The sequence below is a fragment of the Cervus elaphus genome, chromosome 13 (genome assembly GCF_910594005.1).
Source record: "Cervus elaphus chromosome 13, mCerEla1.1, whole genome shotgun sequence".
Classification (NCBI taxonomy): domain Eukaryota; kingdom Metazoa; phylum Chordata; class Mammalia; order Artiodactyla; family Cervidae; genus Cervus; species Cervus elaphus.
In genome coordinates this window covers 28,826,718-28,956,940 of record NC_057827.1, presented here as the reverse complement: position 1 = coordinate 28,956,940, position 130,223 = coordinate 28,826,718, and the positions used below count along the sequence as shown (strand labels likewise).

The 130,223-nt window shown below is 43.8% G+C and overlaps 2 protein-coding genes and 1 long non-coding RNA gene across 3 annotated transcripts; 1 reads left to right on the top strand and 2 right to left on the bottom strand.

The window, feature by feature from the left end:
- Positions 1-47,879: 47,879 nt before the first annotated feature.
- Positions 47,880-58,738, bottom strand: TMED3 (transmembrane p24 trafficking protein 3). The gene is made up of 3 exons (XM_043922264.1): positions 58,420-58,738; positions 56,003-56,251; positions 47,880-48,720 (listed from the first exon to the last, which is right to left on the bottom strand). Exons 1-3 carry the CDS (start codon positions 58,588-58,590, stop codon positions 48,484-48,486), a joined length of 657 nt encoding a protein of 218 aa, XP_043778199.1. The 5' UTR covers positions 58,591-58,738; the 3' UTR covers positions 47,880-48,483.
- On the top strand, positions 52,306-67,082 carry LOC122706796. The gene is made up of 4 exons (XR_006344467.1): positions 52,306-52,317; positions 52,488-52,494; positions 64,246-64,249; positions 66,948-67,082. It is a non-coding gene; the product is annotated as an uncharacterized LOC122706796 (long non-coding RNA).
- Positions 67,083-76,707: 9,625 nt separating this feature from the next.
- On the bottom strand, positions 76,708-87,038 carry ANKRD34C (ankyrin repeat domain 34C). Its single transcript, XM_043922314.1, has 2 exons — positions 86,959-87,038; positions 76,708-78,359 (listed from the first exon to the last, which is right to left on the bottom strand). The coding sequence occupies exon 2, from the start codon at positions 78,313-78,315 to the stop codon at positions 76,708-76,710; it is 1,608 nt and encodes a 535-aa protein (XP_043778249.1). The 5' UTR covers positions 78,316-78,359; positions 86,959-87,038.
- Between the last annotated feature and the right edge of the window lie 43,185 nt (positions 87,039-130,223).

Below are 130,223 nucleotides of genomic sequence, written 5' to 3'. Positions count from 1 at the left end.
ACCTAGATAGCATATTAAAAAGCAGAGACATTACTTTGCCAACAAAGGTCCGTCTAGTCAAGGCTATGGTTTTTCCAGTGGTCATGTATGGATGTGAGAGTTGGACTGTGAAGAAAACTGAGCACTGAAAAATTAATGCTTTTGAACTGTGGTATTGGAGAAGACTCTTGAGAGTTCCTTGGACTGCAAGGAGATCCAACCAGTCCACCCTAGAGGAGATCAGTCCTGGGTGTTCATTGGAAGGACTGATGCTGAAGCTGAAGCTCCAATACTTTGGCCACCTCATGTGAAGAGTTGATTCATTGGAAAAGACCCTGATGCTGGGAGGGATTGGGGGCAGGAGGAGAAGGGGACGACAGAGGATGAAATGGCTGGACGGCATCACCAACTTGATGAACTTGAGTTTGAGTAAACTCCAGGAGTTGGTGATGGACAGGGAGGCCTGGCATGCTGCAATTCATGGGGTCGCAAAGAGTCAGACACGACTGAGCAACTGAACTGAACTGAACTGAACTGAATGTATATATTTCCATGCTACTCTCCCAATTTGTCCCACCCTCTCCTTCCCCCACTGTGTCCACAATTCTGTTCTCCACATGTCTGTATCTCCACTGCTGCCCTGAAAATAGGTTCATCAGTACCATCATTCTAGATTCCATATGTATGCATTACTATATGATATTTGTCTTTCTCTTTCTGATTTACTTCACTCTGTATAACAGACTCCAGGTTCATCCACCTCATTAGAACAGTGTCAAATGCATTTCTTTTTATGATTACTCAGTTGAAAAGGCCCTGATGTTGGGAAAGATTGAGGGCAGGAGAAGAAGGGGACAGCAGAGGATGAGATGTTTGCATGGCATCACAGACTCAATGGGACCTGAGTTGGAGCAAACTCCAGGAGATTGTGAAGGACAGGGAAGCCTGGCATGCTGCAGTCCATGGGCTCGAAGAGTCAGACATGACTGAGTAACTGAACAACAGCAACAAATATTCCATTGTGTATATGAACAACAACTTCTTTATCCATTCATCTGTGGATGGACATTTAGGTTGCTTCCATGTCCTACCTATTGTAAATAGTTCTGCAATGAACATTGAGGTGCATATGTCTTTTTCAATTATGATTTTCTCCGAGTATATGCCCAGCAGTGGGATTGCTGGGTGATATAGTAATTTTACTTCTAGTTCTTTAAGGAATCTCCATACTGTTCTCCATAGTGGTTGTATCCATTTACATTCCCACCAACTGTGCAAGAGCGTTTCCATTCCTCCACACCCTCTTCAGCACTTATTGTTCGTAGACTTTTTGATAATGGCCATTCTGACCAGTGTGAGGTATCTCATTGCAGATTTAGTTTGCATTTCTCTAATAATGAGCAATATACAACTTAAATGGCTATATAAGTACCTCCAGGCTATCCTTCAGAGAAGGCAAGGGCAATCCACTCCAGTATTCTTGCCTGGAAAATCCCATGGATGGAGGAGCCTGGTAGGCTGCAGTCCTTGGGGTCTCAAAGAGTCGGACACGACTGAGTGACTTCACTTTCACTTTTCACTTTCATGCATTGGAGAAGGAAATGATAACCCACTCCAGTGTTCTTGCCTGGAGAATCCCAGGGACGGTGGATCCTGGTGGGCTGCAGTCCATGGGGTCACACAGAGTCGGACACGACTGAAGCGACTTGGCAGCAGCAGCAGCAAGCTATCCTTAATTTTGTTTCCTGGTCCAAAAGCCTAAAATGTTTACCACTTAACCTCTTACAGGAAAAAGTCCGAGGACCCAGCCTTACAATATACCAGTACCCTCAAGGGCATGGTCTCTGCTGAGGGCCCCAGCCCAGCTGGAGTCTGTATGTGAGTTCCCGGCAGAGAACCAGGAGCCCAGAGAGGATGTTCCACCTGTTAACAGAGGTAGACACACTGCCCACGGGTCAGAAGTTTGTGTAATAGCTGTGTACCCTGTGTCGTGCAGTGAAGGAGACTCACCTTTGAGAGTCTTGGAGTCTAAGTGTGTCCTGCAGTGCCAATGGGGATGAATGTCCACACCAGGATGGGTGTAGAAATTCACATCAGACTGAATGGATAATGAGTGGAAGGATGTTCCGTGAGCAGCCTTCCAGGAGTCTCAAGTCTCAGATTCGGTTTCTCCAGTGATTGTTCCCTGTGTTGTCCTAGGGGGTGACCTGGCTGCCTGTGTTAACCCTTTTTTGTTATTATAAACATACATAGTGGCCTGTCTCAGGGAGATAATCTGAGCTGCCCACCTGTGAAGGACTGTAAGGAAGTGAGACTAACACATCCCCCTGCCTGAGGCTTCCCATTCTAGGGGACATTTACAAGGATTGAATAGTGTTTTTACTTGGTTTCCTTGTCTCCCCCCACCCCATCTCTAATGCATAAAAGAACCTGGCAACCAGACCCTGACAAGATAGTTGTTTTGAGGTCCTAGCCTGCTGTCTTCTTGGACAGCAGCCTCCCAAATAAAGTCCCTTCTGTTAGAGCCTACATGTGGGCTGATTGTTAAAATGGCTCGTTATGTTGACCTTGCAAACAAACAGTAAAATCACAGTGACCCTTGAGACTGACCAAATGACATTCTCTTTTCTCACTGGTGCCTACCTTCTCAAGGCTACAAGACCACCAGATTCCAGACCTCCAGCTACATGACCTATGTGACCGCAGGACTCAGCTACAGGCTAAAATTTAAACATCCCTTTGTTGCAGGAAGGGGGACCCCTTCGAGGGCCCATAACCGGGCTCTTGTCTAACACTCGGAAATGAATTGTCCGAGGAGACACATGTGCTGACAAAGCAAGAGATTTTATTGGGAAAGGGCACCCGGGCGGAGAGCAACAGAGTAAGGAAACCCAGGAGAACAGCTCTGTTACATGGCTTGCAGTCTCGGGATTTATGGTGATGGGATTAGTTTCCAGGTTGTCTTTAGCCAATCATTCTGACTCAAGAGTCCTTCCTGGTGGTGCACGCCTTGTTCAGCCAATATGAATGACAGAGGATTCTGGGAGGTGGTCAGACATGTTATGTCTCATTTTGACCTTTCCTGAACTCTTTCAGTTGGTGGAGGCTTATTAGTTCCATGTCCTTTACCAGGACCTCCTGTCATAAAACAACTCATGTAAATGGTTACTATGGTGTCTGGCCAGGGTAGACGGTTTCAATCAGTGTGCTTTCCCTAACATCTTCAGCGAATTTTTCATTCAGTTCAGTTCAGTTCAGTCACTCAGTTGTGTCCAACTCTTTGCGACCCCATGAACCGCAGCACACCAGGCCTCCCTGTCTATCACCAACTGCCAGAGTCTACCCAAACCCATGTCCATTGAGTTGGTGATACCATTCAACCATCTTATCCTCTGTCATCCCCTTCTCCTCCTGCCCCCAATCTTTCCCAGCATTAGGGTCTTTTCAAATGAGTCAGCTCTTCGGATCAGGTAGCCAAAGTATTGGAGTTTCAACTTCAGCATCAGTCCTTCCAATGAACACCTAAGACTGATCTCCTTTAGGATGGACTGGTTGGATCTCCTTGCAGTCCAAGGGACTCTCAAGAGTCTTCTCCAATACCACAGTTCAAAAGCATTAATTCTTCTGTGCTCAGCTTTCTTTATAGTCCAACTCTCACATCCACACATGACTACTGGAAAAACCATAGCCTTGACTAGACGGACCTTTGTTGACAAAGTAATGTTTCTGCTTTTTAACATGCTGTCTAGATTGGTCATAACTTTCCTTCCAAAGAGTAAGCGTCTTTTAATTTCATGGCTGCAATCACCATCTGCAGTGATTCTGGAGCCCCCCAAAATAAAGTCTCTCACTGTTTCCATTGTTTCCACATCTATTTACCATGAAGTGATGGGACCGGATGCCATGATCTTAGTTTTCTGAATGTTGAGCTTTAAGCCAACTTTTTCACTCTCCTCTTTCACTTTCATCAAGATGCTCTTTAGTTCTTCCTCACTTTCTGCCATAAGGGTGGTGTCATCTGCATATCTGAGATTATTGATATTTCTCCCAACAGGATATAAGAAAGACCCCATCAGAAAGGGCGAATACTGGTTCTTCTTAAGGGCCAGTCACCCTCTCGTATCCCTCTAATAAATTTCCTTTTCTTGCCTGACTGCCTGGCTTGCTCTCTTTTTCTCCGCACTCACCTTACACCTTCCTGATCCCAACACCTCATCTCAGATTCATTGAATTATCTTAGATTTGAAAGGTTGTTGCTGAACCACAGAAGAAGCTGGCATTCTTGGCCTCTGGAGAAGAATTCAATCTGGGGCCAGAGACGAGGCTTGATCTCTCAGAGCTTTTGTGTAATAGAGTTTTATTAAAGTATAAAAGGGATAGAGAAAGCTTCTGACATGGACATCAGAAGGGGGCAGAAAGAGTACCCCCCTTGCTAGTGTTAGCAATGGAGTTCTATACTTTCCAATTAGTTATTACAACAAATCAAAAGACTGTCTCAAGTTTGTGAAAATTTTACCAGACCCACTCCCACAATTTACATTTTAGGATAACAAGATTAGAATTTAACAATAGAAAGATCCTACCAGACCCACTCCCATAATATACATTCTCAGATATCAGGATTAGTCAGAAGGTTTTCAGGAAGGAGCAACTGTCCTCAAGCAGGATACACTGTTGTTATATAATCCCTAGTACAGAGTTTAAACTGAGTTGTGTAATTGACGAAGACTAAGGAGTATATACACAAAAAAGCTTGTCCTTTCCTCCTCCTTGAGAATTCCAGACCCCTGTCTCCACTTCGAGAGTCCCAGACCCCTTTCTCCTCCTTGGGGACCCTGGACTTCTTATCAGTCTGCCTAGGAATTGACTCTCTCAGATTCATTGACTTATCTTGTGGAAAGCAGAGCTAATTTGGACTCAGTAACAGGAAAGAGGGTGGGGAGGTCATCTGGTCTGCAGTCTGAGTCTTCCCCCATTTCAATCTTTTCAGCCCTCCTCATCCTCTCTTATGTCTCTGAGTGTCAGACTTTCCAGGTTTTGTTGGGTAAACTGGCTCTCATCTCAGCACCCATCATAACAGAGCAGTTTTGGTACTTCCCTGGTGGTCCAATGGCTAAGACTCTGGGCTCTCAATGCAGGGGGAACTAGATCCCACATGCCACAATGAAAGATCCCACATGCTGCAACAAAGATCAAAGATCTAAAAGGTCACAAATGCTACAACCAAGACCTGGTGCAGCCAAATTAAACAAATGAAAATAAATATTTAAAATGGCAACGAACTCCAGTATTCTTGCCTGGAAAATCTCATGGACAGAGAAGCCTGGTAGGCTACAGTCCATGGGGTTGCAAAGAATAGGACACAACTGAGCGACTTCACTCACTAGTGTCTTCTCTGGGTTAGATCACTTACCACTCCATTTCGGTTTTTCCAATAATAAAAGTGGTTTTTTAGCTGATTTCCCCTCTCATACTCACCCTGTTCTTTGGAGTTGTGTCTTTTTTAATTCCCTTACCATCATTTTTGGGGATTTCATAAGAAATTGGTGATAGCTTCCTATGGTCAATGTACCATCTTTGTCTGAGTTCTTTGGGAACTAAAAGTCTTAAAATTGGTTTAGATATTTTCTGAAATGACTGTGTTGTGAATATATATTGCCTAGACTTTATACATTGAATATATGGTTGTTTCCTTTTCCATGATAACGTACTTTAGCATTTTCAGTTTAATTAAAACTCTATTTTTAAGTTATCTTTTAAAAATTATTTTGAATTGCACAAGTAAGGCATGAATGTCATCTCCATTCATAACTGATTCTTTTCTACTAGTCTTTTCTTTATTCCTGCTGGAATAGATCCTATAGCTATTCTTTCAGGAGCATCTATGGGTTGTAAGTTTATCTGAGCCCTTAGAAAAATGCCTATATTTTATTCTCCCTGTAGAATGATAATCTACTGGTTAGACCATTCTAGAATGAAAAGGCTTTCTTCCTCTCCTTTGGCACCTTAAAGATTTTCCTTCATTTTCTTTCATCCAGTGTTGTTGAGGTAAATTTGATTCTCATTCTTGCATAACTATTCTATCTTGATTTCCTGGAGATTTCTAGAATTTTCCTTACTTATCCATGAAGTTTTGAAATTTCACTATTATTTGTCCAGGTGCTATCTGTGTTTTTATAAATTCATCCTACTCAATAAACAGTAGACCCTGTCAATCTGAAGATGAATGTCTTTCTACAGTAGTAGAAAATTCTTAGCTTTTTTTTTTCTTTTTCAAATCTTGTATTCCCCCTGCCTATATTCTATCTATTCTCTCCTTCTAAAACTATTAGAAGGATTTTTGAATCTCTGGATTTATCCTTCATGTCTTTGAATATTTCCTTTATCTTATCCCTTTCTCCTTTATCTATTGCAGTTTCTGCCATATAGCAAAATGAATCAGCCATACATACACATATCTGCTCAGTCACTCGGTTATGTGTCAGTCACTCTTTTGTGACCCCATGGACTGTAGCCCGCCAGGCTCTTCAGTCCATGGGATTTCCCAGACAAAAATACTGAAGTGGGTTGCCATTTCCTACTCCAGCATATACATGTATCCCTCTCTTTTGGACTTCCTTCCCATTCAGGTAACCACAGAGCATTGAGTAGAGATTCCTGTGCTGAAGAGTATGTTCTCATCAGTTATCTATTTTATGTATACTATCAATAGTGTATGCATACCAGTCACTTTACATCCAGAGTCACAGCATGGCAGCATTTGTCACTTTGGGATTAAATTCTACCTTTTTTTTTTTTTAATGTTTTATATCTTTTGCTGGAATTGCAGGGCTCTCCCCAGACATTTGCTGACTCTCATCTTATTCGCTGAGACTCCCAGTGAGTTGATCTGCTGCTGGCCCAGGAGGGGGTGGGGGGCGGGGAAGCCTTCCTGCAGTCTGCACTGTGCTCGGTGGAGTTGGGCATGCTGGGCAGTTTGACCATCTAGGTGTGCGTGTCCCCAATTCTCCCAGGGCTCTGCTGTCCTTTCCAGTCCACCTGCCTGTGATCATTCTTCCCACTGGAGGAAAACACGATTTTTGCTGCTTGGGGAAAGGAGAGAGTGTTTGTACCGGGTCAACCCTCCGGCTGCTCTCCCTGAATCAACCCAGCCAATCAGGGCTGTGAGCTACCCCCTCCCCGCCCCCATCTTCTCTCACCTCTAGACAAAAAGCAGCCTCAGCACTCTCCCCTTCTTTCTGGGTTGGCACTCTCTCACCCCTGGTGTCCTGAGCCATCTCTTCTGCTATCACGGGCTTGCCTTGCTGGCTTCCTGACCGGCTTTGCTTTTGCCTTTGTTTTTTAATTTATATTGGAGTATAGTTGCTTTACAATGTTATTTCAGTTTCTGCTATACAGTCAAGAGAATCAGCTTAGGTACACATGCATTCTCTCTTCTTTTGGATTTCCTTCCCATTTAGGTCATCACAGAATACTGAGTAGTTCCCTGAGCTATACAAAGGGTTTTCTATTTTATACAAAGTAGTGTGTATATGTCCAGACCATATTTGATTGTTCATGGGCCCTTCAAAGATTTGAGGCTGAGAGTATCCAGTATTGTTTACAAGAGTGACTACTTTCATTTTTTAATCTTTTCTATAATTTCTATGGAGTCTGGATGGGCAGGATGGAAACAGGGTTGGGGCAAAGGAATGCCGTGTTGAAGGTGCTAAAATCAGTCTTCACAGAGGTGTTTTTGAAAGCCAGTTTAAACCTAAATGTCTTATTTAAATAACATCTGTTAAGGCCCCTTAATAGCTTTTCTGTGTGACTTAGGATAAATCATTTTACCTAGTTAATTGTATTTTTTCACCTGTAAAATGAAAGGTGTGGACAAAATGACCTTAAGCTTCTCTCTATCAGAATTTCTGTATTTATATTTTAAAGGCAGCTGCGTGTGACCAATGCAACTCAGGCTTCCCACCTCCAGATTCCTATAAGCAATTCATAGCTTTCCCATTCTTTATCTCCAAGGAGAATCACGTGATTCATTCTACCCTCCCCAGTCCCTGTTTTTGCACTTGGCATATTACAGTGAAACTCATTAACTTGGATGACGCTAATTTAGAATCTACAATAATTCTATGACTGGACCAAACTGCATCTCTGTTTAAGAAAACGTGACTTCATGGCAAGTGCAGATAAATGGTAGCACTGCCAAACCGGTGTTCAAAATCCTTAAGAAACAGCTATTTTTCAAGCCCCTGCAAGCATTTTCAACATATGCATTTCTATTTATCCAGCACCAGTTTATAAGCCAGAGCATCAAACCAAATCGCCTGATGGTCAGGACTCTTGTCTTCTCTAAGCCTGGCTTCTTTCCCATTGACTCTATGCTGTGCTCATAGTTTTGAAAATGGAAAAAATCTCGTGGCTAATAAAAGAGGGAGTCACCCATATCACAGTGGAAATGAGATAGTCAAACAGAGACTCTTTGGTTCTGCAGAAACAGATAGAGAATTTAATTTCTAACCGCAGCTGCTGCAGTCTAATGGAATGTGTATGTACAGTAGACAAAGAAGGAATCTCTGATTAATGAGGGAGAAGCGCGTCTGGGTGGCATTCACCATCACCATCAGACATTGGCCAGTCACTGCCACAGAAGTTTTGATGGGGAGTCTTGTCTTCAGGATCTGTACAATTTACAAAGCACTATAGGTGATGTCTAAGCCCACCTCTAGTTGAGAAATATGACCCTGATAAGAAGGTATTATTAACTGCTGGTTAATAAGACTTGCCCTGCTGTGGTGCCTGGAACTTATCTGGAATTTAATACACAGAGGCTTAAGTTAATAGTTCCCTAAACTGTGTCATTTACATTCTGACTATTGTTAATGAGATATAGCTGAGCTGTATGGACTCAAACAGTATTTGCAACCCAGATCCTTATGTCTGGGGTGGACAGGGAAGATCAAAGCAGCCTCCTGCCAAGAACTGAACTTGGATGGAGACTCCATCTTTTTTTGGAGCATGCCAGCCCTCTCGGCAGGAGGACAAGGCCAGGTGAGCTGATTCCAGTGCCCGGCAAGCCGTTCACCTAAAAGGAAACTTTGCACAATTTCCTGGGAAGATGGAGATTTTCTACATTCCTTTTGAGGAAGAACTCATGGTGAGTTAGCATCACAAGTCATCCTGGATCGGGGGATGGGGGATAGTGGTGATAAGGATGCCAAGTTGAGGGAGATCACATTGGACATTTGGCATCTCTTGCTGTATGAGTTTGGGGGGAGGACATCCTTAGATTTTCTTGGGCTCCAAAATCATTATGGACAGTAACTGCAGCTGTGAAATTTAAAAAACTCTTGCTCCTTGGAAGAAAAGCCATGACAAACCTAGACAGTATATTAAAAAGCAAAGACATCACTTTGCCAACAAAGTCCAAAGTATAGTCAAAGCTATGGTTTTTCCAGTAGTCATGTACAGATGTGAGAGTTGGACCATAAAGAAGACTGAGCATCAAAGAACTGATTCTTTTGAATTGTGGTGCTAGAGAAGACTCTTGAGAGTCCCTTGGACAGCAAGGAAATCAAACCACTCAATCCTAAAGGAAATTAACCCTGAATACTCATTGGAAGGACTAATGCTAAAGTTGAAGCTCCAATACTTTGGCCACCTGATGTGAAGAGCCGACTCATTGAAAAAGATCCTGATGCTGGGAAAGACTGAAGGCAAAAGGAGAGGTGGGCAGCAGAGGATGAGATGGTTGGATGGCATCACCCACTCAATGGACAGGAATTTGAGCAACCTCCAGGAGACGGTGAAGGATGCGGAAGCTTGGCATGCTGCAGTCTGTGGCACAAAGAGATGGACACGACTGAGCAGCTGAATAACAGTGACAACATTCTTAGAGACTGAGCAGACTTGTGAACTGAGAAGGTAGACCCGCAGTATCCGAATTAGCCAGCCACCATGTCCCCAGTCAGTCCCACTGTTAAAACAGCCAGGAGTATATTGTTAGATTTATCCTCACTTTTCCCATTTTTTATTGTAACTTCCTTCAGTGCCTCAAGTTATTTCCATGGTGGTTCTCCCTTCCCCATCCTCTAACCTCCCCACCCCCACCGCCCCACCTTCTCCTTCAGACTTGCCTTAAAGATCAAATTTTGACAGCTGCTTGGCGATCCCTTTACTGTCCCATAAATCTGAAGGAGACAACCTCATCAGAGAACACCGCTATCATCAGGGAAGTGAGTTTTTGCTGGTGACGTGAGTTTAAAGTCCCTGGAAAGAGATCATAGAGCTAAGAAGCTGGGAATTTCTGATCATGGGTAGCTGATCCTGACTGGCCAGGATTTGGGGCCAATAAGTCTGTCCTATCACAAATCAGACCCTCCTTCCCAGATGTTCTAGGCCAGAAACTTGCCAGATGCTTGAAATTTCAGTACCAGCTGCCCAATGATGGGCCAAACTGAAATTTTTGGTCTGATTTATAAAAAGGCAGAGCAGGGAGCCAAGAGTGACAAAGCTGTCCACCATGATGTCAGTGGCCGCTTTATCTGCGGTACAAAAACATTTCCAGTGTTAAGAGAAGGGTTCTGAAAAGTGTGGTACACTGTCTTAGATGGCATGTTCTTAAGTCACTAGGTTTCCCTAGTGCCTCAGACAGTAAAGAATCTGCTTGCAATACAGGAGACGTGTGTTTGATCCCTGGGTTGGGAAGATGCCCTGGAAAAGGAAATGGCAACCCACTCCAGTATTCCAGCCTAGAGAATTCCAGGGACAGAGGAGCCTGGTGGGCTACAGTCCATGGGGTCGAAAAGAGTCGGACACAACTAAGTAGCACTTTCACTTTTAATCACTAAAATCAAAGTAATGTGGTATCTGAAAAAGAAACAAGTTTATGATATGCTAAGGGAGACTTCCCTGGTGATCCAGTGGTTAAGTCTCTATGCTTCCAATCAAGGGGGCACAGGTTTGATCCCTGGTCAGGGAACTAAGATCCCATATGTCATGTGGCACAGCCAAAAGATAAAAAAATTTAAAACTACAATGGGAATTATACATATTGCTGTCACAACAAAGAAAATACTTCTGCACGAGGACAAGGTTTGAGAGGTATGGAGTAAGAAGGAAAATAAGAGTTGCTATAGTATTTTTCTATAAAATTTTCGTTAGAAGTGTTACCTTACCACAAAAAAAAAAAAAAAAAAAAAAAGAAGTTTTCCCATCACACCATGATGCCTTTGTTTATTAAATTTCCTGAGTTGTTTCCTGGTCTCTATGTTCTCAGCATAAGGCCTGTAATTAAAATTTGTTTTGTGTTTCCTGACCTTGCTGGGAGCACTACTTTTTATATAGCTTTGAGATTCTCAGACATCAGACCCTAGAATAACACAGAGGAAAGATCGGCCTATCCCAAGTGACCTGGTCTGACCATGCCTGCATTGGGTTTCCACAACAGCCATTGATTTCAATTTGTGACTTCAGAAAAAAGAATTCAGCCACTATGGGTAGGAAAACAGTCAGCAATAAATCCACCCCCAAATCATGATGACACATGTGATCAGGAAATTGCTAATAATGAGGTGAAGTGACGTAAAAGTCTTTAAGTCGGGTCTGACTCTTTGCAACCCCTAGAGTAGGTAGTCTTTACCTTCTCCAGGGGATCTTCCCAACCCAGGGATCAAACTCAGGTCTCCCGCATTGCAGGTGGATTCTTTACCAGCTAAGCCACAAGGAAAGCCCAAGAACACTGGAGTGGGTAGCCTATCCCTTCTCCAGCAGATCTTCCCAACCCAGGAATCGAACCAGGGTCTCCTGCACTGAGGCAGATTCTTTACCAACTGAGCTATCCAGGAAGAACAAGTGCATGAGTGCTAAGTCACTTCAGTGAGTCCTCATGGACTAACTGTAGCCCACTAGGCTCCTCTGTCCATGGGATTCTTCAGGCAAGAATACTAGGGTGGGTTGCCATGCCCTCTGCAGGGGATCTTCCCAATCCAGGAATCGAACCTGTATCTGTTACATCTCCTGAAATGGCAGTCAAGTTCTTCACAACTAGCGCCACTTGGGAAGCCCAGTCTCACGTTCACCCTTCTCCAACCTGGATCTACCCATCAAAACTCAGCTAAAATGCTTTCTCTTTAGCACTCCCTGGTCTACCTCTCACCCCTCACAGCCTTCTCTCCTCTTCACTCCGCTCTCGTAGTTTAGGTCCTGACTGCATCCCGTATCTTGACATGCCTTCACTTCTCTACACTTATTGTTTATTCAACAAAAATTACAGAGCATCTATCATGTGCCAGATGAGTAGAGGTACAAAGATCAAAGGCATGTGTATAAGTAGAAGCTATTTGTTAGGCACAGATTTAACGCAATGGAATCAATATATTTATGAGGGTTCTTTACATGCAGTTAGGGGATCTGAATCTGGTTAGCTTAAATGAAAAGAGAATTTGGGGAGAAGTCTGTGAGTTTGCCTAAAGGAGAGAAAGACAGACTGGACAATCACCAAGGACCATACAAGTGTCCAGCATCACCAAGGAAGGGACTCCCACTTTTTCAGTTCTTTGTTTCTCCCCTTATAATTCACCTTCAAGGAGGGAGTGTATAAATAGCTTTGCAAGAATTCTCTCTCAATAAGAGAAGGGCAAGTGCTAAGCAAATAAACCCCTAGGACAGTATCCAGTGGCACAGAAGTAAAAAGCTGGCTGGAGTTTTCAACAGAAGGTGGCATGGGTATGGAGCAGTTTGGCCACTTAGAACAGTCATGCTGAGGCTAATGTCGGGAATTCCCTGGTGATCCAGTGGTTAAGACTCTGTGCCTTCACTACAGAGGGTATCAGTTCAACGCCCTGGTCAGGGAGCTAAGATCCTACATGCTTTGTGCTGTGCTTAGTCGCTCAGTCATGTCCAACTCTTTGTGACCTTATAGGCGGTAGCCCACCAGACTCCTCTGTCCATGGAGATTCTCCACATAAGAATACTGGAGTGGGTTGCCACGCCCTCATCCAAAGGATCTTCCTAACCCAGGGATCAAACCCAAGTCTCCAGCATTGCAGGTGGACTCTTTACCGACTGAACCACCAGGGAAGCCCTATGGTGAGACAAAAAAACACACCAAACAGGCAAAAAATACAGACTTTTCAAGAAAGCATTAGTCTTAATCATCTCCCATAGATCCGTGGTTCTGAGTCACTTTCTGTCTCTCCCCCAGCCCTGGGGAATCATCAGAGAGGATAGAAGGAGAGGGATGCAAAGAAAACAAACTCTTACTCTGGAATACAACCCTGCTAATACAATCATGCTAATTTTTGTGGGGTTGCTTAAAGGAATAAGCTTCCAAACTAAAAAAAGAAAGGAAAATGTTAAATGTCAAGGCATCCTTACCCCTGCATGGGGCTGGGGCAGGCACTGCCCAAAGCTGGCATCTCCCTCTTTCTCCCAACTAGATAGTGCAGTTCCTGCTAGAACAGGAACTGCATAAAGTTCATTCCCGAGTCCTTCCAGCATCCCGCACACAATCTGAGCTCAACTAACATGCCTTTGGCACAACTGAACTGGGACAAAATGAATGTTGCTTACCAGGATGGCAGTTTCCCATCTTCCAACCTCATCCTCTGTCTATTTTGAGAAGACTACTCCCAACAAGAAGTTCACTGAAAGAAAGAATCAAAACTTCCTGGTTGTTTCCGTGAAGGAGCGATTCCCTCCGCTGGGTTCCGCAAAGCAGCTGGCGTATGTCATGCTCCTTGATGGGTCAACAGTGGGGTGAATCATGGCGCTCTAAGTGCAGCTGCAAAGTGATTGAGATACTAGTGCATTGGGGAAGCTGAGTCTACAACACCAGCCCTTCTCTGAATCTGAGGATTGTTAGAAAGGATAAAAGGATTCAGATGACCAAATTCAGAGCCATGAATGGCCCAGGATAAAACCCTCTACTTGCATACTGTGGCTTCCCAGGTGGTGCAGTGGTAAAGAATCCACCTGCCAAGATGCAGCTTCGATCCCTGGGTCGGGAAGATCCCCTGGAAGAAGAAATGGCAACCCTCTTCAGTATTCTTGCCTTGAGTCGCATGGACAGAGGAGCCTGTCGGGCTACAATCCATGGGGTCACAAAATCGGACAAGACTGAGCACGCACATCATTGTAGGTTATATTTCTCTTGGTTACCCAGTCTCTTTGGGGAATAATTTACTTTATTGGTGGCTCACGTTATCTTCCCCAACCCAGGAAGGTCATACCCTCCTAGTTGCTCTTGGGAACCATCAAGTGTATTTGAACAGGTTCCAGGTTGCTTTGTCCTTTTTGGCTGTGTGACCTTTAGGTGAGCTACCCAACCTCTCTGAGACTTTCTTTCTGCATACATTAGGTAATTAAACAGTTTTCTGGCCTGGAGTCTTGCAAATTCCTTTGCTATTACTAAGTGTGAACAACCAACATGTTTCCAGCACTCAAGTTTCAAATCCAAAAGACAAATACATAGAGGATTCTTCAGGGTCACAGGTCAACAAGACCTACATGAAATAGGTCATGGTAAAGACATGATCTTCCTGTCAACACATTCTGCATTCGAAAGGCAAGACATGTTTCTGGAAATTTATTGTGATCGAATTGGGAAATTATAATTTAGATTGAATCTCTTGCAAATCATTGCTTCCGAGATGTTGCTGACAACTTTCATAATTGTATTTCTCCTTTATTCCAGGTTCACTCATTCATACATATACGTTTGTAAGTGTGTGTATATATATATATGTATATATATATATATGTGTGTGTGTGTGTCACACATCTATCTTATATTTTTCCCCCTAATTTGCAGCTTCAACACCTGAGGGATCAGGCATTATTTTATGGACCCCAAACAGCAGGCATTTCCTGTTAAATTAAGTGGTGATGAAATTTATTATGTTAACTAAACCAATTTTCTTGCAATCACAGTGAAAATTCTGTCTTGGCGGTGGCGGCAGGACTTGTCTGACCACATCACAGTCACCACTGCAAAGGCTCCTGCCAATTAAGAAGAAGCAATTCAGGACTTCCCTGGTGGTCCAGTGGTAAAGATTCAGCAGTTCCATTGCAGGGGGCTCGGGCTTGATCCCTGGTGGGGAAACTAAGATCCTGCATGCCATGAGGAACAGCCAAAACAATAATAAAAGAAGATGCAATGTAATGACAGCTTTGTCCTCATCTCTGCTATTAGCAAAAGAGAACAGAGATTTTATTCTCACAGACAGAACTAGGCTTTTTCACACTTATTAATAACCTGAATTAGAATAGGATGCGTTCTCTGTCACTTGACTTGGTTTGCTGTAGAGCTATCATGTTTAATGTCTTGCTTATAAAATCATGAGGTGATAAATGAAGAGAACATTATATACCATTCTCAGCAGACAGCATCAAGGACAAGAAATACAATAGGATGTTCTGTTTCCAGGAGGAAATACAACAACTTCCTAGGTCTGTGGACCTTTTTATTTTAAAACTTCTTATTTTATATTAGGGTAGAGCTGATTAACAACGTTGCAAAAGTTTTAGGCGAACAGCAAGGGACTCAGCCATACATACATGTGTATCCACTCTCCTCCCAACTCCCCTCCTATACAGGCTGCCACATGACATTGAGCAAGAGTTCCTGTGCTATATAGTAGGTACTTGTTGGTTGTGGATTTATTTCATTTTAAACATGTTTTTGTTTAATGAATAGGTGGTATAAATGAGAGTCTAAAATTCATAGGGATCAAAGGTATACAGGGTATGGTAAAAAGTTCCTATCCAACTGCCTATGGCTCTTCTCCAAATTCAGCCCACAGTTTCCTAAAACTAACCCCCAGCTCATCAGTTAACTTCTCTAGGGGCAACTAAGGTTCCCAATTTCCCGTGTATTCTATGGCTTATTTCACAGTGGAGGAAAGCGAGGCTCAAAACAGCGAAAATGCTTTATCTAAAGTCACACAGGGTGTTACTTGCTGCAACCTGAACTGATCTTTCTCCTCTAGAGCACATGTGACAGCATATGTAGCTGTCAGCAAGCCTGAGGCAAACCAAAGACATTCCTTTCTTTTTAAAAAATTTTATTTATTTACTTATGTAGTTTTGGTTCTGCTGGATCTCTGTTTCTACATGAGGGCTTTTCTCTTAGTTGCAGTGAGTGGAGACTGGGGGCTGCTCTCTAGCTGTGGAGAGCAGGTTTCTCATCTCAGGGGCTTCTCTTGTTGCGGAGCATGGGCTCTAAGGCTTCAGCTTCAGTAGTTGTGATATACAGGTTTAGTTGTTCCTTGGTTGTGGGATCTTCCCGGATCAGGGGTTGAACCTGTGTTCCTTGAATGGGAAAGTGAAGTTGCTCAGTCGTGTCCAACTCTTTGCAACCCCATGAACTGTAGCCTACCACGCTCCTCCATCCATGGGATTTTCCAGGCAAGAGTACTGGAGTGGGTTGCCATTTCCTTCTCCAGAGGAACTTCCCAACCCAGGAATCGAACCTGGGCCTCCCACATTGTAGGCAGATGCTTTACCATCTGAGCCACCAGGTGGATCCTTAATCACTGGCACACCAGGGAAGTGCCCATTCTTTTCTTAACAGGCAAACCAGAACCTTCTAATGTCATTCAAAGTGCTTTTATTTGGCTGAATGTTCAATGAAGGCTCAAGATATTCATTCTGAAAGAGAAGTGTAGGAAATCTATTCTTTTTTTTTTTAAATTGGGGTATAGTTGCTTTACGGGGCTTCCCTGATGGTTCAGACAGTAAAGAATCTGCCTGCAATGCAGGAGACTTGGGTTCGATCCCTGGGTTGGGAAGATGCCCTGGAGAAGGGAATGGCTACCCACTCCAGTATTCTTACATGGACAATCCCATGGACAAAGCAACCTGGCAGGCTGCAGTTCATGGGGTCACAAAGAGTCAGACACGACTGAGTGACCAACACTTTGACTTTTCATAGTCGCTTTACAATGATGTGCTAGGTTCTGCTGTACAACAGTGTCAGCCATGTGGAGATACATATATATATATCTCCCTCCCTCTTGGACTTCCCTCCCACCCCTCATCCCGCCCCTCTAGGTCATCACGGAGCTCCAAGCTGAGCTCCCTGCGCTACACAGCAGCTTCTCACTAGCTGTCTGTTTTACACGTGTGGTGTATATATGTCAATTCCATCCCCCAGTTCATCCCTCCTGCCCCTTCCCCACTCCTGCCCCATTTTCTCACGTGTGTTCTCTACACCTATGTCTTTATTCTAGTGGCTTCAGTCGCCAGAGGAAGAAACTGAGGCTCAGAAAAGGAAATGATTGTCCATCAAATAAATGTTGAGTGGGCCTATTTTCTTTTCTTTTCTTTTTTTTTTTGTGGGCCTATTTTCATGAACTCTGAGTGGTGCTCTAGATTTTGCAAATGCAGCCTGAGTTCCCTTCATTCCAGCCCCAAATCATTAGATCTGGGTTCCCCTGGCTGTTTCTGGCCATTATGTCTGAGTTCTATTAGAAAATGCAGGAGCACATTGATTTCCTATAACGCTTTTATCTATAGAAACTTGTGAGGACATCTTTTGGCCAGAAGACTTGGCATTGAATAGCTGAAAACCTTGAACTGTTCCAAAGTCCTGCCTCCCAGTTGTCAACAAATAAACCTTTGCTCCTTCAGAAAAGCCTTTTCTGCACCCGCAGACTGGAACTCCTTGACCCAGTCTTATTATAAGATGCACCATGTGGTCACAAATGGATTGCTAAGCATTCATGACAGCTTGTTGCCTTCTTGGTAACGTAAGTTAGAGGCTTCAGAGGAAAAATAAAAAAAAACAATCACAGAATCAAGCTTGGGAGAGAGACGTTTTCTCTTATCTTTTTAATTTAGATTGTATTAAGACAGTGTAATTACAGAGATCTGAAGGGAGATTGAGAGCAAGATGAAAACATAAATACAGTGAAGACAGACCCTCCTCCCCTGCCCTGGGGAAGACACTAAGTGTTTAAAAACGTTCCTAGGTGCCTTTTTTCAAAAAAAAAAAAAAAAAAAAGGTCCTCTACTATCCTTTCTCCTTTGAATCTCACAATAAAACTGAGAGGCAGGAATTCGCACAACTTCCGTTTTAAAGCTGAGAAAATCCGAAGCCCAGAGAGATCAAGTGACTTACCCAAAGTAACACAGCAAAGAAATGACAATCCCAGGATGAACATGGGGTGTCTGGCTTTCAGGTGCCATTCTTTCTGAATACCACCTCCACCTCCAATTTCCCTTTTCACTCCTACCTTCAAATCCCCTTTTCACTACTTCTCTAGCTCCTTGGTTCAATCTTTCCCTCCTTACGCTCACTGAAATTTAAGCATCCTTGACATTTTTCTCCTAGGCACGCTTCTCTTTCCTCATATGCTTTTGTTTACAATTTCCAATTTTCCTCTTACAATTTCTAACAGCACCACTTTGCAAAGGCCCTATCACTACCACCACCCCAAGTCAGTATCTGAAGCTCAAATCCCTCCTCTGCACCCCTATCATAGATTCTGTGGGTCTCTGTGAAGATTCTGGGGTTCACATTCAGGTGGGAGCCTGCAGAAGGTGAGACTCGGTATGGCAGAAGACCTAGGGCTCCAGACCTGCGGTTAGGGCCTCTGACCTTCACTTTCACTTTCCAAACCTGCACAAGGTGGCAGGGGGGCGGGAAGGGGGGTGGTGGTCCTGAGATTGACACTTTGACACAGGCTGCAGCCAGTACCCTTTGCTGCAATACTTGCACCTGGACACACCTCTCCTCAGGCAACAAAGCCCAGGGATCAAACCTGCATCTTCTGCATTGGCAGGCAGATTCTTTACCACCTGAACCACCAGGGAAGCCCCAAAAGGTGCTGAAAGCAACAAAAATCCACTGATGGCAGATGCATCTTTGAGATGATCAGCAGTCACTGTGATCTGTTGGCCTGGATTGATGGTATAAATTTCTGCCATAGGGACTTCCCTGGTGGTCCATTGGTTAAGACTTTCTACTTCTAATGCAGAGGGTGAGGGTTCAATCCCTGGTCAGGGAACTAAGATCCCACATGCCACTGGCGTGGCCAAAAAATTAAAAAAAAAAAAAAAATTCTGCCTTAGAACTAGACAACAAAGGTGATGGGCATCATTGCTGCTGTTTAGTCACCCAATCGTGTCCAGCTCTTTGCAACCCCCTGGACTATAGCCCACCAGGCAACTCTGTCCATGGAGTTCTCCAGGCAAGAATACTGGAGTGGGTTACCACGCCCTCCTTCAGGGGATCCTCCCAATCCAGGGATCAAACCTGTGTCTCCTGCATTAGCAAGTGGATTCTTTACCACTGAGCTGCCTGGGAAGCCCGGTGATGGTCATAGTAAATGGAGGTGACAGAACTGCAACATAGCAAGGACCGTGTGGTCAGGGGTGAGATGAGTGTCTCCCCTTGTCCTTCTCCAAGGAATCTGTGCTTGTTTACCAGAGTAACTCGGTGTACACACTCTTTAACTATGTCTGGGCTAACAAAGATGCCAAGGAACTCAGAATGTATCAAGGGTCCCCACCTTCCCAGTGAGGGACATAGATTAGTTGGAGCCCAAGTTCTCTCAAGGTCTACTCTCAAGGGTAGACCTCCAGTTACTTTCCTTATTGTTGTTGTTGTTCAGTCATTAATTCATGTCCAACTCTGTGACTCCATGAACTGGCAGCACGCCAGGCTTCCCTGTCCATCACCAACTCCTGGAGCTTGCTCAAACTCATGTCCATAGAGTCGGTGATGCCATCCAACCATCTCATCCTTTGTCATCTCCTTCTTCTTCTGCCTTCAGTCTTTCCCAGCATCACAGTCTTAACCAATGAATCAGCTCTTCCCATCAGGTGACCAAAGCTGAGCTTCAGCTTCAGCATCAGTCCTTCCAATGAATATTCAGGGTTGATATCATTTAGGATTGATTGGTTTGATCTTCTTGCTGTCCAAGGAACTCTCAAGAGTCTTCTCCAGCATCAAAATGCGAAGTCAATTCTTCAGGGCTCAGCCTTCTTTACTTTCCTGGTTGCAAGTGTGTAATTATGCTGCATGGTTGGCAGAATTCTCATTCACTCTCTGACCTGTGGAGGAAGAGAGAAAATAGGAAGAGCAAGCAGAAGGCCCTACAACCGGCCTTCACCCCAACCAAGATAGTGAACTAGAAGCCATACCACCTCATGGACGAATCAGCAAATACTAGAACCAGCTTCAACGATTACAAGGATGCAAGGGCAGTGGCTGTCATCTTGTCTCTGTTATTCAGTTCATTGGCATGTCTTCTGCAAAAACTAGAAGAATTTAGGAGGTGCTGGTGGACGACTATAAACCAAGTCAAATGATCACCCTGATTGCAGCCTCAGTGCTGACTGTGCTATTTTTACCGGAAAGGCCTTGGGCACTAGAAATGTGGTTATTGATCCAGCAGATATGTTCCGTTCAAACCCCATCAGTAAAGGGAATAAAAACTAGCTCACCTTTACATAGAAAGGATGAGAAGGCATACTCCACACCTCGCTCGAGGGCTGTGATGACCTTCCTGCCTGTCGCAGTAGAGCCCACAGAGATCTGCCAGCCACGGAGCCCTCGCAGGGTGAGCTGACTCACCTGACTGGAATCATCACCTTGTCTGTCTGGGGCTCTGACTTACCCTCCAATGTGCCTCTACTACCTCCTCCATACAAGGACTGACAGAATGCCACCCTGACTAGCATAGAATCTTGAACCATATTGCTTTATTTTTGTTTCATTATGGTAAAAGTCACATAATATAAAACATACTATTGCAACCATATTTAACTGTAGAACTTGGCGGCGCTAAATACATTTACTTGTACAACTCTCATCAGCATCCATCTCCCAAATTTTCCACCTTCCTGAACTGAAACTCTGTCCCCATTAAACATGAACTCCCCTTTCCCCTTCCCCCCAACCCCTGGTATCTGTCAATGTACTTTCTGACTCTATGAATTTGACTGTTCTAGGTACTTCATATGGGTGGAATCCAACACTATTTGTCTGCATCTAATGTGCATTGAAGTGCATTTTTAAGGTTAACTTAATATATGTCCTGCAAACAGATTGTACCTTCTCTGCCCCCCCTACCCCGGTGCTCTATAGCAGGTTCTCATTAGTTATCTCTTTTATACATAGCAGTGTATATATGTCAATCCCAATCTCCCAGTTTATCCCATCCTCTCCCTTTCCACCCCTAGGTGTTCATACATTTGTTCCCTATGTCTGTGTCTCTATTTTTGCTTTGCAAATAGTTGAACCACATTGCTTTAAACCAAGAGGCACATTTCATGACAAAGGAAGTGCATGGACACGTGTATAACACATACTGCATCACCTGGAAGATGCCAGCTGAAGAGAACAATGAAATTTCTATTAAAGGCTTAGAGTAAATGCCAAATTGGGGACAACATCTGCAGAATTAGTGCTCTTCCCCCCAGAGGGGAATATATGCAATGAGGCAAGGGCCATTCTGGTGCTGTGTCCCCAGTAGATGGAATGAGTATGTTCAGGAACCAACCAAGAGGAAGAAATACCAGGGGCCTCTCTCAGCAGCCTTCCCAGTGACTTTCTTACAAAACCTATGCTTCTGTCCCCATAACACTAAATTCTGCTGGATCATGGGTTGTGATTCCCAGCAAGGGAGGACTTCCACCAGGAAAACAATGAAGTTCTATGTCCTGGAAGCTGTGACTACCAGCTGGTCACATTGGGCTTCTTCAGCCAGTAAGCCCACAGACAAGGAAAAGAGCTACCACATGGGTAGGATCACTGTCTCTGATTAACACTAAAAACTAGGGTTGCTGCTGCACAATAGGTCTGAAAGGTGTCCATAAGGAATCTTTGGGGGCTCTTTGGGATGGTCTGGGTGCTTTTTCACCTAGGGATAATTGGTCAAAAGGTAGACGTAGCAAGCACTAGCCTTGATTACGCCTCATGATGGACATTCTAGCAGTAATCATAATTACATAGTTCGAATCAGTTCTAGACCCTGGACATGATTTGTGCATAACTTATTTAATCACCAAATATTTACCAAATGCCTTTATGTGCCAGGAAATGTTCTAAGTGTTGGAAACTTGGTGGTGAACAAGATAGTTCTTATCCCTGCCTTAGTGGTACCTTTAATTTAGTAGGAGAGATGAACAAGAAATAACAAAATATGGTAATAGGAGAGATGACCACAGATTGTCAAAGAAGCTGGGGGGAAAAACGCAGATGTTATGAAAAAGAATGGCAGAGTGACTGTGCTTCCCTGGCAGTCCAGTGGCTGGTACTCCACGCTTCCACTGCAGGGGACACGGGTTCGGTCCCTGGTCAGGGAACTAAGATCTTGCATGCCATGCAGCATGGACAAAAATAAATAAATAAAAATAGTTTTTTAAAAAAGAATGAATTTTAAAAAAAGAATCACAGAGTGACTTACTTGGACGAGGTGGTAAAGAATGGTCTCTTTGTGGAAGTGACGTCCAAGCTGAGACCTGAAGAATTAGAAGGAACTAGTGCTGTGAGGGGAGAAGGCAATGGCACCCCACTCCAGTACTCTTGCCTGGAAAATCCCATGGACAGAGGAGCCTAGTAGGCTGCAGTCCATGGGGTCTCTAAGAGTCGGACACGACTGAGCGACTTCACTTAGACTTTTCACTCGCATGCACTGGAGAAGGAAATGGCAACCCATTCCACTGTCCTTGCCTGGAGAATCCCAGGGACAGAGGAGCCTGGTGGGCTGCCGTCTATGGGGTCGCACAGAGTCAGACACGACTGAAGCGACTTAGCAGCAGCAGTGCTGTGAGGAGTCAGAGCAAACTGCTCCCGCAATGGAAAGAGCAGGTGCAGAGGTCCTGAGGCTGGAGGATGGCATGTTTGATGGAGAATTGAGGCTCTTGTGACTGGAGTTCAGTGAGATGGGCTAGAGAGGAAGGCAGGAGCCATACCAGGATTTGACATGGGGTTAGGTATTCCAATTTGATCCCGGGTGCAGTGGAAAATGGAAAGGCATTGGTGTGGGGCGGGGGGAGGGGAAGCAGGTTCCTGATCTGGTGTACCTCCTAAATCACCTGAGGCCCTAGGCAAAGAGGGGGTCACTGGCTGTAACAAGAGCTCAAGGGGTGAAGGAGGCCCTGTCCCACAGGGACTGAAGCATCCAGAAGCATACTGAAGTATGTACCAGCCCAGCTGGCGTGAATCCACACTCCCCGATCTCAGCTGTCACTGCAGATAAGAGAAGGATTACGTCTGACAATTCCCACAGATGCAATTTTTATTTAGCCTTTCCAAAGCCCATTTAGGTTGGCATTTGAGTAATGAATACCAGGAGTGCTCTGCCCAATATAGGGAGGCAGGTCGGAGACCTTTCTAAAATGCAAATCAGGTTGTGTCTGTGCCTGGCTTAAAACCCTTCATTACATACTGAGTAAAGGACACATTGCCTGGCATGAAATTCAAGGCTCTTTGAGATGTGGCCCTGCATCCATTCCTGCTCTTACCTGCCACCACTCCCAAATCTGCCACACCACTGCTCTCCCAAATCTTGAACGCCTGGGTCTTCTGAATACGTTATGTAGGCTCCACGTCTCCACTTCTCTGCTCTTCCCTCCTCCTCCTCTTCCTTGCCTTTTTGGACTCATGCAATGGGCTTCCCCGATGGCTCAGTGGTAAAGAATCTACCTGCAACGCAGGAGACACAGAAGACATCAGTTTGATCCCTGAATCAGGAAGATCCCCTGAAGAAGGAATGGAAACCCACTTCAGTATTCTGGCCTGGGAAATGCCGTGGACAGAGGAGCCTGGTGAGCTACAGTCCAAAGGGTCGCAAAGAGTTGGACACTCCTGAGCAACTAAGCATAGCACTGCACATAATGCAGATAACTCCTGAGAACCTACTGTATAGCACAGGGGACTCTACTGTGGTGACCTCCATGGGAAGGAAATCCAAAAAGAGGGGATGTGTGTATACATACAGCTGATTCACTTTTCTCTACAGTAGAAACTAACACAACACTGTAAAGCAACTATACTCCGATAAAAATTTTTAAAAATTAATAAATGCAATTGTATCAGTAACATTACTCCATTTATATAGCCAGCAAGCCTCTAAGTGCTTTATAAAATTTATGAGGGCACAAATGTGTAGTGAAAGTGCACAAGCCCACGCACAGGAATGATACTCAGATTCATCCCAGTGTTTACTTCTGGGGAAGAAGAAGGTGCTGGCCTTTGGTACTTGTAAGCAGGGCCCCTCGATTTCTCTGGACAATTTGACTTCTTTCAACAAAGCCCAGTGACTACTTAATGCACTGTGGTGACCTGAATGTGAAGGAAATCCAAAGAAGAAGGGATGTATATATACATACAACTGATTCACTTTGCTGTAAGCAGAAACTAACACAACATTGTAAAGCAACTATACCCCAATAAAAATTAATTTAAAAATAGATAACCATGTAAAGAATGACTGCAAACATTATGTGATAGGTGATACAGGTGGTACATGCTCCAGAAACACTAAGAAGGAAAATATCATTCTTGGCTGGTTTGCATTAAGATCTTATACCAGCCAATTCTGGAACATTGATCATAGATTTATTATATATAGAAAGTTATCTGAAATCATATGTGTCATTTATTTCTTTGTAGACATAGAAGAGTTTGACTTAAAATAAAAATATCTGGTTTGATGTAATAAAGAGGAAAAAATAAAATTTAAAAAAATCCAATGAAGTAGGCACCGTGTTAAAATTGGATGGAACTGTGATAGTAAGTACACTCACCTTATCATTCTCTGTGCTTTGCTGTGTGCTTGAAATATTGCTGTTGTTTAGTCACTCAGTCATGTCTGACTCTTTGCAACCCCATGGACTGTAGTCCACCAGGCTCCTCTGTCTATAGGCATTCCCAGGCAAAAATATTGGAGTGGGTTGCCATTTCCTCCAGCAGAGGATCTTCCTGGCCCAAGGATGGAACCCACTTCTCCTGCTTGGCAGTTGGATTCTTTACCACTGAGTCACCAAATAAATCTAATGGGACAAGCAGTACAAGAAGCCCTTCTCCATGTGTAGCCCCACCTTTGTGTCCAAGGGAGGCTGGTCCCCAAATGGGTTGTGAAAGGTGGAGAACCTCTTCCACAGGCATCTCCAATGAGGAGCAGAAGCCAGGCTTGAGTGCCAGCCTGTTCGTCTAAGAGCTGCTGCGCCATCACAGCCAGGCTTCATGAAGCAAAATCTGTTTGCAAACTTCCCTCCCCCTGAGTATTTTTCTAGGAAATCTCCAGTTGCCAATGCAAGGTGAATCCAGCTCTGGGCCTTCCTAGCCAGAGACACAACCAGAGCCAGGGGAAACAGATCCACACACATATGGAGGTTTGATTTATTACAAAGATGATACAGCAGAACCCAGGATAAGGGTGGTCTTTTCAATGAGTGGAACCAGGACAAGTAGGGAGAAATCAAATCATATTGGACCCTTATAAAATATATAAAAAGCAACAAAGTTAGGTAACAGACAACTATAAAATGCAAACTTACAAAGCTTTTAGTGCAAATACAAAAGAATTTCTTCCTGACTTATAGGTAGAAAATGTATGTGCTACAGTCCTTAGGGTTGTGAAGAGTTGGGACGAGTTGAGGGAGTAAGATTGACGTATATACATTGCCACGTGTAAAACAGGTAACTAGTGGGAAGCAATATAGCACTGAGAGCTCATCTCGGTGCCCTGTGATGACCTAGAGTGGTGGGATGGGGTGGGTGGGATATATGTGAACACATAGCTGATTCACACTGTTAGTAGAAACCAGCACAACATTGTAAAGCAATTATATTCCAACAAAAAAGATGACATAAAATTTTAAAAGTAAAATCACTAAAGATAAAAGCAGTTATACTTTAAAAAAGATCCCCTGGAGGAGAAAATGGCAGCTCACTCTAAAATTCTTGCCTGGAGAATCCCATGGACAGAAGAGCCTGGTGGGCTATAGCCCATAGGGTTATAGAGAGTCGGACTCAACTAAGCGATTCAAGAACAACAATAAAAACAGCACTTTAAATATTGGACCCTCAAATTCAGCATCTGTATAAGACACCTCAAATTCCATCACATGTTATGTGTGGATCCCACCCCAACAGTTCAGTTCAGTTCAGTTGCTCCGTCGTGTCCGACTCTTTGCAGTCCCATGGACTGCAGCACGCCAGGCTTCCCTGTCCATCACCAACCTCTGGAGCTTGCTCAAACTCATGTCCATTGAGTGGATGATGCCATCCAACCATTTCATCCTCTGTCGTCCCCTTCTCCTCCTGCCTTCAATCTTTTGAGCATCGGGGGTCTTTTCTAATGAGTCAGTTCTGCGCATCAGTGGCCAAAGTGTTGGAGCTTCAGCTTCAGCATCAGTCCTTCCAATGAATACTCTACTCAGGACTGATTTCCTTTAGGATTGACTGGTTTGATCTCCTTGTAGTCCAAGGGACTCTCAAGAGTCTTCTCCAACATCACAGTTCAAAAGCATCAATTCTTCGCTGCTCAACTTTCTTTATCGTCCAACTCTCACATCCATATGTGACTACTGGGAAAGCCATAGCTGTGACTAGACAGACCTTTGTTGGCAAAGTAAAGTCTGCTTTTTAATATGCTGTCTAGGTTGGTCATAGCTTTTCTTCCAAGGAGCAAGCATCTTTTAATTTCATGGCTGCAATCACCATCTGCAGTGATTTTGGAGCCCTCCAAAATAAAGTCTCTCCCTGTTTCCATTGTTTCCCATCTATTTGCCATGAAGTGATGGGGTTGGATGCCATGATCTTAGTTTTCTGAATGTTGAGTTTTAAGCCAACTTCTTCACTCTCCTCTTTCACTTTCATCAAGAGGTTCTTTAGTTCCTCTTCACTTTCTGCCATAAAGGTGGTGTCATCTGCATATCTAAGGTTATTGATACTTCTCCCGGCAATCTTGATTCCAGCTTGTGCTTCATCCAGCCCAGCGTTTCTCATGATGTACTCTGCATATAAGTTAAATAAGCAGGGTGACAATACACAGCCCTGACGTACTCTTTCCTGATTTGGAACCAGTCTGTTGTTCCATGTCTGCTTCTTGACCTGCACATAGATTTCTCAGGAGATAGATAACGTGGTCTGGTATTCCCATCTCTTGAAGAATTTTCCACAGTTATGATCCACACAGTCAAAGGCTTTGGCATAGTCAATAAAGCAGAAGTAGATTTTTTTCTGGAACTTTCTTGCTTTTATAATATTCTGACAGATGTTGGCAATTTGATCTCTGTTTCCTCTGGCTTTTCTAAATACAGCTTGAACATCTCGAAGTCCACAGTTCATGTACTGTTGAAGCCTGACTTGGAGAATTTTGAGCATTACTTTGCTAGCATATGAGATGAGTGCAATTGTGCAGTAGTTTGAACATTCTTTAGCATTCCCTTTCTTTGGAATTGGAATGAAAACTGACCTTTTCCAGTCCTGAGCCCACTGCTGAGTTTTCCAAATTTGCTGGCATATTGAGTGCAGCACTTTAACAGTATCATCTTTTAGGTTTTGAAATAGTTCAACTGCAATTCCATCACCTAGCTTTGTTCGTAGTGATGCCTCCTAAGGTCCACGCATTCGCACACCAGCAGTCCCACGCATTTGCAATGTTCCAGTTGTTCTTAGGGGCTGCCTTCCTCTCTCCTCCATTGCTGCCCCCTACATTGATCCCAGCTCTTAACTCCATTCTCACCAACCATCACTGGTTGCCTTGACCAGATTTTGCTAAAGATTTGGAGCAGTGGAAGGAGATTACAGCACAGTAAAGTCCAGACACCAGGTTAAATTTAACGCTAGACTTTAACGTCCTAAAAATGTATGAAATATTCCTCTGATGGTCATGCCTGAATCATAAGGAAGAGACCTGCTCTGTGTGGACCTAAGGGGACATAACAGTCACTCCTGAGGGATCCTGGCAATCTGTGTATTATAATAAGGTTTTTACACATATGTACATATGTACTCAAGTATTTCTCTTGCTGGGTATGATCACCTGATTGTCACCTTTTTGATACACATCTCTTCTCCTCTCCCCTCCTCTCCCTTTTGTGAGCTTTGTTGTTGCTATTTAGTTGCTCAGTCATGTCCAGCTATTTGCAACCCCATGGACTGTAGCCCACCAGGCTCCTTTGTCCTATGGACAGGTCCATAGGATTTCCCAGGCAAGAATACTGGAGTGGGTTCCCATGCACTCCTCCAGGGAAGTCTGTCAATCTCTCCAGCTGCCAGAAAACATCTCCAAACTCTGTATCATTTGTTTGGGGAGCTGTTTATTCTTTTTACGCCCTCATGCCCAGGGGGAAATCTCCTCTTTCAACTCAGAGGTCCATTAGGTGATTTTTCTGGGGAAGGATCCATCTCTTTTACATAAATTATGTCACTTTTAAGAATGCAGATGCAAATACAGTCTTTTGTTTTCAATTGCTTTTTTTCCCCTTCTGCCTGCTTCAGCCTCCTCACCTACCTGGTCTCCCCTTCCTGCCTCAGATATCAACTGAAATCAGAGGGGGTTCTGAATGCCCCAGAGGTGGGGGGTGGGAACTGAAAATACGTCCACAGACAGCCAGAACCTAAGGAGAAGTAGGTAAAACATCAGTTCAGGAAGATGTGTTTTGTTTTTTGTTTTTTAAAAAAACTCTTCAAATTCTAAAATTAATGAATGCTTTTTTTAAAATATAGAAGAGCATAACATGGAAAATAGATTTCCCTTCCTCAGAGGCACTTGCTATCAAGCTGGTGTATCCTTCCAAACATTTCTATCCATAAATAAACACACATATTTGTATATGCTTGTATATTTATTTACAAATGTCAGTACATGTACTGTCAATTACAGATTGGCACTTGCCATCCACCTCTGCAAGGATTAAATCATGTGCTGCTGCAGCTGTTGACCTTCAACACCCTGGGAAAGGAGTTCAGGGTGGAGAGCAGAAATGAGGCACTCTGTGCCCCGGGAAAACCTGGCAGAACAAGTCTTCAGATAGTTGTATATTTTCAGGAGCTGATTTTTTTGAGCCCACTTCTTGTATCTCCTTATATCTAGAAAAGCACTAAAACCCTTCATGATGACTATTTTTGTGACTAGAGAAACCTTCTGGAAGAATATGCCCTTGATAGCATGTATTCCCCCTTCACCTAAATCACATCTATACTGACCTCTCCCCCGCCCCACCCCTCCCACACACAACTCTTTGAAGCTGTTTCTCAAAATTCTCTGAGGTGCTGTCTCCTGGGCGATAGTCCTCATTTTGCCCCAAATAAACTTTAACCCGGCAACTCTTACGTTGTACATTTAAGTCAACAATACATATATTTTTTTTTCACAAAAGAAAGCTCATATTATGCATTCTGTTCTGAGATTTTCGTTTCCATTTTACATAATATATTCAGTACATATGTCTATGTCAAGACATACAAATTCCCCTCTTTTTGAATGTCTGCCTAGTAGTAACTCATAAAGTTGCTGTATTGTAACTTACTTAACTTACTGATGGATCTTTGCATTGTTCCTAGTTTAAGGATGTTATACATAATTGCTGCAGTCAGAATCTCCTTACAGATCTTTGTGCACTGCTGAGAATCTGTGAGATAAATTCCTAAAAGCAGAAATGCAAGAGATGGGGGATGAGCACTTAGGCTGTATTTTTTAGAGTGGCCTCTCCTGATTTCCTTTCCATCCTGTCACCATCTGCTGACCTTCTCCATCCCTTTGAAGGAGGAAAGGGACAGGCCATGCTGACTCCATCTTGAAAAAGAAGGAAATTGCATTTTATATTCCCAGTGAACTTTGAACTATGTGCCTGGTAGCCAGGGAGATCACATACCTACCGCCAAACAGGCCTCCCGGACTGATAGACACCAAATTCCATACCAAGGTTTCCCTTCACCAAAAAGAATGTAATAATCCCCTACGTAGTCAATCACCTTTGTAATCTTTATGGCACCGATTGGTATGGGTTACAATGTATAACCAGCTGACCCTTCTGATTATGAATCATGGCTGTAACCTGACTGCATCTCCCTTTAACATTTTCCAGGCTAGGTTTAAGGAATTTGGGGATGTGGGCTTGAGCACGTACACTTAAGGTTTATAAGGCTTTCACAGAAGTCGGTCGGGGTTCCAGGCTAAAGAGGCTACCCTGCCTCGAACCTGCCAGTGTAATAAACTGCACTCCACTATCCATGCTGTCCTTCTGATGAGTTTGTTTCCCAGACAGTTTGGCTATAACACCTTCACTTTGCTTTTTTGCTCTCCACAGCACTCATCACCGTCTGAGATGGTGTATATATGTTTATCTTTCATCTTCCCTTCTGGAAACTCATGACCAGAGGGGCTTTGCCTGTCTGTCCACAGCTGCAGCTGTTCACTGATGTGCTCAGATCCTAGAGAGTGTCTAGCACATAATAGGTGTTAGATAATTTTTTATTCATTTGTCCCTTCATTCCTGCATAAATGTATATTGAGCACCTATTACATGGCAACACTGTTCTAAGCACTGGGAATACATCACTAATGAAAGTGGACACAGACTTCCCTGCTGGTCTAGTGGTTAAGAATCTACCTGTCAATACAGGGGACACAGGTTCAATCCCTGTGTCTTCCCTGGTTTGGGAAGATTCTACATGCCATGGGGCAACTAAGCCCGTGTACCACAACTACTAAACCCGCTTCCTAGAGCCTGGGAAGTACAACCATTAAGGAAGTCTTTGCGTCCTAGAGCCTGTGCTTCACAACATGGGACGCCACAGCAATGAGAAGCCTGAGCACCACAACTAGAGAGTAGCCCCCACTCTCTGCAACTAGTGAAAGCCCGCAAAAAGGAACAAAGACCCAGTGCAACGAAGATAAATAAATAACTTTAAATAAATTAATTAAATTTAAAAACAGAAAGTGGACAAAAATCCCACCCTATATTCAACAAATGCAGGGCTTGTTTTAGAGATGGAGAACACTTTGAAGTCTTCAAAGGAGGCTGTTTTTCCTCTCCAATCTAATAAGATTCTGTTGAATTGCTGCATCCCTGCAGGAAAGCATGACACAGACCCGCATTGATTTTGGGTCCAGAGGTGGTCTCTTCCCCTGTACTTGCTACCAGGCACGTGCTGGGGGGTTAGTACACTGATCAGCAGAGTATTCCAATAGGGCCGGATCACCCAATAATGACAAAGCCCTGGACGAGAAGACTGTTCTTTTACTGACATCTCTGACATTTAATTTCAAACAAGGATGTTTGCCTGGGCCAAAACATTTCAAATCCTCTCACTTAAAGTGAAGAGGATTTCACTTAAAGAGAAATCCTCTCACTTAAAAATTTAGAAGTAAATTTCATTTTCTTGAACATTTCATCAGTTAATCCATTAAAAAAAATAGCTATAAAAGTGGATAGCCAATGATGCCCAGAAAATCACCACTGGAAAAGGAAGAGGTTCGGCTCAGAGAAGGAGGACCAGCCAGGCAAGGGAAGGTCAAGGCTGACTTCTTGAAGCTGGATTTCTTGGAGGTTCACATCTGCCAGCATGTCCCCCGGACACTGAGCCAGGCCTGAACTGAGGAGCCAAGACTGAGCCTGTTCTCCTCCCACTGTCTGATCTGCTGCTGTCCCTTTGGGAAGAGGCACAGTGCATGCCCCAAGCCAGGCAAGGATGCTGAGAGTGGTCCAGCCATGTCAGATAACTGGTTATGCTGGAGGTCTGGTCTGAAACTCCAGCCACTCCCAGGACTCCCTTGATGGGAAAGCTGGGGTCACTCAGACCCCAACAAGAGGTCAGCAGTGGGAAGGATCAACGTGCGTATTTGAAGGCAGGCAAAGATGAAAGAACAGCACCATTTTGCTGAAGGTAGTGTGGCTTATTTCTTTCATTTTTAGATGTTTTATTATAGAATATATAATATTTATATATATATATATTTTAAGTAGAAAACAGGGATAGGCAAAAACCAAAACAAAATCTACATATCACGGTGCAGCACTATTTACAACAGCCAAGGTATGGAAGCAATTCTAAACATCCATTGACAGATGAATGGATAAAGATTTTGTCCATATATACAATGGGATATTACTCAGCTATAAAAAAAGAATGAAATAACACCATCTGCAGTACCAAGGATGCAACTAGAGATTATCATACTAAGTGAAGTAAGTCAAACAAAGAAAGACAAATATCATATGATATCACTTCCATATAGAACCTAATTTTTTAAAAGATACAAATGAGCTTATTTACAAAACAAAAGCATATGTATAAATATCAAAAACAAACTTATTGTTTCCAAAGGAGAAACATGGAGGGGGGATAAATCAGGAGCTTAGGATTAACATACATGCACCACTATATATAAGATAGATTATCAACAAGGGCCAACTGTATAGCACAGAGAACTCTGCTCAATATTCTGTGAGAAACTATATGAGAAAGAATCTTAAAAAGTAAGAATATATGTATATATATAACTGAATCACTTTGTTGTACACCTAAAACCAACACAATATTGTAAATCAACTACATTTTGGTAAAATTTAAGTATTAAAAAAACCCAATATCTACATATCACACTTGATGTGCCATTAAGAAAAAAATACATGGTGAAATTTTGAAAATATTCTTTCTGGGGTTTTAATCAAAGCAAAAATGTGTGTGCATGTTGTCTGTGTATGTGTGTGTGTGTTTGCATATTTTAACTCCCACTGGGGCCATACTACAGAGAATGTTTTATAACTCAAGGAAGTTATTTTCTTAATAAAATTCCTGCACATTTAAGAAAGCTCTTTCTGCTAGCAGTAAAATATATATAATTTTGCTATTACAGCAAATGGGATCTTTTTTCCATTAAATTTTCTAACCAGCCCTTGGTTTGCAAGAAAATATTGATTTTGTATATATTTTTAATCAGCCTTCTTACTGTACCCTTGTTAGTTCTAACAGATTTTTAGTTAATTACCTTGGGATTTCTACAGCTAGAATCATCTTGGCTACAAATAGAGGTTATTTGTAAATTATGACTTTTACTATATTTTGAAGGCTTAAGCACATAAAGAAAACTCAATTCTCAAAGGAACATGGCACATAAATAAACATCATAAGCACTCTTCTGTCTTGCTGTAAATGAGATCGAATCAACAGCCCTGTTCGGGGTTGACCACAGGATACCCTACATTCCGGAACCGAGCAGAGTTTGTCTCCAAAAAATGACCCTAGTCTTGTGGCAGGTTAGCGCAGCAGCTTGAATGTTCACCAGGCACCAGAGCTAATCGGAATGCTGACCTGTGCTTTCTGGAGAGCTGACCGTGGGGTGAGACTGGGTCAGTTCAGTCCAGTTCAGTCGCTCAGTTGTGTCTGACTCTTTGTGACCCTATGGACCACAGCACACCAGGCCTCCCTGTCCATCACCAACTCCCGGAGTCCACCCAAACCCATGTCCATTGAGTCGGTGATGCCATCCAACCATCTCATCCTCTGTCGTCCCCTTCTCCTCCTGCCCCCAATCCCTCCCAGCATCAGGGTCTTTTCAAATGAGTCAGCTCTTCTCATCAGGTGGCCAAAGTACTGGAGTTTCAGCTTCCACATCAGTCCTTCCAATGAACACCCAGGACTGACCTCCTTTAGGATGGACTGGTTGGATCTTCTTGCAGTCCAAGGGACTCTCAAGAGTCTTCTCCAACACCACAGTTCAAAAGCATCAATTATTCGGCACTCAGCTTTCTTTATAGTCCAACTCTCACATCCATACATGAATGTCTATTAATTGTCCAGAAATGAAACCAATGGTCTGTGCCACATAAATGTGTGTCAAAGAGGATTTTTTTTTTCAAAGAGGATTTTTAAAGCCTGATTTCCCCATTTAATTTTATGAAGTATTTTATTCAGAAAGAGAGGAGAAGGAATCTATTTTGAAGCACTAATAATTAAATTTTTTTTCTGGACACTTGACCCATTTTTTTCTATCGAGTTGGTACTGTTTTTCTTCTTGATTTGTAGCTCTATTTTTTTTTTTTTTTTGTCTTTTGGTGTAGACTATTTTGAAGTCTTAATTGAAACTGTTACAATATTGTTTCTGTTTTGTGTCTCGGTTTTTTGGCCAAGAGGGCAGGTGGGATCTTAACTGCCAGAGCAGGGATCAAACCCACACCCCTTGCATTGAAAGCCAAAGTCTCAACCACTGGACCACCGGGGAAGTCCCCCTCTCCATTTCATATCTCCTCTTTTTCTCCCTCTGCTTGAGCTTTTCCATGCTGTTGCACTACCCACCCTCTTTAAAAACAATCCATCCCACTTCTCCATCTGGTTACAGCTCAAACACAGCAAAGCCTTAAAACAAAATCCTTTAAAAACATTATCTACCTGCCTACAGCTCCTCATCTCCTTGGATGAGTCTGATCAAGTTGCAGGCAAGATGTTGGCTGAGCTGAGAATGTTGAACTAGGTGGTTCTCAACAATTTTTAAATTCCATGACATTCTGTGGTGCGTTGAATAGCCCTGAATAATTAATTTCCAGCCTGAGATCCTCTGCAGGACGGTTTTCTCTACTCACAAGCAATGACTAGCCCAACCCTCCAGGCAAAAGTAAGCTTTATTGATGTTTCTCTACTGCCCTCTTGTGGTCATTCCTCATATTGCTGCAGTTCTAAGAAGGAATTCTTTGGGTATTTATGAGGGGGGGAGTGTTAATTACTTTAGGCGAGGGTTTATTAGGAGTAGGGTCTTCCCTTGTAGCTCAGCCGGTAAAGAATCTGTTTGCAGTGCAGGAGACCCGGGTTCGATCCCTGGGTCGGGAAAATCCCCTGGAGAAGGATGGGGATTTGCAACCCACTCCACTATTCTTGCCTGGAAAATCCCATGGACAGAGGAACCTGGTGGGCTGCAGTCCATGGCATTGCAAAAAGTTGGGTAGGACTGAGCAACTAACACTTCGCTTCACTACAGTGGGAGATATGTGCGTGTGTGCTAAGTCACTTTAGTTGTGTCCGACTCTATCACCCTATAGACTGTAGCCCACCAAGTTCCTCTGTCCATGGGAATTCTCCAGGCAATTACCATTTCCTTCTCCAGGGGATCTTCCCAACCCAGGGATCCAACCCATGTCTCTTGCATTTCTTGCATTGGCAGGTGAGTTCTTTACCACAAGTGCCACCTAGAAAGCCCAGTGGGAGATACACATTCATGCCATTCTTCTCTGTGGAGTTCACTCTTTCTTTAGAAGACACTCAGCCCAGAAGTGCATTCTATAGCAGCACATACTGTCACAGAGCTGGATCACAGGTCTGCCTTCACTCCTTACACGCACCACTCTCACCACCACCATCATCACCATCTCTGTCACCTGCATCATGCCCACCACCACCGCTGCCAACACCACCCAAAGGTGGTGGACTTTTGAAATGGAAGTTAACAGAATCAACAGCAAACAGAGCAGATTAGCTATAAAACCTAATGTTTGTCCAGAGCTTTTCATTTTGCAAAGAACGTTCACAAACACTCATTGAAATCTTGCAACAGTCTTAAGAAGTGAAGTAAGTACTATTGCCATCCTTGTATTTACTTTGCTCTTGAAAATTTTAATACAGAAAAGTAAAAAGGTAATATAACACACACCCGCATATGTGCCACCCAGAATTAACAAATGCTAATGTTTTGTCATATATACTGGAGACTTTTCTTTTAAAAAAGCCCAGGAGATAATTAGACATTAGAACTTACACTTTCTCCTATCTTCCTCATTTACTGTATTGTTATTTTTAAACCATTAGAGTTTATGAAATTTATTCTAGCTAGATTTTCCATAGTGGTTTCATCTCAGGCGTATACCTTAGTGGATGAAGTGCTTCTGCCTTTTTTTTTATTAATATGATGGCTTCTCTCTTTCCTTGCTCTCTAGAGGTCTTTCAGGAGGTAGCTTAGAGTAAGTCCCCTACACACAAACAAGTTCCGTTCTGAGAGCATGTCTGTAAGTCCAATTTGTTCATAAGTCTAACAAAGTTACCCTAGGTACTCAACTAACACAATCAGCTATATTTATAATACTTTTCACACAAATAATACATAACAAACACACAAAAAATAAAACATTTTTAATCTTACAGTACAGTACCTTGAGAAATACACTAGTACAGTACAACAGCAGGCACACCAGGCTGGCATTGAGTGAACAGGCAAGAAGAGTTATTGACTGGAGGAAGGAGAAAAGGTGAGAGATGGTAGAGCTGAAGGGTCGTCAGCAATAGGAGACAGAGAACAAGCTGAGATGTCATTCATGCCTGACGTTGATGGCATGGGCTCTGGTTCCTTGCTAGATTCAATTGTTCACATCTTTGGAAGTCTGAAACTTGGAGTTCATATGTAGGGGACTTAACTGTGTTCAGTAATGGTTCACGAGTGCTCTGACCCCTGAGTTCCTTCCAGCTTTAGAGTGGTCACCTCCTGCCTTTGTATTTGAATAACAAGCGCACAGTTTATTTATTTATTTATTTATTTATTTTAAGCCCACAGTTTATAATCTTCTTTGGTCTGCACTCTCTTTACCTAAGTTCCTTAGAGACACTACTTTGCTGTTTTTCTCACAGTAAATGTCATAGAAAAGTTGAAGATCACATGATTTCTTCTTGGTGAAAACTTGCTTTTTTTGTCTTTGTTTTTAATGTAACATAGATGCTGATAACTTCTTTTTTTTTTTCCCGAAACTCAGTAGCTTCACTAGGATATGTCTGTGTTGACTATTCTGCTTCAATCTTTCCTGAACTGCAAGGTACCTTTTAAAACTGAGGATTTGAGTCTTCCTTTATTTTTTATTAAAGCTTTCTCTTTTTTATGTCTTTAGATTTGTTGTGGTGGTTCTGTTTTCTTCTTCAGGGGCACCAGTTATCGGCATGATGGATATCCTTTGTTATAAAAATCTCTCAGCTTTTCCCTGATAACTTCGGGTTCTTTATTCTTTTTCCGTTTTATTTGGATACTTTTCCCAAGCCTTTCTTTAGTGTTCCTACCTGTGATTTCAGTTGTATCTGTTCTCTTTTTGGCATCTTCAAACTGACAGTCATTTCATAACATTTTTTTTCTTCTTCCACATCTTCCCTGAGATTTGACAATTCTTTTTCATCTCTTCTACTGTATTATGACCTCTTCTATAGTTCTTTGTAGCCTTTTTCTGAAGTGTTAGTGCCTTTTTTTTTAAAAAAAAAATATGATGGAAGTAAGTCAGAAAGAGAAAAACAACAAAAAATATGATACAGGTGATCTTATTTGCAAAACAGAAATAGAGAGGCAGATGTAGAGAACAAATGCATGGATTTGTTATATACACTATTGATACTCTGTATAAAATAGGTAACTAATGAGAACATATTGTATGCCACAAGGAACTCTACCTCAGGCTCTGTGGTGACCTGAATGGGGAGAAAGTCCAAAAGGGAGGAGACATATGTGTATATACGGCTGATTCATTTTACTGTACAGCAGAAAATATCACAGCATTGAAAAGCAACTATGCTCTGATAAAAATTAATCAAAAAATTACTAACAAAAAAAGATAAAGAATTGCGGGGAAAGTATGTTTGCATTGTTCTGCTTCCTGGAGTAATTCTCCAGAAATGCACGCTTCTATTTGTTACTTTCCTGTTATTTTTGGTCCTGTTTGTCGCCCCTCCTTTTGTCATCCAGGTCACTGATTTGCAGGATTCAGGACAGTGGGGAGCTTGGAACAAGGCATCTCCGGAAGCTTTTCCATCAGTTTTCCTGGGCACATGCTGGAAACAGGCTTCTGCTCAGCAGCCTTCAAGGTGATCAAGCAGACAGCAGTTTTTAGCAGTACCCCGCCAGCCGCAGGCCGCCAGCCACAGGCCTGCTGGGGGTAAGATCTGGTGTCATCAGAATCACAAAGCTGATTGTCCCCCATACCCCTCATCCACTCATCACATCTCCTGTCCATCTGTCTGACAAGCTTCCCCTCCAACCCCCTCCCTGACCACGCTGAGATGGGCAAGAGAGTAGGAGTCACCCCTGCCACTCTACATGGCTCTGAGGTGCCATCCCTCCAAGCTCTGCTGCTGGACCATTCAATATAATATTCCTTCTTTAAGGAAAGCCCAAACACGGGGACAGTTTCAATCCCTGGGTTAGGAAGATCCTTAGAGAAGGGAATGGCAACCCACTCCAGTATTCTTGCCTAGATGATCCCACGGACAGAGGAGCCTGGTGGGCTACCGTCCATGCGGTTGCAAAAAGTCGGACACAGCTTAGCGACTGAGCACACACATCCAGGGGGGTTCTAACTACAGCTTGCTACTACCATGAGAGCTGGAAAAACAGGTTCTCCCCAAACTTTGTTCCAGGAACAATCATTAGACTGTGCTAGGCTGCACTTGGTTGTGAGTTTGGTCAGGCAGGTTCTACCTGCATTCTTACAATAATAATCATTCTTACAATAATTGGCCTTCAATTCTATTCTGTTAGATACTGAGATAATTACCTCAATTTAATTTAGTTGTTTTTCTGGCAAGCCTTCGTTTTATTTTTAATATTCCTGTGTCTTTTAATGCATGTCTCAAAACGTATTATTGGATCTTATATTTTTTATCTAACCACAGTTTCCCAGTTAATTAACTACATTTCTACATTTATTATAATCATTCTTTCATTAGACATATACAAAGGTACTTCTTTTTTTTCCTATTTTTGCTTACTATGCTTTTTTTTTTTTTTTGCCTCCTTTCCATTTTTTCTTGGATAAGTCAATTTTCTTTTACTGATTCCAAAATTATTTTTTCCAATTTTGTTTTTATGCTGGCTGCTTGCTTTTAACTTAAGGCCCAAACTCATATCTACTTATGTCTATTGATTTCCTAAACTTACCATCCTCATGCTCTTCTGTCTCTCTGCCTGCATTTTAAACTTTTCCAAACTTGTTCAAAATGGTAGTGCTTGGTTGGCATGTGTGTATTTTCTTTCCTCTTTTCTCTGGCTATATATTGGCCTTTTTTGGCAGCAAAAGTGTGGAGCCTTAACCACTGGACCACCAGGGAAGTCCTTGCCCTAGATTTTTAAACAACAATTAACATCAGTTCTCATACATGTTATGGCTGTCTCTGAGGTTTAGTTCTCTTCTCTGCTGCGGTCCCACATGCCTGAGACCATCAGTGGAATTTCATGTTTACAATTTGGTTAGACATCAGTGTCTAAATTCAGGGGTTATTTTGTTCTTGCTTTTACTATTTTAAAAATATGACCTCATCTTCTTCTTGCATGCGATGTTGCTATTGTGAAATCTAATTTCACTCTGATTGATAGAGGAGTTGTTCTTTCTCTCTGAAGGCATTTAGAATCTCCTCTTTGACTTTGGAATTCTTACATGTCCATGTCCATGTGGGGGTTCACCTTCTCAGTCCCCAAACCTGTTTGTCATGTCACTCCATGAGACTTTCGCTCTGAGATCTTTCATCTTTCTTTAATTCTGATAAACATATTTTTATTATTTCTTCTAGTATATTTTTTCTGCTTCAGGTTCACCTCTTATCCATCTCCTACCATTTTTACTTTTCATATCTCTTAGCTTTTTTCCCCCCTTCCTTTTTCCTTCTAGGAGGGTTTTCATACGCATCAGCTTTATTTCATGCTTTTGTCTCCTCTGAGGGTGGCCTTCATTTCTACTTTTTTATTTCTCATCTGTAACATTTTCACTTGTTCTTTATTACAACTTTGTGTTACAGCTGAACATTACCAACATTTTCTCTTTTGTGTTGCTTCCCTGGTGGATCAGACAGTAAAGAGTCTGCCTGAAGTTCAGGAGACCTGGGTTTGATTCCTGGGTTAGTGTTGCAGAAACCAGTACTCAAGAAACCAAGCACCACACTCGGAGAGTTGGAGAACTCAGGTTTATTATGCCGGCAGGCCCAGAGGAGTTAACACTCCAAGCTCTGAGCCCCGAACAAAGGGATTACAGAGTTTTTATAGGCAGACTGTATTGGGCAACACTAGCTGTTAACAGGCTGGTTTAAACTAAGGGGTTTCGATGACTGTGGCTTTGTAGTAGAGCCTGAAGTCAGGAAGGTTGTTTCCTCCAGTTCCATTCTTCTTTCTCAAGACTGCTTTGGCTATTCGAGGTTTTTTGTATTTTCATACAAATTGTGAAATTATTTGTTCTAGTTCTGTAAAAAAAAAAAAAAAAAGAAAATACAGTTGGTAGCTTGATAGGGATTGCATTGAATCTATAGATTGCTTTGTACAGCATACTCATTTTCATAATATTGATTCTTCCAATCCATGAACGCGGTGTATTTCTCCATCTATTTGTGTCCTCTTTGATTTTTTATCCGTGTTTTATAGTTTTATATATATAGGTCTTTTGTTTCTTTAGGTAGATATACTTCTAAGTATTTTTTTCTTTTTGTTGCAATGGTGAATGGTATTGTTTCCTTAATTTCTCTTTCTGTTTTCTCATTGTTAGTGTATAGGAATGCAAGGGATTTCTGTGTGTTAATTTTACATCCTGCAACTTTACTATATTCATTGATTAGCTCTAGTAATTTTCTGGTAGAATCTTTAGGATTTTCTATATAGAGGATCATGTCATCTGCAAACGGTGAGAGTTTTACTTCTTTTCCAATCTGGATTCCTTTTATTTCTTTTTCTGTTCTGATTGCTGTGGCCAACACTTCCAAAATTATGTTGAATAGTAGTGGTGAGAGTGGGCACCCTTGTCTTGTTCCTGACTTTAGGGGAAATGCTTTCAATTTTTCACCATTGAGGATAATGTTTGCTGGGGATTTGTCATATATAGCTTTTATTATGTTGAGGTATGTTCCTTCTATTCCTGCTTTCTGGAGAGTTTTTATCATAAATGGATGTTGAATTTTGTCAAAGGTTTTTTCTGCATCTATTGAGATAATCATATGGTTTTTATCTTTCAACTGGTTAATGTGGTGTATTACAGTCACAAGTCATCAAGACAGTATGGTAGTGGCACAAAGACAGGAATACAGATCAATGTAACAAAATAGAAAGCCCAGAGATAAACCTACGTACCTGTGGACACCTTATCTTTGACAAAGGAGGCAAGAATATACAATGGAAAAAAGACAACCTCTTTAACAAATGGTGCTGGGAAAACTGGTCAACCACTTGTAAAAGAATGAAACTAGAACACTTTCTAACACCATACACAAAAATAAACTCAAAATGGATTAAAGATCTAAATGTAAGACCAGAAACTAGAAAACTCCTAGAGGAGAACATAGGCAAAACACTCTCCAACATAAATCACAGCAAGATCCTCTATGACCCACCTCCCAGAATATTAGAAATAAAAGCAGAAATAAACAAATGGGACCTAATTAAACTTAAAAGCTTTTGCACAACAAAGGAAACTATAAGCAAGGTGAAAAGACAGCCCTCAGATTGGGAGAAAATAATAGCAAACAAAGAAACAAAGGATTAATCTAAAAAATATACAAGCAACCCTTGCAGCTCAATTCCAGAAAAATAAATGACCCAATCAAAAAATGGGCCAAAGAACTAAACAGACATTTCTCCAAAGAAGACATACAGATGGCTAACAAACACATGAAAAGATGCTCAACATCACTCATTATCAGAGAAATGCAAATCAAAACCACAATGAGGTACCACTACACACCAGTCAGAATGGCTGCTATCCAAAAGTCTACAAACAATAAATAAATGCTGGAGAGGGTGTGTAGAAAAGGGAACCCTCTTACACTGTTGGTGGGAATGCAAACTAGTACAGCCACTATGGAGAACAGTGTGGAGATTCCTTAAAAAACTGGAAATAGAACTGCCATATGACCCAGCAATCCCACTCCTGGGCATACACACCGAGGAAGCCAGATCTGAAAGAGACACATGTACCCCAATGTTCATCGCAGCACTGTTTATAATAGCCAGGACATGGAAGCAACCTAGATGCCCATCAGCAGACGAATGGATAAGAAAGCTGTGGTACATATACACAATGGAATATTACTCAGCCATTAAAAAGAATACATTTGAATCAGTTCTAATGAGATGGATGAAACTGGAGCCCATTATACAGAGAGAAGTAAGCCAGAAAGATAAACACCAATATAGTATATTAATGCATATATATGGAATATAAAAAGATGGTAACAATAACCCTATATGCAGGACAGAAAAAGAGACACAGATGTAAAGAACAGACTTTTGGACTCTCTGGGAGAAGGCGAGAGTGGGATGATCTGAGAGAATAGCATTGAAACATGTATATTATCAAGTGTCAAACAGATCACCAGCCCAGGTTGGATGCGTGAGACAAGTGCTCAGGGCTGGTGCACTGGGAAGACCCAGAGGGATGGGATGGGGAGGGAGGTGGGAGGGGGGATCAGGATGGGGAATACGTGTAAATCCATGGCTGATTCATGTCAATGTATAGCAAAAACCACTACAATATTGTAAAGTAATTAGCCTCCAACTAATAAAAATAAATGAAAAAAAATAAAAATATTGTGCCACTTCAAAAAATAAATAAATAAACTAAGGGGTTTCATGCATGCAGAAACAGTGGTCAAAATGGGGAGGGGGATGCCTGACCTGGGCAGGCATGATTAAGCAGGTTTGTAGGGGCTGGGCAATTACAAAAATCAGGACAAGGGTGAGTGAGATAAAATTCAGTTCCTAGTATTGCAAATCCCCACTTTTTGAGACTACATGACCTATGTAATCTAGACTTTGCAAGGGGCAAGCTGAGTTACAGATGCAGAAGGAGAAGGAAGTTATGTAAAATTTTAACTTTTCCTCTTCACTGGGGAGATCTCCTGGAGGAGGAAATGGCAACCCACTCCAGTATTCTTGCCTGGAGAATCCTATGGACTGAGGAGCCCAACAGGCTACAGTCCATGGGGTCGCAAAGAGTTGTGCTGGGGTCCAGCTCAAGCGGGTCCAGGAGTTCCCAAGGGATGAGTGGCGTCATCAAGGAAGGACACACACAGAAGGTTGTGTGGAAGAAAAGGTTCTTTATTTTTAGGACAGCTCAGTTTTTATAGAATTGTTTTTCTTGCCTCCCCCTTACCATCACCCCACGTTACATCAGATGTTGGTTTCATAGTCCCGTCAACATTTTCCCTCATATCTTTCCCAATGACTTCATCTGGAACAATCCCGATTACAGAGTTTTTTCCTTGAATGTCCCATACATAGTCTTCTTGCCTCAATGGCCTAACATTTTCACTCTGACAAAAACAATGTTCCATAGATTCCAGATATAGTATGAATTCTTTTGACAATAAAACAATACATGGGAAGGGTTATGAAAAACATGTTTGACATTTCTGAGAATAGTACCATGTGAAAACCCTGATATTTTTCTTTACCTAAGACCACAAAATCTCAGTCTACAATATTTAACTATGAAGCAACAAAAACACCTCTATTAATATTGAGGTACTGGCAGTGTGGCTGGTTAATATAAATCTTCTACTGAAATCCTATGTTACACATTTTCTAATTCTACAAAAATATGTGTAATGTTCTATGTTTATTAAGGGAATGGAAACAGTGGACAAATAGCAGCACTGAAATAGCAACAATGAAAACCCTCTCAACCAAGGAGCAAGTAAACTGAAGCAGTACATCTACTTCTGAATCTAAATGTCTTTACTCTTTTCTAATCTGGAATATCTTAATCTACTAAGCAAGCAGCTAATCTATACCTGTGGCCTTTTCCTTATTTCTGCCCATAGCCATACCCTCAGCTTGGGCACAGATTGTTGGGCTCGGTGACAATGGTCATGTCCTGGGCAGGAGCAATCATGAGCATTTCTATACCGTGGAAAACTACACTGACCAAATCCATGGCTACATACCACACTTTCATATCTATTTGTCCAAAGAGGAGGATCTGTGAGATATCTAAATAAACCTTTCATTCCTCGTTGCTCATAAGGCTCTCAGTGACCTGGAGGCATGGTGGGTCTAGGCTTTGGGGGATAATTCCTGATAGGCTTGGGCTATTCCAGGGAGGCCTGATTACTACATACTACATTTCCAAGATTTAGTAGAAAGCACAAGAACAGTAAGACAGAAAGAGAAAGGGGACAAACTGGGTTCCTCTCACGTCTTGTGACCTTGTCCCAGCCTGGGCGCGACCCGGCAGCTCCCGAAGGAGTTGGATACAACTGAGTAACTAACACTTTCTCTTTTAGAGTATATTTACTATGTTACTTAAAACGGAGCTCTGGGACAACCTAGAGAGGTGGGATGGGGTGGGAGGTGGGAGGGAGGTTCAAGAGAGAGGGGACATATCTATACCTATGGCTGATTCATGTTGATATATGGCAGAAACCATCACAATATTGTAATTATCCTCTAATTAAAAATAAATAAATTTTTTAAAAAATAAAAAAGTATAATCAGAAGAAAAATGTGTAAAAAAAAATTTGGCTCCACATGATCCAACAATTTTGCTTCAAACAATAGTTTGGATGGTGGTCAAGGGGTCGTGTTTCTTCTTTGTTCATCTTGGGAGTCTGGTTGTTTCTGCCTGGGTATGCATGTTCTGTTGGGGTCTGCGATGTTTTATGAGCAAGTGCTAAAGACCAGGCTCTGGTTGGTGTCTCCCTAGAGAAGTTAGGGAGGTGTCGGGGGAAGGATATTCCCCAGGAAGGAGTATCACAATGAGTAACCCTCATTATCTGATACTGGGTTGGCCAAAAAGTTTTTTGAGTTTTCAAAACATCTTACGGAAAAACCCAAATGAATTTTTGGCCAACCCAATACTTGGCAGCTTGTTCATTGTTCACTTTATTTTATTGATTTATTTTAAATTTATTTTTGGCTGTACTGGGTCTTTGTTGCTGAATTCGAGCTTTCAGCATTACGGCGAATGGGGGCAGCTACTCTCTAGTTGTGGTGCATGGGTGTTTCACGGTGGTGGCTTCTCCTGTTGTGGAGCATGGGCTTAGTTGTCCCACAGCACAGGGATCTTCCTGGACCAGAGACAGAACCTGTGTCCTCTGCATTGGCAGGCAGATTCTTAACCACTGGACCTGCAGGGAAGCCCTCAATGTTCACTTTAAACTCTCAGAAAGAACAGTCTGGGGATGAAAACAGCCTTAGTTTCTAATCCATCACCCCTTAGGGAGGGGTAGTCTCCCCTTAGGGAGAGGAGGACAAAGAAGAGGAGATGCCCTAGGGCAGCTGGTCAACCACCACTCCACATCCTGAGGTAGGGCCTCCGATCTGCCCAGATTGTGTCCTACACAAGGCACCTGTGGCCTGGCTGCTGCCACTGAAATCATGTTAAAAGGTGGGTGCGGAGCATGGGACCCTCAAGGCAAAATGCAGGAGAGGTGGGCACAGAGCATCAGGGAGCTTCTAAGAGGAACCAGTCACATTATATTGGTTAATCCAGGTAGTGGAACATAAGGATGTGTTATACTGTTTATCACTATACTCCAAACATGGGGAAAGTCCCTGGTGGTTCAGTGGTAAAGAATCCACCTGTCAGTGCAGGAGACCCAGGATCCCTGGGTTGGGAAGATCTCCTGGAGGAAGAATACTCAAGTATTCTTGCCTGGAGAATTCCATGGACAGAGGAGCCTAGCAGCCTACAGTCCATAGAGTCACAGAGAGTCAAACATGACTGAGCAACAACACAACAACGAATACTCCAAACATACTTCATTAAAAATCTCTTATCTATACTTGGTACTTAACTTTAAGAGAGAAGAAATACCATCAAAACTCTATGAACAGGTATAAGTAGGATTTATCTTTCAATCAAGCTAAGTAAGGGTTACAGAGTTTCTTTCTAGGGGGACTGTTTATTTTGTCCCCTACATGGCACTAGTAACACTTAAAACATCTTAGGATTTCAGATTTGTGGGGCTTTTTGTTTTTTTTTTAGGAAAGACATATCTGCCCTCAAGACCTACTATTTAGATATTTGATCAGTATGCATTTGCTTTTTACTAATGGGAAAGGCTGTTCACCTAACAACTAACACATATTAAGAGCTTAGCATCTATCAGGCGTTATTCTACACACTAGGAATACAGCAGTAAACAAAGGCCCTGCCTTCATGGAGTCTCCATCTTTATGAGGTAAGCATGACAATAAGCAGACAAGGAAACATATCTGTGGGTGGCGATACATGACATACAGAGAAGTAAAGCCAAGACAGACATGGACGGCCAGGGCCAGGTGAGACGATGCCACGTTAAATAAAGTCATTAGGGGAGACCTCACATCTAACATGACACTGGTCAGGAGGAGCTCATGCAGGTAACAGGGAGTGTTCTTACATAGGATACAGCCTGTGCAAAGGTCCTGGGGTAGGGGCATGGCCTGGTGTGATGGGAATAGCAAGCCAGGAGGACATGAAAGCAGAGAGTGGGTGGCATAGGGTAGGGGCTTCCCAGGGCCAGAGGCTGAGGCACCAGGTGCCTCAGGACTTCACCACCACGGTGGGGACTTAGCCGTGAACTAAGAGCAACATGCGCAACATGGGGAAGGTTCTGACCAGAAGGATCTGACTTACAGTTTAAGGAGACCACTGTGGCTGCTGTGGACATGACCTTGAGACAGCCACTCAGTACTGTTCTTTTCCTGTTCTGAGCCCCTATATTTAAATGAAATGATGGCTCAGTCATTCAGAGTAACCACTAGAGTCTGAGACCACGAAGTCACCAGCTCCCTACTTCACTGTTTTCATTCAGCTGAGAGGAGAGTAACTTACTGCCCCCTCCACAAATGTCCACACAGACCCATCTCTGAAGCATCCCTTGCTCTGTCACACTCCAATTATTTATATGCATGCCAGTGATCCCTACTAAGCTGTGAGCTTCTTTAGGGACACAACGAGTGGATATATGTATATGTACAACTGATTCACTTTGCTGCTTAGGAGAAATGAACACAACGTTGTCAAGCAATTATACACGAATAAAAAATTAATTTAAAAAAATGACCTTAGAGCCTGTTACACAGAGTGAAGTCAGAAAGAGAAAAACAAGTATTATATATTAACACATATATGTGGAATCTAGAAAAATGGTACAGGTGAACCTGTTTGCAGGGCAGGAATAGAGAAGCAGACTTAGAGAACAGACTTGTGGACACAGCGGGGAAAGGAGAGGATGGGACAAACTGGGAGAGTAGCACTGATACATCGGAGAAGGCAATGGCACCCCACTCCAGTACTCTTGCCTGGAAAATCCCATAGACGGAGGAGCCTGGTAGGCTGCAGTCCATGGGGTCGCGAAGAGTCGGACATGACTGAGTGACTTCACTTTCACTTTTCACTTTTATGCATTGGAGAAGGAAATGGCAACCCACTCCAGTGTTCTTGCCTGGAGAATCCCAGGGCTGGGGTCACACAGAGTCGGACACGACCGAAGTGACTTAGCAGTAGCAGTAGCAGTAGCACTGATACATAGACCCTGCCATGGGTAAAACAGGGAGCTGATGGGAAGCTGCTGTCTAGCTCAAGGAGCTCAGTTCGGTGCTCTGTGATCACCTAGAAGGGTGGGATGGGGTGGAAGGAAGGTCCAAGAAGGTCGGGATATATGTACACTTTACAGCTGACTCACGTTGTTGTACAGCAGAAACCAATACAACATTGTAAAACAATTATCCTCTAATTAAAAATAATAAAATATTACACCTAAAAAAGACCCCAATGCTGGGAAAAGACTCTGGTGCTGGGAAAGACTGAGCGCAAAAGGAGAAGGGTGCAGCAGAGGATGAGATGTTTGGATGGCATCACTGACTCAATGGACATGAGTTTGAGCAAACTCCAGGAGATAGCAGGGGACAGAGCACCCTGGCAGGCTACAGTTCATGGGGTCACAAAGAGCCGGAGACGACGTAATAACTGAACAACACCTAAGAAAATTAATTTAAAAAAAAAGAAAGAAAGACGCAAGTCTCTATGGTGCTCACACTCAGATTTTATTAGCCGGAGTCCCACCTCCGAGGAGATACATAGCCAGCCAAGGCACCCAGCTACCATCCTGTTCTTGCTTCCAGGGCCGATTCCAGGGCTCCCCTGGGGTGGGGTTTCTGCAAAGCCGCTTCAGGGCCTGGTTTCCACAGGTACAGAGAGCTCAAGGGAAGGAAGCCCAAACTCAGGGCCCAGTCTTCTCCACAGGGGAGAGGACACAGAAGCCAAATGGGCTGTGAGTCATGGAGCAAAGAGAGAGAGCCCTGAGCTGTGCCTTGGAGAACGGGGCACTTGGGGTTTCTCCTACTGGCCAGGCCACTGGATGGTGGCCTGCCTGCCCCCCACAGTAGCCAGTCCCTGCCTGGTCAGACCCTTTCTGCATTCACTGTTGCACATATAAGGCAGCTCGATGCCTCCTGCTAACTGGGCTCTATGAGCTCCAGCTGCTGGAGGACAAGGACCAAGCATCTGATTAGAAGGTGAGGTGACAGGGCATCCACCCTGGGGTACACTCACCAGCCCGCAGGAGCCTGAGGCCCGAGGGGGCTGCTCTGTCCCGGGTGCAAGGGGCTTGGGAGCAGAGCACCCCAACTAGGAGTGGACCATCCTGCCGATAGGCCGTTTCTCTGTAAAGAAGCTTTTTAGCAGCAGCACCTGGCTGAAGCTGACCACAAACAGGGCGATGGTCTCGCCGATGGACCAGTAAGAGACTCGGCTGTTGAGGTCTTCTGCGCGGGCCCGGTCCTGGGCCTCCCGGAGCCGGTAATGCTTCTGGGAGTCGATCACCGTCTTCAGAGCCTCGTGGATGGTCACACAAGCGGACTCCATCTGGGCGGGAAGAGAAAAGCGGTCGTTGCTGACCTTTAGAAAAGAAGACTGGAAGCTGGCACACACAAAGCAAACTTTGTCATCAACATCCTAGGTACTACTGAGTGCTAACGATGTGTCTGCGCCAAGGGTCTGACACGGTTTTATTCATAATAAGCCTAACTGAGGTTCAGAAAGGTCAAGTAACTTGTCCAGAGTCACAGAGCTAGGAGATGGCAGAAGTGTGAAAGTGTTAGTCGCATCTCCGTCGTGTCTGACTCTGTGACCCATGGACTGTAGCCCTCCAGGCTTCTCTGTCCATGGGATTCTCCAGGCAAGAATACTGGAATGGGTTGCCATTTTCTTCTCCTGGTGATCTTCCGATCCCAGGGATCAAACCTGGGTCTTCCACATTGTAGGCAAATTCTTTACCATCTGAGCCACCAGGGAAGCCAGATATAAACTCAACTGTCAGGGCTGCTCCCAATGCAGAGGACCTGGGCTGAATACCTGGTCGGGGAACTAGGTACCACATGTCACAACTAAGATCTGGCACAGGCAAAAAAATAAATAAATAACATTTAAACTCAGCTGTCCAAGTCCTGAGACTATGCTTTCAACCACTGCCCTGTGTTCTTCTTTTTTTCCTACACTCTTATTTAATACTTATCATATCCCTGACAGACCGGGATCATTACCCCCAGTGCTAAGGAGGGCTGACTGACTGCTTACTGAATATATTAATGAGGAAATTGAGGCTCAGAGAGGCTACGTGACTTGCCCAAGGTCACACAGCAAATTAATGGCAGGGCATGACATAAATTCCATCTGCACTAGACTCCGAATCTACCCTGGTGACTCAGATGGTAAAGAATCTGCCTGCAATGCAGAAGACTCGGGTTCAATTCCTGGGTCAGGAAGATCCCCTGGAGGAGGGAATGGCTACTCATTCCAGTATTCTTGCCTTGGACAGAGGAGCCTGGGGGGCTACAGGCCATGGGGTCACAAAAAAGTCAGACGTGATTGAGAGACTGACACCTTCACTTTATTTCTGAATCTACTGCTCATTCTATTACAAAACTGCTGCCTACACTTCTAGGCATACATACAAATAAATGAAAACATACATTTCTCATGTACATAGACCTACACACACATAAAAATGAGGGCAAAGACACAGACATGTGTGTCCGTCAGCACATACAAATGCATACACTCACATGTAACATGTGTTACTTCACAACTTCCTTTACTTGCTAAACTACTATGTGCAGCTGGCAGAATTTTGACTATCTCCCCACCACCACTACCAAGGTCCCTGCTCTAACCCCAGGAAGCTGTGAATACAATGAGCTGTGACTATGACAATTATATGTCACAGCTGAGACTGTCCAGGGGGCCTGAGAGCCCCTCAAAACAAGGAGCTTTCTCAAGCTGACAGCTGAAGAAGTCAGAGAGGCTGGACACAAGAGAATGCTGGCTCTGAAGATGGAGAAGGTCACATGCAAGGAGCAGAGAAAGAACTCTAAGAGCAGAGAGCATGACAGCCAGCTGCAAGGAACTCAATTCTGCCAACCACCTGATTGAGTGTGAGATGCCCCGGAGTCTCCAGAGGACAGCCCAAACCCACCAGGATCTTGATTTCAGCCCCAAGAACTTGAGCAAAGCCTCTAGAACTGTGAGATAATAAATGGCTATTATTTTCAGCCATCTGTAGTAATTACTGACTCAGCAATGGAAAACTAAGACATTATGCCTGTGAAAGAACATGTGTCTTTACTCACTAGGAAACCTCTAAAACATCATTTCATTCAAAACCTAGAGAATTCTATATGGACAATGGGTTCATGTACTACAGAAGTCCATAAGCACCCAACAGACAACTGCTTCCCAAACTGGAAAGGTGAACACTTCATAAAGTTCAAGATAAGAAGCTAGAAGCTAGGGCTTTCCCTGGTGGTCCAGTGGCTAAGACTTAGTGCTTACAATGCAGGGAGCCTGGGTTCTATCCCTGGTCAGGGAACTAGATCCCACATGCCAAAACTAAAGATCCTGTTTGCTGTAACTAAGACCCAGCACAGTCAAAGAAATTTTTTTTTTTTTAAAGACGAGTGGATCTGGGAGCCATTTAGAGACTTGTAACAAGTCTCTAACAAGTAACAAGTAACAAGTCTCTAAAAATCAGTGGGATGAAATCAGTGGGATGGACAGAGATACACATATATATGTGTATACTTGCATATGAATGGCCATGTGTATATGCATGCATATGCACGTGTACATATAAGCACACGCACGTTCAATATGTATAAATCCACGTTTTGCTTTTTAAATACAAGGGAAGGGCTCCTTGGCTTTCCAGGCAAGAATTCCATCCTGTGTTTACTTCCATCACACACTCATTCAGAAACCCAAGGTGTACATTTCACTCACTTGAACTGGGTGCTCCTAGGACCCCTGGGCCCTGGCCTGAGCATTCAGCAGTACAGACTGATACCTCCAGCCTCCTCCCAGAGTCACTGGAGAAGGAGTGAGGTTGGGGTTGGCAGGGAGGAAGAGAGACAGAGGAGGACACAGAAATCACAGGTGCAGACATCCCAGGCAGAGGACATGTCACATGTGCCGTGGAAGGCATAGTTTCAGAGGCTTGGCTCGCATGTCACCGGCCAGAACAGCACCACGAGTCTCTGAAGAGGGCCTGAGGCCTTACAGGAACAACCTCAGACCTTTACAGGAACAACCTCAGACCCGATCAGTGATGGGAAGGAGGTCAGTCCTCAGACGTAACAGAGCAAGAGGTGGTGTTCTACAGTCTTCCTGGCGTCTGGAACCAGCAGGCCCCCAGAGACCGAGAGCAACATGACACCAAGATCCACAGACACTGGGAGCAGTCCCTTACCGGAGGAACATCCCTCCTCCCCTTCCTCAGGGACCTGCCGTTGCTGTTTGCCTAAGACACCAATTCCGCTTGTTCCCACAAAGTTTCAGTTAGGCAACCTAGCCAGCTTGCTTCCTGCCCAGCAGGAAGCCAGCAGAGGCCCTTTTGTTGCAAACAGCTCTGTTTGCTCAGGGCCAGGGGTCCCCAGCTCTCCCAGAGTGTGACTTTCACCTTGCTGAGACCTCCAGCCCTGCTAGTTTCCAGTGTCCCGAAGCCTCACGGGGATGGTGGGCACTACTCCATCCCAACAAGTGGTCTCTGGAGACACTCTGACCAATCCTTCCGCCCCAAGGACCATCCCTTTCCTGCATCCCATGCCCACTCCCATCCTATCTCCACCACCTGCTGGTGCCCAGGTCTTCATTTAACTATCAGGAAATTCACTCAGCCTCACCTCTTCAGGGCCTCCACAGATAAAAGGAAGTTCCTACATATGATCCTTCAAGTTGCAAACTTTCAAAGATGCAAATGTGCATGCCATCAACGTCTGGCATGACAGTGCAGCTTACCCTCCGTCTCCTATTGCTGATGACCCTTCAGCTCTACTATCTCCCACCTTCACTCCCTCCTCCAGACAGTAACTCTTCTTGCCTGGCCTCTTCTTGATGCCAGACCCTGTGTACCAGCTGTTGTACTGTACTCCTGTACTTTTCAAGGTACTGTACTATAAGATTAAAAATGTTTCCATGTATTTTCTGTGTTTGTTTTTTATGTATCATTTGTGTGAACAGTATTATAAACATATATAGATGATTGTGTTAGTTGGATACCTAGACCAACTTTGTTGGACTTAGGAACAAACTGGACTTATGAATGCACTCTCAGAACAAAACTTGTTCATATATAGGAGACTTACTGTACTTGGTTCTTCAAATTCTTGAAGAACTCAAAGGCAGTGTCATGTGAGTTGGCCTCAGAGTAGAGTCAGGGAAACTTTCCCTCGACCACCACCGAGGCAGCCCTGGACCTTGGACCTCTGTCAGAAGCCTCCAGTCTCCCCTAGGACCTGCCCAGACTCTCGGGATGCTGGGGGCGCTTCAAGTTTGGCCTCCCTCAGCAGAAATCCTGGCCCGCGCCTCTGTTAGAAGCCTGGTCGTTCTGGAACTCAGGGTGAAGACAGTTCCTCCTGCCTGGGACTTGGTCACTCTGGGTCCTGTTCTTGCCCCGAGGCTGATACTAGTGCCAGAGCACATGGCCTCTGGCTCAGTGCTGACCTGGACGAAGCCTCAGGGGAAGATATGACAGCTGCAGGCAGAGAGGGGATCTGTGCTGAGCAAAGTTAAGATCAGGGCCCAAGAGGAAAGCAATGCCCTGAATACCTGCATCTGCTGTTCTTGCCACCTGGAAGGCCTTCCGTCCTCCCATGCCAGACATGCTCCTGGGCAAGCACTCACACTGTCACTTGTCAGCTAAGACTCTCCCTGCGAAGACTTCCCCAAACCTCCTGGAAGAGACCATTGGTCCCTTCCCTGAGAACCCTCACCCTTAAATCACAGCTCTGGGACTTCCCTTGTGGCTTAGTGGTAAAGAAGCTGCCTGCCAATGCAGGAGATGCGGGTTCAATCCCTGGTCTGGGAAGATCCCACACGCCACGGGGCAAACTAAGCCTGTGTGCCACAACTATTGAGCCTGTGCTCTAGAGCCTGGGAGCTGCAACTACCGAAGCCCACTTGCCCTACAGCCCATGCTCTGCAACAAGAGAAGCCATTGCATTGAGAAGCTTGTGTACCGCAACCAGAGTAGCCTCCTGCTCGCTGCAACTAGAGAAAAGACCGAGCTGCAATTAAGACACAGCACAACCAAAAAGAAATAAATAAACACAATTATTAAAAAGAAAAAACACAGCTCTGATCACAGCATCCTCCGGACACAAGTGCAGATGGAGCACATGCCCAGCATTGGCAAGTGAGCATTGTAGGAGGCAGACACAGAGAGAACCCTGCTCGATCAGGGAGAGGGGCCAGAGGTACAGAAGTAGAAGGAAATGTCTCTTCTGCGTCTGGGCAGAAGGAAGGATGAGGTCCCCAGATGCAGAAGCAGCAAGTGCAATCTCTCCTGCAACAAAACGCAACTCTGAGGCTCCAGGAAAGAATGTCTCTACTGCCCTAACCCACATAGCCTATTCTCTACTGACTAAAGGGCCATACAGTCAAAGCTATGGTGCTTCCAGTAGTGATGTTCAGATGTGAGAGTTGGATCATAAAGAAGGCTGAGCACCAAAGAACTGATGCTTTCGAATTGTGGTGCTGGAGAAGATTCTTGAGAGTTCCTAGGACAGTGTGTGCTCAGTCAATCCTAAAGGAAATCAACCGTGAATATTCATTGGAAGGACTGATGCTAAAGTTGAAGCTCCAATCCTTTGGCCACCTGATGCAAAGAGCCAACTCACAGGAAAAGATCCTGATGCTGGGAAAGACTGAGGGCAGGAGAAGGGGGAGACAGACGATGAGATGGTTGGATGCATCACTGAGTCAATGGACATGAGTTTGAGCAAACTCTGGGAGATGGTGAGGGACAGGGAAGACTAGCATATGCAGTCTATGAGGTTGCAAAGAGTCAGACACAATTGAGCAACTGAACAACTGCACTAATCCACAAAGCCTTTTCTCTACTGGTTTCTTTTCCACTGTTTCAAGACGCAAATCTCTCAGCTCAGGTGGCGACGGTGATGAAGAATCCATCTGCCAATGCAGTTGAAGGAGGAGACGTGGGTTTGATCCTGGGTTAGAAAGATTCCCTGGAGGAGGAATTGGCAACCTGCTCCAGTATTCTTGCCTGGAGAATCCCATGGACAGATCCTGGTGGGCTACAGTCCATGTGGAGGCAAAGAGTCGGACATGACTGAGCAACTGAACATACACACAGCTCCTGGAAACTTACAAAATCTTCAGAACAGAAGCTATTTCATCAACGACCAACAGAACTCTTCAGAGGACAGGTTGTGAAAGCTCTTACACATAAAGACACACCCTGGGCTGGACTGTCTATCAGCACTCATGTTGCCAAGTTCAAATGCAATGAGGTCCAGCAGAACTCTCCATGCATGGGCACCAGCCACGTGGGACTACTGAGCACTAGACAGATGTGTTGCTACAGAGCAAACAAGGAAGTGAATTTTAATTTAACATTAATGTCAATAGCCCTAAGCAGACAGTGTTTACTGACTGCACAGTGCAGTACTAACCTCCAGCTGCTCAGAGAATAAACCCATCATCAAAGCCACAGAGGAACGGAGCCTGTGGTCACTTTGGAGGGCAGCCCAGAAGGTGACCTGGTCTCATCACAGACTTGGATGCTCTGGCTTTGGTTTTGGCACAGGTGCGGCCACAGATGGTCATTCTTGTCTTGGGGACTTTCCTGGGTCCTGCCACTCAGTCGCTCGACTGAGCTCCAATTCTGTGCCACACTCCATGCACCGGGGCACTGAGGGCCCAGGGGTAAATAACACAAGAGTTCCAGCCTGAGTCTGGGTATGGGAGGGAGGAGCTTGAACAGCAGAAGAGACTGATAGAGGAGGCTGAGGTTGAATTATAGTTAACCGTGAGCGCCACGGGTGACACAGATGACTATCTGTCCTCCAAAAGTGTCACCATTTCTCTGTCAGGATGTGGAGCTGTCACTAGGGGTCAACTGCCTAACAGGACTGTATATGCCAGCCTTCCTTCCATCCATCCAGACTGTCCACATGACTATTTCTCAACAATGAGATATGAGCAGGGGTAATGGTGTCACTTCTGAGCCAGGGCTTTTAAGAAGCAGGTGGGGCTTTCTCATTCTCCCCATTTTTTGGTGGCAAGAAACACAGGACTCTGAAGCCCTAAGGGACAGTGGAAAGATGACCAGAAAGGAGCCTGGCTTCCTAAGTCACTCCATGGAGAAGAGTCCTCCACTCCCACCCCCACTCTCCAGATTATTGTTTGAGTGAGAATCAAAATTTCCATTGTGTTAAGCCATTGATATTTGGGATTTACTTGTGATAGCAGCTTGTGTTACCTTAACTGATACACCATACAAAGCAGGACTTTGTCTTTCTGGCACAGATGTATTGAAAGAGCAGAGAGGCACGTACTGTGTGTGCTTTGAGAGCAGTGCTGCATCAGACTAAATGGGAACGTGGGAATACCAGAAGAAAGTACTGCAGGGACATCGTTAAAGAATGGAGAGGAAGACCAGAAGGAGAACATAAGGTCTTCTAGGACTGGATGTGAACACAGGGCAGAGCGAATACTGCGACTTCAGACTGGGAGGTGGGTGGCTGGTGACTGCTCATCAGCCAAGACCAGGACAGACAAGGAGGAACAGGCTGGGGGTGGGGGGCGGGAAGAGGGGGTTCATCTCAGACTCTTGGGGCTGATGTCCACTCACCTGGGTGAGAGCTGTGACTCTGTTCCCCATGTCTGGGAGAATGGGGGGCTCGTCGCCCACTTGAAAGTCAAAGTAGACGGTTTTGTGAGAGAAGGTGGAAAACTCATTACTGAAGCAAAACTGATACACGCCCTTGACCTCGGCCTTGTGCGTGAAGCTGTCATACTGTTTCTTGGTTTCACTGTAGATGATGTTCCCCAGGGGGTCTTTCATAAAGCAGTCGACATCGTAGTGGCCTCCAGTGATGACCTGACAACCATAAAAGAGATCCACAGGCCGTTTTTTATCAGGGGGCAACCACCACTTACCATATGCCAACCGGGCATGGTGATTGATGTCATGAACATTGTTTTCATTTAGTCTTCACAACCTTCTAAAGCAGGTGCCATGACACTCCCCAATTCACAGAGGATGAGTCTGAGGCTGAGAGAGCTGAAGTGAACTGTTCATGTCACACAGTGTGAAAGCAACAGGGTTAAGACTTGGATCCATGTCTGACTGACTCCAAAAGTTTTGCTCTGCAAGAGTGCAAAGAGCCATGGGATTTCCCCAGTGGTTCAGTGGTTAAGATTTTGCCTTCCTGGATACATGATATATATATAGCTGAGTCCCTGAGTTCACCTGAAACTACCACAACATTGTTAATTGGCTATACTCTAATACAAAATAAAAAGTTTTTTTAAAAAAGACTTTGCTTTCCAATGCAGGGAGTGCAGGTTCAATCCCTGTGAAGAAGCTAAGATACCACATGCCTAACAGCCAAACAACCAAAACACAAAACAGAAGCAACATTGTAACAAATTCAACAGACTTTAAAAATGGTCCACATCAAAAAAAAAAAAAAATCTTAAAAGAAAAAAAGGGTGCAAAGAGCTTAATCCCCCCCACTTTACAGAAGAGGAAACTGAGGCTCTGGAGGTTTATATTATTGCAGATGAAATGCAAGAGAAAGGTGAATACAGATTGAAGCCTTCACAGAATCAGTGACTACCAGGGGAGTCACTGGTTCAAACTCTTTCACCATAGGGAAGATAAGATCTGCTAAGAGCAGAATCACAGGGATGGCCAAAGATTAGAACTAAGGTCCATCAAAGAACACGGTCAAAGGCCTCCAACTGCTTCCAGACATTAATATTTCCTTTCCTTCCATTAAAAAATGGAAGAATTTGCTTTGTGATCAGTGAGATTCCTAATGCTGGACATGTATAGACTTATGCTGAACCCATAACAGGGGTTTCTGACCTAGCACAGACCTGATGACCTCTCAGGCCCCTCCAGCCTCACAACAATCTTTCTGTTTTCAAATACTTATTTATGTATTTATTTCTTGGGCTGCATCGTGTCTTCATTGCATCCCACAGGATCTTTCGTTGTGGCACACAGGATTAGTTGCTCTGCAGCATGTAGGATCTTACTTTCCTGACCAGGGTTTGAACCCATGTCCCCTACACTGCAAGGCAGATTCTTAACCACTGGACCACCAGTGAAGTCCCACAAGGATCATTTTTTTTTTTTGACGACTGTATCGGGGTGACCCCTGTTTATCCAGCTGCAGTTTGCACACTGTCCACAAATGTGAAAGTAACCAGATGAATGATTCAGAGGCCAGGACACATGATGCTGTCCCCATGCACAGCCTCTTTTAGTGGTTTTGGTCAGAGAGGGCCCATCAAACTGCCTACCCTCCCTTTTGCTGCCCGTGCCACCTCCCCTCTGTAATGCCTGCCAGTATGTGTCCATGATCAGATGCCTGTCTGGATATCTGGGTAGGACTGCCTAAACTCAGATCTGCAGCTCTCTCACTCAAGAACTACCTGCTCCCTACCGCGCCCCCCACCCCACCACACCACACCCCAACTGCGAGCCATGAGAACTCTCACAGCAGCCAAAAGTGCAGGAACTTGGAGCTTTTCTGAGCCATATGGCAGCAGCCACAACACCACTCCTTGTAAACACTGCCAGGCTCAAAGCCTGCGCGGACTCCTTTCCAAAGCACCCTCGCTCCCCCTAACTATGACTTCAAACGCTGGAGAGAGACGAAAAAACAAAACCACGAACCCATTTCCTCTCGCTGCCATTTTTCAATACAGGCGGGGACAAAGCTGTCCAAAAAACGTTGGGACAGAGAGCCTGGTGCCAGAGATGGCGTTCTGTAGAGTCAACGCGCTCTCAGGTCATTCAGGGCAACTCCGCAGGAAGCCAGAGTAGCCCCGGGCATCCCCATCCTGGGCATGCACCTGCGGTGCTACCTCCCTGGCTAGTCGGCCCGTCTCGGGTGGGCTCTGACTTCCTTGTCTCTGGTTATTCCCGTCCCATTCTGCAGCCTCTTTGGCTAATTCCAGCCACTACAGCCGGGGGCGCACTAGTGACCACTGAAGACCTGGAAGCGGGAGAGAGAGGCGGCGCCTAGGGCTCACCTGGTAGTCTAGGGAGAACTTCACGCCCTGATCCACCTCCTCGTGGAAGCACTGCCTGGCGTTGTCCGGCAGCTCGAAGGTGAGCTCGGCGCCCCGCGGCCGCTCCGCGTGGAGCAGCAGCAGTAGCAGCAGCGGCAGCGCGGAGGCTGAGCGCGGGACCACGCCACCCATGATGCTCCCGGTCCAGGCCGGCGGGCCGCGGCTCGGGCGTGCGCTCCGCGCGGGCGGGGCGGCAGCTGCTGGGACCCAGAGAAGGTGCAGCACAGACGTGGCGCGACCCGGCGCCGCGCTTCCGGGAGAAAGGGCCCGCGCGGTTCAGAGCGCAGCCGCGCGCTCGGGGGTGGGCCCGGGACTCCGGCCAGGGAGTACCGCTGCGCCTGCGCGCTGGCTGGGCTGGCGAAGGGGACGCTCCCCCTTCGCTGCCCCGCCCCGCTTTCCTGCTGGAGCGTCTCCGCGAAGGGGAGGCGGGGTCCCCACCGCCAGCGCGCAGCACCCCAAAGCGCCCCCTACATGCATCCCCAACAGGGGTGTTTCTGCACCTCTGGGTTCCGCAGGGTTGAGTGTTTCCCGGAGTCGGCCCAGGTCCACGCAGTCCATACTGTCTGGCTGCAGGAGCACGAAGGTTTTACAGGGTACATTCTGTTTTTGACTGGTAGACTTAAATTGAAGAAAGTAGGGAAAACCACTAGACCATTCAGGTATGACCTAAATCAAATCCCTTATGTCTATACAGTGGAAGTGAGAAATAGATTTAAGGGACTAGATCTGACAGAGTGCCTGATGAACTATGGACGGAGGTTCGTGACATTGTACAGGAGACAGGGATCAAGACCATCCCCATGGAAAAGAAATGCCAAAAGGCAAAATGGTTGTCTGAGGAGGCCTTACAAATAGTTGTGAAGAGAAGAGAAAAGCAAAGGAGAAAAGGAAAGATATTCCCATTTGAATGGAGAGTTCCAAAGAATAGCAAGGAAAGATAAGAAAGCCTTCCTCAGCGATCCATGCAAAGAAATACGGGAAAACAACAGAATGGGAAAGACTAGAGATCTCTTCAAGAAAATTAAAGATATCAAGGGAACATTTCATGCAAAGATGGGTTTGATAAAGGACAGAAATGGTATGGACCTAACAGAAGCAGAAGATATTAAGAAGAAGTGGCAGGAATACACAGAATAACTGTACAAAAAAGATCTTCATGACCCAGATAATCACGATGGTGTGATCACTCACCTAGAGCCAGACATCCTGGAATGTGAAGTCAAGTGGGCCTTAGAAACCATCACTACGAACAAAGCTAGTGGAGGTGATGGAATTCCTGTTGAGCTATTTCAAATCCTGAAAGATGATGCTGTGAAAGTGCTGCACTCAGTATGCCAGCAAATTTGGAAAACTCAGCAGTGGCCACAGGACTGGAAAAGGTCAGTTTTCATTCCAATCCCAAAGAGTCAATCCCGAAGAATGCTCAAACTACCTTACAATTGCACTTATCTCACACGCTAGTAAAGTTATGGTCAAAATTCTCCAAGCCAGACTTCAGCAATATATGAACTGTGAACTTCAGATGTTCAAGCTGGTATTAGAAAAGGCAGAGGAACCAGATATCAAATTGCCAACATCCTCTGGATCATCAAAAAAGCAAGAGAGTTCCAGAAAAATATCTATTTCTGCTTTGCTGACTATGCCAAAGCCTTTGACTGTGTGAATCATAATAAACTGTGGAAAATTCTGAAAGAGATGGGCATACCAGACCACCTGCTGCCTCTTGAGAAATCTATATGCAGGTCAGGAAGCAACAGTTAGGACTGGACATGGAACAACAGACTGGTTCCAAATAGGAAAAGGAGTATGTCAAGGCTGTATATTGTCACCCTGCTTATTTAACTTATATGCAGAGTACATCATGAGAAACGCTGGGCTGGAGGAAGCACAAGCTGGAATCAAGATTGCTGGGAGAAATATCAATAACCTCAGATATGCAGATAACACCACCCTTATGTCAGAAAATGAAGAGGAACTAAAAAGCCTCTTGATGAACGTGAAAGAGGAGAGTGAAAAGTTTGCTTAAAGCTCAACATTCAGAAAACTAAGATCATGGCATCTGGTCCCATCACTTCATGGGAAATAGATGGGGAAACAGTGGAAACAGTGTCAGACTTTATTTTTGGGGGCTCCAAAATCACTGCAGATGGTGATTGCAGCCATGACATTAAAAGATGCTTACTCCTTGGAAGAAAAGTTATGACCAACCTAGATAGCATATTAAAAAGCAGAGACGTTACTTTGTCAGCAAAGGTCCCTCTAGTCAAGGCTATGGTTTTTCCAGTAGTCATGTATGGATGTGAGAGTTGGACTATAAAGAAAGCTGAGTGCCAAAGAATTGATGCTTTTGAACTGTGGTGTTGGAGAAGACTCTTGAGAGTCCCTTGGACTGCAAGAAGATCCAACCAGTCCATCCTAAAGGAAATCAATCCAGAGTGTTCATTGGAAGGACTGATGTTGAAGCTGAAACTCCAATATTTTGACCACCTGATGCAAAGAGGTAACTCACTGGAAAAGACCCTGATGCTGGGAGGGATTGGGGGCAGGAGGGGAAGGGAACGACGGAGGATGAGATGGTTAGATGGCATCACTGACTCAACAGACATGAGTTTGTGTAGGCTCCAGGAGTTGGTGATGGACAGGGAGGCCTGGCATGCTGCGATTCATGAGGTCACAAAGAGTCAGACATGACTCAGTGACTGAACTGAACTGAACTGGAGAAAGTCTCCTGGTCCACAAATGAGTGTGCCCAAACTTGCTATAACGCAGTAGTTAGGAAGGCTAGATGAAAGAAGAGATGGAAACTCTGAGAACCCAATTAACACCCCTCTTTTTCAGTCCCACCCCCTTCCCAAGGTGAAAAAGGGTGCCATGGGGCAGGAGATGGATGATGAAAGTAGAAACCCCACAATTACATCTACTCCGGGGAAAACCGACAGGTGTGCTCATACTCAAAGCTTCGTGAAGCTTTGTGAGGATGGAAATACAAGTCTCTCGCTCAGGGGTTTCAGGTTTACTTTGGTTGTCAGGATAAGTGGAAGGTTCTTCTGGGACAAAACAATCATTGTTTTCTTTCCTTTTGACTTCTCAAAAGTTCTGGAAGCAGGTAAATTAATTTACTGCCTTATCTATTACCATTGACCTGAGACGCTATTTTGTATAAACATCACTATAGCGTTTTATAGTATACTCAGTCTAATCAGGTAAGACAAAGAGAAAACCCACTGATTTTAGTTTCACTACAAAGTAAAGAGGACTTCCCAGGTGGCTCCGTGGTAAAGAATCCACCTGGAATGCAGAAGACTCAGATTTGATCCGTGGGTCAGGAACATTCCCCAGAGGAAGCCATGTCAACCCATTCCAGCATTCTTGCCTAGAGAATCCCATGGACAGAGGTCCTGGCAGGCTACAGTCCATAGGGCCAAAAAGAGTTGGACAAGACTAAAGCAACTGAGCACGCACTCAGTAAAGAATTTTTTTCAGAATATTGTTGGTTGACCTGTATCTTGCTTTTAGCAAAGACTTTTACTGACCATATAGGTCTCCATGTAGATAAGACCAACTGTCCTGTCACTGTGTTGCAGGAAGGGGGGACCCCTTTCAGGGCCCGAAACTGGGCTCTTGTCTAACACTCGGAAATGAATTATCCAAGGAGACACATGTGCTGACAAAGCAAGAGATTTTATTGGAAAGGGCACCCGGGTGGAGAGCAGGAGGGTGAGGGAACCCAGGAGAACTGCTCTGCCACGTGGCTCGCAGTCTCGGGTTTTATGGTGATGGGATTAGTTTCTGGGTGGTCTTTGGCCAATCATTCTAATTCAGTCTTTCCTGGTGGCGCATGCATCGCTCAGCCAAGATGGATGCTAGCGAGAGGGATTCTGGGAAGTGGACAGACACGCGGTGTCTCCTTTTGACCTTTCCCGAACTCTTCTGGTTGGTGGTGGCTTATTGGTTCTGTGTTCCTTATCAGCATCTCCTGTCATAAAACAACTCATGCAAATGGTTACTATGGTGCCTGGCCAGGGTGGGCGGTTTCAATCAGTGTGCTTCCCCTAACAACTGTACATATTTGGACTTCCCTGGTGGCTCGGACAGTAAAGAATCTGCCTGCAGTGATGGAGACATGGGTTCGATCCTTGGGTTGGGACGATCCCCTGGAGAAGAGAATGGCTACCCACTCCAGTATTATTACCTGGGAAATTCCCATGGACAGAGGAGCCTGGTAGGCTACAGTGCATGAGGTCGCAAAGAGTCAGACATGACTAAGTGACTAACACTACTTTTTAAGATGCTAACATATCAATATGTGAAAGCAGTCTGTTGACTGAAACAATGTGCATGCATGATGTAATTGTTAATATTTACTGGCTCTGTACTGGACTTGGCAAGGTGTATAGTGTGCTTTGAGGCTCCTTCCATGGCCCTGTCCTGTTAAACATTATTTTTTAGTAACTGGTAGAAAACATTGACGTACTAATCACCAAATCTAGAGGCACCAAGTGGAGAAACATATGACAAATATAAGACAAAGATTACCTTGGCCAGCTCAAAGTATTCAGCCAAGACTAACAAAAAGAAATCTCACCAGGTTAAATGTTAAATCCTAAATTAATTCCCAAAGAACACCTGCATAATCTCAGGGGTAAGAAACTTTGCTTGGCAGTAGATCAAGTCAGAGTCTGTGAAGACAGATAATCAACAGATAGCTGAATATAAGACAATGGAAACAGAGGAACTAAAAAAGAATCCCTGACTTGGGCTGGGTGACTAAAAGAACAGCATTGTTTTAGCACCTATTGTGTGGAAGTTACTATTACTGAAAGGAACTGCCTGTGCTGTAACAGGCAATGATCAGATCATAGCTATTGTTCTAAGAGGGACATTAATAAAATAGGGAGTATAGGAAGTAATTAGGAGGGAAGCGGTATAATAAATTGCTGGGAAGGCTTCTCAAATGAGGTAAAATCAAAAGAAACAGGATTTAACCTGGAAGAGTAGAAAGTAAGAAGGAAGAGAGTATTAGCTTTAAAAGTTTGCATGATAGTGGTCCAGTGGTTAAGATTCCACGCTTCAGGAGGCATGGGTTCGATCCGCTGGTCAGGGAACTAAGATCCCATATACTGCATTGTTCGTTTAGTCACTGAGTTGCGTCCAACTCTTTTTTGATCCTATGGACTGTAGCCCACCAGGCTTCTCTGTCCATGGGATTTCCTAGCAAGAGTACTGAAGTGAGTTGCCATTTCCTCCTCCAGGGGATCTTCCCAATCCAGAGATTGAACCCACATCTCCTACATTGGCAGGTGAGTTCTTTCCCACTGAGACACTGAGGAAGCCCCCTGTAGGCTTGATGATTTCCTAGATGATATGGCAGGCTCAGGGCAGCCTCCCAAGAGAGCCAAGTCAGAGACAACTTGGCCCTTCTCCCTCTGCCATCCCCACCCACCCCCACTACATCCCAGAATTTGCCCAGTATCACTTTTAACACATTCTGTTGATCAAAGCAAGTCCCAGGGCCAGCCCAGATTCAAGGTGAAGAAATGGACTCTGGAGACTTAAAAAGAATATTCACAACCTAAAAGTTGAGAGGTGTGTTTTATTTGGTGGGAATTTTTAGGACTTCAAGCCTGGAGGCAGCGTCACAAGAAATTCTGAGAGAACAGCTCCAAGGAGACCGGGGGCGGGGGGGGGGGGGGGGGGGGGCAGCCAGGTTATACAGAAGTTTTGCAACATAGGGCAGGTAATCAGAACATCAAAGGAAAGAAAGATCAGATATTCCAAGGTAAGGAGTTTAGTGCTTTTTTATGTATGGGAAGATCAGGAATCTGGACTCACTGAAATCATTCCTTTGATGTGTACCCTAGCTATCTAGAGCCAGTATTCTGTGTTTTCTCATCCTGAGCTTCCTCGGGGTTCATCATGGGGCATGGCTGCAGTCTAATGGCTGCTATATGGCAGATATTCTCTCCTTCTTGAGTCCCCTCAGGGCTGACCAGCTCACCATTGGTGGTGGCTGCATTGGCTAGTGACTATGGCATCCTTGTTTGCCAATACAGCAGGAAATGTTCCATTTCTCAACTCCATCTGTCTCTGGATTGGAGGAGCTGCAGAGTCACATTCAAAGGAGGAGCATACTAGGTTGGCAGGAATCTGTGGTCATGACACAATCTACCATAGTACTCAAATTCACTCAGCTTGTTAATGGCTAAGCCAGCAATTGAAACTAGGTCTGCCTGATTCTAAAGGCCACTTGCTTTTCAAGACACACACACACACACAACTCTACCCATTCCTTGGGATACATCTGTCCTGCATGTTGCATCTGCCATAACTTGGGCAAACCATGAATCTGACATTGAGGTATATTTCAACTCAACATAAGAAATGACTTCCTGACAACTAGAGCTTTCCATAAATTGATGAGTAGAGATAATGGATTTTTTTTCATTGCTTAAAATATTAAAGCAGAGACTGTATAAATACCCTAGGATGTTGTAGGGAAGATTCATGAACTGAGTGATGGAGTATAATGGCTGAGGACCTCCAAGCCTCTTTCAGTCTTTGTGTTCCATGATGTGTGGTAGAAGGTTCCAAAATAGGATAACTTGGAAAACAAAAGCAAAACTATTACCTGTCCACTTTCGCAGCTGACTTCTCTAAAGGCCTCTTAAAACAGTAAGTTAAAAATGAGAATCTTAATAGATTCAGAAAAAGCATGATAAAGTGCAGAGTCCATTCATGATTAAAAAAAAAAAAAAGAGCCCTGGTATCTCAGCTGGTAAAGAATCCACCTGCAATGCAGGAGACCCCGATTTGATTCCTGGGTCGGGAAGGAAGTTTCCCTGGAGAAGGGATAGCCTACCCACTCCAGTATTCTTGGGCTTCCCTGGTGGCTCAGATGGTGAAGAATCCACCTGCAATGCAGGAGACCTGGGTTCAATCCCTGGGTTGGGAAAGTCCCCTGGAGGAGGGCATGGCAACCCACTCCAGAATTCTTGCCTGGAGAATCCCCATGGACAGATGAACCTGGCAGGCTATAGTCCATGGGGTCACAAAGAGTCAAACACAACTGAGTGACTAAGGACAGCACAGCAGATCAAAAATAATTGATAAATTCCTTAATGTCATAAAATGTCTATTAAAAAATGAGAGCCCACCTCATGGTTAACAAGTAAACATTAAAATCTTTCCCTTTGAAACTGGCAATAAAACATAAACTATCACCACTGCTATTCAATATTGTTCCAGAAATTCTTGGCAGTAAACTAAGGCAAGATAAGGAAATAAAAGAATCAGAATAGGAAATATGAAAGTCAGAATATGAGGGGCACCTGAGGGAATGTTACCATTGTGACTCTTTGTTGAATTGCACACTTGTATTCTGTATGTGTATTTTATTTCAGAATTTAAAAGGTTTTAAAAGTGTCCTATAAAGACATAGGCTTTATAAAGTGAATCCATCTGTGCCCTGAAGCAGGTTTTTTATTTTATTTTATTTTTAATTGGAGGATAGTTGCTTTACAATGTTGTATTGCTTTCTGCTGTACATTGAAGTCAATCAGCCATAAGTATATGCATGTCCCCTCCCTCTTGAACCTTCCTCCCACCTTCCACCCCATCCCACCCCTCCAGATTGTCACAGAGCATCAGGTTAGGCTCCCTGTTTTATATAGCAACTTCTCACTAATTATCTGTTTTACACATGGTGGTTTATATATTTCAATGCTACTCTCAACTCATCCCATCCTCTCCTTCCCCGCTGTGTCCACAGGTCTGTTCCCTATGTCTGAGGCAGGATTTTTTATTTGTTCCATGCCACAGGAGCACACTCCACAACTTGCTCTTAGGATTTTGGAAGAAAATCAGTTTTTATCCATGCCTCATATGTGTAACTGATGGTGAGGAAAGAAAGCAATGTAGTCACTGTGGACTGACTGAGGCAAATAGAAAGTTTGCAAACCACATGCGCTGCCATGGAGCTGTGACCATACCAGGCTTTCCCCAGACAAACCAGAGAAAGTGACACATACTGCCCTCCATGGGAGGCCAGCCTGCCTCCCATCACAGCACCCAGAGGGCCAGCTATTCCCCTCTTTCTGCTTGTAGGTCCCAAGACATATGGGCATGTGACCCAGGCTCTGCCAACCAGACAGTCTTGCATCCGATCTTGAGGGGGTGTCTAAAGGCATGAGGATGTCAAAGGTTATTGATGGCAGTGGTAGGATGGAGACTCCTGGGGAGTGAGAACTAGTGCCCAGGAGCAGAAGTTCACCCTAAGAGGAAGCTTACCATGGCGTGATTTTGGCAGTGCATTTAGCCACTTAGCCTTTCTTAAGTCTTAACCCCTTCTGTGAGTCAATTTCCATTCTTCTCATTGTTTCTATAGAGTTTGAGATTTTAAAACTGAAGTGGAATGGGACTGGATTTTTCATTACCTTTGGGCAGCTAGAAAGCTATAGGCTTTGACTAAAAGGTCAAGATAGAATAGGAAGGGGACTTTCCTGATGGTCCTGTGGTTAAGAATCTGCCTGCCAATGCAGGGGACATGGGTTCAATCCCTGGTTAGGGAAGATGCCACATGCCATGGGGTAACTAAGCCCGTTCACCACAAATACTGAACCTGCGCTCTAGAGCCGGGGAGCCACAACTGGTGAGCCCACATGCTGCAACTAAATGAAGTTTAGTTTAACTGCACAACAATTTAGTTTAGTTGCACAACAATAAAAGCCACTGCAATGAGAAGCCCACACTCTTGCCACAGCTAGAGAAAGCCAGCAAATAACAGAAAAGACCTAGTGCAGTCAAAAATAAATAATCTTTTTATAAAAAAGAGAAATGGGAAAGGGAAATTCCACAAAGTACTTATGAAGGCAACGCTTAGAGTAAAATAGTCTCTGTATGATTATCAATAGACCACTCTGAAGTTATGTGCTGTGGAAACATAGAATCAGGAGAATGCTTTGAAATAGGTTTTGTCAAATTTCTTTGTGTTTATAGTGCAGAAGAGACACATACACTGATCCCACTCCCAGCTAGTTTTCCTCACTTAATATCATGGCCCTACCCAATGACAAGATGAATGGGAAGATATGTCCCCCATGTGTCCAGAAGAAGAGGAGGACTGAATATAGGTGAGTACTATTCATAGCAGTTGTATTACAGTCAATAATAATAATAAAAAGCACAAGAAAGACAGTTTCTAGTTAAGATCATTTGAACTTAAGTTCACCCTGAAGACAACAACTTTAAATGTTTTCTAGAAAGCATCAAAGAACTGACAAGATTGGAAAGAATTATCAAGGGACAACAATCCATTGGAGAGGGAAGTGATCCCAAATGCTGCTTTTCCCATGAGGGCCTTTGCCAGTTCTGAAAATGTTTAATTTGAATGTTTACAGTCACACAGGGAGAGTGGACTGAAAACAGAGCCTGAAGGAGGGTGTTGGGGGAACATGATGTCACTTTCTAGTTCAGAAACTGCAGGGTATTACCCACACCAACCACATGCAATTGGCTTCATGGAAATATCACAGTCCCTCTTGGTCCTGATTATCCCAGTGGGTCCTGAGCATCACCTCTGTTCTAGTCTCCATTTGGAACCCACGTGCTCTGACAGTCATTTCCCATTCAGACTTCGCTTGTGTTGTTCATATGCCTGGGAGGCTCTGCCAGCTCCGTTTAGGGACCCTGCTGCTCACACCATCCCCAAAACATCTACCGTCTTATGATGAGTCCATGTGGCTGAGCCACAAGTTGCCCAGCTATTTGGTCAGACGTCGTTCCAGGTATTTCTGTAACAGGTGTTTGGATGAAATTAACGCTGAGGTTGCTGCAGTTTGAATAGAGCCAGTTGCCCTCCAGAATGTGAGTTGACCTCGTTGAGTTGGTCAAAGGCCTAAACAGACCAAATGGCTGACCTTCCTCTGCACGAGAGGCATTTTCCATCAGACGGCTTTAGGACGTGAATTGGAACATCAGCTCTGCTGTTTGTCCTGCTGGCCCACCCTGCAGATTTTGGACTTGACCCAAGCTTTCACAATTCAATCCCTTATAATAAACCTTTAGATAGACAGAGAGACAGTTCATATATATACTTCATGTATATCATATATGGGCCTCCCATGTGGCACAGTGGTAAAGAATCTGCCTGCCAATGCAGGAGACACTGGAGAATCCCTGGATCAGGAAGATCCCCTGAAGAAGGAAATGGCAACTCCAGTATTCTTGCCTGGGGAATCCCATAGACAGAGGAGCCTGGCGGGTTCGCAAATTCACGGAGTCCAAGGGGCTGCAAAGAGTCCGACATGACTGAGCACACGCACACACATCATATATGTCCTATTTATTCCATACCTATGTACTATATATAGTATATATAATTCCATGTGTGTGTGTGTATAATATCCTGTTGGTTCTCCTTCTCTGGAGAACCCGACTAATCACTCCTCTTACAGTCTGTGTTGTCTTACTGTCTCACTTTATATAGTCATTCTTTAATTCTCCTGTATCAGGGGAGCTCCTTATGGGACTTGGCTAAAAACTGAGGTATAATTGATACATGACAACCCGCATCTGTTTAAAGTGTACAGTTTGATGAGTTTTCACATGTACATGCCTGTGAAATCATCGACATAATCACGACAGTGAATCCACCTCCCGCATAGTTTCCTCCTTCCCTTTGTGATCCCTCCCTCTATGCCTCCCCAACCTTCCCATTCATTCCCATAAGCACTGATTTGCTTTCTATCTCTACATTTATTAGCATATTCTAGAATTTTATATAGCTGAAATCATAAAAAAGCACTGTTTTTAGTAGAGCTTCTTAAACTCAGCACAGTTATTTTAGGATGCATTCATGCTGTTGTGTATGTCATTTGTTTAGTCGATAAGTTGTGTCCGACTCTCTTGTGACCCCATGAACTCCTATATAGCCCACCAGGCTCCTCTGTCTGTGGAATTTCTCAGGCAAGAATACTGGAGTGGGTTGCCATTGCCTTCTCCAGGGAATCTTCCCGAGCCAGGGATTCTCCAGTGTCTCCTGCATTGGCAGGCAGATTCTTTACCACTGAGCTTCCAGGGAAGCAGTGTATGTCAGTAGTTCATTCCTCTTTATTACTGAGCAGTATTCTAGTCCACATATCCATGGGTTTATTTCTGATCTCCAGCTCTGTTGTTCTTTTTCACAGTTGTATTGACTGTTGGAGGTCCTTTGCATTTCCAATTGAATTTTGTTTTATTTTTTATATTTTGTTACAATGCAAAGAATCATTAAGGTTGCCAATGGAATTATAGATACTTATCAATTGACCTTTTTTTTTTTGGCTGAGCAGCATGCAGGATCTTAGTTCCCTGAGCAGGAATCAAACCTGATCCACTGCAGTGGAAGCTCAGAGTCTTAACCGATGGACTGCTAGGTAAGTCCCTCCAAGTGAATTTTAGAATCAGTTTTTTAATTTCTATAAAAATGCCTGCAGAAGTTAGCTTTAACAATACACATGGGCAGCTGATTTTTTACAAAGGTACAAAGGCAATATAGTGGAGAAATGACAGCTTTTCCAACAAATGATGCTGGAAAAATTGGATATTCATATGCAAAAAAAAAAATACTTGTTTTAAAGAACTTGGATCCATATATCATACCAAATACCAAAATAATTGAATCATACGCCTAAATTTAAAACAAAAAGGTATAAAACTTTGCAAAATGGAAGAAATGGGGACATCCCTGGTGGGCCAATGGTTAAGAATCCACCTTCCAATGCAGGGGGACATGGGTTCGATCCCTGGTTGGAGAACTAAGATCCCACATGCTGAGGGGCAACTAAGCCCGCACTCCACAACTAGAGAGCCAACGTGCCAGAAACTAAGCTCATGCAAGTTCTGCTTGAGGGACTCCAACCTTCTGAGCCCCCATCACTCTTGGGAATGCACTCCCTCCCCCAGGCAGGCCTTGTTCCTCATCGCCACCCCCTCCCTCACCACTTCTTTTTCTTCTGCACCATGGAGATCCCTCCTAATCTCTTCTTGAAGGAGCTGGAAACAATATTGGCCTCCCTTTCCTGCAGACAGAAGGGGGACAAAGACATGCTGAAAAGAGTCCTTTTCTTTGCCCTCTTTTTTTTAAAAGATTTTTTTGTCTTAAAAATCTGAAGATTTTCAAGATTTAAAAATGAGGACCATTTTGAAAGTCTATTGAATTTGTTACAATATTGTTTCTGTTTTATGTTTTGGTTTTTTGGTTGCAAAGCATGTGGGATCTGAGCTCCCTGACCAGGGATCACCCCCACACCCCCTGCATTGGAAGGCAGAGTCTTAACCACTGGACCCCCCAGGGAAGCCCCCCCTTTTTTGTTAACTGTAGTATAAGCCTGACAGCTGGCTTTTCTTCTGTAATGCAAGTACCTGACTTTGTTTTTGACGGTTGAGGGCCTCCATCTCAAAATGGCTTTCTCCATAGACACACTGCCAGCCCCACAGGACTAAATAAAGGACCTGGCCATGCTCCCCTCTGTTGACTGACCATTTGGGCCTCCTTTTTTTTTCTCTTTTCACACTTTAAATTCCTGCTGTTACAAGGTTTTTGTTTGTCTGTTTGTTTTTCGGGGTAGGTGCAGGAGGATTATTCAGGGTGGGGGGGGGCGTTGCTTTTCAGGTTTTTTGGCTGTGCTTTTCAACATGTGGGATCTTAGTTCCCCAACCAGGGATTGAACCCATGCCCCCTGCAGTGGAAGCTCAGAGTCTTAACCACTGGACAGCCACGGGAGTCCCTCACTCTTACATTTCAAATTCACTAATAAAGAGCGAGCCCACGAAACCTTAAGTCCTCAACTTGGACCCCAATAAAAGCAGACCCCCAGGCCTGGGCCCTCTGACTACCCACAACCTCACTGTATGACTCCAAGTATGCCATGTAATTTTCAGAACCTTTTCCAAAAAAAAGCAGCAAACTTCTCTTTCCCCAAAGTTTCCTAATGATTATTATGGATGGCTTCTTGCAGGCACAGTGAGAACCACAAGGGCTGGTCTTGTCATAACATTGGTTTAGGCTGAGTTGGGCATGAAACAGTAGAATTTATTTCAACCATCTAGGGAAGAACCAAAGGGTAAGGTTTGGAACTCTCCAGGGAATCAGGAAGTCTGGGTGAAATCTGAATTGCAGAATGCTGGAGTATAGGAGATAAGAGACTGTCCAGCTGGTTCATTTGATACTTACTACCCTGCCCTGGAGTAAGAGCTAGGAGAAATCAGCTTCTGTTAATAATCATCAGGATTAGAAATCCAGCCCAAGGAGGGCTGTCCAGGAACCTTTAAGTCCCTGCCAGTAGCAGATGGCAGGTGCATCCCTGGGGGCGAACCAAGCAGCAGAGGAATCATAAAGGAACTCACTCCCCTCGCGGCCATGAACCTTCTCATTCTTAGCCTTTTTTGTAACCAGAATAGAAACTATAATCCTTGTGTAATTAAAAATTAATTTGGGGGGACTCTCCCAGAGCTTCAGTGGTTAGGACTTCATCTTCCAATGCAGGGGTTGCTGGTTTGATCCCTGGTCAGGAAGCTAAGATCCCACATGCCCGCCAAAAACCAGGACATAAACAGCAGAAGCAACATTGTAACGCATTCAATAAAGACTTTGAAAATGGTCCACATCAAAAAAATCTTTAAAAAGTAATTTTTAAAATCATGCATACGTAAAACAGTGTTTGCTCAGTTCAGTGTTACCAGGCAGTCATGTCAAGCCCATCTTAAAGAAAAGGTAATATTTATGATTGAGTCACTAAGAAAAGTGGGAAACACTACTGAAGGATTGCAATTTATCTTTTATTGACATACCAGAAGTATCTAAATAGTTCCGCTACATGGATTTTAGTACATCCTTGAGCACATTGTCAGCTTGTAGGATAGGACATTGTAGAGAACCAGTTCAGAATGGTACGTCTGAAGTACCAAGACACATCAAAGAAGAAGGTCGGACAACACCTGCATTTACTTGATTAAATTCTAAGAGAATGGACAACGGACGTAAACGAACAAACAAATGCTTTGGAATGTTTAGAAAGAATGCAAATCCCAGACATGAGACTTTAGACTCACATTCTATGATAAATTTTTATAAACATTTCAGAGAGTCTTACACAGGCGAGTTATTGAAACTACATTTTGCAACTAACTTCTGTAGTGATCTAGGTTCCCCCAAATCTCTGATCTAGAAAGCATGTTTGAATCTAAATATGCTTTTAAAAAGCATTCCTGTGAGGTTTGTTAACACAAAGAAAATTGCCCATTTATGCATTAACCATAATCAAGTATTGCAGTGGTTGTACTAGTTTGGAACAGTCTAATTCAACTAACGTGTCATCAGATAGTGATAAACAGTAGTATTGTAATGACTGTCTACAGAAAGGCTAATGGGAAAGTCCTGACTGATGGATGCAGGCAGTAAGTGGCATGAGCATACCTGCTATTACCCACCTGTGCAATGGACAGGCTGTTCTGAATGGGCAACTCATTGTGGGTGGTGTTTTGCCTAAGCTAACTGCTATGAATGTGCCACAGTCACTATTTAGGATAAATTAGGCTTTCAAGTCTTAGCTAAAGGTTTAGAAAAATTCTCTTATGCAGTCTCGCTATCCCCACAGTTAGATATTACTAGCAGAGGTTAGTTTTAACTGACACTAACAACTGCTAGAAAAGTACTTAAAGTGTATAGTGTGTGTGTGTGTGTGTGTGTCTTTAATGAGCTGCTAAGATCAATGGTTGTCTGTCTGGTTCTCTCTTTAATGTATCTGAGTGGTGTTGCTTTGCCCGTAATCATGTCCACTTGGTAAGAACTATTCTCATCTGAGGATTTCCCAGGTGGCTCAGATGGCTCAGAGGTAAAAGAATCTGCCTGCCAGTGTAGGAGACACAGGTTCAATCCCTGGGTCGGGAGGATTCTCTGGAGAAGGAAATGGCTACCTACTCCGGTATTCTTGCCTGGAAAATCCCATGGACAGAGGAGCCTGGCAGACTACATTCCATGGGATCTCAGAGTCGGACACAACTTAGCTAATAAACAACAACAACATTCCTATCTAAATGGTCCTGACTAAACAACAACATTCCTATCTAAGTGGTCCTGAGAAGCCTATGGGATGTTCACATTCAACCAAGTTCGTGAGTCCTGGATTTCACTAGCTTATGTGCAATGCTTCTCGTTTTCTTTCCTCGCTGCAAAGTACAAGAGGCCACTGGCACTCATGTCAAGAATCCTACAGGCCCACATTGTATGTTAGTCACCTTCCTGAATTACAATGTGAACTGCCTTTAAGTTAGTGGGACAGCCTCTCCAGCCAGCCAGCCAGCCCCTCACCTCTATGCAGTTCGGTTGTTCTTGACATACTTCTACCATGTACACAATCGTTCTCCTAGAGCACAGTGGTGATCAGCTGAGGCAGTATTGCCTCCAGGAGATGTCTGGCCATGTCTGAAAGCACTGTTGGTTGTCACAATATGGGGGGAAGTTGCTGTTGTCTAGTGGATAGAGGCCAGGAGTGCTGCTCAGCAACATATAGTACACACACAGTCTCCCACAGAAAAGAATTGCCCAGCCCAAAAGGTCAACAGTGCCAAGGTTGGATATGTACCTGCCCTAATGGAATTACTGAAAAACAAATACTTGGAGTATTTATAACCATCATTAGCACTTTTGACTGGGATATTCAGATACATTTCTAGAGAATATCCTTATAGAAATGGTCTTATCTGCAAACCTTCTGTGGCAGAATTTCTTTCACTTTACAAATGAGTTTGGGGCTCAGTATTTATAGAACCCTTGAGAATCGCCAGGGGTCTTTGACTATTTCAGTTAGAGTCTGCTTCACTTTGCATAGGGCATTCGGTATTATTTGAGATTTTGAGAATTCAGCGGTCTGAAGGAGTATTTAAAATCAGCTACCTCTTATTTTCATTGTTATACAAGTTAATTTGGGGTTTTATATCACAGCATTTAAACTTTGTAAAAACTGAAATATAATGAGATCAATGGAATTCCACCAATGTACCACCGAGAGTGAGATATAACACTTTTTCACCATCTCAGAAAGTCTCCTTGTGTGCCTTCCCATTCAGTCCCAGTCACAAAGGTGGCCACTTTCTGATTTTTTTTTTCTACCACAAATTAGTTTTGTTTGTTCTGGGACTTTATATAAATGGAATCCTTTGGTTTGTACTCTTTTGTGTTTGGCTCCTTAATTCAGCATAACGTTTTGGAGATTTATCCACCTATGTAAAAATATTCTCCTGTTGATGGACATTTGGGTTGTCTCTCTTTTTTTTTACTATTTAGTAAAAGCTTCTATGAGCATATGTATAAAAGTCTCTGTATGAACTTGAATTTTTATTTCTTTTGGGTAAATGCCTAGAGTGGAGTTACTAGATCATACAGTGGTATAGATTTAACTTCATAATAAAGTACTAAACAACATTTAAAAAAAAATCAGCTTCATTTTATCCAATTACTCCTCCCTGTGCTAGGCACAGTTACAGGCACTTTCATATATTATCTCATTTAATTCTCACCACAAACTTGCCAGGTGAGGCATTACTAACCCCATTTTACAGAAGAGGGAGTGGAGACTTGGAGAAGTAAAGCTACTTCCTCAAAGTCTTGCAGCTGGTAAATGATGAAACAGAGACACAGACCCAAATCTCAAAGTCTTATCTCTTTCTAGGATGTGATGCTACCTCCAAGGGACTACTGAATTTTTTTTTTTTAATCATAGAGCAAAACTATCTAAGCAGCATGAAAGAGAAAATACATGGGAAATAACCAGAAATAGCTTCATCTCGAAGGTGGCTACATGACACCAAAAGTGATAAATATCTGTTTCCCTTCTTGGGTTCAAACAGAGTGATTTTAAAAGGTTGTATAGGTTATTTCTACAAATCTCCCATCACATAGATAATTCAGACAAAGAAGAAACCAGATGTTCTTGAATTTCCCAGAAAAGTGAAGGGGAAATGACAGTGTGCATCCCTTAAAATTTTCAGGCTCCAACTGTCCCCCCTGCCCCCCGCCTCTGACCTGAGAACCATCCATCAGCTCTACCTTGTAATATATGTGTCTCTCAGCATCACACATTATTCTAGTTTGGCAAGATCTCACCCAGTTTTTTTTTAAAGAATAATAAGGAAATACTTCTTATGAGTCTATTCTATGAGTTGTATAATATTCAGCTCCAAAGTAGCTAATAGCCCTGACTTTTTTTTTTCCCATGAGATTTCAACACAGAACCTGAGTCAGATCAGGAGGCCAAAGTGAGTTTCACTTCTGGACACAATTCATCTTTGAGGCACCAGCTACTTACTATTACATGACGGAATTTGGGGGACATGTAGATATGATATTTGGGAACCCAAAAGTGTTTGTCACTCTGTTGCATCTGACTCTGTGAGACCCCATAGACTGTAGCCCACCAAGCTCCACTGTCCATGGGATTCTCCAGGCTAAAATACTGGAGTGGGTTGTCATTTCCTTCTCCAGGGGATCTTCCTGACCCAGGGATCAAATCCAAGTCTCCTGCATTGCAGGTGGATTCTTTACCCTCCAAAACACTGGAGAAGCCCAAAGGACACCCAAATTAGTGGATAAAATCTGTTGCTGAAGTTCTGGAAGAGCTTCACTGTGCTATACCACCCAGTGCCCCCTGACATGGTTCAAGGCAGGAAGCAGATGCCAGAACCTCCCTAATGGAGGTTTCCCTGGATGTAACACGCATCCCCAAATTTCACAGCCTGGGGATTGGTGTTGAACCTCTGCACATTCTAACACATGTTAAAGCCCCTCGTTTTCCTCTTAGGCACTTTATAGATTTATGACACATGACATACTCCAAATACCACCTTGTGAATTAAATTCTTGTTTGTCTGATATAAAATAACAGGTGTCAGCAGCTCAGATCATGGTACCTGCTGTGTGACTTTGAAATTCCGAAGGTTTTCTTCTTTGAGAGATTTTTTTTTTTTTTTGCAATTTCAACTCTAAAACCCAGTTATCCTGAGCCCTTTCCAAGGAGCCCTGTAAAACCCCAGATGTCCTTTCAGAAGGGAAGTGGCAGCCTGTTTCCATCTCTTTTGAAGCAGCTACACAGCAGCATTAAGGAATGATCAGGATACAGAGAGCCTGCATGGCCATATTGGTTTGGATCACAGTACTATTCATAAACTACATAGATTTAAAACAAAACAAAACAAAAACCTCCCTAAAAGCTTAGTCTAGGTCATGATTTCCTCAAAGTCAGATAGCTGCTTCATCTGCTCAACTTGCATAGAATGCCTCCGGAGGAGTTTCTTTTTACTTCTCAAGTCAACTCTCTTTGGTGAGCTTGGAGCGACAGGAACCATGGATTTTAAGCCACTAGCAAGTGGAGAGGAAGGTTTGCTGCTCACTCTAATATCTGGGATAGGTGGGTTCAGATTTACATTTAAAGGTGGAAGGAAGCCGGGCCTGGTCTGAGAAATTCGGTCCAGGAGCAAGGTTCCAGAACCTCGTCTTTCTAGAAGATGGGGTGGCCTGCGGCGGGCTGAGTTGGGTGACGTGCTGGACACAGCGTCCAGGGACTCCCTGGAGCCCTGGAAGAGAGACAGGTGGGAGCTGTTGAGCTTCTTGCGATCCAGTGGTCCTTTGCCTGATTCTGGGGAGATGGGGTTGGGCAGGTCGGCCCCAGGCTGTAACTCTAAATCATAGAGGTCACTCTCCAGCCATTTGAGGGTCACAGCGTCTTTGAGAGCAGAAGGACCTGTTGGGCAGATGCCCACCTTCTCTTGGTCGATAGGGAGAGTGCCTCTTCTGGCCAGACGTGGGTGGGGAGCCTGAGTTTTCTCGTAGGCTGCCTTCCGCGAGGCTGGTGCCGAAGAGACTGGGATCTTCACAACCTGTTCCGTGACCATGTGGACGAGGCTGGCATCTTTGCCATCAATGCTGCTGGTTCTGGAGAGGGGGCCCCTTCTGGGGAAGGACACATCACCGATGCTCTTGACCTCCCCGTCCATGCCCATGCCGTGGGTCTCATCCTGACGCACGCAGGAGGCGGCCAACACGGAGGGTGCAGTCAGGCCCCAGGGCTCAGACTGGAGCCTCTTCAGCTGAGGCAGGCGGGCCCTTTTGAGGTTCCCAACTTTCCGAGCAGGCGACCCGGGTTCATTAAGAGCCTTGGCAGTGTTGCAACTACTTGGATGCCCTGATTGGAGGCTAAAGAAGTCATCTTCCTTCTCGCTGGGTGGAGAGCCCAGGCCTGGAGCCTTCAGTTCAACCTCAGATGGAGAAGCACATGGGGGAGGCGACTGTCTGTCTTCCTCTTTGGGTGAAGGGGGAACATTCAGATACTGTTTGGTGGTTTTGGTGCCCGAAGATGACTTGTCTGTTGTTATGATAATCACCTCCTTGCCTTTGGCCTTGCAGGCATCCAGAAGATGTCTCAATGCATCCTTGTCATCTGCATTTATGGCATAAACCAGAGCTGAAGCCCCAGTGCGGTCCTCAAGGCTGGGGTCTGCTCCGTTCTCCAGCAGTAGGGAGACCACATCCCCTCCAGCTCTTCGGATACAGGCGTGGATGAGGGCGGTCTTGCCAGACTTATCCTGGATGTTGGGGTCTGCCCTGTTGTCCAGCAGGTACTTGACCATCTTGGACTTGCTAATGCTCTGCTGGTCCACGTGCTTGGTGATGCACGCCACCATGAGAGCCGTCTCCCCCTTGTCATTGCTTTCGTTGATGTATGCGCCCCCTTCCAGGAGAAGCCTAGTCAGCCTGAGCCTCCCGAGCCACACAGCCTTTAAAAGTGAGTTTCCGTCCGTCCTCAGTTCCGTGCCATTGTCCATCATCCTGGCTACAGCTTAGGGTCTCTGAGCCACAGCAGTGGTCAGACCTAGGAAAGGAAGAAGAGAGAAAAGTGTCATATATTCTATAGCTTTGGAGAAGGAAGTGATAGCCCACTCCCGTATCTTTGCCTGGAAAATCCCACAGACAGAGGAGCCTGGCGGGCTACAGTCCATGGGGTCACAAAAAGTCAGACACAACTGAGCACGCATGTACACATTCTGTAGCCAATCTGAGCAGCACAGCTATTACAGAGATTGTATATAGTCATGTCCCAGCCTGATCCCAAGTGATGCCACCTTGCTTGGTTTTGTTTTGTTTATTTATTGGCTACGCTGGGTCTTAGTTGCAGCACATGGGATCTTTAGTTGCTGCATATGGGATTTTAGTTCCCCAACCAGGGATCTAACCCAGATCCCCTGCATTGGGGGCTTGGAGTCTTAGCCACTGGACCACCAGGGAAATCTCTTGCTTGGTTATTTGACTTTCCTGAATTTGCTACTTCAACTGTAACCTGGCAGGGGTGGGGGTGGTGATAGTAGCAGGCTACCCCATAAAGTCATTGTGAGGATTAAATGAGATACTGTATATATTAATTAAACATATAACCACACGTAAGGCAGCTGGTGTAATGTCTAGGAGAGAGTAAGCAAGAAAACATGCAAACTCTTACTGCATTGACTGCACATATTTATCACACTGCAGTTTAAGAAACTTTGTTTTTTGTCTGTTGGCATCACTAAAGTCTAAGTTGCCATAAAGAAAGGTTTGCATCTATCTTGTTCACTGCTGTAGCCTCAGCCTTTAGCAATGACTTACACTTCATAGGTTACCTCATCAATAATGATTCAGTGCTCTGTTGCTCTAGGTGTGTATCCAAAAGACCAGAAGAAAATGCACCACAATGAAGATGGGATTGTGAATAGTTTTCATGTTCTTTTTGCTGTACTTCCTAAACCAAACATGTATCACAGTCATCGCAGGGGGAAAAGATCACAAAAACAAAAACAGTCCAGCCATCCCTTTCCAGGCTGTAGTTCCCACTTCTCCAGCAGATGTCAGAGTTCTCATCCTTGACGATCAGACCCGCAGACCTGCTGGAATGAGGCACTGACACACCCTCCCCTCTGGTTGAGCAGACCTGAGGCAGAGGGTGGACAGGGGATTGCATCTTTGCTCACCAGTGTTAGGAAATAAAGCTCATACCAGAGCTGCCCCAGTTGAAGTTTGTCAAACCTGGGTTTCCTACATTGGTTTTCCTCGTGTCGATTACCTAATTCCTGGACTTAGAGCCTCCAATGTGGGTGTTGATCGAGGTCTTCCAGGAATAAGGAGACATGGTCTCCTAGAATTGATGCCTGCCAGCCCTGGACCTCTCACTGGCTGCACTCTGCCCACATGGCCCCTCCACGTGGACTTTTTGTCCTTTGGGCTCAGCTGAGCAGGTGTTACAATGCCTGAGCTTTCCTTCTCCTCATACACACCATCCTTCCTCTTGCCCCACTCCTCTGAGCAATTATTGATCAATTTCCATCCCTTTGTTGTATAAGAGGGCTTCCCCTAGTGGCTCAGTGGTAAAGAATCCACCTGCAATCCAGAAGACATGGCAGGAGCCATGGGCTCGATCTCTGGGTCAGAAAGATCTCCTGGAGAAGGAAATGGCAACCCACTCCAGCATTCTCACCTGGGAAATCCCATGGACAGAGGAGCCTGGCGGGCTAAAGTTTATAGGGTCACAAAGAGTCGGACATGGCTGAAGTGACTTAGCAGCAGCTAAGATTGCAAAGAGTCGGACATGACTGAGAATACATGCACACAAAAATTAAGCAGGAAATCAGCTTTTCTTGGCTCAAGTTGAGAGATGGATATATAGCCTTTTAAAACATTCAACACATGAATAGATACGTGTTTCTTTTTTGGGAAAAAAGCCCAATTCATACTTAATTATATAAAGAAGAAGAGGTACTCATTCCCTTCAGAAGTAACTTTGATTTACGGTCTAGGATGTATATTTCTCCTTCAGATCATTTTCTGCTTCTTTCAAATGCTCTGTTCTAACAACAACTCCATCTCAGTCTGATCTTGTCACAACTGTGTCTATGTGTTCCTGAGATTTTTCTGTAAAATCACTACCATCCAAAGATACCATATGTTATTAAGTGTATCCACAAGAAGTCTCTGTTTCTGTCTCTTCAACTCTATGCTTCTTTTTTCAGTCTCCTACCAATTCTGTTTGTTTGTTGATTTATTTATTTTTTGACTGTGCTGGGTCTTCCTTACTGTGCAAGCTTTCTCTGGTTGTGGGGAGGACTTCCCATTGCAGTAGCTTCTCTTGTTGTGGAGCACAGGCTCAGTAGTTGTAATGCCCAGGGTTTAGTTGCCCTAAGGCATGTGGAATCTTAAAGGACCAGGGACTGAACCCATGTTCCCTGCATTGGCAGGTGGACACCCAACCACTGGGCCACCAGGGAAGTCCTCCCCTACCGATTCTTTCTCTCTCCCTCCTCTCCCTGATGTGGCCTTTCTTTCTCTTCTGATTCTGTCGTTTTAACCCTCCTGTGGTCCTACGTATGATCATCTTATTACAGTTCAATGAGTTGATAAGCTTGTTAACCCCTAAGCTCTGGACATTTAAAGCAGAATTTTCAAGAGCTGAAGGAAGAAATGGAGAACGGAATGGCAACCCACTCCAGTGTTCTTGCCTGGAGAATCCCATGGATGGAAGAACCTGGTGGGCTACAGTCCATGGGATCGCAAGGAGTTGGACATGGCTGAGCCACTAACACACAGAGGAAGAAAAGGCAACTGCAGTGAAAACAAGCTGTCTTCCATTCCATCCGAGGGGCCCTTCACCTCCTGGCCACCCATCATCAGCACCTGCCCGCTACGCCTGTTCTCTTTACACTCCATCTATCTTGAAAGCTGGCCATGGCTCAACCGCCCCGCTTTTTCCTTTTCTTCCTTCTAGTCCTGTTCATGTTTCTAACTATAAGCCCGCCCTGCTCTTCTTTAATTATTCATCATCCCTCAAATCTCAGCTCCAATGTTACTTCCTTTTTAATCAAGAGAAAAATCACTCAAGATGGAAGGGAGAGAGTGGAATAAAATTACAACTGACTCACATCCAGACTATATAAAGAACACCTACAAATCACTTCCTCCAAAAGAGGATACACAAATGGCCAATAAGCACAGAAAATGGTGCTCAGTCTTGTTAGTAATCAAGGAAAATCAAATTACAGCGCCGTGTAGCCATAGCAGTACCCCCTCCAGCGAGGCTAAAATTAGACCGACAGCATCAAGAATGCAGGAAGATGGAAGCAGGAGGCATGCATTGGTGGAGCGTCAGTTGTTTCCACCGAGCCAATGCCTACTCTCTGACCCAGTATTTCCATGCCTGGGTTTAGGTGTGTGGTGGACTGAAAAGCATGGCCACACCACCTTGTAGGCAAACCACCTGTGGTGAGGTCTTCCCTCTCCTCCCATGGAAAGGGAGAGTCAGCATGGGATTTGCTTTGACCAATGAAAGTGAAGCCGCTCAGCTTGTAGGCACACCACCTGTGGTGAGGTCTTCCCTCTCCTCCCATGGAAAGGGAGAGTCAGCATGGGATTTGCTTTGACCAATGAAAGTGAAGCCACTCAGTCATGTCCGACTCTTTGCAACCCCATGGACTGTAGCCTACCAGGCTTCTCCATCCAGGGGATTTTCCAAGCAAGAGTACCAGAGTGGGTTGCCATTTCCTTCTCCAGGGGATCTTCCCAACCCAGGTCTCCCGCATTGCAGGCAGACACTTTACCCTCTGAGCCACCCAATAAGATGCAGCAGAACTAACTTTGTGTGGCTTTCAAGGCAAGGCCTCAGGGGACCTTGCAGCTTCAGGATTTGCTCTCTTGGAATTTGACTGCCATGGACAGAAGCCTGGGGTATCTTGCCAGAAAGGACACAGGGCATTACAGCTGACAGCCTCAGTGAACACTGGAGTGTCCATGAGGCCATCTCAGAGCAGCCAAAGCCCCAGACTGCATAAGGGAGGTTGGGGGAGGCCAGCAGATGTTCCAGTTCCAGAACTATTGGCAAAGAAGTGATCCTTCACTTAAGGCACTCATTTTGAGGATGTTTTGTTCTCAGGAATAGATTACTGATAAATATGTGTCGCAAAACACGTGCAAAAATGATCCCGGGAGCCTTATTCATAAAAAAGCCAAAACTAGAAACAGTCTCTCAAGATGAAAATAGAGGGACTTCCCTGGTGTTCCAGTGGCTAAGACACTGGGCTCCCAATGCAGGTGGCCCAGGTTCTATCCCTGGTCAAGGAACTAGATCCCACATGCCATAACTAAAGATCGCTCATGCCACAACTAAGACCAGGCACAGCCAAATAAATAAATACATAACTAAATAAAAATATTTTTTAAAAAGAAAATAAAGAAATGGTAGTGTATTCATATGCTGGAATACTGTACATCATCTTTGCATTCTCTATCTCTCCCACACACACAATCACACACACAACATACCAAAAGAAAAAATGTGGGTACTGCATTCCCTGGGGTCACCTTCCTCACTTGGAGTATTGATCTGGCTAACCATCTGGGTCAGCCTCCTCCCTGTATCTCTGAGTCCTTCTAGGCAGGGAAACTGTCTTTTGTCCCTCATCAACTGTGAGATAATTTGAAAGCTGGCTAAAGGGAAAGAAGGAGGAAGGGAGGAGACAATGAGGAAAGGAAGATGGAAAGGGGATATGGGTGGACCATTGGGTTGCCTCTCTCTGTGTTGGGGGTAGTGCCAGTCACATAGCTCTGGACCACCTTGAAGTCTGGGGTTGAAGGAGGCAGGTAGGGAGAAAAAGAAGAAAGAAAAGGGTGGAGAGAATAGAATATCTGGGAGGTGCATCTCTCCCTTCACTTTGCATCAGCAGCTACCTCCTCCTCTGAGCTCAGGCTTGTCCCCCATCTACTCTTCCCCCGGCCCCTAAGAAGAGAGCAAGATGAAGGCTCAATATCCCAGTAGCTCTCTGAGGTCTGGGTTGTCTAGCCCATCTGTGGAGAGAACTTTCTCCATCCCCAGTGAGCTACTTTTCAGGTTGTCTCTAGCCATTTTTTTCACTGTGGTCCTCCCCACTTAAATTCCTTAAATGATGAAAATGCGGGAGCTCTGTGCAAGGACAGAATCGGATCCTTACCTCATCCCTGTAGCCCAGATAAAATGTGCTGCCTTAACGTTAACTGTTGGCATGCTGCATCCACCTTACACTTTTCACATCAAGAAAAGTGAATTGAAGAGATTACAGGTCACATGGCTTATTGACAAAAGCCTTGCAGATGATGCCAGACTCGCTTTATGTGTCATCCCAGATGTACGTCTCTCTTCTCTGGGTTTTGGCTGCTCATCTTGCTCTCTTGCCCAAGTGGCCTTCAAAAGGTCCATACCTTGGTGTTGGAGTCAGGTCACCCTTGCTGTCACTGCTGAGCCCCACACGTGGGTGCCACCAACCAGGAGAAACTGACTATTGGAGAAATTGTTTCTCCATCAACTGCCTGGAGAGATCAAGTTACTCTGCTCAGATCGGTGGTGAGGACTGGCCTTATGTAGGACAAATGTTGACTGATGGGAGATGGGTGGTAGATGTCAGATAAATTCTTTACCCTTTCTTCTAATAGCCTAGTTTGGGTCTGGGTGAGATGCAGTGGATTATACAATTTCCGAAAGACTGAGTAATCACTGCACTGGTTGCCAAGCCGTGAAGAGCTCAATAAGGTATTTACTTTTCCTCTTTTCCTTGCCTTGTGTTTCATTTCCCTTATTCCTACTTCCCAAGGTTTTATAACCCAATACAGTAAGTCCCCTGCATACGGATGAGTTCTGTTCCAAGAGTGCATTTGTAAGTCCAATTTGTTGCTAAGTCCCACAAAGTTAGCATAGGCACCCAACTAACATACTTGCTCTATAATACTGTACTGTAATGTACTGAGATCAAACCAGTCAATCCTGGAGCAAATCAACCCTGAATATTCATTGGAAGGACTGATGTTGAAGCTGAAGCTCCAATACTTTGGCCACCTGATTTGAAGAGCTGACTCATTGGAAAAGACCCGGATGCTGGGAAAGATTGAAGGCAGGAGGAGAAGTGGGTGACAGAGGATGAGATGACTGGATGGCATCACTAACTCGATGGACATGAGTTTGAGCAAACTCCAGTAGATGGTGAAGGACAGGGAAGCTTGGTGTGCTGCAGTCCATGGGGTGGTAAAATCGGACATGACTGAGTGACTGAACAAAACAGTACTGTAATAGATTTATAATACTTTTTGCATAGATAATGCATAAAAGCAAACACCAAAAAAAAAAAAAGTACTATACAGTATATGAAAGCACAACCATGTGTAGAGGATAAACCCACATGGCAATATATGCCAGATACGTGAACTGACTTATGTGACTGGACAGGTGAATGCACATTTGCATCTTCGAAAGTTCAAAACTTGAGGCTCATATGTAGGGACTTACCATAAAGTGCTCACATGTATGTTTTTGCCCCAGGCTGATACCAACTGCCTTCTTTGAAGCAGGGCTGTTTTGTGTTTAACTCAACTCCACTTTAACGGTGACTAACATAATTTCAAAGGCACATGAACTGGAAAAGAAATGCTGAAAACTAAAACATCACTAACTCACACACTCAAAATATTTTTTTGATGGAGGAGATGAATGGGTGGAATTGTTTGCCTTTTTTGTCCAAAAGTGTTAGTCGATCAGTCATGTCCAACTCTGCGACCCTATGGACTGTAGCCCACCAGGCTTCTCTGTCCATGGGATTCTCCTGGCAAGAATACTGGAGTGGGTAGCGATTCCCTTCTCCAGGGGATCTTCCCAACCCAGGGATCGAACTCGGGTCTCCTGTATTGTAGACAGATTCTTTACTATCTGAGTGAATGGGGAAGCCCAGAAATCCTTGGATTATTTCATTATCCACAAACTATGGAAATCTTAGACTTTTGAAGCTGAGAGGAGCCATCTTGTTCAACCTTTCCCCATTTATAAGTGGGAAGTTTAAAGACAGAGATTGAGTCTTTAATCTCGCTGAATCTAGGCTCTTTCACTGCCAGGTCTTTCCAGACCTTTAGCCTGATTAGTGTAGAACAAGGCTGCATAGTACTGGGCTTGGGGCTAAATATGCTACACAGTTCTGTATTGCTTGACTGGAACAGTGCTTTAACATTTTTTAATGGGAATGTTTTAAGATGGATTAAGCCCTGCCCTCAGCTGTGCCCAGCACCCTGTAGAACGCCACTAGGGTTCAGTGCCAATCCTCTTCCTCTTTGAATCGCCTGCTCCCTCCTTCCTTCCCCCACTACCACACAACCATAATTCAAAGTTACCTGAATCTTGCCACATACAAGATCTCTTTGACACTCCCTCCCCTAGTACTTCTGCAGGGGAAGCTTTATTATCCTAACTTTACAGATACAGAGCCTGAAGTCCAGACACATTAGGTAATCTTGCCCAAGAGCACACATCTGTAAGTGATACAGCTTTGATTTAAACTCTGTTGCTCTGATCCCAAGTCAGAGCTCTCTGACAGAATTCTGCCTGACATATCTCCCGACTGTTGTAGCCCAGATTGGAGCTTGCCGTTTGGTGTTTGTTTAAACTGGGGCAAGTTACTCAAGTTCTCTTGCCTCAGTGTTCTCATCTGTAAAATGGGGATCATAGACCCATTTGTGGCAGGCTCTAACAATAAAGTAACTCATGTAGAGAGTGCTTTGCGCAGGGCCTTGGCACACAGAAAGCTCTCAGTAATTGTTAAAATTTGAAGAAAGTTGGGTCCACCTTTCAAAATCCAGGAGGCCACGCCTTTCAGCTGTAGTATTTGCGGAAGCTAGGGGGTATGTGTTTATACTCCACCTCTTCCTTCCGCAGTCACGGGAAGCAGTTAGAAGCGGATCAGACATTGAGTTCCACGTTTGCCTTTGCGATTCGAGAATGCTTTCCCGGCTGTAGGGGCGGCGTTGGGTAGCCGCCCTCAGCCAGGAGCCTCGGTGGCCTGGGGCGGAGACAGGATGCCGGGTGTTCTCGGATGCCGCGCGCTGCCCCCGCGGACTCTGTCCGAGGTGCTGAACGCCGCGGGCTCAGGGCGCGCAGGCAGTGCGCGCGGGTGTCCATTGTTGCCAGTACCTGTGAGCATCTTCGTGGAGATGGCCGAGTGTGGGGGTCAAGTGAAGCCAGGGCGGTAAGTGCTTCTCCCATCATTTCTCTCAAATGCTTAGATTCATACTCTACACAATATCTGGCACATTTTCAGGATCATCACCTCTCACCTCCCGTTCCTCACAGGTTTCTGCAAAATCTGAGGGCTTCGCTCCACCTTCTGTCCACGCACAAATTCAGGCGCCTATCTCCAGGCCCGAACCATAAGCATTTCCGACAAAAATTTATCCCCCTACGCATCTCATCCCCACGCGTCAATACAAAAATAAAAAATTTAAAACCATCTTCCACTCCTATCTCCCACAATTTCCTGTGATAAAAACAGACTCTTTCCTATAAACCTCCCACTCATGCCTGTGGCTAAACTGTGTGGACTTACTTCTTAGGAGCTGAAGGTCCCATTCAGGTGACCAGTGGAGACCCCCCGGGGTGCGCTTACCTGGTGGGGACGCTCACCAAGCGAGGCCACCTGGGTCCGGGCCACGGGGAGTGTCATTGCTCCAGAAGCAAAGTCAGGGGGCGCCCCGCACCCCTGCCTGAGGCTGTGGGCTGGCTTGCCATACTGAGCCAGCGCCTGGAGCTGGGGTTACCTGGGGCCTCGCGGGTCCCGTGGAGTGACTTGCCCAGAACTTCTTTAGGGTCTATAAATAAAGCTTCTGCGTCAGTTCCTTCCAATCACTCCATGCTCCTCCAAGTTGCAGTAGGAACAAGGGAGTTTTTTGGTTTGTTTGTTTGTTTTTTGAGCGAAAGAAAGAAGCGTGAAAGAAAGATAGAACTGTCCCCAGTTCTGGCTTGTAGGTCTCCGGCGCAACCCCAGCCCTTCAGCTGCTTCTTCGGTTCGGCTGGCTAAGGAGGAGCCGCTGCCCGCTGGCTCCTCAGAGCATCTCTCCAGCCAGGAGGCGCGCGGCTTGTGTGGGTGTCTGTGCTAGGGAGGCAGGGGGAAGGAGGAAGCAGCGGGGGCGGGGATGCTTCTACCTGCAGCCTCGGGCGGAGGCGCCGGCCACCCCACCCCCTCATCACCAGCTCTTGCGGGATTAGACTAGCTCAACAATTTAGCTTGAGTCTCTAGGAACCCCAGAGGGTGGTGGGTGCGGATGGGGCGCGGCGACCCTTGGATCGGGAGAAAGTGAGGGGACGCTCCCCAAAGTCTGACACTGCAAACCCCAGACTGGAGGAGGGATTTGAACTCCTCTCTTCTTTCCTCTTTCCGCGGCTCTGCCTTGTTCATCAACGCCCTCCAATCTCAGGATGTCTGTCCACAGAGTGGGAAGGAGAGGGAGAAACGAGGGGGCAGGTGTGACGGTGAGACTGGGGAGAATCTGATTATCACAGAGGAGCGATTGGATTCCATTCCAGCTCCGTCCTTTAGCCCACCTCAGGCTTGTTCCTGGGACTTCCCGGAGAGCCACTCACCAACAGTTTTTGCTTCCTTTATCACAGAAGTAATTCGTGACTTTTACAGGATACAAAGCACACAGCTTGTATTTAGAAAGCAGCTGCCCCGCTCCACCTAGCCTTGCCCCTGTTAGTCCCATTTTCCAGAGATACCTACTGATATATATCATCTATCTATCTATCACCTATCTATATCTATCCATCATCTATCTATCTGTATCAGTCTATCTGTGGGTCTATATCTATTAATATGTCCAGAGTTATATTTTTCCTTAAAAAAAAAGTCTGGCATCTTCTTGAGTCAGTTTTAGTCGTTTACATTTTCCTAGAAAATTGTCCACCTCATTTACAATTTCAAGTTCACAGGCAGGAAGTTACAACTAGTATTACCTTATAGTGTTTGCTTTTCTCTGAAACTATACCCCCTTTTCATTCTTAATATTGCTTATGTGTGTCTTCTCCCTCCTGTGCCATTTTTTTAAATCAAACTTGCCAAAGGGTTATTGATTTTATTGATCTCAAAAATATAACTATTCTGTCATTTGCCTTTATCACTTAGTATTTTCATAGTGTTACCATTGGAAATGTTTTCATGTGGCACCTATTATTTGTTAAGCACTGAATAATATTTGGTGGGGTTGTCTGCAAAGCCATGTCAAGGTTGGGTGTCCTCAAATCTGTAAGTCTTATCTTTCATGGTTTCTAGATTTCCTGTCTAGCTTAAGGAGATCCAGAATCACAAAAGGAATTACTTAAGAGTTCTTGCAGCTTAGAACTTTGCTGTTATTGTTGTTGTTGATGATGATGATGTTGTTGTTTAGGTTACCTCTTCATCTGGAAATTGTACCTATATATAGGGAAGGGCAAGGATTTGATGAAGGCAGGAAGTCACCTGACCTAACACCAAACCTGACTAGTCCATCCTCTGCTTACTGATTCAAAATGCCATCCTTAATTATACCATGCATATATTCCCCCAACAAATTTATCTGGTTGATATATGTTCTTTTATAAAAATACAGTTGAATTAAAATGACTAATTATTCTTAGGGCTTTTATGGGGCATCTGTACTGATAAATAAAATTATTTTTTCCTTTTTAGGCAATGGTGGGGTTCTCATTCAGATTTGACACTAGATTATGCTAACTTTCTAGGATGATTTTGAAAGCATCCTGGTTTTTCCTACACATTGGTGTTTTTAAATTATAAGATATCTATCTGCTCATTGATGATTTAAAGAATGCATCTATAAATCAAGCTGGGCTTGATGAATTTTGGAAGGCTAGATCTTTAATTATTCTTTCCAAAGTTATTGGTAAGTAATAGAGTATTCATTTTCTGATTCCTCTTGAGTCAATTTTGGGTGATTTATATTTGCTTAGAAAAGTCCATCTCATTTACATTTTCATATTCATTGGCATGCACTTATAGATAACCTCAGAATTTTTCATCTCCTCTGCATCTGTTCTTCTTTAAAGTATCAACATTTATTTATTTTTGATTAAAAATTCTTTTGATGTGGACCATTTTTGAAGTCCTTATTGAATTTGTTACAATATTGCTTTGGTTTTATGTTTTGGTGTTTTGGCCTCAAGGCACGTGGGATCTTATCCCCAACCAGGGTTCAAACCTGTACCCCCTGCATTGGAAGGCGAAGTCCTAACAACTGGACCACCAGGAAAGTCCCTGAATCTGTTCTTATATTCCTTTTTTCATTCCTGGTATTTCATCCCTGCTTTCCTCGTGTTATTCTTGGTGTCTATAGTGAATGTTATTTTGCTGTGGTCAAATTGTAGGATCTATGTAATTTCCACTTTGGCTTATTAAATGACCAATTTAAAATACTCAAAGAGCATTTTTCCCCAATGGAGAAAATAATCTACTTTCTGTGTTTTTGGATACAAACAACACAAGTTCAGTTCAATTGCTCAGTCATGTCCAACTCTTTTTGACCCCATGGACTGCAGCACGCCAGGCCTCCATTTCCATCACCTACTCCTGGAATTTACTCAAACTCATATCCATTGAGTCGGTGATCCCATCCAGCCATCTCATCCTCTGTCGTCGTCACCTTCTCCCCCCACCTTCAATCTTTCCCAGCATCAGGGTCTTTTCAAAACAGTCAGCTCTTCGCATCAGGTGGCCAAAATATTGGAGCTTCAGCTTCAGCATCAGTCCTTCAAATGAATATTCAGGACTGATTTCCTTTAGGATGGACTGGTTGGATCTCCTAGCAGTCCAAGGGACTCTTGAGGGTCTTCTCCAACACCACAGTTCAAAAGCATCAATTCTTCGGCGTTCAGCTTTGTTTATAGTCCAACTCTCACATCCATACATGACTACTGGAAAAATCATAGTTTAACTAGACGGACCTTTGTTGGCAAAGTAATGTCTCTGCTTTTTAATATGCTGTCTAGGCTGGTCATAACAAATCTGCCTGTAAAGTTGGTTACACACTATCACTCTTTATAACTTTATTTTGTACTGAAAGTCAGTGGAGCATATTGGTTAAGAACACAGACTTTGAAATCAGACTACCTGGAGTTAAATCCTAACTCAGCTACCTACCAGTCATGGGATCCCTGGTGAACCACTAAACCACCCTGTGCTTCAGTTTCCACCTCCATAAAACTGAGTTCATAATAAGATCTACTTCATAGGCTGGGGATCAGAGGCAGCTGAGTTAATCCATGTTAAATGTTTAGTGCAGTTTCTGGTAGGGTGTAAGTATATATGTCTTCACTACATTTGTGTATCTGATCTATTAATGTTTAAATTAAACTGTTAAAGTCTCCCAGTATGCTCAAATTCATTCATTCAGAAAAAAACTTCTTGAGTTGGGGCTATGTGACATGATCTACGTTCCTTTATTGCTAGAGATTCAGCTGTGAACAAGAAAGACATGTTGTCTCCCTTTGTGGAGGAACTTTTTGAAGATTAAGATTTGTCAGCATGTGTGTGTGTGTGTGTGTGTGTGTGTGTGTGTGTGCATGTGTGTGTATCAACGGCTGCCATCCATTTCATACAAGAGACTATGAGACAAAAGCCTTTTGCAACCTATCCCAAATCTGCCTTCTGGGTAGAATATCAGCCGCTTCCCCAGAGATGCATCTTTTATGCTAGAGCCACTTGTTTAATAGCAACAATAATTATTTTTAAAAATAATCATTGCTAATAGTAGCAACAAACATTTTTGAATGCTTACTATTGTCAATGTCCTCTAGTCAAAGTCTTCCAGGAACACACTTATAGTTGAATATGTTGGATTTATTACCTGTGCAGCAAGGGGGCATGCACACCATGGGGAAGCATGGAGCATCTCAGTAGAAAGGTGTTAGAAAGAATGTGTTCTAGGATTTCGACTTGGTTGGGAGATTTGGGGAGAGTTCACTCTGTTCTTAACAGATGAAAATCACATAGATGGTATTCTGACACCACAAAGAAAATTATAAAGTGATCCTTGGTGCCTTGGTTCCCTATGCCCTCTGTGTTTGTTGTTGTTTGTTTTTTTATTGAGATATAATTGACATACAGCATTATATTAGTTTCAAGTTTATAACATAATGATTCAATATTTGTTTAAATTGTGAAATAATCACCATAATAAATCTGGTTAACATCATCACCATACATAGTTACAAAATTTTCTATATACGTGGTGAAAACTCTCCTAGCTTTCAAGTATACAACATGATATTGGTATTATTTAAATTATTTATTTATTATTTATTTGGCTGCACCAGGATCTTAGTTGGGGGCACTCAGGATGCCCAACTAAGATCGCTTGGCAGCATGTGGGATCTTTTCCTTTCTTTTTTTTCTTTTTTAGTTGCAGCATGCCAACTCTTAGATGTAGCATGTGGGATCTAGTCTCTGACCAGGGACTGAACCCAGGCCCCCTGTACTGGGAGAAAGGAACCTTAGCCCCTGGGCCACCAGGGAAGTCCCTAGTATTATTAACTATAGTCTTCATGCTGTACATTACATCTCCAGGACTTTTTTATTTTATCGCTGGGAGTTCGGACTTTTTAACCCGCTTCTCCCATTTCACCCGCCCCCATGCCCTTCCTGCCTCTGGTAACCACCAGTATGGTCTCTGTATCCATGAGTATGCCTCTGTTTTTAAGCCAAGGAACAATAGTGTTTATTTCCCATTCTTGAGCAGTTTCCCTACACAGAGTATCTTTTTGGTCAAGTCATTGTCCACAGGGAAGAGAATGACAGACTCAGAGATGAACACAGAGCTCTTTAGCTGGAGCTCTTAGCAAGGAGCCTTAAGAATCATTTGATTCATTGTCTTACACCGTTTGGGAGTTTGAGTTACAGAATGATGAGGTGCCTTCCCAAGATACAGCAAATTAACACTGGGACTACCAGGTCTTAGGAGACCAGTACTGGCAGACTGGATGTGTTCTAGACTGTTATAAAATTTGAAATAGCTTTTACTGGGTTGTGTTACAGTAAATTGTAACACATGTACACAAAAAAAATACATTACATTACAAATGTGTTGCAGGTATATTCTAGATAAGATACAGACTTATTCTCCTAGTCCTTTTGTTACACCTCTTAATTCTAAAAAAAAAAAAAAATTGTTTCCAGTGTTTTTATGGCACACTTATGTCAGCGAGAGATGCTTTTTGATGCAAATAACAGAAAGCACCATCTAAACAGAGGGACTTGTTTTCTTACATAACAAAATGTCTGAAGATGGGCAGTTACAACTGTTGCTTCAGAAGCTCAAAACTTTCAGGACCAGCAGTGCACTAGAAGGCTGCTGGCAGCTCCAGAAAGGACATTTACATTCCAGGCAGGAAAAAATACATAATTTAAATCAATAGCTTTATAGCCTGAATTTTGAGAAAGAAAAGAAATTTAATGCAGATTTTAAATGTGTCCTCCAGAAAGATTATACCAGTTTTCATTATCCCTTGCTCATTGTACAGCTCCAGAACACGCACATTCCAGGCAGGAAAACGGCAATGTCGTAGAGCCAGACACATGCGTCCCTGTTATCAGAAGAACACACTTTCCCTAGCAGTACATCTCACAGCTGACTTCTCCTTGATACTTTGCCTTAGAAATTAGTCATATGCAGGAATTCCCTGTGGTTGGGAATCCACCTGCCGATGCAAGGGAAACGGGTTCAGTCCCTGGTCTGGAAAGATCCCACATGTGGTGGGGCAATAAGTCCGTATGCCACAACTACTGAGCCCACACACTAGAACCCGTGCCCCACAGCAAGAGAAACCACGGCAATGAAAAGCCCATGCACCGAAACTAGAGAATTGCCCCCACTTGTTACAACTAGAGAAAGCCCTCGCACAGCAACAAAGACCCCCACAGTCAACAATAAAAATAAATTAAAATAAATTTTGGAAGATATCAGTCATATGCAAGAGATGTTGGGGATACAGAAAGCAAGATTGTTATGGTTTGTATTAGAGAAAGAAATGACTCCTTTCCTTTGGTTTGGTTTAATGCTACCACCGTGAAAATAGAATTCTGTTAGCAAGAAAATAAATAGGAAGTGCATAATGTGACCATCACAGTGTTTGTCACTGAAAACTTGCAAAATGCAGGTGAGCAGGAAAAAGAGACCACACACACTTAAATATGGAATGTAAGTATAATTTTACAAAACAAGAGTTCAACAATCGAGTATATTGTATTTATACTGTGTCCTTTTCTTCCTCAAAATTCAGGCCATAAAGCTATCAATTTATATTATGTGTTTTTTTTCCTCTGAGAGCTTATCTTCACATAATTGCATACTATCTTTCTACTTCATTGTCAGTGGTTACATTGTATTTTAGTGCAGGCATGAACCATAATTTCTTTACACAATTCTGCTAAGGATGTGAAGGTTTTCTGTAGTTTTTCTCTATTGTAAATAACATTGCAATGAAGATCTTTTAGTTAGTCTTTTTCAGATTTCAGAATTATTTCCTTAGAGCAAAATATTTGAGATTTTAGACAAAAGGGTATGCAAAATTTTAATGTTTTTGATACAGATTTTAAATGTGTCTTCCAGAAAGATTGTACCAGTTTTCATTACCCCTTGCTCATTATAAAATGCATCCTCAACCACACTGGACCTCATTATTAAAGAAATGAACCAATATGATCTTTTTAAAATGTATCAGGTCATTGTTTCAATTTGTTTGTGTGTGTGTGTGTGTGTATTACTAGTCAGGTTGATTTTTTTCTTTTTTTTTACCATGCCTTGTGGCATCCGATTCATGGGGTCGCAAAGAGTCGGACACGACTGAGCTACTGAACTGAACTGAACTGAACTGTGTCATCTGGGATCTTCCCCAACCAGGGATCAAACCCCTGCATTGGAAGTACAGGGTCTTAACCATTGGACTGCCAGGGAAGTCCCACAGGTTGATTTTTTTTAATGTTTATTGCCTTTCTTTCTGTATAATTACTCGTTATATCTTCTAATCACTGTTCTGTTGGTGCCAGTGATTCAGAGTTGATTAGAAAATAGGCATAAAGTAAATAAAATTGTTCATAATTTCCCGATCCACAGATAATCACTATTGTTCATCTATTTTTCATATGGATTATCTATTTATTTCTCTCTCTCCCTCTCTCATCTCCTATCTATCCAACTATTTCTCATTCAATCTATCTGTCCACCTACCTATCTTGTGATTATGTCATCAACATTTGAATATCATTGAATTTCAGCAGTGATTCTGATGCAGACAGTCCATTAGAAATTACTTGGTATATTTTAAAAAAAAGTAGCTGATTCTCCTTGAATGGAGAAGAACCCATGCATGGATGATTTTGGAAGATCTCCAAAAGATAGTAATGTGGAGGCAGGGGTAAGGCTCTCAGATGTACCTTATTTCGTTCCAGACTCCCTAATCAGGATGTCCCTGTCGATGCCCGATGCTGCTGAGAGCTACTGTTTCTGAGAAGCAGGGGTGAAAATGACTGCACCCAGAGGTGACACAGTGACAATGGTCAGGGTGGCTGGAACCTGCCCCCAGCAAGCTGCCTGCAAACCTGAATGCATCCGCAATTCCCAAACACCTTTTTCCTCCCAGTCAGTTCAGTTTAGTTCAGTAGCTCAGTCATGACTGACTCATTGTGACCCCACGGACTGCAGCACGCCACGCTTCCTTGTCCATCACCAACTCCCAGAGTTTGCTCAAACTCATGTCCATTGAGTCGGTGATGCCATCCAACCCATCTCATCCTCTGTTGTCCCTTTCTCCTTCTGCCTTCAATCTTTCCCAGTATCAGGGTCTTTTCCATTGAGTCAGTTCTTTGTATCAGGTGGCCAAAGTATTGGAGCTTCAGCTTCACCATCAGTCCTTCCAATAAATATTCAGGGTTGATTTCCTTCAGGATTGACTGGTTTGATCTCACTGCAGTCCAAGGGACTCTCAAGAATCTTCTCCAACACCGCAGTTCAAAAGCATCATTTCTTCAGTGCTCAGCTTTCTTTATGGTCCAACTCTCATGTCCATACATGACCACTAGAAAAACCATAGCTTTAACTAGCCAGACCTTTGTCAGCAAAGTAATGTCTCTGCTTTTTAATATGCTGTCGGGGTTAGTCATAGCTTTTCTTCCAAGGAGCAAGCGTCTTTTAATTTCATGGCTGCAGTCACCATCTGCAGTGATTTTGAAGCCCAAGAAAATAAAGTCTGTCACTGGTTCCATTGTTTCTGCATCTATTTGCTATGAAATGATGTGATCGGATGCCGTGATCTTAGTTTTTTGAATGTTGAGTTTTAAGCCAGCTTTTTCACTCTCCTTTTTCACTTTTATCAAGAGGCTCTTCAGTTCCTCTTCACTTTCTGCCAGAAGGGTGGTGTCATCTGCATATCTGAGGTTATTAATATTTCTCCCAGCGATCTTGATTCCAGCTTGTGCTTCATCCAGCCTGGCATTTCATGTGATGTATTCTGCATGTAAGTTAAATAAGCAGGGTGACAATATACAGGCTTGACGTACTCCTTTCCTAATTTAAACCAGTCCGTTGTTCCATGTCCGGTTCTAACTGTTGCTTCTTGACCTGCATACAGGTTTCTCAGGAGGCAGGTCCAGTGATCTGGTATTCCCATCTCTAATAATTTTCCACAGTTTATTGTGATCCACACAGTCAAAGGCTTTGGCATAGTCAATAAAGCAGAAGTAGATGTTTTTCTGGAACTCTTGCTTTTTCAATGACCCAACGGATGTTGGCAATTTGATCTCTGGTTCCTCTGCCTTTTCTAAATCCAACTTGGACATCTAGAAGTTCTCTGTTCCTCCCAATAGAAAGAGTCATTGGCCCTATGAAACTTCTTTAGTTATTATCCTGTCCTTTTGGGGGAAATGAAAGTTGTGGGGAAACCAGCGGAGGCAACCAGCTCGCAATGTTTGTTTCATGCCAAATGTATGCTGTTATCTCTGCTTCAGTTCTTTTATAACTTCTCTCTAAAGAGATGGTATTGAATGTATCAGAAAGTGTCGTGGCAACATAAATGCTACAGTATCATGATTACTGTTTTCCTTCCCACCCTCTTCTGAAGGCTCCTACAGAAACTGTTTTTATCTTTTCAGATTTGAAGTACTTTATAAAAACACTCAAGCAAATATTTTAGCAAAAATAAATGTCCCCAAATAGCTACTCTATCCAGTATAAGTCATGATCACCAGTGTTCCTCTGAAATGCCCAAAATAGAGTCCGTGCTAGCAGTTCCCTCCAAGGAGTGTCCTTGTTTAGCTAACCTAGTTAGAAGCTGTGAGCTTGTGCTTTTGGGTCCTGTGAGAGCCTTGTGTTTTTAAAATAATTTTGTCTAAAAACCCTTCTCATCTCTCAAAGGAGATTCTTGATATGCAAATTTCCAAGAACTGGGAGTGTGGAGCTGACCTGTTTGTGGAGATACAGCTCTTATTTGCAGACCCCCAGGATAGCACTGTATGTATTTTACCAGGAACCATATTTGAGCAGAAGACCCTTTGGATCTCCTCCATCATGTTTCCTTTGGACTGTGTTTCTCTGCTGGTGGTGTGGGCACTACCTGCTCTGATATCTTTGTCACTGCCTTTAGAGCATCAGATGTGGAGGAGAGTTCCTGCATTTTAATCTGATTCCTGCAATGACTGAGGAGAGAAGTGGGTGTGCTCATCACCTGTTATGGAAAGAACATACTTATGTCAGAGGGAGGACATGGCTAAACTAAAAATTTGACTAAGATAGTGGCCATAAAGCTTATTGGTGCCTGTGATGACAGGAGTGACCAGCTTATCCTGATTTGTCCAGGACTTGCCTGGTTTCAGCCCTAAAAAGGCCAACGTCCCAAGAACCCTCGCAGTCCTGGGCAAACAGAACAACTGGTGACCCTGGGTAGTAGCCCAAAGCCACCACTCTTAGGATCTGGAACAGTAACCCCTGCTGGGTATCATGATGAAATTTTATAAAATTTGAAATTATACATAGGACAGGTCTTCCCTGGTGGTCCAATGGTTGAGAATCTACCTGCCAATGCAGGGGACACGGTTTCAATCTCTGGTCCAGGAAGATCCCACATGCCACCAGGCAGCCAGGCCCATGTGCCACAACTAGTGAGCTTGTGTTCTAGAGCCTGTGCTCCTTAATAAGGGAGGACACCACACTGAGAAGTCCTCACCCCACAACTAGAGAGTAACCCCCCAGTTGCTGAAACTAGAGAAAGACTTAACGCAGCAATGAAGACCCAGGGCAGCCAAAAATAAATAAATAAATAAAATTCAATTTAGAACAATAAAAAAATAAAATTCAAACTATCCTGATTTATAGTCTGTTATCAAGACTCCTGTCAGTGTTATATTCATGATAGTTATCTGTCTCTATACAGCAGAAATATTAAATTTTAGCTTGAACCAACCAATCACTGAATAAAAATATATTTCCATAACATAAAGACAATCTTCTCAACAAAATTTAAGTAAGTGTATCAAAACTTGCTCTTTTCCACAAAGGGACTAGTTATGATTTATTTAGTATTAAGTAAGAGTAAAGATTTGAAAGCATGGTAATAATGCCCAGTAACACTGAGATTTTGTTTTGTTTTCCATTTCATATGAAACAAAAATCTTCTGGGTGTTTAACCATAAGGAATAATATTTTTAAAGTGATTGTGTATTGTAGAAAAAACTCTCTACAGAAGTCAATAAACACACATACATAGAAAAAAATTAAATTTAATAAAATAAAGATTTCATGTACAAGAGTCAGATGGGTATAGCTATTCACCAAACCCCCATTTTAGGGTGAGATGAAGGTAGATTGGGCTTCCCAGGTGGTGCTAGTGGTAAAGAACCCACCTAAAAATGCAGGAGACATAAGAGACGTGAGTCTGATCACTGGGTCAGGAAGATACCCTGGAGGAGAGCATGGCAACCCACTCCAGTATTCTTGCCATGGATGGATAGAGGAGCTTGGCGGGCTATAGTCTATGGGGTCACAAAGAGTTGGACACAACTGAAGTGACTTAACATGCAGGCACCAAGATATATCAACTTTGGTCTCCAGTCCAAAGGGCGGAGGTGAAACAAAGGACCCCAGCCCAAGCAGCCAGCTGCTGAGGAAGCTGGGAGTTGAGGCGAGCACAGAACAGAGCCAGCCAGAGTGAGAGTCTGAGGGAAGAGATCCCAAGCAGCGGTCAGAAGACCCAGATCGCAGCACTGCAGGCTCACATTCCTGGTCCAGGAGGCTGCCTAAAATAGGCAGGCAAAGGACAGGTGCCTCAGGCAGCTACTGACTGCTCCACGGAGATGCTTTGAAGGATGAAGGGTAAAGGAAAATGTTAAAGCATGTCCTTCCTTACTATAAAAGGAATGCATTCATAATGGAGAAAAATGTGAAAAGTACAGACACCTATAAAGGGGACAATTGGTGGACTTCCCTGGAGGTCCACAATGGTTAAGACTTTGCTCCCAATGCAGGGGTTCCATCCCTGGTCCAGGACCTACCATCCTGCATGCCATATGGTGCAGCCAGTAGTGAAAATAAAATTAAAACTTAAAAAAGAAAGCAATTAAAATAACACATCACCCTGAACAAGCCATTTGTAATATTGCCATACATTTTGTTCTCCCTAAAAATACCAAGAATTCATTTGGTCCAGTGCGGTGAGTAATCAAAAGCCATTGAGATCTTCACCAGAGGTTCTTAAAGAAAATCAAAGGGAAAAAAAAAAAAAAAAAGAAAATCAAAGGGAATCTCATTTATAATCAGTAAAAAACACTTCTTAAAATTTTCTTTCCCATTCCTATCCTCTCACCACTTCCCACTCCCTGCAACTTCCCCAAAACTACCACCAAAGTCTCTCCACCAAAACTACCACCAAACTACCACCAAGAATCTCTCATAAAGCCCAATGTCAAGGTGTTTCTCTTCCTTTTTTCTCTTCCTCGATTTTTTCAAGTTTCTCTTCTTCCTCCCAGAGACTCTGCTTCCATTCTCAATATTAATTTTTTTAAAGATTTTTTTGATGTGAACCATGTTTAAAATCTTTATTGAATTTGTTACAATATTGCTACTGTTTTCCATTTTGGGGTTTTGGCCATGGACATGTGAGATCTTAGCTCCCTGATCAGGGATCGAACCCACACCCCCTGCATTGGAAGGTGAAGTCTTAACCACTGGACCACCAAGGAAGTCCCCACAGTGTTAAATTAATTAGACTTGTTTTACTTCCTTCAGTTCATCTTTTCTTTTTGCCCATTTCCCAATTCTTCCTAGAATCTGAACTAAGCAGATACATTCTTTCCCTGAGAAGTTGGAGAAGGAGAAGGAGCTGAGCAATCAATGACAGAATAGTCTTTCATGGGCAACAGGAGGAAAATATCCTGCAAAATATGCAAATACCCACAATGCAACATCTTTTAAAAAACTTTAAATATGTTAAATATATTGTTGTTACAAAACTCTTACTATACTGTAGGTGCAATTTATATTGTGCTCTGTAAACTTTAGATTAGTGAATTCATTCATTCAGTCAAAGAGTATTGTGGGCTTATTATATGCTAGACATTGTCATGAAGGCAACATCAATGAACAAAATGAGCCAAAGTTAACACCCTCATGAAGCTTAGTCAGGTAGGAAGAGATAGACAACAAATATAAAAAGGAAGTTTGACATTATGCTAAAAAGTCATGGATACCCTGTATTTTTTTGTCTTAAAACCAGCTTTTTAAAATTTTTTGGCCACACTACATGCTTGGCAGGATCTTAGTTCCTCAACCAAAGTTGGAACTTGGGCCCTCGGCAGTGAAAGCACAGAGTCCTAAGTACTAGACCACCAGGGATTTCCCCATGTAATTTTTTTTTTTTTAGGCAAAGGGGGTCAAGAGTGCTGGATAGAGATCTAGTTCCTTCTCAGGGAGGAACACAGATTTATGGATTTATGGACACAGACTTGAGCAAAGAGATGGGGTGAAGCTTGCAAGTTTCGGGGAGGACCACTCCGGGCAGGCAGCACAGCCAGGACAATAGCCCAAAGACTGGATGGCACTTGGCATTTCCTAGAACTAGCAAGAAATCAGTATGGCCAGAATCTGATGCAGGACGTGAGAGAGAGAAGCCATAGGTAAATCAGTGACTTTCAGCCTGAACAGCTGCAGGAATAGAGTTGCCATCAACCGACGTGAGGCAGACAGTGGCTGTAGCAGATTCTGGGCAGAATCTGCAGTGTAGATTTTGACATGTTGAGTTTTGGATTGTTCTGAGCTATTCAAGTGGAAGAATCAGGGATGGTGTTGAGAAAAATGCTTCCCCATGTCATTAAATATTCTTAGAAAATCTAAATTTAACAGAGGTAATGCTTTATTATAAACGTAAAGAAATTACAAGAGGGTATAGAATGAAAATTAAGTCTTTTCCCCTTTCCTCCTCCTAGCTGCCCAAATCCTTCTCCCCAAATCCATCCTGTTTTACAAGTTGTTTATATATCTTTCCAGAAGCCATCTACACTTTTTTTTTTCCTGGCTGCATCACATAGTGTATGGAATCTTAGTTTCCCTAACCAAGGATCCAACCCATGCTCACTGCAGTGGAAGCACAGAGTCTTAACTACTGAACCACCAGGGAATTCCCTATACTTTTATGTTTTCTTTTTCTCCCCCACAAAATTTTAGCATGATATGCACACAATCTTCTACCATGTCTTTTTCAGTTAACCAGATGTCTTGTAATATTTCCATATATTAATATTATATTAAATATATTAATTTATTCCCTTATTAAAGGAAAGAACATTGTCATTCTTCATATGGTTGCATAATTTTCATAGCTTTCCCTTGTTTGAATAAATGTAACATGTACAATATTATTTTTAACAATTCCCTTGTTGATAGACATTTAAGTTTTTGTTTCCAATCTTTTGCTATTACAAGCTGTGTTGAAATACATAATGACCTTTGGTATATTTCATTTAAATGTGCAATGATATAAAGTGTATATTTAGGAGTGAAACTATTTCTGAGTCAGAGGATATGCGCATTTTTATTTAGCTAGATATTAGGAAATCAAACCAGTCAATCCTAGAGGACATCAAATCTGAATATTCATTGGAAGAATTGATCCTAAAGCTCTCTAATGCTTTGGCCACCTGATGCGAAGAACCGACTCATTAGAAAAGACCCTGATGCTGGGAAAGACTGAAGACAAAAGGAGAAGAGGGCAGCCGAGGATGAAGTGGTTACATAGCATCACTGACTCAACAGACGTGAGTTTGACCAAACCCCAGGAGATAGTGAAGGGCAGGGAAGCCTGGTATGCTGCAGTCCATGGGGTCACAAAGAATCAAACACGACTTAGCAACTGAACAACAAGAAGAAGAAGAAAGAATGAAAGAATGAATGCACATTGTGGGTTATTTTCCCCAGTATTAGCAATCCATTCTCTGATTCTCCAGATACCAACTGGATGTCAGAAGATCACATTCCATTCTGATGCTCACTTCCAGAGTCAACATAGATTTTACAGTTTTCGGGCTCAGTCTCATAAGATGACACCACAATTTCAGATGCCTGTTGCAAGTCCAGCACCGCTGGGACTTCTGACCAATCAGTGGAAAATGGGGAGTTTGCCAGAAAGTTCTTCTCAGGTTTGATAATTGGCCAGAATGACTCACCAAAGTCTGGAACCAACTTTCTTTATGTTGGTTGTAAAAGATGCAGTTCAGCAAGAGCCAAGTGGAAGAGATGTAGAGGTAAGGTATGAGAGAGGGCAGGGGGCTTCCATGCCCCACCTTCCAGCACTTCTGTGTTTTCACCAACCCAGAAACTCTTTGAATCTCATTGTTTGAAGGTTTTTACAGAGATCACTCTCCAGCCCCTCAGGTTGGAGGGCAGGGCTGAAAGTTCCCCATTCTGATCACTTGGTCTTTCTGGGAATCAGCCCCATCCTGAGACTTTGAAGGGGGCCCACCCTAAGTCAACTAATTAGTATAAACTTCAGTGTAATTGGAAGAGGTTGTTATGGACAAAAAAACACTCCTATCACTCAAGAACCTGTGATAAAGGCCAAATATATATATATATATATATATAATCAAAAATATATTATCAAAGAAAGAAAAAAAATCAGACACAGCTCTTGCTTTAGTTTGTATGGACAGTACTTCAGGGTAACCAAGTAGTTAATTGTGGTACTGGAGAAGACCCTTGAGAGTCCCTTGGACTGCAAGGAGATCAAGTCAATCAATCCTAAAGGAAATCAACCCTGAATATTCACTGGAAGGACTGATGCTGAAGCTGAAGCTCCAATCCTTTGGCCACCTGATGTGAAGAGTTGACTCATTAAAAAAGACCCTGATGCTGGGAAATATTGAGGGCAGGAAGAGAAGGGGGTTGAGGATGAAATGGTTGAATGGCATCACTGACCCAATGGACACGAGTTTGAGCAAACCCCGGGAGATAGTGAAGGACAAAGAGGCCTGGTGTGCTGCAGTCCATGGGGTCGCAAAGAGTTGGACAGGACTTAGCAACGGAACAACAACAACAACAAGTAGTTAATCAGGGAAAATTAATCTTTCAAGAAGTAGTCCAGCTAGTAAAGACAGAAGCAAGTGATTGAATTAGAAAAAAATCACTGCTTTGTTATCTCTAATGAAATAGTGGATCAAGGCTGCAGTCATCAGTAGATGCTAACCTTTTTAGGAGGGCGGTTGGAGAGCTTTCGAGTTGATGATTAGATTGACAAGCCCTGAATTCATGGATCAGTCTTAACATCGTTAAAAGTGGGACAATCAGACATTACGTGTCTCCTGAAAAGATGTAATAATACTCTGAGCTGCTGATGACTTATTATTATAAAAACTGTCCTCTAGTCATACTTCTAGAGCCTCTACATCAGTGGTTCTCAACTGGGGGTGATTTGCCCCCACCCAAGGAACATTTGACAGTGTCTGGAGATGTTTTCGTTGTCACAGCTTGGTAGTGAGGAAATGCTAATTGTGGCCAGTGTGAAAGGCCTGGGGTGCTACTAAATAGCCATCGCACTGTGCACAGGAAGCTCCCCACCATCAAGAATTGCTCCAAAATATCAACAGTGTAGGGCTGAGAAACCCTGCTCTGGAGCTAAGCTGCTTACAGAAATGTGGGAGACCAAACACCATATTAAATGATGCTGCACAGATGCTATCAGCCAAACCCAGAATGCTGGAAATTTTACAGCACAAATGATCCCATGACTTCAACCAAAAAAGTGGAATAAAAAATGGAAACAGAAAGGAACACTAAAACAGGTTTTTTTAAGAGACATATCAAAAACTACAATGTGTGGACATCATTTGTCTCTTGATTCAGACAAAGCAGTTGTAAAAAGATATTTTGAGGCATTAAGGGAAATTTGGACACAGACTGGATATTAGATGATATTAAAAACAAGTTATTAACTGTGTTACATGTGATATTAGTGTTGAGGTTATTTTTTAAATTCTATGTTTATTAGGAATACATATTAATTATTTACAGGTAAATGGTAAAGAATCCGCCTGCCAATACAGGAGACACAGGTTCCATCCCTGGGTCAGGAAGATCCCCTGGAGAAGGAAATGTCAACCCACTCCAGTATTTTTGCCTAGGAAATCCCATGGACAAAGGAGCCTGGTGGGCTATAGTTTGCGGAAATGCAAAAGAGTCAGACATGACTTAGCAACTAAACAACAACAACAACAAATGTTATGATGTCTGGAATTTGCTTAAAAACAACAGTTCTCAAAGTGGAGTCTACAGACCTTTAAGGGGAATCCCTGAGACTCATTCAGGGATGTGCAGAATCAAGCTTTTTTTTTTAACAATATTAAAGTATTATTTATCTTTTGCATTGCTTTGAGATTTGCACTGATGATGCAAAAGTAGTGCTAAAGCGCAAACCAAGAGAGAGACACCAAACTGGCCTAGTCATTGTAAGCTTCACTGACATACAGTGACCATTTGTTAAAAGGCCAATTTCACTTAAGAATGTACCATATGAAGCAATAAAAGCTGTTGAATCTGTTAAATCTTGATCTTTTAGTGTACATCTTTTTTTGTTTTGTGTATTTTTTTTTGGCCAAGCCACACAGCACATGGGATCTTAGTTCCTTAAGCAAGGATGGAACCCTCACTCCCTGCCTTGAAAGCATGAAATCTTAACCTCTGAACTGCCAGGGAAGTCCTTAGTGTACATCTTTTTAAGATTCCATGTGACAAAATATGAAGTATCCGTAAAGCACTTATGCTGCATCTCAAAGGATGAGAGCTGTCTCATGGAAACATGCTTGAGATTTTGAGTGTTGAGCTGAACTAGCTGCTGTTTCTGTGGAGATTGATGTTTGCTTGCAAAACTGACTAACAGATGAATTACAGTCAATTCTGGGTCTGTCTGGCAGACTTTGGCCCCAAAATGAACAGTCAGGTGTCACCTCAAGTTAAAGAATGGACAAAGTTTGATGCCAATCACAAAATTTGAACTTCCAAGTAAAAATTCGAATATAAGTAACATGTCTGCCAACTGGCCAGAATGTAGACATTCAGATGAAATTGGTGTTGATATTAACAAATATAAGTTTTTTATATTGTGTAATATGTCATTAAATGTTTGAAAAATCTACATAACTTAGTCAACTAATATTTTTCAAATAACTAAGGCATGATAACCCACTGGGACTTCCCTGGTGGCTCAGACGGTAAAGAATCCTCCTGCAATGCAGGAGACCCAGGTTCAATCCCCTGGAAAAGGGAATGGCTACTTACTCCAGTATTCTTGCCTGGAGAATCCCATGGTGAGAGGAACCTGACAGGTTACAGTCCATAGGGTCACAAAGAATTGGACACAACTGAGAGACTATCACTTTCACTTCACTTTCAAGGCATGATGAGACAAAAAATCATGTCTGAGTAAAAAAACACCAATCAAAGTGCAAGAAAGAGCAATGGGTTTTAATGGATCAACTTACAAAAAGCTCACTGATATAATTTCAAGTTCCACAGGGCAACTAACAAATTTAAGAAACCAGTGCTATCAGGTATAATTTCAAAGACAAATACCCACAAATATCTGAAAAGTCTATGAAAATATGCCCTCATTTTCTAACTGCATACCTGTGCAAGGTCAGATTTTCTTCTTGTGTTTCAACCAAACAACATGTTATAAGCAATTGAATGCAGAAGCAAACACAAGAACTCAGCTATACGCTAGTGAAAATCCAGTTATCTTCTGTTAACCAGACAAAGGAGAGACTTGTAAAACTGTAAAACAATGTCACTCTTCTTACTAGTTATGTACAGTTATTTTTCACTAAAAAGCGTATCATTTATGTTAACAAGAAAGAAGTGTGTTACAATGTTTAAATAAATTAATAAGTATTATTTTAAAGTTTCCCAGTTTTAATATCTAAGTATCAAAAATGTAACTCACATAAACCAAAACTTTTGGGGGGTCCTTCATGTTTTTGTAAAGTGCAAGGGAGTCCTAAAACCAAAAAGTTTGAGAAAACCTGCTTTCAAATGATCTTGATATAGCACAGGAAACTCTACTCAATATTTTGTAATAACCTAGAAGGGAAGAGAATCTTAAAAGTTTTATTTATATAAAGTGAGACCACTGTGCTGTATACCTGAAACTAACATGATATTGTAAATCAACTATACTTCAATAAATAAATAAGTAGATAATAAATAAATAAAAATAAAAAGCTTTTTAAAGAAAAGAATGACTGAGACTTCCACTGGTGGTCCAGTGGTTAAGTCTCCACACTTCCCCTGCAAGGAGCATGAGTTCGATCCTTGGTCGGGGAACAAAGATCCTGCAAGCTAAACAGTGTGGCCAAAATTAATTTTTAAAACAAATTTAAAAAAAAAATAAAATAAAACAAATTTTAAAAAAGAATGACTGCAACAATAAAATAAAATGATAGTGCAGCAAACCAAAACCAACAAACAAAAACAGTGTTGGAGGGAAGGAGACTTATCTGTGACAGGACTGAGTTGAAGTTGGGGATTGGATACATGGAGATTATTTTGCCTCGTTCTCTCTCTTAGTACACTTCAATTTTTCTGTAATAAATTATGTTTTTAAAGAGAGCATTTCCCTGCCTAGGATATTGATAACTACATCCACCCATGCTTTCCTGTGTCTTCAGGGCCTGGGATCGTAGGCAGAGGTAAGACAGTCCTCTGTAAGCAACATGCAACTCCCACTCCTTTCCAAGGATGCCTAAGGATGAGGACCTGGAACGTGAAGAAAAACAATGTCAGGTCAAATGCCCATTTACCTGGGCCCCAGATTCCCAGTTCATGACAGGGGCATCTTCAATGGCCGTGCCTAGGGGTCCCCCGTGGAGATTGCACTGGGAAGAGGGGAGGGTCTGGGGTGGCTTCTCTGTACCACTAGAAATGTGCTGAGGACCACAGACTGCTGTCTGGGCTTTCCCTTCCAGCTAAAGCACTTTGTGAAAAGTTGATTCCTCTCAGTCCCATGAGTTTCCATCCACTTAGCAATTATAAGTGTTGATGGTCTCTCAAGCATCACGGTCTGCCTCACACAGGACAAGAATACAAAACACAACAGTACCTGTGATTTTCGTGACATCAGAAAGTCCGGATGCCCCTGCCCACTTCCATCTTCTTATTCCAAAAATTCAACCACTAATGCAACACTGCTTTGATTTCTTTCAAGATGAGTCACTGTCACTTTAACAGGGAGATGAGTCTGACCCTTTCCAAAGATAGAAACCAAAGGGGAGGGCTGTATCGGTAGGGAATATGTTTAATTTTATCTGAGACACATTGATTTTATAACTCTAAGGGATGTCTCTTTTTGTTTTTTGTTTTTCCTGGGCCAAGCTCTGTGACACGTGGGATCTTAGTTCCTGGACCAGGAATTGAACCCAGGCCCCTGCATTGGAAGCACAGAGTCTTAACCACTGGACTGTCAGAGAAGTCCCTAGGGGATGTCTTAATGGAAGTGTCCAGGTGGGCATATGGATCAGAAGCTCAGGGGAGCAGCCTGAATAAAGAGAGAGAGATTTGAGGGATTACCCTGGTGGTCCAGTGGCTAAAGGCTCCACGCTCCCAATGCAGAGGGCCTGGGTTTCCATCCTGGGTCAGGGAACTAGATCCCACGCGCTGCAACAAAGATCAACAATCCCTTGTGCAACAACTAAGACCCGGCACAGCCAAATAAATAAACAAATTTAAATAAGAGACAGAGAGTTGAGAATTGTCCACATTTACAAAATAATGAAGAATATGGGTGCATTCAGCCAGAGTCTCAGAGAGAAGAAACGAGGAGGGAAGGCTGAGGAAAAGCACATCCAAGGAAAGACACTCACAAAGAGGACCAGCAAAGCGTGAGCAGAGGCGAAGAGATGAGAGGGGGCCCAGGGAGCATGAGGAAGAAGTGGGAAGCAGAGAGTGTGATCCAGGAGGACAAGGGGAAGAGGGAGCCAGCAGTGGTGCCAAGAGCGAGCGACCCTGGGAGAACGAAGACAGAAGTGCCTTGTGAATAAGGCAACGAGGACGCCACTGGGAGCCAGGTCCCGCGCAATCTCGGTGGGGTGGTGGGAGAGCAAACAGCCTGAGATCGAGAAAGGGAGGTGAAGTTAGCTAATGCATATAGACAACCCTTAGGAAGTGTCGCTGGCAGTGGAAGGAGGTCATGCTTTCAGCAAGGTTTCTTGCTTGTGTGTTTAAAATGGGAGAGACTTGAGCATGCTTTAAAAATCAATACTTTTTAATTTTGTTTTATTTTAAAGTATAGTTGATTTACAATGTTGTGTTAGTTTCATGTATACAGCAGAGTGATTCACATATACATACATATTCTTTGTCAGATTGTTTTCCATTATAGGTTATTACAAGGTATTGCATATGGTTCCCTGTGCTGTATAGTAGGTCCTTATTTTATGTAAAGTAGTTTGATCTAATAATCCCCCAAATTCTATCTTATTCCTACCTACCCACTTTCCCCTTTGGTAACTATAAGTTTATTTTCTATGTCTGTGAGTCTGTTTCTGTTTTGTAAATAAGTTCGTCTCTATCATATTTTAGATTCCATGTATGAGTGATATCATATGATATTTGTCTTTCTCTATCTGATTTACTTCACTCAATGTGATAATCTCTGGGTCTGTCCATGTTGCTGCAAATGGCATTATTTCATCCTTTTTATGGCTGAGTAGTATTCCATATACCACATCTTTTTTATCCACTCCTCTGTTGAACATTTAGATTGCTTCCATATTTGGCCTATTGTAAACAGTGCTGCAATGAACACTGGGGTACATTTGTCTTTTCGAATTAGAGTTTTCTCTGGATATATGCCCAGGAGTGGGATTGCTGGGTCATATGGTAGCTCTATTTTCAGTTGTTTTTTTTTTGTAAGGAACCTTCCTATTGTTCTCCACAGTGGCTGTATCAATTTATATTCCCACCAACAGGATAGGAGGGTTTCTTTTTCTCCACACCCTTTTCAGAATTTATTATTGAAGTCAGCATTTTAATTGATTATGTTGATTGGTAGAAAGGAGCCAACACAGCAGGAGATGTTGAAGAGACAGCAGAGGTGGTGGATCATCAGCGACTAAGGAGGCAGACTGGATGAGGTTCAGAGCCCCAGACAGGGTGGTGGTAGGGACAAACAGGACCCTCACTCAAAAACTTCAAATTCAGGCAACAGTGATACACTATTTTTCATCAACCAGTTTGGCTGTTTACAGATAAAGGAACTGAGGCACAAAAAAGTTACCGTCAAGACCACCCAGGCAGCACATAACAAGAGTCAGGATTAGAACACAGTCAGGACTAGAACAGCCTAGCTCCGGCAGTAAAGAGCCTGCCTGCCAGTGCAGGAGACACAGGAACCACGGGTTCTTCCTTTGGTCAGGAAGATTCCCCTGGAGGAAGGCATGGCCACCCGCTCCAGTATTCTTGCCCGGAGAGCCCCATGCACAGAGGAGCCTGGTGGGCTGCAGTTCACTGGGTCCCAGAGAGTCGGACAGGACTGAGCAACTGAGCACACACACTCACAGCCTGGCTCCAGAGTTTGAGCTCTCAAACATGGTGTGACACCTTTCTTCCAAAAATAATTACACATTGCATAAATATGCATTTCCATAAATAAACTCATGTAATAAATGTGCATACACATATGTGTGTTCATGTATAATATGTATTCATGCATAAAAGACTAGATACCATGATACAAAGAATGATTATCTCTGAGCAATTGGATTAGGGTTTTTTTTTCCCTTGTTCTTTTCTACATTTCTGAATCTCCTACAAGGTGTCAATTATTGTGTTATAAGAAAAAAGTAGAAGTGATTTTTAAAAACAAGCCTGGACAAGAGAATAGGATGACAACACAGATCAGACCTCCGTTGTTCGAGTCCAGCCTTCATGGATAACCTTTGGGGAAGGGAGAGAGGGCACAGGATGAATGGGTGAGTCAGTCCCTCAGCCACACAGAACCCTCACAATGTCTCCTGAAAGTTCCAACTACTGCTTAGCTTTTGCAAAAGTCCAGAGCATTTTCTCTGGAGATTGCTATCTCCTGTCTCAAGCAAAAGTGTTGTAACCTAAGGAGACTCTAACATAGGGTCTTCTCCTCTCCCATTAGAAGGTCCCTCAGGGAGGAGATGGGATAAACTGGGAGATTGGGACTAACACACATACACTATTGATACTATGTATAAAATAGATAACCAATGATAACCTACTGTTCCCTATAGCACAGGGGAACTCTACCCAATGCTCTGTGGTGATCTAAATGGGAAGAAAATCGGAAAAAAGAGGGGTTATATGTATATGTATAGCTGATTCACTTTGCTGTGCAACAGAAACTAACACAGCATTATAAAGCAAAATGTGTCGTTCAGTCGCCAAGTCATGTCCAACTCTTTGCGACCCCCTGAACTACAGCACACCTGGCTTCCCTGACCTTCATCATCTCCCAGAGTTTGCTCAGATTCATGTCCATTGAGTTGGTGATGCTATCTAACCATCTCATCCTCTGCCACCCCCTTCTCCTTCTGCCCTCAATCTTTCCCAACATCAGGGTCTTTTCCAAAGAGTCGGCTCTTCACATCAGGTGGCCAAAGTATCAGAGCTTAAACATCAGTCCTTCCAATGAATATTCAGGGTTAATTTCCTTTAGGATTGACTGGTTTGGTCTCCTTGCAGTCCAAGGGACTCTCAAGCGTCTTCTCCAGCAAGACAGTTCAAAAGCATTAATTCTCCAGGGCTCAGCCTTCTTTATGGTCCAACTCTCACATCCATACCTGACTGCTGCTGCTAAGTCGCTTCAGTCGTGTCCAACTCTGTGTGACCCCATAGACGGCAGCCCACCAGGCTCCCCTGTTTCTGGGATTCTCCAGGCAAGAACACTGGAGTGGGTTGCTGTTTCCTTCTCCAATGCATGAAAGTGAAAAGTGAAAGTGAAGTCACTCAGTCATGTCTGACTCTTAGCAACCCCATGGACTGCAGCCTACCAGGCTCCTCCGTCCATGGGATTTTCCAGGCAAGAGTACTAGAGTGGGGTGCCATTGCCTTCTCCACCATACCTGACTACTGGGAAGCAACTATACTCCAGTAAAAATTAATTAAGAAAAGAAGATCCTTCCAGTTTTCCCCACATGTCCCCAAAGGAATAATCAAGGTGTATGCCCTCCAGATGTGCTCCTTCCCTCCACTAAAGGCTCTTAGGCTCTTTGCAGAACCAAGACCAGATCAAAAGCCTTCCCAGCCTCAGGGCCCTGAGCTCAGGCTTCCTGGCCAGCTGGTGCTCCATGACACCATTCAGGTGGCCATTCCATCCCAGCCTCATGTTCCCAGGATCTCTTCCTCTCCCTCCATGGCAGCCTTTCTCCAGAAAGATATCACTTCCTGCCACAGGGAAACCTGTAGAAGGCTAACAGGCATCAGTCCATAAAGCAGAAGTGAAGGGCAGAAGTAGGGGGTAGGGGATTAAGTGTTGTCATTAAGGCTTGGGCAGCAGACAGAATGTCTTCTAATGTCTTCTCATTCTTTCTCATGTCAGGGCCTTTTAAGTAAAATCACGACAGAGATCAAACATGAAAGGAGAGGAAAGAAACTCAGTGATACATAAGCTACTAGGAGAGACTGTCAGAATCTTCACAACAGAATAAAATAATGCTCAGTGTACTCTTGATGAGGGCTTTCCTGATGGCTCAGTGGTAAAGAATCTGCCTGCAATCCCGAGACTCAGGTTCAATCCCTGGGTTGGGAATATCCCCTGGAGAAGGAAATGGCAACCCATTCCAGTATTCTTGCCTGGAAAATCCCATGGACAGAAGAGCCTAGCAGGCTACAGATCATAGGGTCATAAGAGTTGGACATGACTTAGCGACTAAACAACAATTGATGAACGCACCCATGAAAGAGAATGAAAGAACACCATTTCTTAATCAGAGATCCATCCATTCTATAAACAGGGACACAACATATTTCTTCTCCAAAGATGCCAATTTCTAATTGATTATTGATCTCTATCTAAACCATGAAAATTAATAGTCCCAAAGAGAAAAAGTAACATGGAATCATTGGAGAATTTCAGACAATAAAAATAAAACTTTTAAAAGAGAGAGAGAGAAAAAGAGAGGTGGAAAACAGAAACTAGTGTGGGCCATGAAGGGTGCGTTAACAACACATTAACAACCTAACTTGATTCCCAACACACACCCACAAAGGGAAGTGTTCTGTTTGTTTTTGTTTTATTAAAATGCCCACTTTACAGACAAGGAAGCACAGAGAGGTGTCTGGGCTCCAGCTCTGCCAGGAGAAGGCGGAGATTTAATATAGATGATCTGGGCTCTGGCACACAGGGGATTAACTGAGAGGCGAGGGCAGCGAGCATCTTGAATGCTGTCAGAAAGGCCATGTCTTTCCCAGCCGTTCTTGTGCTGCCATGGCGACAGCCAGTTAAAAATAGTGCAGGCTCAAGTCAAGGCGTCAATGTGTGCTGACACTGGGAATGCTCCCACTGGCCTGGAGCCCATAATAGGGAGCACAGCCCCTCCCAGAATGGGGTGCTCCTTACTGAGTGGGGAGTGCTCCACATCCACTGGGAGCTGTGGAGATTTCCAGATGGAGATAGAGGTGGGCCTGGTGCATCCTGTGGGAAGGTTGTCAGCTGGCAGAGGGGGCCCGGACTATGGGGACAGCCTCTTCCTTCAACCTCCCTGCCTCCCTCTGACACCACCCTGCCTTCCTCTCCCTCCATGCACCCCTCACCTTGTGCAACTACTGCCCCAGTTGCATCCCTCCCACTAGATTCTTACAGGGACCCGTGGAGCACCTTTGCTCCCCATTACCTCACCTGCAGCTAGCATAGTGCCTGACCTTTAGCGGGTATCCCTACATAGTTATTGAATAAACGCATAAGACCTTGAAAATTACCATTTTCAGCTCCTTACTTTGAGCCATGTTTTACTATTTGTGACTTATGTACTAGAAGGCCCTGATTGATTTAGGCTGCCTAGAATCACAATACCTAGCATGGCTGGGCTGGGTCTCGACACCTTGTCCAGCTCAACATCTGCATTTTACAGAAATTCAGAGGGTCCTTAGTTGGCGTTCCTCTATCTTCTGAGCCACCTCCCCACCCCCTAACATGCAATGCTTTCTTTTTTTCTAGCATTTCTTATGGAGAAATAGAAATTGACTTTGAACATTTTCAGAGCCAGAATAACTTTAAGACAATTCTGGCAATGAATACAGTTGTTTGCAAGAGGTGCTCAGGTACAGGCTTTCCAATGCCTGGAGGAAGAAGGCAGGGCTGTGTGTTGGCAGCTGCAGACTACTCCAGAATCCTGGGAGTGGACAGGAAGGAGGGAAAGCCCCGCCAGTGCGGTCTGTGCCGCCAAAGGACAGATTATTTGCATAATGAGCCCCGTGCATACGTTAGCTCCTGACTCCTCGCAGTCTTGAGGAGCAAATGGGTATTGTTAGTGTCATCATATCTAGAACTGGGTCACACCAGAAAGACAGGCTTTCCAGATGCTTCCTGGGGATCGACTGTGCTCAGGCACGCTGAAGACACCAGCCAAGGTGCTGCCCGGGTCAAGTCAGTCAACCCATCAGCCCTTCTGTATCAGGGAAGAGCAAATTTTGACTCCATGTTAGATCTGTTTCTTTTACTTTAACCCTTGCTACTCATTGCTTTTGTTATTATAGTCACTGTCTGTAGCTGTAAGCATACACAGTAGCCTGCCAGGGGGAGCCCCACCCCTCCACCTGACTGTTAAACTCAAATACCTTTGTTCAGCTTCCAGTTGTTGTTTAGTCACTCAGTTGTGTCTGACTCTTTTGTGACCCCATGGACTGTAGCCCACCAGGCTCTTCTGTCCAGAGAGACATTCTAACCCTGCCCACCTGTGAGTGGCTGCAGTAAAGAAGAAACAAACACATCCCCTCCTCAAGGTGGGCCAAGTAGTTGTTTTGCAAGACTCATGACCTTCCTTACCTCCTCTGCATCTCTATTCTATAAATGACACTGGCCCCAAGACCCTAATAAGTTGGTGTTTTGGGGACACTAGTCTGCCATCTTCTCGGTCTGCTGACTTTCCAAATAAAGTTGAATTTCTTGCCTCAACACTTCGTCTACAATTCACTGACCTGTCGTGCAGCAACTCGGTAACAAGCTCACTAGCTCTTGCTCCCCGACGCTCGCCCTGCCTGCCCAGCACAACTGGCTGCTTCTGCTCATCCTTTGGGGCTCAGCTCATCCCAGGGCTGGTCTGCTGACCATTGCCTCCCACATGCCTTCAGCATCCCTGATACGCCTCCTCTCTAGCAGGGGTTACACTGTATTGTGGTTTTCTGTCTGCATGCCTATTTCCACCTTTGGGCAATAAGCAAGTTCAGGGCTGCGCTGGCCCATCGAAGACACTCAGTGGGCAATCAACAAACTAAACTGTGTGCCTGGCACACCCTGAAGTCCCCTCTGAAACATCTGCTGGGCATAGACAGCTCATGTTTTCTTGGGTGCCAGGTTCGAGTACAGCCTCAGCCACAAGGAGCTGTGAAACCATGTATTCTATGGCATCCAAGAAACTGGCGGTGCTTGTTGCATGCTTGCTCGACGATAAGTTGTTGTTCAGTCACCAAGTCGTGTCCAACTCTTTGTGACCCCATGGACTGCAGCATGCCAGGCTTTCCTGTCCTTCACTATCTCCCAGTTTGCTCAAACTCATGTCCATTGAGTCAGTGATGCCATCCAACTATCTCATCTTCTGTCATCTCCCTCTCCTCTTGCCCACAATCTTTCCTAGCATCAGGGTCTTTTCCAGTGAGTCGGCTCTTCGCATCAGGTGGCCAAAGTTATGAAGCTCCAGCTTCTGAATCAGTCCTTCCAGTGAATATTCAGGATTGATTTCCTTTAGGATTTACTGGTTTTATCTCCTTGCAGTCCCAGAGACTCTCAAGCATCTTCTCCCACACCACAGTCTTTTGAACTACAACTTTATTTGATGCTTTTGACATCAAATCTTTGGTGCTCTGCCTATCTGCCCGATGATAAAACACCATCTAACTCCTATGGCCCAAGGGATCAGAGGATTGGCATTCCCTGGGAGTGGGGGAGGGCTGTCTGGAATGTGTGTATGTGGTGCAGAAGGCACCTGTACCAGACAGAAGTATCAGGAAGGCAGGTTTCTTGTCTAAAAAAACACATTTTAGAAGAAACAGAGACACCAAGTTAACAGGAGAGGTTGCTCCACTGCAAGATACAAAAGCCAAGTTCGGATGGGTCCTTCTCCAGAAGAAGGGCTGAGCCAGGTGACCTCTGAAACTCCTTCCAGATTCTATTATTCAACCTTGACATTGCCAGCAGGGAGTGAGCCACAAATGTAGGAACTGAGTGGGGATATTCTGAATGTAGTGATGGTGCTGAGCAAGTGGGTCAGAGCAGGATGCGTGGATGGAGCTTGGATGGGGACCATCAGACTCCCGTGGATTCAGTTGGTGAGCCAGTGAGGGGTTTGCGAGCAGAGGAGCAGCCACCCCACATCTCAGGGGCGGGAACTAAGGCAGGATGTGAATGTCTGCCTCTGTGCCACCTCTGGTTCCTGTTCTCCTCCTCACACTTTCCCACGATAGAATCTCAGGGATTATCACTAACCGCAAAGATGAAGATCAATCCAGCCCTTTCCCCCATGGATCCTATGACAAACTACAACCATGTCCAACCAAGACAGAGCCTGCCACGGTCAGCAGCATGGAGGCGTGGACTAGGGGGAAACAGGTGCTCACATGCACAGGGGTCAAAGGGGAGAACACTTGGCAGAGGCTGGTAGGCACATTCTTAGGCTCTTTCTCTGACCTCATTGCTTGTATCAGACACTCCCTTTTGCTCCTGGGAGGTAGAGTAAGAGGCATGCTTGGAAAGCCTTCAGGGATCAAGGAGACCATAGTTCCCTGTTTCTGGAGGTACCAGGTGCTGGGTCCTCATGAAGTCTTTATGGTGATTGGTGCGCCAGGCTGCAGCTTGGTTCTGCCTGATGGTCCTGCCTCCTGCACATATGCAGGACTATCAACAATCAGCTCTGAGAGGCAGCATTAGATGTCACTCTCCAAGGTACGGCTCCATCATCAGCACCACGAGAATAATAGGAAGAATATCAGGAGATGCTGTGGGAATTATTGATAATGTGTGAACCTATCATGTACAGGCGATTCGTAAATAGCAGGTTCTCCCTCACCTGTGTAGCAGCCCATCACTGCAGGTCATCACCCTAGTCTGAGGCTGGACTTGACCCAGGTTCTCTGGCCAGATCTCTGCAGCTCCAGCGTGGGTTCCAGCATCCAGGCTGTGCTTCCAGATCCTGGGATGCAATCAGTTCCTGGGGCCTCATAAGTCTGCAGGGTTGAGGCTGCTGCACTCTTTATTTCTCCTTCCAAACTGGCTTTGGATGGGGATGAGGTGCAATGCATAGATGGGACCCTCCCCCCCAGAACCTCAAATCCTCATGAGCACCTCAGGGGAGACGGAGGCAGATGGAAGCAGGCAAGACATTCTCCAGCATCATCGTTTTAAGCCTGGTAACCAAGGTAACCAAGCCTATGCCATGGTGATGATCAGTTCGTGCACATCCAGGGATTCCAGTTTCTGCTTTGCCGCCAACCACTGAGCTGGTCCTTGCACCTCCTAGAGCCTTCATTTCCTCATCCACAGACTGGGATGATAACATGACCTTCCTTGAAGGCGGGTTTCTCTAACCGTGGGTGTGAACACTTCTTTGTAAGCCGCCAAGATGTATGCAATTGGAAGAGGTGGTAATTATGGAAGTGTCATCAGAGGCACGTTTGTTGCTGTTGGTAACACAGGCGCTGGCCCTTTCTCTCATCTTTACACAGGTTGCTAGAATCACAACTTATAATTAACACACGGTGATGTGGCTCGACCCAGTTTCCCAAAATGGAATGTTTCAACTACAACTGGTGAAAATTGTGAAGTTCTTGTCTTCCTAGCAGAACAAGCTAGATAAATCTCCTTTCCCCAGGCTTCAAGCTTTCTTCTGAGCTAATGAATAAATACACATATTGAACAGATACGTAAATTCACTTATTCAATAAATATTGATTGGGGGTACTTCCCATCTCCTGGCCAGACTCATTGACTCTGTACCACAGGGCAGCTGCCTTGTCCTCGGCCTTGGCTCTAACTTGTTTCACTTTCTACCATCCCAGGCATGCCTAGGACTGGCCTGCCACTGAACTTGGCAGCCCCATCTCTCTTGGGCACCTTAAGCTGGTGGGCAGTAGCTGGGCAAGACAGGACATGGAGTCAGACAGAGTGAAGCCCTTCTGATGGCTCCCCACTTGACTTCAAGAGAGTAACAGGTGTCAACTACAAATTGGCACTTCCCGTGGGTGCTTTTCATCTGCCTCTACAAGAATTAAATCATGCGCTGCTGACTTTCAACACCCTCTGAAAGGAGTTCAAGGTGGAGATCAGGAATGAGGCATCTGTGCTTTTTGGGGGTGGGGTTGGGGGTGGGGGGAAACTGGCAGAACAGGTCTTCAGGTAGTCAGATATTCTCAGGAGTCATTTTTATAAGCCCAATTCTTGTATCTACTCAGATCTAGAAAAGAACTAAAATCCTTCAGGGTGACAACTGCTCCTTGTGATTAGCAGAAACATTCTGCAAAAAATATACGCAGATTGCATGTACTCCCCTTCACCAAAATCACATCTATATTGTCCTATCCCCCCTGCCTCTTTGAGGCAGTTTCTCAGAGCTATCTGAAGTGTTCTCCCCTCGGGTTGCAGTCCTAATTTTGCCCCAAATAAAACTTAACTTGCAACTCTCACATTGTGCTTTTTTAATAGTTGACAAAGGGTTCTTTATGCCTGTTTCCTTATCTGAAAGTTGAAGGTAATACCTGTCTCCCAGGGTTGCTGTGAGTCTTAATAAGGAACTACACATTTATACAATGGGCAGTCAGCAAGTGCTATTTCCTTCACTTCCCACTGCCCCACCCCTGCCCCCACATACTTCAAAGTATGGCAAATGGTAAATTCTGATGGCACTGCTTTTTCCTCTATGGTGTCTTATTTTTAAATATTGAACTTTCATTTTGGAGAGTAGCGTAAGGTACGAATCTAATTTCCTTTTCAGATTCAATCTTCAGTATTCCGAGAAGATTTATTAAATAAGCTTGCCTTTCCGTGTTGCTTACTCATCACACAGTACAGTCTCTCATATAATTTGATCTCAAGCTTGGTCCTCTTCTGCATAATTTATATGTAGTTTTCTCTTTGGATATGTATTCCAGTTGTTGTTTGTTTGTTTTTTTAAATCATTATTGATCTAAAATAGGCAGATAATTCTTCCCCACTCTTGCTCTCCAGAGCTTACTTTGTGGCTCAGCTAGCTGGTAAAGAATCTACCTGGAATGTGGGATACCTGGGTTCGATCCCTGGGTCAGGATGGGGAGATCCCCTGGAGATGGGAAAGGCTACCCACTCCAGTATTCTGGCCTGGAGAATTCCATGGACTGTCCATGAATAGTCCATGGGGTCGAAAAAAGTCAAACACGACTGAGCGACTTTCACTTCATTTCACTTCCTTCTCTTCCACCCCAACCTGAATTATGTGTTTTTCCTGGCCATTTGTTCTGCCAAGCATACTCTTTTGTCAGGTTCCAAGAGAAGTTTTGGCACTTTCAATGAAGATTTGCTTGCCTGCACAGAGGAGGTAAGGGCTAGCATTTTAAAAAATATATACTTATTTGTTTATTTGGCTGTGCCTGGTCTTAGTTTTGGCTTGAAGGCTCTATAGCTGTGGTGTGTGGTTGCCCCACGGTGTGGAATCTCAGTTCCCCCACCAGGGTTTGAACCCATGTCTGCCATGTTGGAAGGCAAAGTCTTGACCACTGGACTGCCAGCAAAGTCCCTGCTGTGCATTTTCTAACCGAGGATGCCTGGTGTTCATCTCGTATCCTGAGAATTCATTGGTAACCACTCACTTTTCTGACCTCTTTCTTTCTAGTCCTTTTCGACAGCTGGTTTGTCTTTTTCAAGGTGTCTTTTGAATGCTAATACTGCCTAATCTGAGCCTAATGTTTATTATTTGCATTTCTGCTTCAGGGGCCAGTTGGAGCAGTGGACAGATTTGACTGAAGACTGTGGAAGGAAGGGCATTTGGGGTCAGACTTGTCCTGGAACACACTTCCCACCTGGCTTTTGGGATTCACCTGGTAAATTCACCTTTGGGTTTTTGGAGTTTTTAACCTTTGTTTTAATTCAAGTTTTAAATTTTTTTTGCATCCAGTTATGCAGAAAACTCTGTAATCTTTCTTTTAACTTGGCTTTTATGCTTCCATTTTTATATATAATTCTTGGATCCATATGGAACTTACTTGCATGTGAAAAATAAGGTAATAAATTGATTTTTTTTCCTTCAAATAGCTAACCTGTTTTCCCAGCAGTTTATTGAATGCCTTATCCTTACTGATAAGTTTAATGATGCCATTAAAATTTTTTTAAATTTCCATTTTATGTATTTATCAATATTTATTTATTTATTATTTTATTTTTTGCTGTGCTGGATCTTCATTGCTATGTGGGCTTTTCGTTAGTTGTGACAAGTGGGGGCTACTCTCTAGTTGCGGTGTAAGGGGTTCTCATTGCAATGGCTTTTCCTGTGGCTCCCAGGCTGTAGCCACACTGGCTCAGTAGTTGTGAGCTTAGGCTTGGCTGTCCCTCTGCATGTGGGATCCTCCCAGACCTGGGATCCAACCCGCATCCTCTGCATTGGCAGGTGGATTCTTAACCAGCAGACCACCAGGGAAATCCTAATGATGCCATTTTAATCAAATCCTCAATTCCTGTATTTGCTTGAATTTATTTTTTGACTTTCTGGTCTCTTACTTTGATCTCTTAGTCTAATCCTACTCTAAGATATCTGTGGCCTTAAACAATATTTTGATATCCCTGATAGTATCATAGTCATATGTGTTATTCTTTTTCATATCTTTTTCTGTATCCAATCATGTGTTTATTCTACGAGATGGACTTTAGCTTTAAATGTTCAAATTCCAAACAAAATTCTATTGGCACCTGGATTGGGAACAGAATGAATTTAGAGATTAAGTTAGGAATTAAAACTATCTTACTAAATAGTCTTCCAAAGAAAAACCTTTTTCACTTACTAAAATACTTTGTGTAGCTTTTAACAGGAATTTAAAATTTTTTGCATAGGGTTGCAATTACCCTATGTATATATAAGGTTAGGATTGTACTAATATTTACTACATTTGTCCTTAAGTATTTTTATGTTTATGTTATAAAGGGCATCTTCTTTTTCTAACTGGTAATTATTTGTAATATAGTAAAGGTTTGATTTGAGGCATAAATTTTGTAAACAGATGCCTCATCCTTTCCAAGTTTTATACCTTTTATTGTTTCTCATATACGATAGTGGGAGTTCTTGTTTCTGACTTTAATGGGAATGTTTTGGCTTTTCACATTATACTGTGCTAGATTTTTGGATGGAGGATTATAATATTTTATAATGTTAAGGAAATACACATCAGTATTTATTTTGTTAATTTAAAAAAATGGAAATAAAGGTTGAGTGCAGTATGTTCATACTCAGTTGTGTCTGACTCTTTCGGACTCCATGGACTCTAGCCCCCAAGGCTCCTCTGTCCATGGGATTTCCCGGGCAAGAATACTGGAGTGGATTGCCATTTCCTCCTCCAGGGGATCTTCCCAACCCAGGGATCAAACCTGAGTGTCCTATGTCTCCTGCATTGGCCGGCAGATTTCTTATTATTTAGCCAGCAGTGAAGCCCCTGCTTTCCTTAGGTTAGTTTAATTATGTGTTTTCTAAATTCTTAAATTAATTGCTTAATTTTAGTTCACTTCATTTTTTCTTATTTAGTAGTATAAATAAGTAAGCAAGGAACTTTTACCAGACACTGCTTTAGCCACATTCTATAGATTTTGATATGTAGCGTTTATTGCATCTTCTTATTTTATTTTTATGAATATTCTAGAGCAGAACTACCAATAGAAATACAACATGATATCATCTGTCATTTTACAGTGTCTGGTATCCACATTTAAAAAGCAGACAGAAGAAACAGGTGATATTATTTTAATGATATCTCATTTAACCCAGTATATCCCAAACATTATCATTTAAACATGTTATCAATAAAAATACATTAATGAGATATATTACATTCTTTTTTCATGTTAAGTATTGGAAATCCAGTGAGTTCATATTCACAGCCATTCAGACTAGCCTCTTGTCAAGCGCTGTGTTTCAATAGCTACGTGGGGCCACTTGCTACCTTAGGGAGCAGCTCTGCTTCAGAATCTCAGCTTCAGTTTCGTCGTAGACAGAGTTGTTTAAGGATGAGATTAAGATGTAAACAGAGTCAGGCTTTTGATTTATGTTTTGTCTTTATAGTTTGATTATACTGGGATCAGGGATCATGGTCTATTAGGTTTTTAAAGATAAAATATGATATTTTCCATTTTTGGAAACTGGCTGATGTATGTCATATTAGTCTCAATCATATTTTTTAAATATGATTTTAAATAAAAGTCCCATAGCTCCTTGCAAAAGAGATGAACTGTCTAGTTTTAGGTGTAGAATTCACTTCATTGTTCTTGTCTATTTTGTTGGGGGAGGTCTACCATGAACCAAGTGATATAAATCTACATCTACCCTAAAACCACCATGAACTAACTTAACATCTTCTCTTATTACTTTGTATCTATTCATTTACTGCTTTTTTACACCTTCTAAAAAATTTACACTGATGTAATTTTACTCAGTATATAAGGATTTCATTGGAAACCGGAAATTTTATTTTTATAAAATGCCCCCTTTTGTCTTCTTTTTGTCTTCAATTTTTTTTATATATTAACATACTTCTGAGCTTCCTAGGTGGCTCAGAAGTAAAGAACCTACTTGCCAATGCAGGAGACGCAGGTTCAATCCCTGGGTTGGAAAGATCCCCTGGAAGAGGAGGAAATGGCAACCCACTCCAGTATTCTTGCCTGCAGAATCCCATGGACAGAAAAGCCTGGTGGGCTATAGTTTACAGGGTCGCAAACAGTTGGACACGACTGAGTGAGCACACACACAACATACTTCTGCTTTTGTTTGCATTTTCCCGATATACATTTGTATGCATTTTTCTGGTGTTTGCATTTTACTATAGGAATTGCTTTTTGAGATGAGTTTTTTGTAAACAGCTTATAGCTGGGTTTTCACTGAGCTGATATATGCTGTCCAAGTAACCAGTAAACACAAAGAATATAGTTAGAGAAAAACAAAATAGGTCCTCCACTCCCAGGGAGTACAATGTATCCCAAAAAGAAAGACAAGAGCCTGTGCATCTGTAGCAGGGTCTCAGCCTTGGCATTATTGGCATCTGAGGCTGTATGATGCCTCGCTGTGGGGGTGTCCTGAGCACTGTGGGATATTTAACAGCATCCTTGGCTTCTACCGACTAACTACCAGTGGCTTTCCCCCATCCCCAGCCCTGGTTGTAGACAACCAGAAGTGTCTCCAGACATTGCCAAGCATTGGCTAAAAGGGAAAATCTCCCCCCATTTAGAATCACTGATCTAGAAGGGCCATGCCATACCTTTCTCCTGTGCTTGCCACCTACCCATCCGCACCTGTTCCCTCCAAGTAGAGGGTTCAGAGTGAGGTGTGTGGCAGACAAGCTGCTTCTTGCTGTTGTTTAGTTGCTCAGTCGTGTCCGACTCTTTTGTGACCCCATGGCTGCCAGGCTCCTCGGTCCATGGGATTCTCCAGGCAAGGATACTGGAGTGGGTTGCCATTTCCTTCTCCAGGGAAGCTGCTTCTAAACAGTAGAAAAAGCCCTCTTCTGAATCTAGAAACTTCCATCTCTGATGATGCCTTTCACATTAGCAGTCAGAGGTTTCAGTCCTTCCCTTAATTGAACATGACCATTTGATTCCCTGCCGGTGTGTCTCCTCTTTCTGTTTCTTATTAAGTGTCAGGAGAAGGAGGTTACGTGTTCGTCTGTACTCTACCATCTTCCACAGTTGTCTCCTTTCTAGTCCCCGATCTGCGCTCTCTTCCCTGCACACCTGATAGAGAGATGTCAGGTTTCAGGAAAATTATAATTAAATCTATAGTCAACTCTGATCAGATGGCATTAAACAGAGGAACACGGAATGAGGAACAACGTTCTCTAAAGGGAGAAATATTTTTACATGAATATTTTGGTATTTGTTAACGTACTGGAATTAATAGAGAGATGTGGGAGGTGCTGAATAGAAATCCAATTTGTAGTGATTATGCCCAAATTAAGATGAGCACAGAAACCTGTCTGGTGTGGGAGGCGAAGTCTGCTGTTCCAAAGCAGAGGTTTTAAAGGTGTGGGTGGGAAGAGTGAGAGAGACTGAACGTAAATGTTCCTGCAACAGGAATGAGTAAGGAGCCTGTGAGTCTCCTGACTGCCAGGAGCATCCCTGTGGAAAGAGACTCAGCCCTTAGCCCAGAGGTGACCAGCAGGGGCCGTTCCCTAATCCTGAGCCTGCCAGCATCCCTTCAATTCAGTGGGTAGCTGATGGCCTGCAAAGAGCTTTTGTGTATTTATCATTTTAGATAAAGTGGATAAATGCAGATGAGAGCCTAATGGAGAGATTTATTATGGGACTCCTAAATCGATGGAGAGATTTGAATAAACTATATAAGGGCTTCCCAGTGGCTCAGCAGTAAAGAATCTGCCTGCCAGTGCAGGAGACACAGGTTCAATCCCTGGGTCAGGAAGATTCCCTGGAGAAGGAAATGGGAACCCACTCCAGTATTCTTGCCTGGTGAATTCCATGGACAGAGGAGCCTGGAGGGCTGCAGTCCATGGGGTCACAAAAGAATCAGACACAACTGAGCAACTAAACCACCACCAAGCAGAGAAATGGCAATTCCAAAGTAGCAACATTGAGGCTAGATCATAAAGGAAAATATTTAAAGCAGGAAGATCAGGGATGAGGCTGTTAGAATTGTCCGGGCAGGAAATTATGTGGGCCTAATAATGGAATATTATTAGAACCTGACATTTCCTTCGGCAGGAAGGCGAGCACTTGGCATCCAATTAGTGCCTCTGGGAACAACGGGAGGCCTACTGTACGTTAGAAAAGACATTTTGTTAAGCTTTCCCTGCACTCATGAAGGCAAGACTATTACAGAATCGGTCCAAAAATAACCCAGCCAAACTGGAGAGCTGCAGGTTGGCTCCACATCACCTGGATCAACAGAAACTCAGAAATAAGACAGCCAGGCAGGTAGACCGGCTCTGTCAGCCCCACCCAGAGTGGGGCCAGGGCTTCCTCCCTGAACCCTTGATCTCTGCTTATTCCTCTGTTCCTTAACATTTACCACCATCTGCCTGGAAGTCAAGATGTTTACTTATCTGGTTGCCTCTACTGTACACTGCAATATCATGGAACAGGAAACTTTTCCTGCCATTTGTCATATGCCCGACAGTGCCTGTCACAAAGGGAAGACTTTTGAATGGAATTGAAAATAAACTTTACAAGTGAGATTACTGAACCGCTATCAGTGGTCAACAAATATTAACCATAATAAGGATGACAGGTAACAGCGTGGGGGCCCCTCCTCGGGGTCAGGCACACTGCTAAAAATTTTGTGTGCATTATCTTTGTTTTGAATTTTTATTTTTAATTGGTGGATAATTGCTTTACAATGTTGTGTTGGTTTCTGCCATACAACAACACAGATCAGCCATAAGTATATATATGTCCCCTCCCTCTTGAGCGTCCCTCCCACTCCACCCCCCATCCCACCCCTCTTGGTGATCACAGAGCACTGAGCTGAGCTCCCAGTGCTATAGAGCAACTTCCCACCACCTATCTATTTTACTCGGGGTAAATTCGTCCCACCCTCTCCTTCCCCCAGTGTCCACAGTCTGTTCCCTACATCTGCATCTCCATTGCTCCCCTGCAAATAGGTTCACCAGTACCACTTTTCTAGATTATACATATATATATATATACACATTAATATACAATATTTGTCCTCTGACTTACTTCACTCTGTATGACAGTCTACACAGATCCATCTGCATCTCTACAAATGGTTCGATTTCATTCCTTTTTATGGCTGAGTAATATTCCATTGAATATATCATCTATCAGTGGGCATCTAGGTTGCTTCCACGTCCTTGCTATTATAAATAGTGCCTCATCAGCCTTCTTTAGATGCTATCTCCTCCTTGCTCCTTTTCCCAAAACTCATCCTCAGAAAGCATTCTGATTAAGTCCATGTCATGAAAGAGTTCCTTACTGATTTTCAGGTTTTGCCCATCCTGAGATGTTAGCCTTATACCAAAAGACTACCCAGATGTTAGTGTTTCAGGTGCATGGTACCCCAGGCTGGATGGAGAGCTGTCTCTTGCAGTACAGAGAAGGGGACCATCACAGCTTACCAGAAAGCTCCCTGCACCAGTGGCCACGGAGGCCAGTTCCAGCCTCATAACCCCCAGTGCTGCTGCCCAACCTCCAGCCATATGCTCCTCTGAGAATCTCACACATCCCTCTTACAGAGGCATTTATTTTCAAGGAATCGAAGGTGTCATCACAGTTTCTCTGCCATCCCTCCTCCATAGCTGCTGCCCTCTTCCCACAAAGCTTCCAGCATCTCAGCCTAGGGTGAACGCACCTGCCCCTAGACACTCAGAACCCACCACCTCTGAGCATAAGCTCAGTGATTTCCATGGAACCAGGACAGCCTTGCCCCGCCCCCTTCACCTTGTGACCGCCGTCTGTGTTTCTCAGCTTGCCCACTGGATGAATAGGTTTGCTCAAGCTGTCCTGGACTTCGAGAAAAAGGAATCAGAGCCCCCACCTCTTGCTGCTGGTCATGTGACGTGGCCCTCACCACCCCTCACTTCCTCTAGGGGCTGAAAGGATGCTTCAACACAGGCAGTGATAACATATGAATGTGAATATAAGAAACCCCTACAACTCAATAGCAAAATAAATACATACACCAATTAAAAATGGACAGTGACTCAAATAGACATTTCTCCAAAGGAGACATATAAAGGAAATGGCAACCCACTCCAGTATTCGTGCCTAGAGAATCCCGTGGACAAAGGAGCCTGGTGGGCTGTTGTCCGTGGGTCGCACAAAGTTGGTCATGACTGAAGCGACTTAGCATGCATGCCTGCATTGGAGAAGGAAATGGCAACCTACTCCAGTATTCTTGCCTGGAGCATCCCAGGGATGGAGGAGCATGGTGGGCAGCCATCTATGGGGTCACACAGAGTTGGACACAACGGAAGCAACTTAGCAGCAGCAGCAGCACATATATGAAAAGATGCTTGACATCACTCATTGTCAATAAAATGCAAGCAAAACCACAGTGAGATATCACCTCATATCTGTGTGCCTTTCTTAAGGGGGCTCTCCCTGCCACCCCAAGCCCAGAGAGGGTAGGATTCCTGCCTATTTCATCGAGGGCCATGATTTAGTGCCTCACATGGTTACCAGCACCTGGCTGGCTGAGTAATAAAGGTAGGGGTCAATCTCCATAAGGAGGACCCCTGTTACCTATGGAAAGTCCATAAGAAGTCTGGGGTTCAAGGTCAGCCAGTCCACTCAAGTCAACCAGCATCAACAGAGCACCTGCTGTATGTAGAGCTGTGAAATGCAGCCTTAGAGTAGCTGCTAGGAGAACAGAAGGGTTCCAGATTTCCCTCCCTCAAAGGAAAAAAATATCCAGACCCTCTGTCCAGACAATTATCTTCAGAGGCTCTGAAGATTCTTTTCCATTTATAGTTTTACCCAGAGAGGCTCTTTGATATTATAGGACTTGCCTGGAGATGCTGTTTGAAGGCTCTAGCTCAAACAGCTTCCAAGAGGAGCTTCATGGAGACACCACTTTATGGGTTAAAATCATCTCTCATTGCCATGGCAATCCTGCCAGTCATTAAAGAGATGCATTCAGGGCTGGCAGGCCTCCTGCAGGTCTCAGGACAGGCAGGAACCACAGGCCATGGGGGATGGGAAAGAGGGGCAGACAGAAGACCAGTCAGAAAGGCAGAGGTTGTCAAAATGCCCTGATCTTCTATCATGAAATAGACTGGGAGTGACGGATGCATGCCACACACTCACTGGAAATTATTGAACTTTCCAGGATTGGGAATGTCTGCAGGAGTCAAGGAAATGCTCCTTGGACTTCCCTGATGGTCCAGCGGTTAAGAATCCACCGGCCAATACAAGGGACATGGGTTTGATCCCTGGTCCAAGAAGATCCCACATGCTTCAGAGCAGCAAAGCCCATGTGCTGCAACTAATGAGCCCACATGCTAGAGCCCATACTCTGTAATAAGAGAAGCCAAGCACAACAAGAAGCCCACGCACTGAAACTAGAGAAAAGCCCTCACATAGCAATGAAGACTCAACGCAACCAAAAATAAATAAAATCTTTATTAAAAGAAAATAGTCCTTGTGTGGGGCTGATTACAGACTCTCTTAGCAAGTCCCACATCTGGGCTTCCCTTGTGGCTCAGCTGGTAAAGAATCTGCCTGCAATGTGGGAAACCTAGGGTCAATCCCTGGGTTGGGAAGATCCCCTGGAGAAGGGAAAGGCTACCCACTCCAGTATTCTGGCCTAGAGAATCCCAGGAACTATATAGTCCATGGGGTTGCAAAGAGTCAGACACGACTGAGCGACTTTCACTTTCACTTTAGCAAGTCCCACATGTGGGCACAGCAAAACATCCTGAGCTGCAGCCACACAACAGGCAAAGGGAAGCAAGAGTGGGGTGAGGGCTGGGAAGGCAGTGGAGAAGAGGAGGGATAGAGACAAGGAAGGGGTGAGGGAGGACAGCCATCTCTGCCGGGGGTCCCCAGGGAAATCAGAGGCTGTTTTCTGGCTCGAAGATCCTCAAGACTTTTCTTTACATCCAATCACTCCCAGCATCATAGGCAGAAACAGAGCTAGACTTTGAACTTAGCTCAGAGGCAGAGTTTTCCAGGGTGTTTCAGCTTTATACACCACTCTTGCCAACTGAGGTCCTTTCCCATCACTGTAAACAGCTCACATCCCATAATAATCAGTGGAACACTTTGTTAAGAAAAATTGTTTGTTGTTCAGTCACTTAAGTTGTGTCTGACTCTGCAACCCCATGAACTGCAGCACACCATGCTTCCCTGTCCTTCACTATCTCCCAGAGTTTGCTCAAACTCTTGTCCGTTGAGTCAATGATGCCATCCAACCATCTCATCCTTGGTCATCCCCTTCTGCCCTCAATCTTTCGCAGCACTGGGGTCTTTTCCAAAGAGTCAGCTTTTTACATAAGGTGGCCAAAGTATTGGAGCTTCAGCTTCAGCATCAGTCCTTCCAGTGAATATTCAAGGTTGATTTCCTTTAGGATTGACTGGTTTGATCTTTTTGCTGTCCAAGGGGCTCTCAAGAGTCTTCTCCAGCACCACAGTTTGAAAGCATCAATTCTTCAGCTCTCAGCCTTCTTTATTCAAGAAGAATAAGCAAAGGTAATCTGCTTTAGTTTAGAAAGCTTTGCCTTCTGGAGAGTCAGAACAGCTGAGGCTCCCAGCCCTGGGTCAGAAACAACATCTCCTGAACTTGACCCAGGAGGCTCTGCTAGTCTTCCCTGGTTAGACCCCTGCTTGGTCTCTAGACTATCCCTATGTGTGTGACCTGGGGTTGGGGGGATGGGGGACACTTTCTGGAGAGAGAGGGTGTCCTGGGGGCCACAGGCAGTAAGACAGGCCAAGGTCCTCCCCTCTGATCTCTAAGAGGATGGAAAATGGATCCTGCCTATTTGTAGCTGGTGGCTTGTTGGTACCAGCCAGGCAAAGGGGCAACTGCTGGGGGATGTGAAGAAAACCTATCTTCCCCTCTCTCCCCCATCCAGTCTGAGGAGACATGCCCAGATGATGAGGGCAGGGGCCAGTGAGAGCAGATAGCACCCTGCCCCTCCCCACTATCCAGCCTCCAGCCCTGATCCTGAACCCTTCGCGCTCCCAGTCTCACCTGCTCTGGGAGAGAAGAGTAGAGCCTGAAATAGATGTGAGATCAACATTTTAAAATGAGCAGAACTGGGTTCTTCCTAATTGCAAGTGACAGAACTTTCTGGAAGTAGGCCGAGCCATCACTGGTAGAGCTGCTTCCCAGAGGGAAAGGCCTTCACCATGACACAGCCAGGGCACTTACCTGAAGAACAGAGCAACTCATGTCCCATGCATGCCTGGATGAGTGCAGTTGCACAATAAACCAGCGATGCTATTAAAAACCAGGTGGCTCAGTTTCCAGTGTTATATTTGAGGCAAAGACCCAGTAAACCTAGCATTTGCTAGCAGCCAAGATACTGTCAGTTAATGGAACTCCTTCCCTCTAAAGGATGGATGGTTTAAGATGATCTTCCAACTTTGGGGCGAGCCATCTCTGACTTCAGCCATTTACTTTCATATTCCTCCTAATTAGTGTGCAGTCAAAATTTTATGTTTTACTTAGCGACTGAACAACAAGACTCCTCACAAGAGGTGGTGCACAATTCTTGAGGCATGAGCCTACTGTGTCCTCTCTTTTGGCTGAGAAAGCCACCTTTCTATTTCCCCCAAACTCTGTCTGTGTCTTTTTTATTCGACTTCAGTGGGAAGAAAAATCCAAGATTTTGGCCAGCAACAGCTGTGATGGATACACGTTGATATTTCATTGTGTCTCAATTTGCATTTCCCTGATGATCAGCGAACTTGAACAAATGTCTATGTTCCATTAACATTTCTTCTTTCAGGAATGTCTTCTCTATGTCCTTTAGTTGTTTTCTTCCCCCCTTCTGAATTATTTATCTTTTTCTTATTATTCTGTAGGAGTTTGTTTTTTAGGGGTTTGTCATAAAAAGCTTTAGGCATTTGATCTCAGGCCTTCACTGGCAGTTACCAACCATCTGTGGCTATATATATTTAAACCAAATTTTTTTTTTTTGGCCTCAGCATGTGGTATGTGGGATCTTAATTCCCTGGCCAGGGGTGGAACCCATGCCCTCTGCAGTGGAAGCCTGGAGTCTCAATCACTGGAACACCAGGAAAGTCCTTAAGGGACCAATTTTAATTTAAGTTTAAATTCATTTCCTTAATCGCACTAGCTTCATTTCAAGGGCCCAATTGCTGTGTGTGATGAGTGACTACTGGATTGGACAGTGCAGGATGGATATTTCCACCCCCAGAGAAAGTTCCATGGGCAGCACTGGTAGAACCAGTGTATCATTTGTCTTTCATCTTTTCTAGGTTGTCTTGACATACCTAGTTTGACATTTTTATAGA

Coding starts and splice junctions, on each gene's coding strand:
- TMED3 (XM_043922264.1), bottom strand. CDS start 58,590: ATGGGTGGCGTGGTCCCGCGCTCAGCCTCCGCGCTGCCGCTGCTGCTA. Junction 56,252..58,419: donor AGTTCTCCCTAGACTACCAG/GTGAGCCCTAGG, acceptor TATGGTTGTCAG/GTCATCACTGGAGGCCACTA. Junction 48,721..56,002: donor GAGTCACAGCTCTCACCCAG/GTGAGTGGACAT, acceptor CTTCCCGCCCAG/ATGGAGTCCGCTTGTGTGAC.
- ANKRD34C (XM_043922314.1), bottom strand. CDS start 78,315: ATGATGGACAATGGCACGGAACTGAGGACGGACGGAAACTCACTTTTA.